Below are 144,179 nucleotides of genomic sequence, written 5' to 3'. Positions count from 1 at the left end.
CTGGAAATTCTTTTACGATCTTGTACGACAATCTGGGCATAAGAAAGATCTTTTCCCAATGGGTGCCGTGTTCGCTCATAATCAACAAAAGTCAACCGCAATAAAATGGAACGCGTTAGTGTTAAACAGTGGACGAAACATGGATCCACTATTTTTATTCGGGACTGGGAAAGCCATCTGAAAACGTAACAGGTAGCTAGAACAATCATGGCATCAGTTTTTAAGATGTTCAAGGTATAATTAACATCAACTATCTTGAACAGGAAAGTACCATCAAAAGTGATTATTACATTGAGTTAGTGATGCGATTGATGAGCGAAGTCGTAAAAAACGGTCTCATAAGAATAACAAAGTCGATGAAAACAATAACGAAATTAAACGAACTGGGCTGCGATCTGTTTCCTTACCCGCGTTGTTCACAATTACCTAGCCCCCAGCGATTGCTTGTCCTTTGCTGATCAGAGAAAGACATGCCGGGGCAAAATATTTGGTTCGAATAAAACAGTCATCGCCGCAACTGAAGCCGATGTTTAGGCCATTGACAAATCATTCCATAAGGATGGTATTGAAAAATTATTAAAGTGCTAGAATGGTTGTATGTCATTTGAAAATGATAATGTTGATGAATAAAAAATACTCCTGCACACGAAATTATGTTTTCCTGGTTAGTTCATGGACTTTTTGAACGATGTGTTAGTAACTTTTTTCTCTTTTTCTGAATCACAAAGTGTACAAGTCTATTCGATACAGAATCTTGGTTTGAATGATTTTCTTAAAAGCGAACTTATGTATACAAAACTGTAGTATTTATTAAAGAAAACCATGACAAAGATTTTCGTTACTAACTGAAGTTTCGATCACCAATTATCTGAAATATGATTTTTTAGATATAGATTCATCTACTTCAACCAAAGTGTAGCAATATTTCTAATGCATTTTATGTAATGATGTGGAAAATCAATTAAAAATGATTGAGATATAGATGTTCAAAACCTGAGCACTGTTTGTACGGTTTTCAGTATTTTGAATTTGCACACCAGTATAAAAAATCAAAATGTAGTCCTACGTCAAAAAATTTCGAGTGATTTTATTTATGTAAAGATATAGAAGGTGAGACGTGACATGGACAATCCTTTTTGCTCGAAATTTCAAGTGGGTAATTACCCAGCTTTGGAATTTTCGGGTGGGTAGTGCTACCCACCGTACCCACCTCTTCCACCGGGCCTGATCGTTATTAACTGTTTTTAAATTATCAGTAATAAGTAAAAATTTTCCGTTTTTTACATCGTCGCTCTAAATGACGGTTTATATTTTATTACACACTTCACCCTGTAGTTCCGTAATCGGATGTCGGATCTGGATAAAATATATTAGTATTATATGGAACCATAAGACCGTTTGAGCCGAAGTTAGTGAAAATCGGTTTTGTCATCTCAAAGAAAATCGAAGTAGTTCCGTTTTAGAGCATTTGACTACTATTCCCGGGAACTAGGAATCGGTAGAGTCAATGACGGTTTGTGTGGCGAGCAAACTACACAACCTACAAATTGAAACAGTTTTGATCCAAATTGAGAAGGATTTTACCATTTTCACAACTTTTAACACACTTCATCCTGTACTTCCGGCACCGGATGTCGGATACAAACGAAAATCTATAGAAATCTATGGCATCATAAGACCTTTCGTTTGAGCCAAACTTTATGAAGATCGGTTCATGAATCTTAGAGAAAATGAATTGTGTTAGTTTTTGAAGTTTTTGGTCCCTATTTCCGGTACGTCCGAAATTGGGAATTGAGATCCGGTATAGCCGAAGTCGGTACGTTTGGTAAGTATATAACAAATTGAAACAGCCCTGAACCAAAATAAAAAGAGTTTTTACCTTTTTTGCATCGTCGCTGGAAAACACGGTTTTCAATTTTAAAAATAGCAAAATGAATGGAAGGTATTTTAAATTTTTTTTGAAATATTTACGTATGTCACGCTTTAATGATATTAGATGTATATGTAGATGTTAAATGTGATACTATTGTTGAGGCCAACTTCTTTTTGAGAAATTTAGTGAACTCCTGGAGCACTCAGCTATGCACTAACTCTTCATAAAAATCCCAGTCTCTCGCTACCTAAAATCACTCAAGAATAGTTCAGTCCCTTATGCGTATTATTTGACCAAAGACATCATATTACCAAAATATCCAGCTCTCACATTTCACGAACAAAATATAATTATAATAAACTTATAAAACCGATACACTGAGGAAGGATGTAAATAACATCCCGAAATACGTATCTGTAATATAACGTTTGTTAAACTTTTGTTAAAATAGTGACTGTGAAAATAGAGACATTGTGAGAGTGTAATGACGCGACATAGTAGAATTAAACGGTACAACAACAAATTTCATTCAATATCTTTATTTGGTAATGAATAGTATGGTTTTGTTGAGAAAGTGACAGAAAATTTCATTTTGCAACAACTTTCAGATTTTTTTTTAAAATTTTCTTTGAGCAGGCCATTTTAATGAATCAACTAACAAGAAAATAAAATATTATAATTTTTTCGTGATGAGTTTAGGAACTCTGACCAATATTTAAGGTCACTGAAACTTTACATTAAACGATGACCTGTATCGAAAGCTTGGAAATTGAAATTAAAACGAGAATATCAGCTTTATAAATATTCATGAAAGCTAAGTTTATTATTACTAAAATTTTATTATCCAAAATTCTTTATTTCGCACAAATCGATATATGTACGGCATCCCGGTATACGGAATACAAATACGTTACTGACTAATGGATGCGAGTTTTCCACATTTCTTGCAAAAATGTAGTTATATAAATCTTAAGTACGAATGGAAACAAATAGTGCTTCACCGAATACAACTTCATGATACATTTTAAACGTGATGGTGCTTCAAACTTTTTAGAAGCAATTTTCATATTTTTTATCGAATAATTGTCAATCAATTCGCGGGTATCAAATTTTGTTTGCCTAAATGAAATTGTCGATACAGATAAACATGTCATTGCGGAGCATTACTCAATTTTTACGAAATTACCAATGATGTTGGTCGGCAGAGGAACAAAAAATATTACAAATTAATTAACCATTTTTGTGGACTAACTGTCGGCAGTTGGTCAGTATATCCGAGTGTGTACAAACACGGCCCGGTACAATCGGGACTACAGAAAAAAAGATTCACAGCTGGGACATGAATGAATGTATGTAGTTTAGTTAGGCTTTGGTTGTTTCGTGTTTGTCATCAACGAAGCAGATTTCATAATGCAGGATCCATGGTCAACAGTGGTCAACGGTCGCTGCTCGTTTTTTCCCCCAACAGGCACCCAGGAGCTGTTTGAGTAAACATGGAACAGAATATTGATTTAATGTAAATAAAGATGTCAAAATGTGGTAATAAGATTGATGTTGAAATAATAACCTTTCAGTTTTTACTGCTCAATTCACTGCACTGGCCAGTTTGAAACTAAACTAAATATAAGAGTCGGGCATAAATGTTCGTATTATGTACATCCGTCTATGTTGAATCGATTCTGCAAGCCGCTGCCGAGTAGTTCAACCCGAACTGTGTAGTTATCGCACTGACTGATTTCGTACATATGACGACTAAATTCATAACCTTTAGTCTCCAAACAAACACCCACCGTACCTCGTCGTGTTGTCACTGCTAGGTATGACATTATTCATTCGACAGTATGTGTGCTTTGGTGAGTGCAGTTTACCGAGAGCCCGTCGACAGACGGTTGATTTTGTATTTACAAATTCTCGCCCAAATGACCCATCTGGTGCGACTAAACTAAAACGACCGCATCGAACTGCTGCTTCAATGAATACGCAGTACGCTGTGGGAGTGAACCATGCAAACAGCGAGCAGTTCGAATGGTCGTCGTGCCGGAAGGGGAAATGCTGCTTGATAGAATTTATCATGTTTAACTATGCATTATGCAGCAGCAAGCTGCACTAGCACTATATTTCCGTATCGATTAGATCAGAATGCTCCGACGTTTGTCCGGATTTGTCACGAAGAGAATCGATATTTTTTTGTTAATTTTCCAAACCATTCCTTTATAATATTTTGATTCTCTGTTGAATGAAAAAAAATATATGCATGGTATTTTTAATGCTAGCTCAATGATTACAGTGGATAGCTTTGAAATGTGATTAAGCAGTTCTCTCGATAGAATTTGTTATTCAGTGTGTATACAAAATAACAATTTTTAAATTATTTTTTTCAAAAGGAAGAGATAGAGGAGAGCTGCCATCACTGGGAGCACGTCTAATTTCAATGTGTATCAACAACTGGGAGTCTAATTTCAATGTGTATCAACAACTTATAGTAAAATAATGGGTCGAAGCAGTTAGTTTGAGTGGTAGTGCAGCAGTGGCAAGTGTGTGTTGATTAGTGAAAAGTGTTAAAAGTGCCACTTATTGAATAATGTTAAAATAAAAAAAATCAAGTAACGAATACTCCGAATTTACCGCCCAAAATTTAACTATGTCAACCGATCGAAGCGCTATCTGCATATCGTTCTCGGTATTATCAGATTTATTTTATCAAATTTAAATGTAATGTGTAAATTTACAAGTCAATCGTGTGATTCAAGCTGAAAAACTTAAATTTGTTTGCAGCAAACCCATCCACGAGTATGTTATTTTTATTTTTTTCAGTAGTGGTGTCATTTCGCGTTTTTTTTACAGCAATGCGAATGTGAGAAGCAGGATACTGGTGAGATAGTTCCTTATAGATATTTCACATTTTTCTTATTTACAATGTTTAATTATATTTCTCCTTACTAAAAATCGGGCCAGACTAAACTTCATCGATTATGCGGGGAACGATTGATCAATGGATCTATTTTTCTAGTGTAAGACGCGCGCATGAAGTTTATAACTTTGCAGATCTTTCTTGCGACCGTGCTTAACTAAAACGTATGTGATTATAGCTTAGATTGCAAGAAAGATCCATTTGGTATTTTATTTTTGGGTTAGGGAGTAGATATTGACCTTACTTCGTTTCGCGTAAGGCGTTGTCGTTCGATTGATGATGGTAGAGTGATATCTTGCCAGTATAACGGCCTTGTATTGAAAAAAAGAACACAATGAATTAAATATACGAATTGATAGCGACCCTCCCGACAGCCAGCTGCCCGGAGTTATTCGAGTTTCGGAAGAAATTTCGTATTTTAGTAGGAAGCACATATTAATACAAAACGTGATGAAATAGCAACGTATTCTCGGTAGCCGGCTACCCAGAGCCATGAACGCATGATCATATTATTCAAATATTTACTAACAAACAACCCTTTCCTGTGATGCATGTGGAAATGCAGAGGATTCTTCGGTTTCTTTTGGCAAAATGCATTAGAAAAATTTCCTCTACAAAAATTTCAAAATATTGTTAGTAATGTGGATTTCATAAGCTAATCACATTGATTGGAGTGATCACTCTTGAAAATGGACCGAGAAAACTTCTTTATTCTTTATTTTCTTCGAATAGATTAACCTATCGCACAGACTATTACTATATAACTGCACACTTATGTTAGGGGGGTCACTCTATGAAAAATCTCTGCGCGGACAACCCTCCGATCATAAAACTACGATATCGCAGTTTTTTATTCAAGTAGTTGAAAAATGTGCAAAACAGCAAAAATGTGCAAAACAGCAAAAATGTGCAAAACAGCAAAACAAAAAATCGTAATGGAAAACCAATCACTTATATTTAGTTGAAATCTATTCGCGTCGGTTCAAAATGTCGATGAAAACAACATCGATGGTTATAGCGTTTGGGAAAATTGTGTTCATTCGATTCGAAGAAATTTATGATTCCATAACTAGTGTTTATCGGCCAGGGGTGTAGTTAATGTAGATTAACCTAGTTTATAATGAGTGAAAATTTAAAAAATGTTTACTGATTTAATGTCACAAAAATCAAACAATTCATACACATTTGTACTCCTGTACGGAGATCCTTCATGATCCTTCATGATTTATAATAAACAGTTACCTTGGCTCAAAAAATGAAAATCAATGCATTCATTCACAAGCTTACCAATGATGGTCTGGAGCGATGATTGAGAAAACTATTGGTATTAGTATTGTTTTGTATTGTTCATTAATTCATTGTTCATTATTTTGTTAGGTCTATTTGAGATTTTGCAATAATTGGATGAATTGTCAGATGTTACAGATTTAGGTTAGGAATTTAAAAATCGTCTACGTAGTTCCTTGAAAAACGTTTCTACAAAGGAACATAATACCCTAACATTTTAGAATATATTTGATACTATTATATGTTTATCGGAGAGATTTCAACATCGGCGAAGAAACATTTGAAAGGTTCTCGTCGTACAAAGATGTTGCATGAGTACGAGACACATGGAAAAACCAACGAAGTTCTTTTGGTGCATTTGCTGACAGACTTGCTTCGCCCAGGTCTTGTAAAACAAAAGTTTAAACCTTCAAAAATTTGGTACAACTAATCGTGAAAATGACACGTTTCAATGATGTGTCTGTTACCTGTATGAATGAATGATATATATATATATATATATATATATATATATATATATATATATATATATATATATATATATATATATATATATATATATATATTTGCGATAACTATCTGAACCGATGTCTTGAAAAACATCGTGAACAATCACTTGAATTTAATATTCCTTTACAACCAAGGGTGGTTGTTGATTTGAATCACGAGATAAAAAGGCGGGTGGGTAATGTCAGAGACATAACTGGATGTCGTGAATACGAAAACGACTGACTTGTTCCTTAACACTTCCGAATATCAATTAGTTGATCAATTGTATGAAATTGTATGTAGAATTTGAAACGATGCACCTAAACTAAAGCACAGAGAACATTTATGAAATAACCAGTATAGTTCTTTATGATAAAATAATGGTGGCTCTGAAAAGAACCTTTTATGAAAGCGTTTGTGATGGGGAGTGATAAGTTGAATTCGAATTCCTATTTATACCGCTGACTTCCGTCATCTAATTCCAGGCTGAGCTGTTGTACGTGGGTGCGATACTGATATGGTTGGTGTAGGTGTAGCGTTTAAAATCGATTATAATCTTCCAATAATGAAAACAATAATTCGCTGGGTTGATCAATGATACAATAGGCCTAATTTATTGAACGAAACTATCAATACGCTCTAGTAATTCGTTTCTAGCATTCAGAAAGGTCAAATTGCGTAATTCTCTACGACATTAAACTCTGGAACATTTTTCGTAAAAACAAAGAAGGCTTCACTTGATCTCGATTACTGTAAATTCCACACAGCGAAAAATGCACAAATCTAACCAAGCTGTTCCAGATTTGCACTAAACTGAGGATATTTAACTTCGATTTACGAACAACTAATCCTAATAGTTCTTTAGAAAACTTTTGAGCCATTAGAACGGCTGATTTTGTGTAATGCTCTCCACCGTTGCTTTTTCACCAATGCAAATGACTGGCAGCTGTGACGTAATCGCTCTTGTCGGAAGCGAAACTAGCTTTGCAAACGACACAAAATACATCTACTCGCAGTGGCGATAGAATCCAAACTGATCCAACTTTTGTTAAGAGCTCTCTTTTTACGTGATTTCGTTTGTAGCCTTTTCACTAATGGGCGGTCCTAACGGCTATAAAAATAACCGCATACACAATTTTAATGTCGATAATTTCATTTTGGATTTGCATTTCATTGAAAGAAGCTATCAGGGTGCTGTACGGGATTCATTCATGCCTTTCAGAAGGACCAAACGATTTGTTGTACAGCACCAGATATTTTGTTCTCTTCCTCAGAACGCGTTCTGATTGACTGGTGTTGACATGGGGCAAATGAGACAGGTTTTTCAATAGTGTACTATTGAAATACTTCAATGCTTTTTCTATACACGCTTAAGTTGAACAATTTCGATTTTATTGGTAGTTAGATTATGTAAATCCTTCTACAGATCACTGAGCTATGAGCTTTCAAAATACGAGAAAGGCAAATGCGCCTTATGAATTATTCACTTTGACACTCGTTCATACCAAACATTTCAGAAAAGTTTAATTTTGAACTATTTGAGATTATGTCACACAACTGAAAATTTTATCATAAAATTGTGATCATATTTCCGATGGCATGTAGCAAACATTATGTTGATTCATTAGATACAACAAGAGATATTCACGATCAAAAACTTATCACTCTCTCAGAGGCTAAATTTTGAAAAGGCACCCCATAGTAAAGTAAGTCGTATTCACGACAAAAGTTATTATGCAAACATAGATGCTGGAATTATGATTAAAATGAGCTCTATGGCTAAAGCAATCGATATCATATTTAAAATGTGTATATTGACTGATGCGTCGTATCCGCCGGAGGCTAGGTCTGTTTGGATGTTTTTTTCAACTGTTTTTTATGGCATCACTTTCGTTCACGATCGACGATTCCAATGCGTAGAAGATCTACGCGCAGAATTAGGCTATAGTTGATAATAGGTAAGAATACATTCATAATTAATCATATTACATGTCAAAAAATACTATTCATATTAAACAAACGATATTAATTTCATATATTTCAACATACCGAACTCATTTGAAAGAAATTATGACGTATATCAATAAGTACATTTTGATTATGTCTAAAACAACTAAAAATTGTTCTGATAAGATGATATATTGTATGAATTGTACAACGGCGCACCTATACTAAAGTACGACACTCTTTTTTAAAACACAGGGCAAAAGAAAGTAAAAAATTGTTAACTTGCAGAAGTACACACACAGAAAGAAATAATGAAATTTACACGAGATGTAAATCTAAGTAACATGGAATAGACATGGGTTGAATCGAAATTTTGATTGAAAACCTTCATCGATGCAAAACTAAATTGAATTGCATAGAATTTTCAATGAATATAACTATATCTTTCAATTAACGCTTATTTTGCGATTAAATTGTATTGAAACGTACAGAATTGTAAAGTAATTTTATGTTTAATTACCTGCTCCAAATATGTGCATGAAAATAGATGTAAATTCACAAAATATTTTTATCTGTGCACGGTACGAATTACAATAATTTCGATGGAAGAAAATATCGAGAAGTTCATTAATAATCAATCTAATGATATTGAAAGTCAACTGCGCAGGCTAGAATGAATGAAACGTGTCAATTTTTGCATTTTAAATCTACTCAGTTGGTAACCCGAAAACGCAATGTCGCTCACTCCATCAAAACCGTCGTCCGAGACGAGAAAGACAAACAAGTGTCATGAGTTTTTCTCTTTAATACTCGTTGAAACCAAACATTTCAGAAACCTATAATTTTTAGTTAGTTTTGGTTATTTCTTACAACTGAAAATTTTATCATAACTTGCTGATTATATTTCCAATAGCATGAAGAAAAAATTATGTTGTTGGGGTAAGTACAACATCAGATATTCACGAATTGGTTCTACCCATTCTTGTACAGGGTAAATTTTCAAATTGCGTCCCATGAAGTGAGTAGTATTCACGAAAAAATACCAATGGAAAACAGTCTTCTTTCATTTTGTTAAGTGTTATACAGAGAACTACGTGAACCTTTAAAATACATCTAATTTTTGTTTAAAATATTTTATTTTATTTTTTTGATAAAAAAACAAAAACGGACAATGTTTTTAAGTTTGTATGTTTATGCGACGCTAAATATTAAACATTCTTATAGTATCTGAGGTTCACGCCCTTGGAACAAATCTTCTGATAAATTTAATATTTTATTTGCATGTATCAGAGTTCAACATTGGACGATATCGTGGGAATGGTATGACGACTTTTTTGTTGTTGTTCGAGCTATCGATGTGGAACAAGCCAACCAAAATTTCTAATGATCGATATTTTCAATCAAACAGTTCAATCAATCATCATACATTTGAATGCACAATTGCATGAGAATCTCCTTAGATTGATCTATACAAGGAACCAACATCGAACATGCGAACCCAGAGCACAGACTCTGTTTGCCTTGATTTGTGTTTGTCTTGTATCCGATGAAATAGCCCAAATATATGCAATTATATTCATGTGCTTACTAGTGTAACGGATATCGATATTTAAGCTTCTCTTCGCTAAGCTTGTGTTCATGTTTTGTATGCATGCAGTTATTTTTGTAGCGTTAAGTTTCTCTTGTGAATGTGTCACATAGCGATTTGTGATCGCTCTATGGTACTATCATTCTGCGATTTCAGTTCAATCGATAAAATTTTTCACATTATTAATTGAGTTAATATTATTTAAATCAGAAATTGATCTTAAGCAATCAAAATTTACCCTGGGGTATTTGCTGATTTCTCTGGCGAAAACGACATAACATACTTCTAGCTGATAAATCGCTTACTCCTTCAAAACCATCGTCTCAATTAGGAAAATCCAGTAAGCCAGCATAGAGTTTTAGATTTTTAGCAGACAAAATAGGACACTGTTTGCTATTAATCAAAATTTCAATCATATATAATTGAAAATACGTGGCTTGATACATTCAAAAAAGCCTAGGTTTGTTGAAATCGGTTCAGCCATTATAGGGAATTGAACGCGAAAAAACAACCCGTTTTTTCGGTTACGTCACTTATACCATTATATCTCCGGAACAAGAAGTTACAGCCATTTGATCTTCGAACTTGATCAATGACTCAATAGTAGTTTTCCAAAGAGCCAAAGTTGATTGAAATCGGTTCAGCCATCTTCGAGAAAATTGATGGCGAAAAACCTCGTTGAAAGGTGCATACACATACATACACACAGACCGAGCTGAGTCGAATGGTATTTAATACTATGGGTCTTCGAGGCTCCGTTCGAAAGTTGGTTTTTCCAGCAATTCTGTTATTTTATTCTACAGATAAAGGTAAAACTAACAATGATATATTGTCTGCTCTGTTCGATCACTTTTGGCGATCTTTAGGGAAGCTGCAGAAACTTCATGCCCAAAAATCTTCTGATCCTCACTAGGAAAAAACTAGTAATTTTTTTATATATTCATAAAAATCAAGTTTTCTGCCGAATATATAGATCGATATAGGTATGTATAAAAAGGGCTAGAGATGCGTTGTCGTGATTGAAAACGACACCTTTCAATTCACCAGTCCTGGGTGATACAACTTGCTATCAGTGCTACAAATGTTATATAATGAAGGTCTAGATATTGGAATTCTTAGTTCTGATAGAGAACTTACGATCATCATCTATCTATAACATAACTTTCTGGATTACCCAATAACCCCGGCGGGCTCGGGTCGAAGTTCCTTTAAAAAAATTGTAAATTAGGCGTATCGTGAAAACAATTCACCTGAATCGAATTTTTTTTAATTTATTAGTGTTAAACTGAATTGAGATAAGTCAATCTAATTATTGAAACGAGAGTAATATGGTAAAATATTTTTTTTTAATTATCTCTTATTTGAATGGGAATTTGAATACTACGGGAATTGAACAACATTAGTCGAACATCTTTTCGCTAGTTTCTAGGCTCTCGTGCCATTTATAGAATTATTCCTCTTTGATGAGCGTAATGTTCGGTGGAAATTCTTTTTTTAGGCCGAAGGCAGAATAGTGAAAAATAAATTCTGTCCATTCAATTTGTATGGCTTTCATCCTTCTTCATTTGATGTGCCAATCATGAATGCAAATATGGAAATTAATAAATCGCCTGTGGTTTCTTCGGCAAAACCAGCGGTATCAGAGCAGGTTTGGTTTTTCAGATCTTTCAGCTCATTGCATAAGCTAGAAGAACGACGAGCTCGTTTTAGCGTTTACGGACAGTCACCCGCACCAAACGAGTGGTTGGGAAATTTTCATTATGCAAAACTCTCGTGTTTGAATAAAATCCTGAAGGGAAAGAATGTTGATTTGATATTGAGAGATTCTACGTGTAATGAAAGGAGAAAACTGAAATGCACCAAGCCGGCAGCACGCGGCATAGCCCCGCCCATTTAAATTTAATATAACTTTTAATGTTTCATATTAAAGTTGATTTTCCAATATGTGGACCCTGCCGAAGCTAGCAGACCACGACTAGATGTTATTCGAGTAAACCCTCTTTTTCTGGTTGTGACGCGTAGTAGATGGAACGATACAATATATTGCAGTGATTGACTTAAAGATAAGAATCTTTGCACATGAATTACCAGCTTCACATGGTGAGAGAATCAAACGAATCGAAAATATGTTTGATGTCATTTGCGTAAGATGCATAGGGATTCGGAAAAATATTTGCTAATGATTGCAAATCCTTCCAAATACTGTTTGATTTTTTTTTGCAGCATATTCAATTACTGAAAATATTGATCACTAATTGTGTTGTAAACTTTTGCAGATGTTTGATTCTGTTAGCTTCCAGTCCTAACGAAAGGTGTTGTTTTATTTCGATTTTGAATTTATGTTCCTTATGAACTTAGTAGGTTTAAATACTATGCTAGATACATCGGGCCCGCCTAACACATAGAGTACTGCAATTTAAAACATTTTCGCAAACCTCAAGCCGTGCAAAACGTTCTACAAATGCTGCTTTATGCAGTGATTCGTTGTAAAATTGTAAACAGATATGCGCTCGTAATTCCGCAGGTATTAAATAACTGGAATTCCTCTGAGAGGGGTGGTTTTCTAGGGTCGTACAGATTGGTAGAACAGTTGATGAAAGGATGATTTTCTACATGGTGTGGTGAAAGTCTAAGTACCCGGAAAACATCTTCGCGAAAAACAGTCGAGCGCTGAGGGAAGATTCCAGTGAAAATACCTGAGTGCAGCTTTAACGTTAATTATCTAATTAGCTAATTCTGAAATACTTGAAAGCCTGCTTGGTAAGACGTAAACAGTAAGAACTTTGTATGACAACTTCAAAGTTTGATCTATCCTTTAATTACATGTACAGTAAATCTGCATCAATGTCTTTATCAAACCATCTATGATTTCTAGTTCGATAAGGGGGAAGCAGAGTGAGAGAAAGAGAGACAGAATGTGTAAAATAAATTGTTATTCTTCATCAATTCACGTGTGTCCTTCGTCGTCGCTTATAGCGTGAATCTTGAAGTACGAATACTGTTTGCACAAGTACTGTCTGATGTAGTTATATATCTGTCGCTATAACTGGAAGTTCATCTGTATGACCATGATTCAACTGGACAGGTAGGTTGGTAAGCAGGTATTTTGTAATTCATATGGCCAACGGCAACTGAAGCTTGTGTAAAAAAAATCGAAGTTTGTACTTGGTTTTGTTTTACAAGGTCCACCTCGCACTCGGAAGTGGTCACGAACTAAGAATCAATCGAAATGGGAGCTGGTTGCCGGCCGGAGCAAACTTCTAGTTACTGAGGCATGGGATCAGTTGGGAAGTATGTTGTTGCCGTGTGAATGTCGCTTAGGTAGCAATAAATCATAAAGCATTGCCCCGTCAACATGTTGTCACAATCCCGCTGGTCGTGTTTTTGCTTTGGAACGACCGTCGCAATATAAATCTGCGACAATGGCAATGACAGATTCTTTTGCACCGGGACAAGATAAATTTTTCACCTTTTCGTCGAGGAGACGGTAGGAAGAGTATATTTCTCGTTTGGTATCGATTTCCAGGATAGGACGTGATCTGAGGTATGCGTTTTGAAATGGTGGAAAGAAACGTTTCCCTTTAGAGGACTGAAATTAAGTTATTGATTTGGTAGAAATCCAGCATATTTTGCGTTCATTTATATATTTTCTAAGGGACATTTCTTCGACGCTGGAACTTGCATCCGAATAAAATGTCATAACCAAATTCTATTTCTAATTTTCTTTTATTTTTTCTTGTGTCTTATAATGCATTTCAATTTTGGTTGTTCTACGTTTCAACTAATTGATATTGAAAATTCATTTCTCTTTTATTTATTCAGTTGGGTTAAGATTAATCTGAGTTAAGCTGAGAAAAATGTTTTTCAATTGTGACAGATAAAGTCTCTACAAAAATTTGTAAAATAATAAAAACCGTGTTTGTGCAATTTTATTTTATGACGTTGATGATCGTATTCTGTTTGATACTACCAAAAAGTTAGAAAGAAACTGGATGATCTTACATACAAGTAAACATTTTTCTCATATGTTTCAAGAACGCATGTTGGACAGAATAGATGTCGTATGAATAATCACTCCATTAAAACCACAATCAATGAACAGTTGTCTAGAAAAAAATCTCCTTGTAATTGGTGTAGAGAGATGAGTCGATAAGTGTGTGTAGTTTTGATGTAAGGTCATAAAATATGAAGGACATAATTCTAACGACCGTATGCAGTGTACATTAGATGCACTGTTTTATCGAATTGAGACATTATTACTGGAAGAATCACTGAACAATGCGCATTGTATTAAATAACGAGTCATTATAATTCAACATGACTATTACAATATATTTTATAAAAGAAGTATTATTTTCAATTCATCGATAAAAGCTATATTATTAGTGCAGTTATTACTTATCTTAATTAGTCGTGTAACTGACACACAAATGACACTATCAGTCAAATACTTATGACGCACAATGGTCCGAAAGAGATAAAAGACGGTCAAAAGTCTGTATTGACTTCCACTGATTTTTTAGAGCTTTAAGGGAAGAAATTTCACAAGATTATAAAACGCTTCTTCTGAAAGTAACATCTTAACCGAGTACCGATTTCGAATTAAAAATAAATTGTTTTCAACGTATTTCATTTTGAAGAAACAAAAGTTTCAAGTATTTTTGTTGATGACATAAATTATGTAAAAAAAATGCATTGGTTGAAATAAATTTAATTTATTTTAGAAACGGTTTTTTGGATTTATCTACGTAGAATCTTTCTTTATTACCTGAGTATCTACTAAAAAAGTTTAGATAACATTTAAATAAATAACTTTTCCGAACACACCAAGTTGATATGACGTCTCTATCAGGACATGAAACAAATTTTAAATAAGTGTTTTTCAAGTTCAATTTTTTCAAAATTGTGAAAGTAAGTACTATTTGAATCACTGTACCCTCTAGATCAAGGGTTCCCAAGCCATTTTGGGTCATGAACCCCTTAACTTAAATTAACTTAGGCCTCAGACCCCCGTCAACAAATTCCTTTGAAAATTCAATTTTTTTTTTCAATATTGATGTAAAATACTTTCCAATCAAACAATAGGGGGTCGATTTCTAGACCTCGTCGACCCCCATAATCAGCTTTCGTGTTACGACGACCCCCGCAAAAAGGATATCGACCCCAAGGGGTCTATATCGACCACTTTGGGAACCCCTGCTCTAGATCGTTACTATAAAAGCTATAGATATATTGTAAAAAGAGGTTAGTATGAAAATATATAAGATATTTCTAATCAATTTCCAGACAAAAATACCCAAAATTTGATAAATATGTACAAGCGTATAAATAAATACGCCCAAACATCCATTTACGTAATGATGTACTCATGTACTCATCAAACCTGTACTCATCAAACCTGTTCCGAAAATACAAATATTGTAAGGGTTTTCAAGAAATTTCAATAAACCGGAAGTCGCCATCTTGAAATTCAGAACCACCTTAAACATCATTTTCTGACATCTACACATCAAACCCGTTCCGAAAATACCCATATTGTAAGGGTTTTCAAGGAATACCAATAAAGCGGAAGTCACCATCTTGGAATTCAGAACCATTTCAAACATCGTTCTCCAACATGTACTCATCAAACCCGTTCCAAAAATACCCATATTGTAAAGGTTTTCAAAGAATACCATTAAACCGAAAGTCGCCATCTAGGAATTCAGAACCCGTTCCGAAAATAGCCGTATTGTAATAATTTCCATGAATTATAAATGAGCCGAAAATGATTTTCCTTGTATGCAAAAACCTCTTTTTACGAAGTAGGTTCGTAATAAAAGTTTACGTTATTTGGGATTTGGTTCGTTACGTGAAAAGAGGTAACGTAAAAAAAGTTAACGTAAATGAAGGTTTGGGTGTACGACAGACCGCGAGGGGGGAGTAAAACTAGCGACTACTATTCGGAACGCGCGACACATGAAAAGTCCATGCTTGAACGCGTAGCTTAAGAAAATTGTTGCGATTCTCTTTATGTTTACTTTTTGACAATGAACAATGCTAGAAAAAAATCTAAGTGGAACTTGATGGAACTCAAATTTCCGGATTTCAAAACTAACTTTGAAAAGGCCTAAAGAAAAGTTCCATCGAGGTTCACATAGCCTTTTGCCTTTTTCTATAGTAATAGAATTTCTGGAAAAAGCGACTTTCGAACGGAGCCTCGGAGACCTACAGTGTTATATACCATCGACTCAGCTCGACGAGATCGGAAAATGTTTGTTTGCACGTTTGTGTATGTATGTGTGTGCACTATTACCGCATCAAAACACATTTTTTGTATATGGATTACCCCTTTTCAATAATCTTCGGCTTGTTCGAGACTAATGTAGGGTAAGTGACAGCAGTTAAGTGAAGCTACTTTTGTCATTTGCCGTTTTGCTGTTGTTGGTGGAAGGTCCTCACCACGACGTCCAGTTCCGTATAGAGAACAAGAAGAAATTATTGATTTTTGACCATGGTCTACCATTTATACTCGTTCAGTTGATCGTCGGGACTGATATGTGGTCGACTACCTCATAACCATCGTCGCGGGTACGAGAAAGGCAACCAAACGTGATGAGCTTTCCTCATTGGTTCCAAAAATTTAGGAAAACTCGATCTTTGAGTTATTTATGGTTATCTCACAATGTTCATAAACTGCTGATCATATTTCTAATAGCATGGAGAAAGAATTCTGTTGTTGCGTTTATTACAACTTGAGATATTCACGACATAGTTCTACTCATTATTCCACGGGGCGAAAAAAAGGCACCTCATAGTAAAGTAAGACGTATTCACGTAAAAAATACTGTACAAGCTCAGCAACGGCGTCAATGTGATTTTCGATCTCTGTTTCATCGAAAAGAAACGTTTGTTATGGTTTTGCGGAATTTAAAAGTGGTCGTACAGACACCAAAGATTTTGAACGTTTCGATCCAATTCAGGTGGTTACTCCAGAAAACAGAGATAGCTGAGGTCGTCAAGATACCTGAAGGCAGTGTGTTCACAATTATGCATGAACATTTGATCGCGGGACAGCTCTTTTCAAAGTGGGTGCCGCGTTCACTCACAGTCGATCAAAAACAACAACGTGTAGTATTTAGACATGTTTACCAGTAATAAATCAGATTTTGTGCCGGTATGTGACAATAGATGAAACATGGATCCTTCATCTCACTCCGGAATCAAAACGATAATCTTCTGGGTGGACTGCAACCGGTAAACCATGTTCGAAGCGTCCAAAGGCACATCAGTCAGCTGGGAAGGTTATGTATTTATGGATGCACAGGTTATAATCTACATAGTATTGTTAGATCGTTTGAATGCAAAAATCAAGGAAAAACGAACTCATATGTCGAAAAAGACACTGTTTCATCAAGACAACACTCCGATTCATAAGTATGGCAGTATGGTAACGATGGCGAAAACGAATTACATATCGTATTGGTTCCTCATACACTATATAGTCCAGATCTGGCCACCAGTGACTACTGACTATTCACTGATCTCAAAACAAATATACTCACCGGTAAGAAAATCAACTTAAATGAAGAAACAATTGTTGAATATGAGGCCTATTTTGAGGCAGAAGATAAAACCTTATTCAAGCACGGCATCGAGGAATTAGAGGAGCGTTGGAATGATTGTGTTGCTCTTGAAGGAGATTACATTGATGAATAAAATCGATTCTTGGCGAAAACATTGTTTTTCTTAGTTAGTTTCACGACTTATTGAGTGATGTGTTGAGAAATTACAAATTATAAAAACTATCCTTAATGCGTCTAGTTGGTGGTATAATAATGCCATTGTCATAAGCGTATAGTGTGGAAACACGTATTCAGCTGGTAATTCTGGAACCTGCAGTCGTATCCTGATGAATTTAAAAAAATGCACCATAATACTGTTTAGTCAACGGGATACATTTGTTTTCTAAGCACGCCCTAATTTGAAAAAAGTTGTACATGTTTCCTAATATTATTCATATTAGTTGAAACAGTGAAACTTTGAAAGCTAACATTTTATTAAAGTATAAATGTACAAAGATATCTTTAGAAAAAATCGTTGCATGTAGATTTCTGATAAAACATTATGCAGGAAAAAATCTGAATTTTACAGGTCACGTAATCCCGCATACTATGCAATTTAAAAAAAAAACCTAACTTACCAATAAACTGTTATGTGCTTCAATGATTCCCGATTCAAGTCGCAGTCGTTAGGTTTTTTTTAGTTTTTTATTTCATTGAATTGAGTCATGTAATTTTCAAATCACACAATTTTACACGTAAATTCGCACGTAACTGCGACGTTCCATTTGTATGCTTCTTATAAGATGTAAATTCACAAGGTATTTTCGAACGGTGTACACACAATTTAAATCTTAATAGATGCACATAAAAGGAGCGTCGTGATTCACTTACATTCACAATTCAAAGCATGTAGCGATAAGTCATATCATTAACTTCACTGTTAATTTAGCTGAAGTTTACATCGATACAGATGCAAAATTTATTTTTACATGTTAGTAGATGTAACAATATAGCATCACCGAAGAAATTACGGTATTCTTGAATTTACATCAAGCATAAATTTCATTTTTTCGAAGAGTGTAGTTAAATAATGCAGGATGTCATGAGTGACCGGATCGAATCGTACCAGATCGATGAGACTTTAGAAGATGACATCATAGCATCCAGAGATGGCAAGTAAAAATTTCAAATATTTTCAGACAGGGTTGGAAAAGTCTATATTTCCGAAAAAAATTCTGCAGTCAGCAAGTATGTCTTGCTGGCAGCCATTTCTCTATATAGTATGGTACGCTAAACTGACAATTTCTAAAGTTTGTAAATTGTGACGAAAGTCTGCGAGAAACTCGATTTTCAAAAGTCTACAAAAGTCTGCATAACAAAAAATGTCTGCAGCACTATGTACGAAATCTGCAAATTTACAGACAAATCTGCAGATCTGGCTTCTCTGATAGCATCACATACCGAAAAGATTATGTATATATGCGTCTTAATAGATGCACGTAAAAGATGCATCGCAATTTAATTAAATTTACATCGAAAATCATGTAAATAATAATCATTTACAGTTTACTTAACTGAATTTGATAACGATAGACACAAAAATTAAATCTACAAGTTGGAAATAATATTCTGTTATAACATAATCCAAGAAAATATGGCATGCTTGAAAAGTAAAAAAAAAGTAACATCTTAACCGAGTACCGATTTCGAATTAAAAATAAATTGTTTTCAACGTATTTCATTTTGAAGAAACAAAAGTTTCAAGTATTTTTGTTGATGACATAAATTATGTAAAAAAAATGCATTGGTTGAAATAAATTTAATTTATTTTAGAAACGGTTTTTTGGATTTATCTACGTAGAATCTTTCTTTATTACCTGAGTATCTACTAAAAAAGTTTAGATAACATTTAAATAAATAACTTTTCCGAACACACCAAGTTGATATGACGTCTCTATCAGGACATGAAACAAATTTTAAATAAGTGTTTTTCAAGTTCAATTTTTTCAAAATTGTGAAAGTAAGTACTATTTGAATCACTGTACCCTCTAGATCAAGGGTTCCCAAGCCATTTTGGGTCATGAACCCCTTAACTTAAATTAACTTAGGCCTCAGACCCCCGTCAACAAATTCCTTTGAAAATTCAATTTTTTTTTTCAATATTGATGTAAAATACTTTCCAATCAAACAATAGGGGGTCGATTTCTAGACCTCGTCGACCCCCATAATCAGCTTTCGTGTTACGACGACCCCCGCAAAAAGGATATCGACCCCAAGGGGTCTATATCGACCACTTTGGGAACCCCTGCTCTAGATCGTTACTATAAAAGCTATAGATATATTGTAAAAAGAGGTTAGTATGAAAATATATAAGATATTTCTAATCAATTTCCAGACAAAAATACCCAAAATTTGATAAATATGTACAAGCGTATAAATAAATACGCCCAAACATCCATTTACGTAATGATGTACTCATGTACTCATCAAACCTGTACTCATCAAACCTGTTCCGAAAATACAAATATTGTAAGGGTTTTCAAGAAATTTCAATAAACCGGAAGTCGCCATCTTGAAATTCAGAACCACCTTAAACATCATTTTCTGACATCTACACATCAAACCCGTTCCGAAAATACCCATATTGTAAGGGTTTTCAAGGAATACCAATAAAGCGGAAGTCACCATCTTGGAATTCAGAACCATTTCAAACATCGTTCTCCAACATGTACTCATCAAACCCGTTCCAAAAATACCCATATTGTAAAGGTTTTCAAAGAATACCATTAAACCGAAAGTCGCCATCTAGGAATTCAGAACCCGTTCCGAAAATAGCCGTATTGTAATAATTTCCATGAATTATAAATGAGCCGAAAATGATTTTCCTTGTATGCAAAAACCTCTTTTTACGAAGTAGGTTCGTAATAAAAGTTTACGTTATTTGGGATTTGGTTCGTTACGTGAAAAGAGGTAACGTAAAAAAAGTTAACGTAAATGAAGGTTTGGGTGTACGACAGACCGCGAGGGGGGAGTAAAACTAGCGACTACTATTCGGAACGCGCGACACATGAAAAGTCCATGCTTGAACGCGTAGCTTAAGAAAATTGTTGCGATTCTCTTTATGTTTACTTTTTGACAATGAACAATGCTAGAAAAAAATCTAAGTGGAACTTGATGGAACTCAAATTTCCGGATTTCAAAACTAACTTTGAAAAGGCCTAAAGAAAAGTTCCATCGAGGTTCACATAGCCTTTTGCCTTTTTCTATAGTAATAGAATTTCTGGAAAAAGCGACTTTCGAACGGAGCCTCGGAGACCTACAGTGTTATATACCATCGACTCAGCTCGACGAGATCGGAAAATGTTTGTTTGCACGTTTGTGTATGTATGTGTGTGCACTATTACCGCATCAAAACACATTTTTTGTATATGGATTACCCCTTTTCAATAATCTTCGGCTTGTTCGAGACTAATGTAGGGTAAGTGACAGCAGTTAAGTGAAGCTACTTTTGTCATTTGCCGTTTTGCTGTTGTTGGTGGAAGGTCCTCACCACGACGTCCAGTTCCGTATAGAGAACAAGAAGAAATTATTGATTTTTGACCATGGTCTACCATTTATACTCGTTCAGTTGATCGTCGGGACTGATATGTGGTCGACTACCTCATAACCATCGTCGCGGGTACGAGAAAGGCAACCAAACGTGATGAGCTTTCCTCATTGGTTCCAAAAATTTAGGAAAACTCGATCTTTGAGTTATTTATGGTTATCTCACAATGTTCATAAACTGCTGATCATATTTCTAATAGCATGGAGAAAGAATTCTGTTGTTGCGTTTATTACAACTTGAGATATTCACGACATAGTTCTACTCATTATTCCACGGGGCGAAAAAAAGGCACCTCATAGTAAAGTAAGACGTATTCACGTAAAAAATACTGTACAAGCTCAGCAACGGCGTCAATGTGATTTTCGATCTCTGTTTCATCGAAAAGAAACGTTTGTTATGGTTTTGCGGAATTTAAAAGTGGTCGTAAAGACACCAAAGATTTTGAACGTTTCGATCCAATTCAGGTGGTTACTCCAGAAAACAGAGATAGCTGAGGTCGTCAAGATACCTGAAGGCAGTGTGTTCACAATTATGCATGAACATTTGATCGCGGGACAGCTCTTTTCAAAGTGGGTGCCGCGTTCACTCACAGTCGATCAAAAACAACAACGTGTAGTATTTAGACATGTTTACCAGTAATAAATCAGATTTTGTGCCGGTATGTGACAATGGATGAAACATGGATCCTTCATCTCACTCCGGAATCAAAACGATAATCTTCTGGGTGGACTGCAACCGGTAAACCATGTTCGAAGCGTCCAAAGGCACATCAGTCAGCTGGGAAGGTTATGTATTTATGGATGCACAGGTTATAATCTACATAGTATTGTTAGATCGTTTGAATGCAAAAATCAAGGAAAAACGAACTCATATGTCGAAAAAGACACTGTTTCATCAAGACAACACTCCGATTCATAAGTATGGCAGTATGGTAACGATGGCGAAAACGAATTACATATCGTATTGGTTCCTCATACACTATATAGTCCAGATCTGGCCACCAGTGACTACTGACTATTCACTGATCTCAAAACAAATATACTCACCGGTAAGAAAATCAACTTAAATGAAGAAACAATTGTTGAATATGAGGCCTATTTTGAGGCAGAAGATAAAACCTTATTCAAGCACGGCATCGAGGAATTAGAGGAGCGTTGGAATGATTGTGTTGCTCTTGAAGGAGATTACATTGATGAATAAAATCGATTCTTGGCGAAAACATTGTTTTTCTTAGTTAGTTTCACGACTTATTGAGTGATGTGTTGAGAAATTACAAATTATAAAAACTATCCTTAATGCGTCTAGTTGGTGGTATAATAATGCCATTGTCATAAGCGTATAGTGTGGAAACACGTATTCAGCTGGTAATTCTGGAACCTGCAGTCGTATCCTGATGAATTTAAAAAAATGCACCATAATACTGTTTAGTCAACGGGATACATTTGTTTTCTAAGCACGCCCTAATTTGAAAAAAGTTGTACATGTTTCCTAATATTATTCATATTAGTTGAAACAGTGAAACTTTGAAAGCTAACATTTTATTAAAGTATAAATGTACAAAGATATCTTTAGAAAAAATCGTTGCATGTAGATTTCTGATAAAACATTATGCAGGAAAAAATCTGAATTTTACAGGTCACGTAATCCCGCATACTATGCAATTTAAAAAAAAACCTAACTTACCAATAAACTGTTATGTGCTTCAATGATTCCCGATTCAAGTCGCAGTCGTTAGGTTTTTTTTAGTTTTTTATTTCATTGAATTGAGTCATGTAATTTTCAAATCACACAATTTTACACGTAAATTCGCACGTAACTGCGACGTTCCATTTGTATGCTTCTTATAAGATGTAAATTCATAAGGTATTTTCGAACGGTGTACACACAATTTAAATCTTAATATATGCACATAAAAGGAGCGTCGTGATTCACTTACATTCACAATTCAAAGCATGTAGCGATAAGTCATATCATTAACTTCACTGTTAATTTAGCTGAAGTTTACATCGATACAGATGCAAAATTTATTTTTACATGTTAGTAGATGTAACAATATAGCATCACCGAAGAAATTACGGTATTCTTGAATTTACATCAAGCGTAAATTTCATTTTTTCGAAGAGTGTAGTTAAATAATGCAGGATGTCATGAGTGACCGAATCGAATCGTACCAGATCGATGAGACTTTAGAAGATGACATCATAGCATCCAGAGATGGCAAGTAAAAATTTCAAATATTTTCAGACAGGGTTGGAAAAGTCTATATATCCGAAAAAAATTCTGCAGTCAGCAAGTATGTCTTGCTGGCAGCCATTTCTCTGTATAGTATGGTACGCTAAACTGACAATTTCTAAAGTTTGTAAATTGTGACGAAAGTCTGCGAGAAACTCGATTTTCAAAAGTCTACAAAAGTCTGCATAACAAAAAATGTCTGCAGCACTATGTACGAAATCTGCAAATTTACAGACAAATCTGCAGATCTGGCTTCTCTGATAGCATCACATAACGAAAAGATTATGTATATATGCGTCTTAATAGATGCACGTAAAAGATGCATCGCAATTCAATTAAATTTACATCGAAAATCATGTAAATAATAATCATTTACAGTTTACTTAACTGAATTTGATAACGATAGACACAAAAATTAAATCTACAAGTTGGAAATAATATTCTGTTATAACATAATCCAAGAAAATATGGCATGCTTGAGTTTGTGGCATACGTTATTTTTTTCTAAGAGTGTTTGTTCAATTATGAGAAAAGAAATCTGATAGAAAAATTGAAAACCAATTTTTGTAGTGCCTCAGTTTGGTTTTCAATCAAATTTTCGATGAAACTGATGTCTGTTCCATATTTACATGTCCTGTAAATTTCATTATTTCTTTCTGGGCATAAGACTGCCACGTCAATGAATACATGATTTGAAGTCTTGGTCCATTGGATATCTAGATTTACAAACTCGTATAAAAATTGTCAAAGTAAAACTGATACCTCAATTTAACTTCAGTACCCGGATACAATACCAGTATTGCTCCCAGTTTAGCCGTAAATTACCGGATCTAAATAGGTTAAAGGGCTTCCAACCCAGTACACGTTTCACACATTCCATGAATTTGCAAACTCATGATGATGACGATTTGTAAATCCCACTTGATTTATATTAGACACTTAATTATCCCGTCAGTCAGTTGGTGTTTTCCGACTACCGTCGTCTCGTAACCTATGCAAACGGCATCCTGAAGCACCGGTTTGCGCGTGGGTGGGGAATGGTGTAAGCAAATTTCTAACTACCGACTGAACCACTAAAATGGTATAGTGATCCAGCCATTTTGTGTCTGTGGTGGGGACCTCACCAGCGAGCATTATTAATTCGACTAATTAATTCAATTTTCTTCTAATTTTACTCTCAGCACCCAGTCAAAGCTTATCCGCAGCGATTTGGGAAGAAACTTTTCGTCTAAATCTTTTGCGACAAAGTGGGAAAGTACGGGTGGAGAAATTTAAATTAGTTTAGTTATCGTTGTTTGAAGAAATTTGAGGAGCGTGCTGACGTTCTAGAACGCTTTTCATGTTTCGTTTATCCGAGAGACAATGTTGTTGTTCTGTTTAACGTTGTTACTGTCTACCGTGCCGGGTATCGTCGTCGTTAGCTTCTGCGATGGAACGGGAGAAAACCCATGTTTGGCAGTTGGTGGAATGTTTATTTTCACAGCGATCATATCAAACAAATCACTTAACTCGTTTGCGTCGTGTGCCATCTTTGCCCCTTTCGAAAGTGGCTCCATATGGTGCATTCAGTCAGCAAGCGAGTGAGGAACAGTAAGAGGTCAGATCACATTTCAGCGATACATGAAACTATTTCAAAGGTCCCTACGTCAGCGGACGACCGAAGCAATCGAGATTTATTTTTCTTTCCAATATCCTCTCGTTTTGCATTTTGTGTCTAGAGATTAAAGATAATAAATACAATAAAAATACTTCCGCAAGTGTTCTCCGGCGAGGGCTTCGCATGTGCCTGATATTGGTTTGTTTGGTCGTGTTTGAACTTTGCGGCTTGTTCAATGGACAATAGAGTGAACCTATTCCTGACTTTCTGAATGAGAGCAATAAATTGGGGAACTACTATCCATTAGCAGGTATTGGTTTTCAGACGGGATCAGTTATCTGGTTTTTCGTTTTGTGAATTGTTTCCGGCTCTAATGTGGAAATATTTGAACCTACATCGGAAGTTGTAATTTCGTTTGATGATGATGCATTTACAGTATCAAAAAATATTATTCAACACCAGCATTGCAATGCGAGTAGTTCTAAACACTTTGGATTGCTATGAGATGGCTTAACCGATTTTCACAAACTTAGATTCAAATGAAACGTCTTAAGGTCCCATACAAAGTTCCTAAGTTTCATTTGGATCCGACTTTTAGGTTCCGGAATTACAAGAAAATATGTGGAAAATTTATTGAAAAATGCGCACTCAATTTTCTCGGAAATTTCCTAACCGATTTCTACAAACTAAGAAGCAAATGAAAGGTCTTAAAATTCTTTAAAAAGTCTCCGAATTTTTTCCGAAGCGATGGCGAAATGAGGTGTACATTTTCACAAAACTTACTGCTGAATTCTTCTAGTTTGCAGATCTTGTTAGTTAGTTAATATATAAAACTACTTTGGGACTACTAGTCTCCGGTTTCCACTTTCGAAAGCACCGATAATAGTAACGAAAATCACCAAAAACGAAACACACTTCGATTTCTCAGCAACGGTTAAGCCGATTTTCACGAATCATGATTCGAATTAAAGCTCTCGTTGTCTTTAAATACACAGTGTAATTTCATCCAGATCCGACTTGCGGTTCCGAAATTATAGGGCGATGAGTGTCAAAACATTCAAATCGTCATTCAAAATGACGATGTAAAACTCTCACGCATCGGTACGTCCAGCTTTGCTCCGTTCGCAGCGTCTTTTGTTCAATTTCGTATAGCGTGCAGGATTGACACATTTAAATCTATATTTTTCAGGTGAAAAAAAAATGTAAATTACTGAATCTTTCATTAAATTTGTACCTACTTGTTAGTGTTATTATATGATCCGGATAACGATGCTTTTCTATAAAAGTACACTTATTGCCTTTTTCATATAGAAAGTTTCTACAATCACTTGAAAAAATTGACTAGTGGAAATTGACCCGGAGGGTTAAGTGGTCCCATAGGTTACTATTGAATTTCATCATGCTTTCATAGGGTAAAGTGTGTTAAAGTTTGCACTCCGTCATGCAGAGCGACGATGCAAAATTAAGAAAAATTCTTATTAACTTGACATAACTGTTTACAAATTGAAAAGGTTATGTTGGTTCATACCCAAAAAAGTTTCTTTTTGCATTCAAGATAGAAAATAAATTTCTTCACAGAATCTTCTAGTGATATTTTTGAAAAAATAAATAATATGAGAAAGGCATCATTACACCACTAGGTGGATTAAAAAAGGTTTATGAACTACTCGAAATATTGTCTGGCTTTGATAGAGCAATCATTATCATTAATAAGAATGTGAATTGAATTAGGCACAGACTTCCGAATGTGTATTCAACTATATATTTTTTAATTTGGTAATGGATTCACAGCTACAGATTGTACTGTTATGAAACTGTTTAGTTAAGTTGCTGAATGTTTTCAAAGGATACTGTCGGACGTTGAAATAAATTAATTAAATTACAAATCTATTTCTTGTGATAACGGGAAGCAGCTCTAGCACTCATTTAAGAATTCTTATATTTTCCAGTTTATTTTTTTGTCTTAGTCGTTATTCTTAATATTTTCTTTTATTTCTCCCACTTAGTAGCTCACTGGGATAGTTTTTGAATAATTGGAATAAGCTCGCAAAGGACTCGTTGTATCAATAATAAATGCTAGCATAAAGCGTCGAATTACAAAAAAAGAGGTAAAAACCTGTTTTAAACCACCTTGTGGTGTAATGATGGCTTTCTCATATCAATCATACTATCATATATAATACTGTGGTATTCTTCAAAATAATTTTCTTCGATTCTTAAAAGAATAACCGAAATCGGTTTGTTTGACCGTCTACTGATAAAAACTATCAATTGGAAAAGATTTGAGGTCGATTCAGAAATTTTTTTAAGGTTTTTCCCCATTTTCAGTGGTGGTATACAATTTTTAACCCACTTTACCCTATATTCCCGGATCCGGAAGTCGGATCCGCATGAAATTCAGGAATTAAGCATGGGACCACAGGACCTTTCATTGAAACCTAAGTTTGTGAAAATCGGTCGCGCCATCTATGAGAAAAGTTAGAACACATATTTTCTTTTTTTGCACATTTTACCCCATAACTCCCGAACCGGAAGTCGGATCCAAATAATAATCAGGAATTTTTTTATGGGACCTTTCATTTGAATCTAAGTTTGTGAAAATCGGTTCAGCCATCTCCGAGAAAAGTTAGTGAAAAAAAAACATTACATACACACATACGCACATACACACACACACACACACAGACATTTTGCGTACTAGACGAACTGAGTCGAATGGTATATGACAAAGTCGGTTTTCACAGTGATTGCATAACCTTTCTATATGAGAAAGGCAAAAAAATTCGTGATTGGAGAAAATCTTCTAATGAAAGGATCCTTTCAATCATCCCGACTAACATATAACATATCGAAGTCAATCAGATGTAGTATCTCGGATGGTTCAGAGGGTATTGAAATCGGGCAACTTTGGTGGACAATCAATCACGCACGTAGGGTTAGAAAGTCTTTCTGGTTCGAGATACGAATGGCCACAAATACTTAAAACCTCTATTGTTGAAATAAAACAAAGGTGTTTTATAATACGAAAATTAAATCTTGACTTTGGATTGAAATAGATGACGGAGCATTTGGAGGCATTCAAATCCAGTCTATTGACGTGACACAAATTTGTTAAATTATTTAATTGATCCTGTTAGATCTACGAGTCAACTAGGGTACTGAAATTATATGAAAATAAATTTGAAATCATCGGCGCATGATATCTTCAAAGACTACTTGTATGTATTACCGAATTTGATTCTGAAGTTGCAGTCTAGTGTGCGTGGCTTACATTGGCAAAAAAATTAAACTGGAACTCATTAATTACTTTTAATAGTCTCAGGACCATTAGAATATTGTCGATCACAGTTATAATCCAAAGCTCAACACTATGAGGATAAAAATTCGAGATCTTCAAAAAAATAGTTTTTGGTATTATCGAACAAATTTAATGCTTAATTAAGGTATCGAAACATTAATTTACATCTTAAGTCGTACATCGAATATGCATAGGAAATAAGATTCTTGTATCAAGCATGCCGGTTTCAAACCCGAAAAGAGGGAGGAGTTGGGTTCTTCAGTGGGCCGTAGAACCATTGTCAATCAACTGAACGAGAATTATTTTGTGCATGTTCTAGTTTACACAAACAAATGTAGCAAATGTAGCAAAGAAGTTAGAAAGCAGAAGATGTCAAAGCTTACCAAAAATAGATGATTTCACAATCAGTTTTCTCACGTGGAAAGCGGAGTACTCCATTTGTGACAATCGGAACGATCAATAGGCATGTGTATATGTAGAAATGCCTCCAAAAGCATCTACATCAACTTCCAAGATGGCATAATGCTTCAACGCTTTTGAGGCCAGATTTACGATCGAAAGAGGTTCTAGAGATCAACTTCGTTCCGAAGGGCTTAAATGCCCCCAATGCACCGGAGCTGCAACCAATTGAAAAGTACTGGGCCATTACGAAGCAGGTGCTTCGGAAACATCCTTAGGAAGAAAATCGGAGGAAAAATTGTTGTCCTCCCGAAAAACATGTCTGGGCGTTGTACAAGACCTTACGAGTAGCGTTAAGTGTTCGTGCATTTGGGTTTGGTATTGAAACTTCATAAAGATAACATGGAACAGCTAATAATATCTTCGATTACCTGAAAGTTTAGAGATGATCGGTTAAATGGGTATGTTTTGCCAATTATTTTCTTGTGATGCCTTATGAGTACGTACACCCCTTATTCTTACGTTTTTGTGCTTTGATGTCTTCATTATTTTGCTTAATTAAGTTATGAACACACTATGCAAATAATTTCCTCATGAAATTCTCCGTATTTTTGCGAAGAACTCATCGGAAAGAGTTTTTTTTCTTTAAAATGCATTGAAGAATGCGCTGTTTCATGCCGAAGCAGAAACGAAAAACTAGTCGTAAGACAACAAAAATACTGCTTCGTTGCGACAAGGAAAAAGTTTCGACGGAATGGCAACACAAAAACAAAAATACCTTTACCATATAAACAGCTATCCTAAAATTTCACTGCATTCGAAGGTCGATTCAAGCACAGCCGAAGTGACGACGAAAGATGATGTGAAAGCTGGAAAAAAATCGCAAATAGGATAGGGGAGGCTTACGGAAGAACGATATGGAAGAGTGGAAGCGTTTTCTATAACAATATAATTTGCATTGAATGGATTCATTCATTTGACAATATATAAATATTACTTCGTTGGATTGATGCGAAGGAACGGAGGGAGCACAGGAGGCTGGGATATTGCTTTCTTGAAACGGGCTGTATTTGCAGTGGTTAAAGTAGAAACATGAAGCGGTGCAAGAGATGTATTGAGGATTATGTTTATTTTTGTCGATGTGCGCTACGTAATTATCTTATTTTTTTTTGCAAATCATTTTCATAATTTTCAGATTGCTCGAAATAGTTTTTATTTTACCTTTTCTCCTTTGTAAATACCAATACAATGTCATTATAGTATTCTTTTAGCATTTAAAACTGCAGATTCATGTTTGAAAATAATCTGGCATTATCTGCTATAATATAAAAAGGACAAGTTACAATGACTAGTATTTAGATAGTTTAAAGTCACTTGTATATTGTGCTTGAGAGAAGCATCCTTAATTATCACGTTTACTTACAAACGGATCCAGATAAATTTTAATAGCAGCCTATGGAATCATAAGACATTTCTTTTTTTTATTCAATAGTAACATATTTAAAGGCACACTCCTTAAGCTCTAAGATGCCAAGGGCATTTCCTAATTTTAATTAACGACTAACCTAAAACTAGGATATTATCATTAGGGTAGTGGCGTATTCCGGTCGCAATGGTCGATTCTGGCAGATTCAGCCTGCAGCTGGCGATCGACAATGGACAGTGGAAAAAATATAACACTAGTGCCTTCCGATTATACGTTTCAATGGGTCCGCGAGAAACACCCCCAAGTCACAGAGACTCGGCGGGTGGCCCGCATGTTGGTCATCGACTGGAGCAGTTTTCCGTGGGCGATGATGGTTATGTTGTTTAAGAGAATGAAAGAAGTATAGAGAAGTAATTTTTTGGAAAAAGGGGGTATGGAAACGAATGACTAAAAACGACAAAAATTAAATTAGTTGACATCGAGATAGTGGAGAAACGGAGGAAGGGGGAACGAAAAAGTTAGTGACATCAAAAAGATCTTGTTATTTTCTACAGAGATGGTGGACAGGCGAGGGATTTGGAGAGATACTCCACGCATGACCATAAGACATGCTCGATGTCCTGATAACCGTCGCCACAGGTGCAGAGACCGCTCTCCGCGAGCCCCATACGCCGGAGATGTGCGTTGAAAGTGTAGTGATTTGACATGGGCCGCGACATAACACGAATGAAATCGCGACTCACGTTCATCCCCCTGAACCAAGGTTTCGTCGATATCTTAGGGATAATGGAATGTAGCCATCGTCCCAGTTCGCCATTGCTCCATGAAGTTTGCCAACTTTCGCGAGAGTTTTCTGACGAGAGATGCTGAAAAATTCATTGAAGCATATTGGTCTTTCATAAATATCACCTTCTAATGCCCCAACTTTAGCCAATAAGTCTGCCTTTTTATTTCCCGGAATGGAACAATGCGAAGGGACCCAAACTAACGATATCGAATAAGAACGCCCAGATAAAGCTCTCCCGTATTTTCCCCAGAAAATAGGGGGGATAATTTTCTGGCTTCATTGCTCGGAGAGCTTCTATTGAACTTAGACTGTCCGTGACAATGAAGTAATGGTCTATAACACCTTTTTTTTAAATCTATGTTGGTGATGATCGGTCCAACCGTTTTAGGGGAAATTGGTGCGAATTCTGTTTTGGAGTATACGTTCACTTTTTCTGGTACTTCCGGAATCAAGAACTGAGATCCAGTATTGTAATTGGTCATAAGCTAACTAGATCTACCCAACTGAAGAATCATAAGGCTAGTTGAAAGTATTGTATAGAAACACGCTTTCGAAATTTAAATTTTTATGCGTATCAAAAAAAATAAATTAGAAATCGGAAGTCGTATACGGATAATATTCGAATGGGTGTTATGGGTTTGTGGGATCTTTCATTTGAACCTAAGCAAGTGGATTGGTTCAAGCAGTCTCTGTGAAAATCGATTTTTTTCATTCATTCGCCCATTTACCTAGTTACTTTGTAACCAAAAGTTTTCTCCGGATATAATTCAATAACAGGTCTCGAGTTTGTGAAACTCGATCCAGTCATCTCCGAAAATATCGAGTGCATATTTTTGTTACATACACGCACATATGAGAAAGGCAAAAATCACTACGTTTCTGTTTTAAGTGCATGCAACAACCTCAAGATAGGATAAAGTTTCGTAATGCCATCACTTTCATAAATATCAAATAAAATTTATCTAAGTTTGAATTTCTTTATTTCGCTCTTAGAGGCTTTAGCCTTGTTGCAATTCACCTTTCGAGTTAGAAATAAACCTTCTGACCCTATCCCTACACATAGGGTCAGAAGGTTTTTTTTTCTCCTAGGAACTGAACAGAGGTTGGTTGCGTAAAAGGTGATGATCTTATCCATGCCCGTTATGCCCGTTCCAATTACGAAATTTCATCACCACTACCAAATCCTACAAGATAGCTCATAGAAAAAAAGTGCTCTCCTACTTGTTGTGATATCTGTATTTTATAAGTAAAATTAGGAAGTATTGCAGTATCTAAGATATAAAAAAGATTACAGTGTGTTTAATTTAATTTAGATTCGTAATTTTTTTTAAAATTTCGCTAGAAATGACAATAATTGAGAAAGAGATGCATTTTACGATTTCAACAAATATTTTCCGACTCAATAGGTTGAATTTTAGCAATTGCAATTTACAATTATTGCATCAACTAGAAAACGGTCTTGTTGCTCAGAGTAATGAACGTTCTGTGCGTTAGGAACCGGAAATTAAGGAGTGTATCGAAAATAAGCTATCCACAAACATTTGTATTGTACGCATGCGTTTGTGATGGTTTTTTATGCTCAGATCACAGCATGCTGTGCGTTTGCCTGTCAGCTCTCGTTTGTTTACTTGTTTGTGCGGTTAAAATTCTGCATTTTCAAAATGTCGCTTATTGAAAAGGAAGTGAAAATTAAGGCTAATGTGAGAAGGGTATTACTATGCGGCTAAATGAGAAGGGTATTACTATGCAAAAATTGGCGAAGCAGTTTGGAATTCAGCATGCCGGTGTTAAAACCTTCATTATTAAGTTTGAGCAACACTATTCTTTAGATGAGCTACCAGGAAGAGACAGAAAACCCGGTTCTTCCAACCCGAAACTGGACCAGAAAGTGGTATCTCTAATCATGAAGAACAAATCAATGTCAATACGTGATTGGGTCAAAAAAGCAGGAACGAGTGTCGGAATGATCCAGCGTATCAAGAGGCGAAATCACCTGAAGACCTACAAGAAGCAGCAAATCTCGAAACAAAGTCTAGAAGAGAAGAAGCGAGCAGCAGCAAGGGTCCGTATTGTATTGTATTCGCGTCTTTTGCAGTGTTCGGATGCATGCGTTTTGATGGACGATGAGACTTATGTAAAGGAGGACTCAAAAACCGCTCCAGTTTCACAATACTTTACTGTCGTCGTTGGGGAGAATGTGAGCGATGCGGACAGGTCGATTCAAGTGGAGAAATTCGGTCGAAAGGTACTGGTATGGCAAGAAATATGTTCCTGTGGTTTGAAGTCAACAATTTTTTACACTACCGGAACTATAAATGCAGAAATCTATCGATCTTAGTGTCTCCTGAAAAGATTCCCGGCCTTATATAAGAAGCATAATACACCTCCACTATTTTGGCTGGATTTAGCGTCGGCTCACTATGCCAAAACCACTCTCAATTGGCTTGCGGAAATGGGTATAAATTTCGTTGAGAAAAATATCAATCCACCAAATTGCCTCAGCTTCGACCCATCGAACGTTACTGAGCAATCGTGAAGAGGGTCTTCAAGAAGACTGGTAAGGCAGCTGGGAACATGCAGGAGTTCAAAAAAATTGGGCTCAAGCGTCCAAAAATGCGATGCAACACTTGTCCGGAACTTGATAAAATCGTGAAGGAATAACTTAAATTTCATCCGGTTTTCATTATACTCATGTTTAACCTCGTACAATAAAGAATCAATTTTCAGTTTGAATAAAATATCGTTTTTAATCTTAATTTGAAAGAAAAGTTTGTGGATAGCTTATTTTCGATGCACTCCTTATACACCAACAACGTTAAGTTACCAAGTGTGAAATCAACTTTGTAAGAATCGGAAACTACTGACGATTCTCTGGATTCCACCCTGAAGATACCATTTACAATGCGATTATGCTACTGTTTGAAACCGGCGCAGTAAAACGTGTTGACAAACATGTGTACCGTTTTGCCAATATATTGATGCTATGTTTTGCGTCTTCGGTCTTGCGGGGAGCTTCCATTGCATTCACTAGCCAGTATCGCTTCCAGAACTTGTAATCTTCCTGATGCACTACCCTCCACAGAAGATGCGACTATACAAGACACGCTTTCCCTCTGTTGGGGTTGGAAAGCGGCTCACAATATAGCCCGAAAGCCGTGCGGCAGCAGAAACAACAGCAAAGCAAACAAGTCCTGAACTCCCGCTATCCGTCCCGCCTTTTAGCAGTGGAATATGCTTCGAAGATTTCGGATTTGCGACCAGTCAGTTTGGAACCACGCTTTGTATGGTGTGAAGAGTATTTGTCTTCTTTAATCTAGACCATATACAAATAATGGCAAGTTGTCAAGTGGAAGGGAAATCCCGTGGCGGTTCCGTTCGGGAGGTGGGACAACGCAAGCATCCGAGAAAAATGCTCTTGGCAGGTAAACGCATTTTGGAGAACGGGATTCGAACTTTCGCAGCGGGAACCCCGATCATGTGCTGGCCTCGCGACGATCCGTAACAACGAGTTCCGTTGCGACAAGACGAGTGCGGCAGCGTGTACAATGAAAGCAATGAATAAATTGAATATTAAAATTTCGCTGGTTTTATTGTTTCTGAATAGCAGCGTGTGGCATTCCGAAGAGTTTCTGAACTTCGGTTGGCAGGCAGCATGCGGTGGTGTGGTCGTGATAAGCAGTTGAGTCTAAGTGTTTCGGATACCTTTGGCAGGCTGGATGTTGCTGTAGACAGTTTCTACCATAAATGGGTGCAGATTCCCGTCATGTTCGGTACAAGCTACGCTGTTTGGCAGTAGGATAGCCGCACGTTTCCGGAATCGTTGGCTTGCATTGGAAAGGTACGGTGGCAATAATATTTAAAAGATAATTTTCCTTATTCGGAGGTTATTGGGTTTTATATTGTCGTGCTTCGGAACAATAGCGGATCTTTGCAACTTATTAAATTTCAAGAGTTATTGAAGAAGTTATTAATGGTGATTAATCGGGCAATTACACTCATGTGGTAAATACCGTGATGAAGGTTATGAAGTAATATATTATCAACGATCCTATCTAATATTCGGTATTGATTTTTAACTTCATGATAGCCTATTTATTAGTAAGTATTTTTTACTTCATGCAAGATAAACAATATGAATTAATTCATGCAGTGTATTGTCCGCTAATCTCTGGTAATAAATCTTTTTTTCCATTATTGGTAGTTTCTAAAGCACATTCTTTCAGGAAATGAACCTGCTCTACCATTCAACTTACAATTTTTTCATCCCACATCTGAGCTCTATCGAAGCCGATAATTGCATGTAATTGAGCAAATAGAGTGATTTATAGAAGCGTTTTTCGCGTCTTCTCTTCACTTTTATTGCGTCAACCTTGGCTCCGCTGTTACATGCTATCTTTTATTTATAATCGAACTACATTTCATTCTCTGTGTCAATCGCTCCTGTGGAATTGCGTGGTTCCTTACTTGGAAGCACCGAACCTGAGGATGAGTGAGACAGTAAATAAATTTCTCAATGTGAACGAATTTCGCACGAGGTGCTGGTAATATGAAAATTAGTACCCCAATACCAGGTAGGGAAAGAAACTTGGTTTTGCAGCTGCAATACTAGGCTGAATAGCAAGTGTCAGCAATAAATAACCTCGTTCGCTAAAATATTCATTGAGTCGAATTTAGGAGTAATTTATTGATTACATAAAATGATTATCCTATTGGAATAACATCGATTGCACCCAGGATATTATTACCGGTAATGGGAGGGTGATCGAAGGGCAGATAATGTTACAGATTATTTGGATACGGTCTGTTCCAACTTAGTTTGTATTCTGGCGTAGAATTGTTCTTTGATTTTGTTTTTGAAATAGAAAGGGGACGCTAACTAAATTATGGAGGACGTCGGCTTCGCCTTTTCCGAATTGTTGCCAGGATGCTCACTCGTCGATTGAGATTTAGTACACAATCTTTGGGTAGATAGTTAGCATCATTTTATTACGTGTAAATGAGGAAGATTTGTTGCTGATATATTACTTGTACATTGTATGTTTCATACTGAGTACAGATCTGATATTAATTTACAAAATTTGGGAACTTCGATTCTCACATGCACTGATGAGACATTGATGATATGGTTATTAGTGATACCTAAGCATTGAATCGATTGTGTACATTCGATTGAACGGTTTCTTGCCAGCATAGATTCCCTTAAGACTAGAAATGCTGTTGGCTCAGTAACTGTGCAGCCGGAACCCATTAACCGGAGCTAAATAATCTGAATAGAATTTATTAAAAAATTAACACCTCAGTTTATGAGCTTTTAGTTCATAGCTCTTGATGGGTTTACATCAAGCTGAGTGCAACTGGTTTTAGTTCTCTTTCGGTTCATTCAATTTCCACTATCCATCCTAATAACAACAATAAATACAAATCTCCAGCCGTCGTCATGTCGGTTTTCTTTACTCCTCCTTGGAAGTTCATCAATGATGACTGGGTGTTTTAGCTAGGTAGGGAGGAAGTGAGGCTATTTCGGTCAACATTCAACACCACTCAGCGCAGCAGGGAATTGATGTCCGACAGACAAGGAGCAAATATTTAAGTTGTGAAATGGATTAAGATGTTAAAAGTGGTGTCATTTGTACGACGGCTGCTTGGTACTATTATGGTAGTAGCATGAGCCACATAGTTATAATATGAACCAAGAGCTTGATACACGCACACTTAGTATTGGACTTGGTAATTGTGAAGCAATTTGTTGATTTTGTAAAAAATATCATCGAAATATCAGCATTTTTTCCAACAGCGATCTAAAATTTGGTCCGAAGTTGGTCGTATTCCAATTGTTAGGTAATAATTTTCAGAGCATTCTTAGTTTTGATTTCATGGGATTTCACAGTTTTAAGTAGTGGTGAACTAAATTTTTTCGCGTCTTCTATCGCCATTTCTTATGTGGCGATTCGTCAACAATACATTTACAAAAGTTTTTCACTAAGTTATTGTTCGAATTAAATTTTATCAGCATTTAAAGAGAAAAACAGATAGGAAACATAGGGTTTACGGATACAACAATGAAATGTAAACTGCGAAGAAAAAAACAAGGAGACGAGCGATTTCCTCAAATGGGAGAAAAATGGACACGAAAAGACCGAAATCAGCATTTTGGCGAAAAAATTAATTGATTTTCTGATTTTAGTTAGTTATTTTTTGAGACAACTAAAAAAATCTTACTTTTGCTAATTCTGATTTTCTAATTCTAGTTCCCTTAATAATAATAAAATAATTGTTGAAATGGCTATTTTTTTAGTTGAATTCACCAATTCAACGTGCTGTCATTTCTTAGCTACGGCACACTTCATATCCATTCAACTAATTTTTTAGTTGAATTAGAGAAATAAAACGTTGTTTTCAACCAACATAAATGGTTGAATTGGTTTCTGCAATTCGCAGCTATATGGCGCTCTGTCACCGAAAAATGTTCACGCCGTAATGACTACTAGCCACTAGATGGCACACTACTACCGAAAAATATTTCAGTCACGGTAGTCTTTTCTATATTGGCAGGTATAAATACGATGTTGTATTGGAGAAAAAGACATAAGCGAAACATAAACTTCTTTTTGAAAATTTTACTTCTAAATCATTGTTTTCTTCATTCGACTTTGCGAAATCGACTCACTCACTTAAAACTTTGAGCACTCGGAAAACAAAAACCGAATACAAGTAGAACACCGGACGGCATAGTCGGAAGATTGAAAGATACAAAATACTTTACACATTCGAAACTCACTTCACTGTTCCGCGTAAAAACATTATTACCTAAAATCGCTTCAAATGCGCACAAATTCTGAATAAATACACTTTCCACTAACAGTTTACGACATTTTTACATATCGGTTTAGAAATTTATATATGGATATATCGTAACACATGCGAAAAACATCTAAACAATTTGCAAGCAGTTTCAACAAGACTGTGCTTTTTAGCTTTTTAATGGATTGTTTTGCTATGACACTTCTCATGAGTTTTTGGCTAATAAACTTGTTAATAAAACCAATTTCATTTTTGCTTTCTTTGTGCTGTCCTTCAGTAATGACGGTGATAGATAAATAGAAACAAATTTTCTGATTTAATTCCATTTATTCCATTTGTTGTTAAAATCAACTAATTCAAAAACAGTAATACGAATTAGGCGCAGAGCTAATTTCGGTCGTTCCGTGGAAGAAAACTACATTTCATATTAGCACATGTCACGGTGAAACTTTAAAGCATTCTCGGCAGCCGGTGTCTAGAGCAACAAACACATGATCATTTATCAGGACATTCATTGACAAACTATCTCTTTCTATGATGCATGTGAGAATGCAAAGGATTCCTGGGCTTTTAGTGGCAACATGTATCGAATTAATAATCCTTTACTTCTCAAGTTGATTTGGACGTGACCGGTGTTGGTATTGATCAGAATGCAAAGATTAATGCAGCTTATACAATGTTGAACAACATGTTCTTGCCAAGGATGTGTTTCAGAAAAAAATAGTGAGATGATACCTTTTTTTAATCAATCCGCATGTTTTTTTTGCATGAATATTCTTCGGTGTTTCTAATTTTCATTGAAATATTTTAATGACCATCGATTTTAATCACAGTTTGAAATTTTAATCGCTCATAACCCTGTAATTTCGGAACTACAAGACGGATTGACAAGAGAATTTGTATCAAAGCTTACAATTACTCCTTTGAATTTAAGCATGTGACAATCGATTAAGCATTCCATGAGATGTCGCAGTAAGTTTTACTTTAGAGATTTTGGTCATTATTTACGGTACTTTCGAAACCGGTATTCACGGACCAGCATAACCCAAAACTTTGAAGATGTTTTGGTATCATCATCTTCTATGATGGTTTGAATTTTAAAAACTCAACGCCCTGTAGTTCCAGAATCGGAAGCTGGAATCGGATGAAATTCACAAATTTTGGATGGGACCAGATGAGAAAACAAATGAGCTCCGATACTTTCGGAACAGGAATTCGGAAATCGGTGTAAATTCACCTGAGGAATTGTAAACCATTTGATTTGATCGGAAATTCATGAAAATCAGTGTAGTCATCTTTGAGAAATCTTAGTGCGTTCCAAATACAATGTTTTGGATCTTCCGGGAGCGAAAGCCGAATACCGGTAAAACTGAAATAAGTTTATTTGGTCATCGACAATTGAAATCTGCAAACCCGATAAATCCGATTAATTTATGTGCAATTATCATTTTTTGCTCTAATCATCATATAGGAGTGACAGGGGTTAGTTGGCCGAAGAGGCAGGTTGGCCGAGTGGCCACCCATGAACCTGCATAATTTCAGGTGTTTTGGTGTTGTCGTATGTACAGTGACCCGTTAATTCTTTTTTCGGCGCTTTTGAGTTTTTGTACATTAATATGCGTAACGCAAACCAATTATCATCCGAATTTCAAAAACATTGTACCGCTAGAAAGGGAATTTAAAACCCCAAGAAATGGTATGATGGTTTCCAGTGTTCTCTTATTTCTGTTAAAATAATTCCATTGGAGCATCCATTGGAGTAGGTTGACCGAGTTTTGTGCTAACTTTTTTGTGAGTAAATTGTTAAAAATAAAGATGTTATTAACTTTTCGTTTGAGTGTTTGAACAGAATGGTTTTACAAGGATAATTTTTTTAAATATTACCATTTAATTCTGTTATAAGTATATCACGTCACTATACAAATTCACTATGTATCTCACGACACTATAAATCTTGTATAATAAACGTCACATCACATATGCACATTTCGAATACAATTTATATTCATCTTCAGTGTGATAGTTTTATTTAGTTATTTAGTTTAGTTATAACTAAACAAAACTATCACACTGAAGATGAATATAAATTGTATTCGAAAAAATAGCAATTTATATTCATCTTCAGTGTGATAGTTTTATTTAGTTATTTAGTTTAGTTATAACTAAACAAAACTATCACACTGAAGATGAATATAAATTGTATTCGAAATGTGCATATGTGATGTGACGTTTATTATACAAGATTTATAGTGTCGTGAGATACATAGTAAATTTGTATAGTGACGTGATATACTTATAACAGAATTAAATGGTAATATTTAAAAAATTTATCCTTGTAAAGATGTTATGCTTATATTGTTGATTATGAGCGTTGTATGCATAGTTAATTATATTATCATATTACTACTCCCTCATACATAAAGACTGTCCCAGAAAGTATAGACGCACTTTGATTTCGCTGTAAATAATTTACAAGTGTTAGATATTCAAATTTTATTCGATATACTGATAATATTAGACTACAACAACGGAATATTATTCTCAACATTTGCTACTTAGCCATTGTAGACTAGCTGGCGCACCTTCTTGCGAACGTTCCTCATTAAATTCCGTACAGACTTCTTAGTGACAAGTTTTGACACTTTTTTCCAATTTTTTTCAAACTGTTGATTGGTTTTGGCTGCCGAGACATGTTTCCTAAGATGTGCCTTCGTTAATGCCCAAAATTCCTCAATTGGTCGAAGTGGTTGGCAATTTGGTAGATTCATGTCTTTTGGGACGAAAGTGTCATTTTTGGTAGTATACCATTCTACCGTTGATTTCGAGTAGTGGCAAGAAGCAAGATCTGGCCAGAAGACAACAGGATCCTTGTAGCTTCGAATCATGGGTAGAAGTCGTTTTTGTAAACATTCCTTGATGTATATTTCGCTGTTCATTGAAGCAGTGGTGATGAAGGGTTTCGAAATCTTACCGCAGCTGCAAATTGCTTGCGAGACCATAGCTTTCTTACCAAATTTTTCGACTTCAATCGATCTCTCGGACTGGTTTAACACTTGCCCTTCTCGCACCGTATAATATTGTGGTCCCGGCAAGGATTTGTAATCGAGCTTCACGTAGGTTTCGTCGTCCATGATTATGTAGTTCAAATTTCCAGCAAGAATCGTATTGTACAGCTTTCGAACCCTCGGTCTGATCGATGCTTCTTGTTTCGGACTACGTTTTGGTTGTTTCTGCTTCTTACATGTTCGAAGATTCAAACGTTCTTCAGCACGAAGAACATTTGACTTCGAAGTGCCCACTTTGTTGACCACATCCCGAACTGAAATCTCCTTCTTTTACTCGAACGCCTTCAGTATACGTTTATCCAACTGAGGGTTAGCAGGACCTTTTTTCGACCCGCTTTCGGTTTATCCTCAAAGGTGTTATCCTCACCTAACATCCTGATTCCTTTTCGCACGGCTTTTTCACTTACTCCTTCCATTGTTGCTATCTTTCTTAGTGACAGTCCGCGTTCTGTGCACAATTTTTCGACGTTGTTCTGTTGAAAGTCCACGCATTTCGAAACAAACTAATGAAAACGAATAAACAACTGCACAAGTGGTTAGAGAAGAGTGTAAATAACAGGACGCAGCCATAAGAATGACAGATTCTGAACCAGTGCGAAATGGCAGCGGTTTTTGGTTGCGTGCATACTTTATGGGACAGTCTTTATTAGTTACTACGAGTCAATACGGTTTTCTTATGAGGATTGATATCTGTTTGTTTCTATGTCGCTTTTTTTCTCTCCTCTAGTAATGCCATTTGGATCTTCTCCGAAGGTCGGTCTGGCTATCGACGATATATACAAAATTTAAAACTTCATTATAAGGATAATACGAGGTCTGTTCAGAAAGTTCCCGGAATTTTTTAATTGCGCGCGTCTGGAGAGTCCGGCGGTCAATTTTTTTTATTGTGTTGGTACATATGTCCCTAATGTATAATGAAATTTTCAGCTGTATTCATTGTTTACATTCTGTCTTGTAGCGGCTGGTGTAGACGTGCTTTTTTGAGCTCGGCGATTTTTATCTTGGTGACGTTGGGTGCTTCCACGTGCACGATTGTGCTTTTGTTTCGACATCATAACCGTACACCCATGTTTCATCACCAGTTATGACCCTTTCAAATAAATTTGGATCGTCGTTGACGTCGTTTAACAGCTCCTGAGCGATGGTAATGCGTTTTTTTTTATCAAAATTCAGCAGTTTTGGAACGAATTTTGCTGCCACTCGTTTCATGTCCAAAACATTTATAAAATATGATGGCATGAGCCAACTGATATGCCAACTTCATCAGCAACTTCTCTAATAGTGATTCGGCGATCATCCATAACTATTTTTTCCACTTTTCCCACATTTTCATCGATTATTGACGTGCTGGGTCGACCGGAGCGTTCGTCGTCTTCAACGTCTTCGCGGCCATCTTGGAAACGCTTATACCACTCGTAAACACTTGTTTTTTTTCATAGCAGACTCACCGTAGGCTCTCTGTAACATTTCGCACACTTGGTTACACTTTATTTCATTTTTCACGCAAAATTTAATACAAATTCTTCAATTCTTCCATTGTTTAAACTAACAAAAATCGCCGAGCTCAAAAAAACACGTCTACACCAGCCGCTACAAGACAGAATGTAAACAATGAATACAGCTGAAAATTTCACCATACATTAGGGACATATGTACCAACACAATAAAAAAAAATTTTGACCACCGGACTCTCCAGACGCGCGCAATTAAAAAATTCCGGGAACTTTTTGAACAGACCTCGTATATCAAAATATCATATAGTGAAAATCATCAAGTTTAGAAAACGTATAATACACCAGCTTTCTTCACGTTTCGCCTTCGGCTCATCAGTGCTTAAAGCAGTTCAAATTGAACTGCCATCTCCGCCTAACAGTTCAATTTGAACCGCTAAGCAGACGCAAAGTTTACACTATTTGTGTAACGACTTTTTGGATTTTGCACCGAGATGCTATATCCTTTCTGATGGCTAGAACGAAAACGAGTGACGACTGACTACTGGTCGCCGCAGAGTGTGAACATTTAGGGGTTTTTTGGTTTGTACAGAAAAGCACATATTTTATTTCAGCTTTCTTCACGTTTCGCCTTCGGCTCATCAGTGCTTAAAGCAGTTCAAATTGAACTGCCATCTCCGCCTAACAGTTCAATTTGAACCGCTAAGCAGACGCAAAGTTTACACTATTTGTGTAACGACTTTTTGGATTTTGCACCGAGATGCTATATCCTTTCTGATGGCTAGAACGAAAACGAGTGACGACTGACTACTGGTCGCCGCAGAGTGTGAACATTTAGGGGTTTTTTGGTTTGTACAGAAAAGCACATATTTTATTTCAGCTTTCTTCACGTTTCGCCTTCGGCTCATCAGTGCTTAAAGCAGTTCAAATTGAACTGCCATCTCCGCCTAACAGTTCAATTTGAACCGCTAAGCAGACGCAAAGTTTACACTATTTGTGTAACGACTTTTTGGATTTTGCACCGAGATGCTATATCCTTTCTGATGGCTAGAACGAAAACGAGTGACGACTGACTACTGGTCGCCGCAGAGTCTCGGTGCAAAATCCAAAAAGTCGTTACACAAATAGTGTAAACTTTGCGTCTGCTTAGCGGTTCAAATTGAACTGTTAGGCGGAGATGGCAGTTCAATTTGAACTGCTTTAAGCACTGATGAGCCGAAGGCGAAACGTGAAGAAAGCTGAAATAAAATATGTGCTTTTCTGTACAAACCAAAAAACCCCTAAATGTTCACACTCTGCGGCGACCAGTAGTCAGTCGTCACTCGTTTTCGTTCTAGCCATCAGAAAGGATATAGCATCTCGGTGCAAAATCCAAAAAGTCGTTACACAAATAGTGTAAACTTTGCGTCTGCTTAGCGGTTCAAATTGAACTGTTAGGCGGAGATGGCAGTTCAATTTGAACTGCTTTAAGCACTGATGAGCCGAAGGCGAAACGTGAAGAAAGCTGAAATAAAATATGTGCTTTTCTGTACAAACCAAAAAACCCCTAAATGTTCACACTCTGCGGCGACCAGTAGTCAGTCGTCACTCGTTTTCGTTCTAGCCATCAGAAAGGATATAGCATCTCGGTGCAAAATCCAAAAAGTCGTTACACAAATAGTGTAAACTTTGCGTCTGCTTAGCGGTTCAAATTGAACTGTTAGGCGGAGATGGCAGTTCAATTTGAACTGCTTTAAGCACTGATGAGCCGAAGGCGAAACGTGAAGAAAGCTGAAATAAAATATGTGCTTTTCTGTACAAACCAAAAAACCCCTAAATGTTCACACTCTGCGGCGACCAGTAGTCAGTCGTCACTCGTTTTCGTTCTAGCCATCAGAAAGGATATAGCATCTCGGTGCAAAATCCAAAAAGTCGTTACACAAATAGTGTAAACTTTGCGTCTGCTTAGCGGTTCAAATTGAACTGTTAGGCGGAGATGGCAGTTCAATTTGAACTGCTTTAAGCACTGATGAGCCGAAGGCGAAACGTGAAGAAAGCTGAAATAAAATATGTGCTTTTCTGTACAAACCAAAAAACCCCTAAATGTTCACACTCTGCGGCGACCAGTAGTCAGTCGTCACTCGTTTTCGTTCTAGCCATCAGAAAGGATATAGCATCTCGGTGCAAAATCCAAAAAGTCGTTACACAAATAGTGTAAACTTTGCGTCTGCTTAGCGGTTCAAATTGAACTGTTAGGCGGAGATGGCAGTTCAATTTGAACTGCTTTAAGCACTGATGAGCCGAAGGCGAAACGTGAAGAAAGCTGAAATAAAATATGTGCTTTTCTGTACAAACCAAAAAACCCCTAAATGTTCGTATAATACACCGTTTTTTTTGCTACACTTTTAAACATATCATTTTCAGATTGATTTGCGCAGAATATAAGGACGTACCAACGATAAACGTTCTCCATTGATGCATTTGATGTGTTTCACATATTTCATCATACTTGGCCAACCTACCCGGCCCTGGGATTAGTTGGCCGATTTATTTCTCCCCATTTGATTGTTAATAACCTTTTCCATGATTTTTCTACAGTAACGAAAAAAATCATGAATGAGCTCAAAATATGTATCTACAAGACAGCGTAAACAGTTTATCAAAAACTCTAACCAGAATGAGTACAGAAATTCCGAAATCAAAACTCCGTCAACTAGCCCCGGTCTCCCCTATCTTCTAAAACGGAAGTTTGATCTGAATAAAAAACAAAACGTTTTTTTTGGGATCCTTAGACCTTTGATTTGAATCTTAGTTGAAGGAAAATAGTTAAGCCATCTACTAGAAAAAAAGAATGACATTTTATTTCATTATACATATCATCCTTTAGTTGCGGAACCTGAAATCGGATTCAAATGATATTCAGTAACCTTGTATGTGAGCATAAGACTTTCCATATGAATCTTAGTTTTTAGAAATCTGCGTGAAAATTGAGTGAAATTATTTGTCACACACATTTGCTGATCTCGACGAAATGGTTCAAATGGTAAATGGGTATCATGGTCTTCCAGCAATTATTACTGTAAGCAGCTTAAATCAGAAATACGAAATTTTTTTGAATTCGAAAATACTACTATCTTTCTTATACGTATGTCATATTCGAACGATTATGTTGCCAAACCGTGCTAAAATCGAAACGAGACAACATGTAATGGAAAATGATAGTCTATTTGGACGTATTTTAACAATCTATGGCTCCCCAGGTGAACGACCGAAAAGGTAAAGGCCAGGGTAAAATAAACGATATAAAAATACAATCTATGGCTTATTGGATAGATATTTACGTGTTAAAATCGGTCAAGCTTACTTTAGGAAAAATGAGTGGTATTGATTTTGGAACTATTTAGGCTATGCGTACACACGTAATAATCCTTTTTGCGTTCTTTTTTGTCTTGTTGCTTTACTTAAACGCTTAATAGTTTTTTCTCTTCAAATTTCTGTGGAAATAATTTTTATTCATTTATCGATTTATGCTGAACCGTCAGGTTGCGTTAGCAGTTCAACCTAAACTGCTACCGCACTGATGAGTCGGAAGCGAAACGTAGAAATAGCAAATAGTGATGTGCACCTAGCACAAGACCGGTAACAATGCGGTACTAAAACTCCTAAATATTAATTAATCGAGATTTTATACTGGTATAAGGATTTTCGGACATATAAATCAATTACATAAGCAGAATTTATTCGATTTTTCATCACATATTTTATTTACCTTTCTTTGAGAAATATTGACATTGCGGCTATGAGAAATTGGCATAAAAACAGATTGAGATTTGTTTTCGTAATATTTTTTTTCATCCACCTTATCCGTATCAAGAGCAGTAGATTCTGTTGAAAGCCTGTCGCTATGTGAAAATAGAGGAAGTGTGAAAAGAGTTTCATTATACTATTCTCAATAATTTATCTTATTCTATAGTCCTGGCTATTTACATAACAGGTTAAATTTAGTTGTTGTATTTCAGCTAGAAGCTTATTTCGATTATTTTCTATTAATGTATATTGATATAACAATTAATCTTTTACATAAGTTATTTGTTCGCTTTCAGAAAGATTGATATTGTTTTCCACCTCATCGCACATTTCAGCTGGTTTCTATCACTGGGGATGATTTTCTTACGTTTAACAATCATGCTGAATATCTTTTAATTTTCAGTGACAAGTTTTCAAAATTGAACAAAAGTTGACATTTATTGCACATTGTTATTGAATTTACTTTGCTTGTTTCAATGCAACTAGCAAATAGTTCAAAGAGTAGCTTTGAAGTTCGAAATCGAAACTTTATTTTTTGAATATCGCATAAAATGCTTACTTACTGACAAGTTTCTACAAATGTTGAAAATAAATAGGTGAATATTGAAATAAATATCTATTTTACGATCCAGATCTACGCGTGAATTTTTCTAAAGTCAGTATTTGCGGTAACGATTCTACAGCGTGGGCAGGACTTGGAGGATTCCTGTTTGAACGAAAAAATAAAAAAAAAATTATGTTAATGTTAATGTCCGTTCTTGACGTTGGAAATGAAAGTGGTGAAAAATGGTTCAGCATTTTTAAATATATAGTCACAATTTGTACTTACCGATTCTGTTATCCAGCACTCCTCGCACAAGTAGTGTCCGCAAATTTTTGATATAATCAACGTCTTACATTTTTCCTGTATGAAGAATTGACGAAACGCAAATGACAAAGGAACGATTACTAAAAGCCCATTTTGTCAAAATCTTCAATAAAATCTAACCTTACATATGAAACATTTGTAGTGCGGTGATCCTTCCAGCTCTCGTATCCGTGCTTTTAGCTCTTCCAATACTTGAGCCTTTGAAGAAGGTTCTGTTGGTTCCGAAGTACTGACGTACGAGTCCGAGTTGGGTGTATTTCCAGCCGTTCGAATGGACATCGAATCCGTCGCGGAATCAATTTCCACTGACGAGGTTGCCTCTTCAGTGCTGTATTGAATCAATGCATAGGTCAATCAGGATTATTTCGAAATACAGAGCTCTCCAACACAATCACTTACCTATTTTTATCGTCTCGAAGCATATTGCTGTTGAGCCCCCCGTTGCCAAGATGTCCTCCTAACGTAGTCAGCGTGGGTCGGTGTCGTTTGAGACAGTCATCGTCGTCCGTGTTATCCACAATTACTTCTTCGTCGTTATCGGTTACCATATCCTGACTGTGGTCGTGATCCTGTTCGTAATCGACATCGATACGCTGATCGCTGCTGGTAGGAGTCACTCGTGTTATGGAGTTATCGGAAGTGGCTGTGCCTATGAAGAATACAGTTGACGAAAGAAAGAAGCTTTATTTCGATGATTATTTTGCAACTAAACTCGGCAAGAATATTTACAGTTTAGCGGCAGGTTGAGTCGTGTAGTTTTTCTGTCCCAGTGCGGGACAATCGAACTAAGCGAAGTGATGGCACTTTCTTCCATAGGTGGAATTTTTGTCATTGGTTCCGGTTTTAGTGGTGTGTTGTTGTTGTTATTGTTATTATGTAGACTACTATTTGTGTGGTGAATCACATTTGACGTCATATTGATTGCGCCATTGGAGGTCTCGTCTCCATAGCTTTCAACATCCACAGTCTCATCTTCATCCTGAGTGGAAGGTTGACTGCTTTGCTGCTGCTGTTGTTGTTGTTGTTGTTGCTGTTGGTGGTGATGCTGCTGCTGTCGGCAAAAATCGATTTCAATCATAAAATTAGGTTTAGACTCGTTTAAAGTTGCATTTTAAACTGGAGGGGTGATACTGACCTTTCTCACGCAGTCCTCGATATGCTGAGCAATTTCCTCCTGGGTTCGTTGTAGCCTTCCATGACACACCGGGCAAGATTGGCAGTTAACATTCGCCAGTTGGATGCCGAATCCATCTTCACCATCGAATTTTCGTTTTCGCAGTTTGCCCCGGAGGCGATCCTGACGCTTGTTGCGTATATTTTTGAACGTCTGTAATGGTGGAATTGGGAAAAACGGGAAAATCAATTTAGAAATTGTCATATCGCTCATTACCACCCTCTGAATGCTAGCTTACCTCCCAGCGACTGGTTCGACCCTGAAGGGTACTTTGCATCGCGTGCATATCAACGCCTAGCGTTCGCCGAAGCTCCAGCCGTTCGGCAGCTGAACTCATCTTACTAAGTCGGGTAAGCTCGGCGGAAAAATGGGTCTCTAGGTCACTTGGTGCAAGCTGGATACCGCAGATCGGACAGGAGTTAGGAGGTGGTGTTCCAACAAAGCTTTTTTTCGGTGGACCGATTCCTGTGGGTTTTTGGAAAAAAGAAATTGGGAAGCTGATTCAGATGTCGGTTTCAGCCACTTTTTATGAAAGCGTATTAACTCAAATGGTATAATTTTTAGTAAAAGGATTTGTTATATATTCAAGCATCAAAGATTCATAATATTTCACCTATTCGAACCGTTTTTGTTGGTAGTTGGGAGCTGAGTAGGAAAATCCGCATAGAAAACCGTCTTATTCAAAAAGCGTTACAGCTTTGCAGATTACTTTTTTACGACTACGTTTAGAAAACGAAAACTTATTTTAGAAAGCAGGATTCGAACCTTCGTTCCCTCAATCGCTAGTTGGGTGTATTATCACTCCACCATAAAGAAAGTGTGACCGTTTTGTAGTTTCCGCCTAAAGTGTGGAATGTCTCCAGACGCCCAATTTCCTCTACAAATCCACACGCTCATTTTTCGCTCCCCGTACAGCCAAACAATGTTGAGCACGAGTTATTACTACCAACGTTATTGTTCATTCATACCATTATAATTTATGTTCTATCGACTTTATAGTATGTCTACATTTTTTTTATTTTTCTCAACAACATTGATGACTAGGTTCGAATCCTGCTATACCAATGTCTTCTATACATTTTCAGAATATTTTACAGTTTTTAGTCATTAATTCTTTCTCCATATCATCAAAAATATAATCAGTTGATTATGATAAAATTTTTAGCAGTATGAGATATCCAAAAGTATCTCAAATTTGAAGTTTTTCAAAATGTTTGGTATGAACGAGCATTGAGGTGGAGTTCAGTGCCAGAATAATGCGCGCAAAATTCTAATCACATGAATTGAACGAATCATAGCACAAAGCGTAGCGTGTAAAATCGACACATAGAAATACAGAATATTTTCAGTGATTGAGTGCTGTGGGCTTACGATACGTTTTGTAAAACAGACACTAGCTATGGATTGTTATTAAATATGAGTATGTTTAACTGACTAATATGATGGAGAGCATGTTGATTAAGACGGCAAATTTTGTCAGTCAGTTTATAATAAAAATGCTCTTATAATTGATTTTCTCGTTTATAGGGAAATTGTTAATTTTGTGATACAGATCAAAATCTTTGGCATGAACTGTGTACTGCTCATTCGGTTCATAAGCGAGAGATGTGAATGCTGAGTGTGGTACTTGTTGTGGTCGACTGATCACCTATACATCTATGTAATTCCTCAAAAACTCTTTAATGCTCAGATATGTGGTAGTTCTGGTAAACTTTTCGATATTTTTCCATCCAATTTGACATAAATGTATTTCTATAATTTTGGCTACCTTTTGTGTAATAACTTGGTATAGAATTCGGTCAAACTAAAGACAAATGTTCAGAAGTGTGGAAAACATGTCAGTTTTATTCGTATTCACGTCATCCAGTTATGTCTATGACATTATCCACCATCCTTTTTTTCAATTTTCTATATATAGCATTTGAAAAAAATAGAAAAAAACAAAATATTTATAGAAATTTCATTAGTTTTTGAAGGTTAATCTATAAAAGTACGTCCACTTGTATTAATGATAAAATTAGTTAAGTAAGAAAAATTATCTGTGTATCTCCCGACGAACGACTAATATAGTTAAAACCAGGGTAAAGGCTCGAAAAAGGAGTCCTTTTTTGACACTATCCATGAAGCAATCCATTTTTCCAACTCTTCGAAGGATTGAAAATGTTGATCTGCCAGGCCGTGTGTCATCGAACGGAATAGGTAGAAGTCAGAAGGGGCGACATCTGGGGAATACGGCGGGTGGGGCAAGACTTCCCATTTCAGCGTTTCCAGGTACTTTTTGACCACTTTTGCGACGTGAGGCCGAACATTGTCGTGTTGGAGGATGACTTTGTCATGGCGCTCTTGTTATTGTGGCCGCTTTTCTTTTAGCGCGCGACTAAGGCGCATCAGTTGCGTTCGGTAGCGATCTACTGTGATGGTTTCACCCGGTTTTAAGAGCTCGTAGTAAATTGTTATTCATCTTTGAAGGTTTTTTCTCTTCCACCATCATGTTTGTCTTCGATATCGAAATCACCATTTTTAAAACGTTGAAACCACTCCCGACACGTTCTTTTACTCAGAGCAGCATCACCGTAAGTTTCTGAAAGCATTCGATGCGCTTCAGTTGCATCTTTTTTTCGAATTGTAACAGAAAAGTGAAACTTCCCGCAAATGGCGAGAATTGGGCACATAAACAGACATTTTCGAGCGTGAATAATACGAAAACAAAAACAACTGTCACTGAAACGGCGATGACAATTCGTTAGGCACTGTACACACTCACTTTAAAGGCATTATCATCTATGCATTTTAACCAGCCTCAGCCGGTACAGCCACCTATCGGAAAACGGCGGAAGCAAAGTTGTACACCTGATATTTGCCCTGAAAATGGTTTAAAATTTGAAACAAACTTCATTCTGTTGATCCGGATCCACTACTCTTTGAGACCGTAAAACATTTCATTTGAGTCTAAGATTGTGAAAATCTACTCAGCGAGTCTTCATGAAAACGAAAAGGGTTCCATCTTGACTACCATTTCCAGTAATTCTGGAACTGGGAACTGGCAGCCGGTTTAACTGAATTCGGTTCGTTTGGACAGCAACTAGCATAACCTACAAATTGAAATAATTTGTAAGCCAACTTCAGAAGATTTTTTTCTCCTTTTTTTGCATTATCGCTCTAAATGGCGGGTTGGATTTCCATACACTCTTTACGCTGTATTTCCGGAACCGGAAGCCCGATCTGGATAAAATTATACATCAACTTATGGGAATATAACGTTTCTGAGAATAGAAATGATTTTTGGTTTGGACAACACGATCACTTTCCCTGGTACATCCGGAACCGTGAACGAAGATCCGGTGGAGTCTGTGTGAATACCGAGTGCACTTTTTGAAATATTTTTAAAATTTTTCCCCATAACTTTGGAAAAGGGAGCCGGATCCGGAAACTATAAGCATTTAAATCTGAGTTGAAGAAAATCGGTTGAGCGGTCTCTAAGAAAATCGAGTGCATTTTGTTTTTGCCTTTATCGTATAGAAAGGTGATGCAATCACTGTGAAAACTGATGATTTTTGAAACGAGAGTCTTATACCATCCGACTCAGTTCATCGTGTACGCAAAATGTCTGCATGGGTGTGTAAGTATGTATGTAACATATTTTTTTTTTCTTCGAAATGGCCGAATCGAATTTATATTCAAATGAAAGTTCTTGTAGTCTTATACAAAGTTTCTGAATTTTATTTGAATCGGACTTCCGGGTCCGGAGTTACAGGGTGATATGTGCAAGAAAGATGAAAACAAGTGCACTAACTTTTCTCAGAGATGGCTGGATCGATTTTCACAAACTTAGATGAAAATGAAAGGTATAATAGTCTCATGCAAAATTTCTGAGTTTTATTAGTTTTATCGTACCTTTGGTTCCGTAATTACAAGGTGATTAGTGTAAAAATTCTAATTTCAAATTACTTCTTCGCTTTTCGCAAATATGGCGTGAACGATTTCAACAAACTTAGGTTCAAATGAAAGATCTCATGGTCGCCTGCAAAACACCTCAAATTTCATTTGGATCCAACTTCCGGTTCCGAAATTACAGAATTTCGAACAGTAGAATTCCGAGGTAGTAAAGACTGTCCCAGAAAGTATGGACGCACTTTGATTTCGCTGTAAATAACTCAAAAGTGTTAGATATTCAAATTTTATTCGATATAGTTATGGGCAATTTGGTGGATTGATGTCTTTTGGGACGAAAGTGTCATTTTTGGTAGTATACCATTCTACCGTTGATTTCGAGTAGTGGCAAGAAGCAAGATCTGGCCAGAAGACAACAGGACCTTGTGGCTTCGAATCATGGGTAGAAGTCGTTGTAAACATTCCTTGATATATATTTCGTAGGCCGAGGGGCCTACGCTAAAATGCAAAAACAGTGTCCCTTTCCAACTCTTCCCTTATATCGAATGGAAGATATTTTATTAAACATTTTAATAAGCCATTATGTTATTCAACACTTTATTGATAGAATTTAGTGACTAGGGAAATATAGAATTTATTTACCTAGGGGTCTTTCAATACTGCGGTAACTGGTAGTGAATCGTTTAAGGACACTTTTGATTGAGATTTTTCTTCGACTCTTTTTATTGATATTTTTCTGGTCGTGTCGTCGGTAATATGCTCATATCTCGATAAAGCGTGCTTTTTTACCGACGTTTGGCATAATATTATGCTGGACTTGTCAGTAAAAAAACCTGTTTTAATCCACCTAGTGGTGTAATGATGCCTTTCTCATGTACATATAATATTGTGGTATTCTATTCAAAAATTTTCTCTTCGATTTTTGAAAGAAACCAAGTGATTGTTTATGCATAACATACAAAATAAAACAGTGCTTGTATTGCGTAAGCCATCCTTAAGAGAACGAAATGGGTTCACTATTATATGCACTTCCGGCACCGCAACCTGAGAACCGGTATAATCGAAGTCGGTTCGTACGGCCACCAAATAACATGACACACAAACTCTTCTAGTACGCACCCTATAACTCCGGATTCGGAAGTCGGATCCGGATGAAATTCAGGAATTCCGTATGGGACCAAAAGACCTTTCATTTGAATCTAAGTTTGTGGAAATCGTTCAAACCATCGCTGAGAAAAGTGAGTGAGATCCATTTTGGTATATATGACCACTATTTCTGGTACTTCCGGAACCGGATACCAGGAACCAGGATAGCCGGAATCGGTTTGTTTAGTTGCCTACTGATAATGACTATCGATTTGTGTAGTTTTGAGACCAGTTTAGAAAAATTTTCACGTTTTTTGTTTCGCCGGTTTAAGTGACAGTGTACAATATTGAACACACTTTACCCTATAATTCGGGAACCGGAAGTCGGATCCGGATGAAATTCAGGAATTCCGTATGGAACCGGAAAACCTTTCATTTGAATCTAAGTTTGTGGAAATCGGTCAAACCATCGTTGAGAAAAGTGAGTGAGATCCATTTTGGTATATATGACCACTATTTCTGGTCCTTCCGGAACCGGATACCGGGAACCAGGATAGCCGAAATCGGTTTGATTAGTTGCCTGCTGATAATGACTATCGATTTGTGTAGTTTTGAGACCAGTTTAGAAAATTTTTTACGTTTTTTGTTTCGCCGATTTAAATGACGGTGTACAATATTGAACACACTTTACCCTATAATTCCGGAACCGGAAGTCGGATTCGGATGAAATTCAGGAATTCCGTATGGGACCACGAGACCTTTCATTTGAATCCTAGTTTGTCAAAATCGGTTCAGCCATCTCCGAGAAAACCTAGTGAGATTATTTGACACATACACACACATACACACATACACACACACACACACACAGACATTGCTCAGCTCGATGAACTGAGTCGAATGATATATGACACTTGGCCCTCCGGGCCAATTTTCACTAGTCGGTTTTTCAAGTGATTGCACGGAACGCCCGAAATTAGCTCTGCGCCTAATTCGTATTACTGTTTTTGAATTAGTTGATTTTAACAACAAAATTTCCAAAATAACTATAAAATTAGTTAAAATTGAGAATTTATTTGCTGAAAAAAACTCTTACTTTTAGAGAATGTGTTTAGTTGGCGAATATTCTGGACACAAACCAGCAATATCTAAATCCAACACGAAATTCTCATTGACAACTAATTTTGTTTTTAAAATCAGAAAATTTGTTTCTATTTATCTATCACCAGTTTATTAGCCACAAAATTCAAGAGAAGTGTCAAAACAAAACAATCCAATGAAAAGCTAAAAGGGACAGTCTTGTTGAAACTGCTTGCAAATTGTTTAGATGTTTTACGCATGTGTTACGATATATCCGTATATAAATTTCTAAACCGATATGTAAAAATGACGTAAACTGTTAGTGGAAAGTGTATTTATTCAGAATTTGTGCGCATTTGAAGCGATTGTGCGTAATAATGTTTTTACGCGGAACAGTGAAATGAGGTTTCGAATGCTGCACTCTAATTGTACATGTCAAATGATGTTTTTTGTATCTTCCAACCTTTCGGGCCACGCTGTTCGATGTACTACTTGTATTCGGTTTTTATTTTCCGAGTGCTCAAAGTTTTCAGTGAGAGAGTCGATTTCGCGAAATCGAATGAAGAAAACAGCGATTTAGAAGAAAAATGTTCAAAAAGAAGTTTATGTTTCGCTTATGTCTTTTTCTCCAATACAACATCGTATTTATACCTGCCAATATAGAAAAGACAACCGCGACTGAAATTTTTTTCGGTAGTAGTGTGCCATCTAGTGGCTAGTAGTCATTACGGTGCGTTATTTCGGCGACAGAGCGCCATATAGCTGCAAATTGCAGAAACCAATTCAACCATTTATGTTGGTTGAAAACAACGTTTTATTTCTTTAATTCAACTAAAAAATTATTTGAATGGATATGAAGCGTGCCTTAGCTAAGAAATGACAATTGGTGAATTCAACTAAAAAAATAGCCATTTCAATAAATATTTTATTATTATCAAGGTAATTAGAATTAAAAAATCTAAATTAGCAAAAGTAAGATTTTTTTAGTTGTCTCAAAAAATAACTAACTAAAATCAGAAAATCAACTAATTTTTTCGCCAAAATGCTGATATCGGTCTTTCCGTGTGCATAACCTTTCTATATCAGAAAGGCAAAAAAAGCAAATATACCGAAATCAGCAAATCCGTTTGCCGAATTTCGAACAGTGAGTTAGCTTTTACTGAAACTCAGTGAGACACTTGTCATCTAATATATCTCCTCATTTTTTCTCGTGGAGTTAGAAAACATGTGATATCTCTTCTCAGTTTAGCAAAGCAATTTATGATTACCGAAATTCTCAGTAATTATACAATTTAAGTGTGCAGATAATGTTTCCAGCCGGTATAATTATAATGATAATAGTAATAATAGCAACTATTTTCAATCCACCTAGTGGCGTAATGATGCCTTTCTTATATTACTTCTATATTCAAAAACATCACTAGAAGATTCTCTTAAAAAAACTTCAAGCTAGAATAAAATCAAAAATTTTTTTTTGGGTATAAACTACCATAACCTTTTCAATTTGTGAACAGTTATGTCAAGTTAATATAGATTTAAATAAGGCAACCCTGCACACTATACGAAATTGTACGCTGTGTGCTAGACGGAGATGTTTTCTTCTTTCTTACCAGCACGTACTGATGCATATCGGTTTTGCATCATTTTGCATGACAGTTTGACAGTTTGAAAAAATATATTATATAAATGCTTTTATAATGATAAAAAGAGATATTACAATTGTGACACTGGTTCCTATGATTTTATTTTCAGTTCAAATTCTTTTCCTAGCGTGTCGAGCTAAGTGACCGTTGTTACATTCACAAGCAATTAACTACCCTTTGTGAACAATACTACAACGATTTGCAACATTCTCATTTTTCAATCAAAAAGCAATCTGTTTTTAATAATCGATTATCGCATTGGCATACAAACACAACCGCACCCGTTTGCGTCGGTTTAATTTCCTCTCAAATAAAAAAAAACAACAAACAAGCAATCATCAAATAAAGTAAAATCAAATGAACCGCCAGGCGTACAGCATGTCCGAGTTAAAAATCATAAACCCGACTGCAAATCACTTTCCGCATTCGAGCATTTTAGCCGAATGACTAAAACACGTCAATTACAATGGAACCGCAAAAACTACTCTTCAACCCCTGTATGTTTTTTTTTCTCTCCACCCGAGAGCGGTGCAAAATGACAGCATTCTGTGGTTGATTTTTCCACTGTAGCCCCAAACAGACTGACATCAGCATCGCTCGGCTACCGGAAGGTGTGAATCCAATTCAATCATGAATGCTGTTCCTGGCACCGAATGTAATGAGAAATCTTTCTCCCTCTTCCGAATACCATCGTATGATAGCATCGGGAATTGTGAAGAGTGCATACCACATGTAGATCCAAATCAGAATTGTAACCAGCAATTATACTAATCGGCTTGCTGATGGGCCTCCCGTTCCTCCCCATGACCGGTAAAAGGCGAATTGAAGAGGAAACACACAACTCTTCCGGATTTGCATTGCTGAAAATAAATCTATCGTGAAAGTGTTTTATGTTCTGACCATACGAATTTCGTTCCAGACGAACGATGGGGTGCTACATGTCCTAAGCAACTCATGAGTGTGGAAAGAGCAGACTAATATGTCGTTTTGGAAAACTACTGTAACCACTATAAATTTTCCAATTTTTCAGTCCACAAATGCTACTTCTAGTTGTTGCAAAGGGTGCACACCCACAACATACGAATCCGGAGCTGTCCGAAGGAAGCAAGCATCAATTGCATGATTTCACTTCCGGGTATTTTTCCCTGGACTATGTTCTGATTTGTCATTCGTTGTGGACTTACCACCAGCTGTTGCAAAGTGATTCGGAAACTAAACAAAACTAAACACGATTTCTTTCGAATACAAATGGTAACAAACACTCTGTTGGAGGCTACGAGAATGGTTTTCCATGTTTCGGAATCGTGTTTCAAGAGTATGGTACAAACTTCTAAATGGTTCACATTTACGAAATTAATCTTCGAATTATGTGTACTTCCCGAACAGATGAACACATAAAGCTATCTTAGAAAGTCTCACGGAATTGCAATTTGCATTTAGAATAAGATCCGACAAATCACGGATCACTCTGACTTTTATCGATTGCTAAACCTTAAGCGATTGAATTCGCCTACCCGACAGACAAAGCCCAAGAAGCGATCATGCTAATGGGCATGCAACGGGCGGGTGTACAAATTTATGTAGAGAATCTCGAAAGAAAGATATACAATAAAATTCCCATTTAACATTGGTGAAAGACATTTGTATGTACATTATATCGCCCCATCCACTCGCTCGACAACTCTACCAGCCTTGGATTTCGGCATTCGTCTTCAAACACCGATTGGGAACAAGTCGGAAAGTAAAATAAACAATTACCCGCGAGTCGGATTAAAGGTTGATGCTGCACGCTAAATCTCGTTTTGCGTTCGCGATTCATTCGATGAATGCCGACGGCATCCTTCTGTACACGGAACGACCGAAATTAGCTCTGCGCCTAATTCGTATTACTGTTTTTGAATTAGTTGATTTTAACAACAAAATTTCCAAAATAACTATAAAATTAGTTAAAATTGAGAATTTACTTTGCTGAAAAAACTCTTAGTTTTAGAGAATGTGTTTAGTTGGTGAATATCCTGGACTCAAACCAGCAATATTTCAATCCAACACGAAATTCTCATTGACAACTAATTTTGTTATTAAAATCAGAAAATTTGTTTCTATTTATCTATCACCATCATTACTGAAGGACAGCACAAAAAACCAAAACTGAAATGGGTATTATTAACAAGTTTATTAGCCAAAAACTCATGAGAAGTGTCAAAGCAAAACAATCCATTAAAAAGCTAAAAAGGACAGTCTTATTGAAACTGCTTGAACATTGTTTTGATGTTTTTCGCATGTGTTCGATATATCTTTATTTAAATTTCTAAACCGATATGTAAAAATGTCGTAAACTGTTAGTGGAAATCGTATTTATTCAGAATTTGTGCGCACTTGAAGCGATTGTGCGTAATAATGTTTTTACGCGGAACAGTGAAGTGAATTTCGAATGTTTCACTCTAATTGTGATGAAGTTTTTTTGTATCTTCAAACCTTCCGAGCTGCGCCGTCCGGTGTACTATTTGTATTCGGTTTTTGTTTTCCGAGTGCTCAAAGTTTTCTGTGCGAATGAAGAAACAGTGATTTAGAAGAAAAAAAATTCAAAAAGATGTTTACGTTTCGTTTATGTCTTTTTCTCCAACACAACATCGTATTTATACCTGCCAATATAGAAAAGACAACCGCGTCTGAATATTTTTCGGCAGTAGTGTGCCATCTAGTGGCTAGTAGTCATTAAGGTGTTACCGTTTCGGTGACAGGGCGCCATATAGCTGCAGATTGCAGAAGCCAATTCAACCATTCATATTGGTTGAAAACAACATTATATTTCTTTAATTCAACTAAAAAATTAGTTGACTGGATATGAAGTGTGCCTTAGCTAAGAAATGACAGTACGTTTATTTTGTGAATTCAACTAAAAAAAATAGTCATTTCAACAAATATTTTATTATTATTAAGGGAATGAGAATAAAAAATCTAAATCAGCAAAAGTAAGATTTTTTTAGTTGTCTCAAAAAATAACTAACTAAAATCAGCAAATCAACTAAATTTTTCGCGAAAATGCTGATTTCGGTCGTTCCGTGTACCTTCGTTTTTTTACTCTTCTGACAATCGCCAGTGATAGATTCTAGCTTAGTTGAAATGTCATTATAACTGACAGTGTTGAAATTGAAATCTATTATTTGCCGAACTTATTCCGCAAACTACTTGAGGAAAAAAACTTTAAGAGAGAGACAATAAAAATCTAGCTCTTTTTTAGTTTTTAATAGCGAAGATGTCTTTCCTACGCTTCAGTTAATAGTAAATCGCCCACGGGACCTCTCATTTGAACCTTAGTTTGTGGAAATCGGTCGAACCATCGCTAAGAAAAGTGAGTGAGATCCATTTTGGAATATATGGTCACTATTTCCGGTGCTTCCGGAACCGGAAACCGGGAACCAGAAACCAACCGGATTTTGGCTGATTACTGATAATAGCTACCGGTTTAAGGCCAGCTTAGAATTTTTTTAATGGTATTTGTTTCGCCGCTTTAAGAGCGGTATAAATTTTTTAACATGCTTTACCCTATAACTCCGGAACCGGATGACGGATCAGGATGAAATTCAGGAATTTCGTATGGGACCACGAGACCACCCATTCAAATCAGAAGTTAGTCAAAATCGATTCAGCCATCTCCGAGAAAACCTAATGAGATTGTTTGACGCATACATTCACCAACATACATTGCTCAGCTCGATGAACTGATTCCAATGTTGTATTAGAAATGATGGAAAAACCGACTATCGAACGGAGCCTCGGAGACACATAGTGTTATATACCAATAGACTCAGCTCTACGAGATCGGAAAATGTCTGTGTGTATGTGCACCTTTTAACGAATTTTTTTAACGCGCAATTGTCTCAGAGGTGACTTAACCGATTCCAACAAGCTTAGGCTCGTTTGAAAGCTAGTATTGGGCCATGGATCAAGTTTGAAGATTAAATGGCTACGACTTCTGGTTTCGGATATATGATGGTATAAGTGACGTAACGGACAAAACGCGTTGCTTTTTTACCGCGCAATTTTCTCGGAGATGGCTGAACCGATTTTAACAAACATAGACCCGTTTGAAATCTATTGTTAGGTCATTGATCAATTTCGATGATCAAATGACTACAACTTCTGGTTCCGGAGATATGATGGTATAAGCGACGCAACCGACAAAACACGTTGTTTTTTACCGCTCTAATATATATAAGGGTGCAAATATTTTGGGATTCCCTCTAATTTCGTAAGGCGGTAGTGCTCAAAAGTTCGAGCATTTCGAAAAAAAAGTCCCCATACAAAATTTGAGCTGAATCGGATTAGGGAAATGGGGTGCTGCCCGACGGTTAAGGTTTGAAAATTTTCGATCTCGACTGAAAAAACCTTCGACTTTCTGGGATTTTTGATGTTTTTAGTCCCAGAAAATCGATTTTTTCAATTTTTTTTTCAGAGATGATACAAAATATCGACGTTTCATGCAATTCTCAGACTTTAGGCATCAATTTTTTTTTCGATTTCGGAAATTTCATGAAAGTTTTGATAAAATTTAAAGTTAAAAGTTTCTTGGAGAAACGTGAATCTCGGAAGATGGTTCAATTATCCTTAAAGTATCACTAAATTCCTGGTTCCTGGGAATGGAAGTGAATCATTGAATTTTATTCTAACATTGTTTCTGACAATTCGTATAATGACACGTTCTATGTGCGTCTTTGTGCTCAATGCGACAATTGTCAGGACATCGAGTCGTGTGATCGTGAGTGGCGTATAATGGCGCCTAGCTTATCTTGTTATGCTTTCAAATAAATATATTTGCAAGTTTTATTTCTTTTCATCAAGGAGTTCATCCCCTTTCCTCATGACTGCTTGAACAGACCTTTTGAATGAGCGAATCTTACTGTTTTGTTCCAAGTCGGAGTTAGATCTTCAATATTGACAATCGTTGTAACCTAATCATAAATTCGTATTTTGCACATGTGCCGGCTGACTTATGTTACACCTGAACTATCTAGCCAAGGTCATAATGAAACCAGACTATCGAAAGTAAGAAGTTTTGATTTGGGCTTGTATAGAAGTAGCTTGATTGTTCTAGAGTTTATCCAGTTTGTTCAGTTTCTCGTAGGCCATAGTAAGTAGCTTTCTGACGAAATTGACATGTGGCCGGCTGATAGCCGTAGATGACCAACGATCTAAATTAACACTTTTCGTAGTGATCGAAGGTCACATGAGAGGGGAATGGTTTCATTAATCGACAACTATTGCGTGCGATGGAATAGAGAGGGAATTGATATATAGAGCATTAAATCATACCTTTTTTAAAAAAATTCTTTCCAGTCTTTGGAGGGATATTATGCTCAAGCTTTTCTGATAGAAAATTCTTCACGAACACCGATATGGTTTACATAACATTTTTTCAGTATGTTGTTGTTAGCTGAAAATTCAAATGCCTCGCTCTCAGAGGCAAACTGGATGTATATTACACTATTCATTTTGCTCAGTTGTATTTAACTTTCTTAAGGTTGATGTGTATATTCTTTTTGACAAAATTTTCTATTATTTATTATTTTGGTTTCTGTTGTCCCGGTTGTAAGCGGTATAAACTCAATTTATTTATACGGGGGATACGTATCGCATAAAAAATCGCATGAAAAGAACCGCATAGCTTCGAAAATTCACACAAAAACGCAAAACTAAGCAACAATTTTTCTAAAGTTTGTTCGAATTCTATACATTTTTCTTATATTTACAAAACAGGTTAAAATCGCATAATTTTGCCAAAAAGAATATACACATCAACCTTAAGAAAGTTAAATACAACTGAGCAAAATGAATAGTGTAATATACATCCAGTTTGCCTCTGAGAGCGAGGCAATTGAATTTTCAACTAAAAAAAAGAAAAGTCGCATCCAAACAGCATAAAAAAGACTTGAGTGTACTGTGTCAAATGCCTTGGGTGAGGTAACCTAGTAACCTAGTATAAGATGCATTCAAAATTGTTGTGTTGTTCTTTCTCATTCTCTCTAGTAACTCATTAACTGCATGCTTCTCTAACTTCTAGTCATCCAAATTTCATTTTATGCAAAGAAAAAAAAAAAGAATTTTACAGGTGACATAATTCTACAATCAATACAATTCATTACTACTTAACTTGTCAAATGATGCAATACTCCATTCGTACAGAATTTTACAGGCTTCGAGTGTAATTTTCACTTGGCTACCAAGTGCCTCTGTGTGGATTTATATGTATCAATTTCTCATTAACAAGATATGTGCTTCTGTGGCTCAGTCGATAAACTGGCGTGCTTTGTGATTTAATGTTTCTCGGTTCAAGTCGCACTGTTGATATCGATCTTTTGTTTCCTGTTTCATTCGATTTCAAGCCATGTAATTTTCAAATCACACTATTTCACATTTTTTTAAATATGAATTTGTGTGAAATACAACGCTCCATTTATTTGCATCTGATAAGATGTAAAATCACAAGATTTTTTTTAGCTGTGTGTATAACAAATTCAGTAAAACTAGTTGGAACAAAAAGCATAGTTACGTTAAAAAGATTGATTAGTTTGAAATAATACCTAATAATTTATTTTCTATGCTATCTAGCTCAAGATTAATTTCTTTTTTTAAATTAAGTATTAGCTGATTTACCCGGCATTGCTCGGAAATATTTCGTGAAGCCAAGGTCGAAAAAATATCTAGAAATTGTCCTCCCCATTGATACTCTGATTGCAATGAAACACAACTTAGACGACAACCCAATTGAACAATACTCCGTTCATGTTCAGATTGCGAATGATCCCATCTCAGATCTTAGACCAATTGGGTCAGTTTTATATTAGAACCCTTTTGTTAGAAACATTTAAGGCATCTTCTCTCAATAAATACCTTCTTAGTAAACTCCGAGTTTCATATTTTATATGCGCTTGTAACGTACTTGAATTATTATGCATACGTGCTTGTAAAGTACTTCCGTATTTCCTCGTCACATTCGATCTACAATTCTTTTGGCTTCCATGGCTATAAACACTTGCTACTCCCTCCTCGTTATAAAAAATTTTATGACATCATTATTTCCACGTTATCGTTCAAAATTTTCCATCTGATAATGATTATTTTATAACGAAAGGCTGTTTATCATCATAACTACATTCGTACTATAGAATAACTGTTTTATATCATTTATTTTTCCCCGGCTTTAACCATTTTGGTCGTCCACCGGGGAGGAAAACCTATAAAATAACGATTCAGTTAATACAAATGTTGTTGTAAACTTTGATCGACAGTTTTCTCAATTTACATAAAAAATGCAAATTGATTTCATGATTTCGTCAATTCAGATCAATGTTGAGAATACTTATTCCCCCTTTCTATTGTGAATATTTTTGTGAATCTGACTTAGTTGCTAGAAATATGCTGTACTCGTAAAGAAGTACAAATTTTTCGTAAAATCTAATCGATTTTCCCTACACTTTACATGTTCGGGGTACTTGCTACACTCCCTCACTCTTAAAATAACCTTATAATCTATTTTGATTTAACTTCTCTTTTGTTAGTGAAATTACTACAGATCTCATCCATGATTACCCTGAGTAGTGTAAAAGCTTTTCAAAAAAATTTGATTCCCACCTTTACAACATGTGCCAAACTTCCCAAGTAGCATGTTAAGTTGCTGTCCTGTATTTTTCTACTGATTGTGCAATTTATGAAGTTAGTTTGTATCACTATTCTAGTAACTGTTGTGTTTTGGAAAAAGCACAATTTTTCTGTGTTGTGCAACATACTTTCAAGTTCATCCGTTATTACGAACATTTATTCACAACGATTGTGCAACTGATACAAAAATTCATACGTCGATCCCATCACAAAGGCAGTAATAAAATCAGCGAAAAAACCATTGTGAAACTCGTGAGAACTACTACGTAATGTAAACAAAAAATGGAATGACAAAAACTTGCAGAAAAGGAATGACAAAAACTTGTAATCTTAATTTCTAATCAATAAGTCTCACATTAGATTTTCAATGCAACTGCTCTTAACACAAAAATAGATCTTGTTAAATAATCTGTTCATTAAAAATTATAATGCAACATATTGTAGAATTGATCTTTTGTGTTTTCGTAAATGAAAAATCAACAACGAACTGAATTTTTATGGTGAAACATGTATTCGTACGCCCGAAATTTTCAAGCGCCTTTGAATTAACGTGATTTGATGATTCTAAACCAATTTCTGTGAGAACAGCCTAATATTTTTAATGAGAATCATCGGAATGGTGTTTAAAATAAGTGTATTCAAACATTATTTGACATTCTCAGACGATTTTGATCAAACTAATGTGTAATTAAACCTGAAAAATCTCGAAATGAATTTTTCTTGAATATTTTCCAATATGGCATCGATGGTAACAGTGAGTTGAATAGAAAATGGTTTACCCAACGTAATGACATATATTATCTAAAAAGCAGGAAACATTAACGTGTTAATATTTCGGAAAGAAATGCTTTACGTTTTGTTTTTTTTTATCAGTTTAAATCTTCTAGTTGAATTAAACAACAATACAGTATAGTCATTCATCCTAGCGGGCCCGACTTTTGTGATACGCACTGTAGGTATTATTTTGGTAAGTCCGTGTGAAGGAGTTGCAAAAACAAGTTCCCCGAGCGGTAATATATAACTATGATCAACTTAACTTTTCGTTTAATATCTTTAAAAAGTGATGTCAGGTCTGCTCATTTTTTTTCGTGAGATGAAAACCGAATACAAATTATCTGATTGATTTTTGTTTTCATTACGTATATAACGCTGTATTCCTCTAACTTTTATTATAATAATCTCATGTCAGCAAGTTTTGTGTTCAATTCAAACAGATAAACCTTGCACAACTTTTTTGCAAGTTTTGAATTTTATATCAATGTTTTTCTAAAACTGAAGAAAACTGCACGCACTGATCTAAAAATTTATGAGGCAGCAAAAGCATTGCGGACTCTGAAGAAATATATTTTTTACAGCAACGTTATCAATTCGAACTAGCCTTTTTTGCCTTGTAGAGAGCATCAATCATTTCACTAATTTTTTTGATAAGTTGCACAATTGTTATAGTTACTCCCGTTTTACATGCCGATGTGAATTTTTTGTAGAGCTTCTAGTGAAACATTGAAAAGTAAGTGATTTACTGCACACTTGTTTTAGATGTACTTAAAGTTGTTCTACAGTGATTTTTTCGGTAGTATTGTGAAACTTAACAGTGATAAATTGCACAACCAATTTTAATATATATTTCTAAACATATCTAACATAAATAACATTTCTAAATCAATTGTAAAACATCTTGAAAGTTCAATAAGTTACATTTGCTACTTGGGTTGGTGGCGATTCGTTTAGTTGTTTCGTAATTATGCTGATACTTGAATACACTCGCGTTCATAGGCAGATAAAGATTATTTTCCCTTCCCAAGTAGCAAATGTAACTTATTGAAATTTCAAGAGGTTCTACACTTGTTTTAGAATTGTTTTTCATGTTAGATATGTTGAAAAAGATTTTTAAATATATTAAAATCGGTTGTGCAACTTATACCTGTCAAGTTTCACGATAATACCGAATCACTATAAAATCACTATAGAACAATTTTAAGTATATCTAAAACAATTGTGCAGCAAATCACCAACTTGCCCACGTTGCACTAGTAGTTTCAGAAGCTCTGCCAAAATTTTCACATCGTCATGTAAAAACGAAATAACTAAAACAATTGTTCAACTTATCAAAAAATTTTCAAATGACTGTCATAATTGTATCGGACTCAATATATGCCGAATTGGCTGTATATCTCTTGTGAAGAAAAAATAGTGAAATTATGCTCTTCGCAAGGCAAAAACTGATAAACCGAATTGAAAACTTCGCAGTAAAAACTATTTTGCTACCGAGTCCGCATTGTCTTGACTGCCGCATGAAATTTTAAGTCTGTGTGTGCAGTTTTCTTCATTTTTAGAAAAAACAATTCGAAACTTGCAAATAAATTGTACCAATTTATCTGCTTGAAATGAACGTAAAACTTACCGACATGAGAATATTATCATAAAAGTTTCAGAAATACAGCATTACATAACAGATCGGCTGAAAAGTTCGTATCGTTTCTATGAGAGGGCGCCACTAGAATTAAATCCATACCATTTTCAATTAGTACCAAACTTCAAAAGATACGTGTATAAATTTGACAGCTGTCTGATTATTAGTTTGTGAGATATTGCATTTTGAGTGAAGCTACTTTTGTTATTGCGAAAAAAATGGAAAAAAAGGAATTTCGTGTCTTGATGAAACACTACTTTTTGATGAAAAAAAGTGCCGCCGATACCAAAAAATGGCTTGATGAGTGTTATCCAGACTCTGCACCGGGCGAAGCAACAATTCGTAAGTGGTTTGCAAAATTTCGTACTGGTCATATGAGCACCGAAGACGATGAACGCAGTGGACGTCCAAAAGAGGCTGTTACCGATGAAAACGTGAAAAAATCCACAAAATGATTTTCAATGACCGTAAAGTGAAGTTGATCGAGATAGCTGACACCCTAAAGATATCAAAGGAACGTGTTGGACATATTATTCACGAATATTTGGATATGAGAAAGCTTTGTGCAAAATGGGTGCCGCGTGAGCTCACAATCGATCAAAAACAACAACGAATTGATGATTCTGAGCAGTGTTTGGAGCTGTTATATCGAAATAAAACCGATTTTTTCGTCGATGTATAGCAATGGACGAAACATGGCTCCATCACTTCGCTCCGGAGTCCAATCGAGAGTCCGCTGAGTGGACTGCACGCGATGAACCGAACCCAAAGCGTGGAAAGGCTCAACAATCGGCCGGTAAGGTTATGGCGTCTGTATTTTGGGATTTGCATGGTATAATTTTCATCGACTACCTTGAAAAGGGAAAAACCATCAACAGTGACTATTATATAGCGTTATTAGAGCGTTTGAAGGACGAAATCTCAAAAAAACGGCCTCATTTGAAGAAGAAAAAAGTTTTGTTTCATCAAGACAAAGCACCGTGTCACAAGTCGATGAAAACCATGCTGAAATTGAACGAATTGGGCTTCGAATTGCTCCCTCATCCACCGTATTCTCCAGATTTGGCCCCCAGAGACTTTTTCCTGTTCTCAGACCTCAAGAGAATGCTCGCTGGTAAAAAATTTAGAAGCAATGAAGAGGTAATCGCTGAAACTGAGGCCTATTTTGAGGCAAAGGACAAATCTATTAAACTATACGAACTTTTCAGCCGAACTGTTACGCATTGAAAACAAAAATCAATTCAGATAATTTGTATTCGGTTTTCATCTCGCGAAAAAATGAACAGACCTGACATCACTTTTCAAAGATATTGAACGAAAAGTTGAGTTCACCTAGAGTGCCTATAACCAGAGTGACGACTTCTCATCCGTAAATTTGGCAACAATTCAAAACATTCCATTAGCCTTACATTGAATTGACAGGTCGTTTGCTCGTTTGGAACTGGGAGCTGTCATTCCAAACGAACAGCTGTCGCCACTCTGATTATAGTCACTCTAAGTTCACCATAGTTACTCTCATAGTTACATATTACCGCTTGAGCAACTTGTTTTTGAAACTAAAGCATATGGGCTCACTAAAATAATACTTACAGTGCGTATCACAAATGCGGGTTCACTAAGATGAATGACTAAACTGTATTTTTGTTTAAGTCAACTAGTTTGATAAAAATAAAAACAAAATTGTCTCTTTTCAATATTTACATTTTTATATTTTCTCTTATTTAGGTAATATAAATCATTACATTAGGTGAACCATTTTCTTTTCAACACACTGTTACCCTCGATATCATATTGGAAAATATTGAAGAAAAATTCATTTCAAGATTTTTCAGATTAATTGAAACATCAATATGATTAAAATTTTCTAAAAAAGGTGTATGCATGTTTGATAACTTTTTTATACATAATTTAAACACTCTCCCGATCATATTCATTGCAAAGAATCGATTGTAATTTTCATAAAAATTGATGTTCAATCTTCAAAACACGTACATTCAAAGGCGCTTGAAAATTTCAGGCGTACGAAGACATGTTTCACCATAAAAAAGCAGTTCGTTGTCGATTTTCTATTTACTAAAACATAAAAGATCAGTTCTACAATATGTAGTATTACCATTTATTTATGTGCAGAATATTTTTAAACTTCCATGTTTGTGTTACGGGCAGTTGTATTGAAAATCAAATGTGAAACATCAATTCAATTCTTGTTTACATAACGTAGTAGTTTCCTTGGGTTTCACAATTGTTTTTTCACTGATTTCATTGCTGCATTTGTTATGGGAGTTTTTGTATTCGTTGCACAATAAATGTGAATAAATGTTCGTGACAACGGAAGAACTTAAAGATATGTTGCACAACACAGAAAAATTGCGCTTTTTCCATAACACAACAGTTACTACAATAGTAATATAAACTAATTTGATAAATTGCACAATCTGTAGAAAAATACAGGACAGCAACTTAACGTGCTACTTGGGTTAGTTCTGTGAATTCCTCGGCAAAAAGGAACCAGATCTTTTGAAATTATTTTAAGAAAATTGTGTTGCAATCAAATTAACAACAGCTATCTACTACGACCTTGAAATTCTTGCCACTCTCTTGTTTCACACAAAATGGGAGATGAAAATTTATTTTCCAAAACCTTCTAGTCTAAATGTTGATTTTCTTCAAATTATATGAATTTCGACATTGTCCCCCTCCCCCCATGTTAGGGACACTTGCTACACACTCTCTCCCTGAAAATGTCCTAATGATCATCTCTGAAGAGCAAAAAGTATCTGTGTCAAATTTGATAGCAATCCGTTTAGTAGTTCCGGAGTTATGTCGTTACAAACATTACCTCCCCACTTTTAGATGCGCATACTACATCCACCCCACACGAATACATATACCCCCCATATAATCATATCTAATATATGCAAAATGTTTCTATGGTCTTAAAAAAGTATCGATTCTCGTCAAATGAGATAAATTTTTTCAGGACTCCCTCTGGTAAGGACACTTACTACGCTCCCTCCCCTATTAAAATACTTTTATAATCATCTCAGAAGAGCAAGAAGTATCTTTTCCAAGTTTGGTTGCAATCCGTTCAGTAGTTTCGGGGCTATGCCGTTTTAAACATTACACCCCCTTTTAAAAGGCACTTGCTACATGCACCCCCATATAGTCATATCTAAGGTATGCAAAATGCTTTTATGGTCTCTTAAACGTGTCGATTCTCGTCAAGTTTCATGAATTTGTTCTTAACTTCCCCTGTTAATGACACTTGCTATGCTATAGAAATATTGCTATGATCATCTCTGAAACGCAAGAAGTACCTCTCCCAAGTTTGGTGCAATCCGTTCAGTAGTTCCGTATATAAAGCATTGATCTTAACAGTTAATATACTTCCTTAATATACTTGTAAGTCTTTGCATGCTCAATCGTATGATACATGTAGATTTTTTAGTGCGACACAAATTTTTCTAACACTGACTCGAGTTGTTCTAACATTTAAGAGATGCTCAATTTCTATCTATTTGCAGTATCCCATTATTATTCAATTAATTCAACTCGAAGACACTTGGTTCGAGTGAACGATTTTCATGATATGAAAAAACTAAAAAATAAACATTGACTTGAGGAAATATTGCTTGCAAGTTGTATTAATTCAACTTTCCGCAGTGAAAACCAATTATACCAAATATGTTCATTTAATCAGAACAGACTAGAAAGAATACTTCACAATTTTGCGGCAAGCCGAGATGCAGAAATCGAAAAAAGTTGTACGTTTCGTTGTATGGCTCTGCATCTCAATCGCCGGTACCGACAAAGTAAAAGTCTGTAGTATCCAATCCGAAAAAGGAAAATGTGTAATTCAATAATAAAGAAATCACATTTAACAAGTTATGAAAGTTTATTGGATGTGGTTCTCATTTTACGCCTCGCTGACTGACGGACTTGACCGAACCGATGATAATGCAGCCCTAACCCGCCGCCGAAAGGGACTTTTTCGAGTCGAAGTGCGACATGGAATTATTTGCCATACCGGCAGTTGTCGGACGATCCGTCCAAAGTGGCAGTAAGCTTTTCATAACACCACACCAAAGTGCAGACAGTTTCATTACACAAACGGTATGAGCATTTCTAGAGGGAGAGCTCTGAGGTTTGGAGGGTTGATTTGTGATACAGTCTCGCACTATCAGTCCACTTGCTGGACAACGTCGTTCGGCTCATTCCTTAAGTTGATTTATCTGTTACTGTCCTGCTTAATTGGATCATTGCAGCAAGTGGAGCGATTTTTCCTTTCGACCGTCCGCGAACAACCATGTGTAGATTAAATGGCAATTAGTACCAGTTCGATTTGGAGACTGAAACCCAACCAAGCGATAGGATTTTAATTGTACCCTGATAACCTTTTAATTTCAGAAAAGAACTATGAATTCTCCGTAAATGTGAATATAAAGTCCTTGCATCCAAATTGAGTCATTGAAGGATGTCTAGTAGAGCAGTGACGAAAGATCTACGTTTTTAACCCCAGTTGGTCGCACCACACTATCGTAATACGATAAATACAAAAAGTAAATAAATAAATTACTACGAATAATAATCTGCTCTAATTTATTGCCGACAATTATTCTCTCGGAGCGCTTGGCGTCCCTTGTCCATGTTTCGAGCCGACAACTGTTACCGGATGATGATTGAGAGCGGTAATGCCTTTATAAACTTTATACTGCGCTGTTCTACAATGCAGCAGCGCAGTAGACTAAACTGGAACTCTAACAAATGCCACATCCGTCGTATTCCGGTTGGCTTGTTCAGTGCTAAATCTGTTGGGCAAACAGAAAAAACGCTCGATTTATTAACATAAAAATATGTTCTAATTACCGGCAGCCGGGTAGCCAATGCGGTAATAAGCTACATGTTACATGGCATCCAGTTGTAAAAGCGGATTATTACAAACTAGCGACTAGACTAGTGCAATATAATGCCGATGAAGTTATTATTGAACGATTTTGCCAATGATTAGACGAGGTAGGATGTGCGCCAGCTGCGATAAGCGTTGGAATTGCTGATGCATCACTGTTGCCGATTAAAGGTGACAGGTAATGTCAAGCTGTAACGAGTTTTGTTTGTGAACGGTGTTGGAAGGAATGTTTCCATGACAGAAAGGAATGTGGAACGTTGGACTGTGGGAATGTATCGTTCTTAAAGATGGGCTAAGTAAAGTAAGACACAATTCGAAATGATACACATTTGACAAAACCGTTTAGGAATATTCTATGGTAGATCACGGTAACATAAAGCAAGATTTGATGTGATCGAAAATATCGAAATAAAATTTTTAATAAGAGTAGAGTTGCCATGTTATGTCATGGATTACTCGATTTTCAATCAACGAATTGTGATCAAATCGAATACAATTAGTATCTTCTATTCAGTTCTAAGAAGAAACACTGTATTTTCTAGTTTGACAATAATACAATACTGCTGTTAAAGTCAACGGTTTTGCATACGAGATGAATAGTGGAGCTAAGACGAATGTGGCTTTCGTTACCTTATTTCTAAGCTAAGCTACCAACTGTTCGTGAGAGTACCTTCCTTGTAACCGCTGCTCATGAACCGAACATTTCATCCAGTCCTACGAAGCGAAACGGCTTAAAATGCCGCAAAAGTGTGAACCGGCATAGTGACCAGTATATCAAATGTTCTACCAGATCATGTAGTAATAAAAAAAAACTTCGGAATCAACGTTCCGTAGTCGTTTGGCGTTTCCGAAGTCAGTTCTCATCAGACACACCTTGACAGCGTTCATCGTTATGACAAGGCATAACGAATTTAATTCGGGCCCGGCGGAATCAAAACCAGTAGTTAATCTTCTAATGACAGCATAAGAGGATCCGGCATTGGTTCCTCAATTGCGCCAGATGCGTAGCAGCAGTCACTGCTGTAACCTGACGATTGGCCGAAAGATTCCGCGCAAGCTGAACTTGATTTCGATGTGAATTGGTTGCCTGGAACCCGATTAAAATCTTCAAATTTAATCAACTACCAGCCATAGCCGTCGGAACCGCTTTTCAACGCCATCAACCGAGTGTGAAGAAGCTCATCGAATGCGGTCTCAGAGGAGTTAACACTTTGCCACGATTTAGCGCTATTGCTGGGACGATATATTAAATTAAGTTTATGCTTTGATGGAAATGAAATAAAAATTCAATCTCGGCCAAGTTTCCCCTTTTGGTTCTTTTCCAAAACCCGAAACATTTTCAATTCCTTTATTTTTATTTTTGCTGACAAATTTTATAATCTCTTCCATTGGAAATTCATTTCAATTGATCGAATTCACGGAGCCTGACCGAACCGGGAAGAGGCTCTAAGCAGAGTGTGAATGACTTCCAGGGATTAAACGCTCAATTCGGTCCCTTTTTACGCGCTGATTTTATTTGCCTCTCCTCCCAGTTTCAGCAGAAGGCTAATCCTCAAAACCAACATCGGCACCTAGCGCAAGTGAGCTTTAGATGGATGGAGGGAGAACAGACAAGATACAAGACGAGGCAATAAAAAAAGTCAACAACATTTTATTAAATAGATACACAAAAACTCACATCCCTGCTGCCGGTTTTTTCTAGTTCCGTCGAACAAAATCGCAGCGGCGCGCTGGTTTTGGACGGAAAACTCTACGGTAGCAAAATAAAAAAAGTCATTCATCCCTTTTCAACTGCCCGTCATTTGTTGTGAAGCTGACAAAGATTGCGAAAAGAGAGCGTTTTATGCGAGGCTGGATAACTTTACCGTTGTGACTGTCATGGGGAGGTGAAAGAAAAGAAGCATAAAGAAGAACTGAGATGTTCAATGAGATCATTGTATAACATCTGGGTCGCAAGCAATTTGTAATATTTTAGAAAAATAATATAATCTGATAGGTATTTATCATGTTATAAGCCACAGGATGATGATAGGGAAGGAACTAACACAGGCCTGTAACAAATATGGTGGAAGTGAAGTGGTTGGAAGAGGATTAACCGGTTTTGCTGTATCCGCCTTACGGTATGTTGGTGTATGTTGAAGATGTGTCAACTAATTTTGTACATTTAGTTAGTTTTTGAAAAGCTATGTATGTATTGGTGTATGCTAAAACTCGAAAGCACAGTGATCCACAGTGCTATGCAGAAAGCTCAGTTCCAGTTCCAATCTTGATCAAAAACTGACAAGAAAACCTTCTGCACATTGATATACTTTTGGATAAAAATATTGTAACCCTCAACCGGAATAACCGGAAAAGGTACTAGCTTATTTCATCCGGTTTTCGTAGGAAATAGTACACTGGAGGTATTCCAACTCAATTTTTGACAACATGAGAGTAGAATCGCAGCAGGCGTGCACGTTGGGAGTGAAAATGAAAGATAATTTCCGTCGGTTATTGAAATCTCGAAGTGAAAATCAAAGTGTTGAATTTCCACGTCCTTCGTTTTTAGTTGTGTTAGAATTAAGTACGGGCGGCTTACAGAATGTCGTTTTGCATGTTTACATCGGTTGAACGGGTCGAAAAACGAAACAGACATTCAGCAAATACACAATTCCGGGAACTGGTATCCGAGGACAGAGTTGGAAGAGAATGAAAGAGAATGATGAGTCGTCGTCCTTCCGGAAAGTAGGTGAAGTATCAACATTTCCTCTCTCCGATGGGGATGGGGGCGCTGGGCAATGGTGGTTATCATGCTACTGAAATGATAAATTTGAATTGGAATTCATTGATTCAATCAGCAGAAAATATGATGATATCAGTGAGCAATCCACCAACACCATCGTCACATGGCAACGCTACTCAAATTTTAACAGCTCGAATTGCTAATTGGATAGAGCATAAGGTCTAGGATGCTAGGATAAAGCAAACAAACTAAAAGAACACTTCCCGCTGTAAATATCACTTAATTTTCAAGTTAATAAATAATATGAAATGAAAGAAAATGAACAAAACCCTTTAAAAGTGTGTGTCGTTTTTATGAGCAGCTAATCAAAAACAACTCACATTAAGATGGCTAAATTCCATGCATTGGAATTCGAATTTCTACTAGCATTTCCAATATTCACCAGCCCATGCAAATTTTTTGTTCTTTGATCCAAAGATTTACACAGGTGCCCTAGAGCGGACGTGAAAAGTTCTCGCGTGTCATTTTCCGTAGAATAAACAGAACAGTGAAAATTTCGTTCTATCTTGTATTCAATTGATTTGCCGTATTTAGTGCATGAAGCTAATGCTAATGAATCAAGACGCGCGTGAAATCTGTTGACCTTAATTTGGTGATTTAAAATAATTTTATAAAAACTGTTCAGAACATGTCAATGCAATGAATCAACTATTTTGTCTAAATCCTATTCACTCGTTTATTTTGTATCACCTAATTCCATTTAGGAAAAAGAGGGAAGTTTTCATTCGTTACGCGATACTATTTCAAATTTTCCTTCAATTTCCACGAATAAGAACTGTGAATCAAGACTCCTCGGGACTTCAATATAGGATATTGTTGAAACGTTCACTCGGGAAGTCAGTAAGCTTAGTGGTGCATCCGAGCATCTTGGAACCGGAACATACTGAGTCTCGCGCGAATAATACCAATACTGAAATTTTTACTAACAAATATCCTTCTCCCGTGACACTTGTGGAGTGCGCAGTACTATATACCTTCTAGTAACAACAAGTGTTGGACTAATATCCCTTCCCATTCCTTAGACGATCTACGTTCGAGCCTGGCCGGCGCAGATACTGAATTCTGGGATTACCAGAAGATGTACATTGAAGGATGATTTACCAATCTCAGGTCGGATCATCTAGAAACTCCCTGTACAATTTCAGCTAATCCCGATCAGTAACGGAGTAGCAACCAGGGGAGGTCGCTCAAGCTCAAGCTCAAGCTCTGATCCAAAGATTTACACATGTCTGATTTAGTTCAAAATTTTCATAGGGACTTTTTTGAGGTGCTAAACCGTTTGTGCACTTTGGAGATGAATATATTTAGCACCCCACTATGCGCTCAATTTTATTGAACATGACCGAACCCAGTTTATGAAAAATTCGATTCAAATGATGAGTCGGTCGTCAAATGGTGAGATAACTAAGTCCTCACAAGTCCCTATCTCATGCCTCCCCGAGCGTCTATGATGACATTTGGTCAATAGAACGGCGTCGACTGGGTGCTATCGCCTTCTGCGTTAGTAGCAGAATGAGAGGGTGCGAAATGGCTTGTAGGTTGAAGCCCATCCTAAAGTGCAGTGTTTATCATAGTATATTACAACATATAATTGTGTTGTTTATTACATCATGTATTATTATTATTTTTATTATTATTATTATTATTATTATTATTATTATTATTATTATTATTATTATTATTATTATTATTATTATTATTATTATTAGAAGAGCGTAACTTACACTGCGACATTACCTGTTATATTGTATCATAGCATATTATTTCATATATTATCGTCTTACACTATTTTATGTTATTAAATACTATGTTGTATGGTATTATACTGCATTGCATTATATCATATTATATTGTATTATATTATATTATATTTTATTATATTATGTTATATTATATTTCTATTATGTTATGTTATATTGTATCGCATTATGTTGTATTATATTATATTATATTGTAGGGTTTATTATGAGTAGTACTACGTACCTCTGCGCAAAATATAAATTTGTTTTCCTTATAAGTTATCATTTTTAAAGTAACTTTCAACTAAATATCAAGGTCGTCACAAGGTGAGCTTGGTCCTCACTGGTTCCTGTTTCATGCCTACCCGTGTGTCTGTGGTGACAAAAGGTCGATGGAATGCGTTGATGGCAGAATGAGTAATATAATATCATAGCATATCGCAACATATCATTTTATTTATTCTATTATTTATTATATAATTCATTGTACTATGATATATTGTTTTTTGTTGTTATTTTCATTATTATATTGATTGTTATTATTATTAATTTGTCATCAATAACAAAAACATATATTATTTTTATAGATGTGGATATTATTATTGTTATTAGAAGAGAAATATTCTACTTCCTGCAGTATTGCGAAGATAGAAGAGCATAACTGACTCTCTACATTGACTGTTATTTTATATCATGTTTTATAATATATTATATTATATTGTATGACATTGTATTATATTATTTTGTAATCTATTATATCATTTTATGTTATATTAATTTCATTACACTATGTTTCATTGTATTTATCAATATAAAACATTTTGCACGGTGGCGTAAAGGGGAGGGAGCATCAGGGCATCGGACGAATTGATGACTGGACGAGGGATTGTGGATAGCCAGCCCAAGTCACTTGAAGGAAACTTGTTTTCTTCTGAAGGTTTGAAATGAGTCTGACGCGCCCTTCTCAAACAAACCATCAGGCGGGTTCAAGCATGTATAGCGATATGCTTCATCCATGCACTGGATATTATGGTTGGAAGAGCATCTTTTATTCCCGCGGAATACGAGTAAGTGACTCTACTTACATATCCGCCCAACCCTTTTTGTTCGCTTTTCGGTAACAGCTATAGTAAGAAGGTGAATGGATGAGTCATATCGGGGCTAGTGTAAGTCTACCCGCATCCACTGGCAAGTCCTTGAACTGATGGTGGCTTCACTTCACATCACATCACATCACATTCGATTCAAATGATGAGTCTTATCATCCCATAGTCTGCTCTGGAATTTTGTTCCGATAAGATTTTGCTTTCGGAATTACAAACTGATCGAATGTTAAAAATATCAATTTCAAGAGTAGTGTTCAATATGTGACAATATATATAAAATCGAATTTCTGAAGTGAATTCCTAGTTTGCAGAACTTGTTAATTGATGGTCGAACAATTCAACTTCGGCTGTACCAGTACCGGCTTCGGAAACACCAGAGATAATTTTCAAAAGACACCGGAATGGAAATCACATCGATTTTTTAGTAATTTTTGAACCGGTTTCTAGTGAATTCAACTCTAGATGATGTACATTATGGCTCCATCCGGAAATATAATGGTATAAGTGACATAACCGACGAAACTCGTTGGTTTTTAAAAGCTCTATGTTCTTAGAGATAGTGTGTGTGACAAGCCTAGACTCGTTTGAAAGCTACTATTGAATTTCGGATTAAGTTCGAAAATCAAATGGTTGTCACTTCCAGTTCCGAATATATAATAGTATAAGTGACATCACATTTTTCATCGGCTGGATTTTCTCGAAGATGACACAATGAATTACGATAAACTTAGGCATATTTGAATGCTAACAATGCCAATCAAATTTGAAAGGGTTATGGCAAATATTTCCGGTTCGAGAGATATAATGTTATATGTGACATACCCGACAAATCCCAATGTTTTTCAATGCAACAAAACTCGGAGATGAGAGAATCGACTTCGAAAGACTTAAACTCATTTGAAAGCTTGAGTTATTTGATAAGCTACTAATGGGTTATTTGATAAGCTACTAATGGCTGAGGACAGAATCCTACTAATGTTTTGATGAGACTAGTTAAATGGCAAGAGTGAGTCATTATCACACCACTGGGTGGATTAAGGAGGGTTTTTATTAATTGGAAGCGTATTTGTATGTAACAAGGATCCGTTTTAGTAGCATAAATAATTTTAAAAAAATCCGCGATTTTCTTTACTAAACGTGTTTAATCTACCTGGCAGTGAGATGGTATCTTAGTTTTATCATTCCGCAAATGTTTTCTGCATCAATATAAATATTCGGTTTTGATCGTTTTCTAATACATCTCGAATATTTTTAGAAACTTTTGGTTGTTTAATTTGTAGTGAAGTTATTTTTTGTGTGACCATGAAATGGTTTCAAAAATTGTTATTTTAATAATTATTTAATTGATTTTTTTAGAACAAATTCAGCAACTGCAAGATTCATATGGGTGGACTATAATATAACTGAATCTGAACAAACGTATCCCCAGCAAGCTGTTTTAGTTTTATTTATTCGAACAGTTCTACTGTCAAATTTAAAACTTGTATACGCTGCCGTTCTATTTTTTCTATATTTGAAACATAGATAAAACGCTGCTAGGGCTGTTATTTTTTTTTGTTATAATTTCTAGATTGAAATTTATAAACTGACATAAATTATGCATCTAAACGTATACAGCACAGATAATATCTTGATAACACAGTTAAATTGGATTTGCTTACAAAATGTATATGCTCTTTAAATATTGAATACGTCTGATATATCCTAAATTAATAATAATTTGTCTTGTTAGAGTCCCTGGCCATAGTTTTAGATCCATCTTTGAAATATTGTTGTTCTTTCCATCGATTAGAAAATGGTTTAAAATCGAGGTGCGTCATGCCACCGTTTTAAAGGTTTATCAGCGTAATTAGAAAAGAAAAAGGTCACCGTTCTTGGCTCAACAATTTTCCTTATCTCTTCGCTATTTTCCAAGTTTCATTGTGTACACGAAGCTGTCCTGCTTGGTTGTAGGAGCTTAGAAACTTCAAATTTCATAAAGTCCCAAATATTCGCTATAGTATTAATGTTTCAAGAATTTCCCGACCAATCAAAAACGGTGACTTTTTGCCTTTTTCATATAGCCGACTTTTGAATCGAGGCCCGGAGGGTCGAAGGCAATATACTATTCGACTCAGCTCGACGAGCTGAGCAAATGTCTGTGTGTGCATGTATGTATGTATGTGTGTATGTGACAAATCACTCGATTTTCTTAAAGATGACTGAACCGATTTCCACAAACTCAGATTCAAATGAAAGGTCTTATGGTCCCATCGCTATTGAATTTTATCCTGATCCGAATTCCGGTTTCTGAATTACTGGGTGATATGTACCCAAAAAATGAAAAGAAATGTCACTCACTTTTCTCAGAGATGGTGTGACCGATTTTCACAAACTTAGATTCGAACGAAAGGTCTTATAGTCGTATAGATCACTATTGAATTTTATCCTTATCCGACTTCCGGCTCTGGAGTTACAAGGCAATATGTGCAAATCTGTGAGAAAATGGGCATTCAATTTTCTCGGAAATTTCCCAACAGATTTTCACAAACTAAGATGAAAATGAAGGTTTTAAGATTCTTCAAAAAGTACTTGAAAAGTTGATTCAAATCCGACTTCCGGTTCCGATATTACAGTGAGATTAGTGAAAAATTTCAATTTCACGAGGATTTTTTCACGAGCGTTGGCGAAACGATGGGTAAATTTTTATGAAATTTACTGAAAAATTCATCTAGTTGACAGACCTTGTTATTTAGTGGATTTATAAATCTACTTTGGGACTACTAGTGCCGGTTTCCGCATCCAAACGCTCCGGTAATAGAGAAACAATTCTTCAAAAAAGGAACTGACTTCGATTTTTCAGCAACGGCTAAACAGGTTTTCACAAATCATGTTTCATATTAAAGCTCTCGTTGTCTTTAAAGATACTGTGCAATTTCATCCAGATCCGACTTCCGGTTCCGAAATTATAGGACAATGAGCATCAAAACTTTCAAACTGTCATACAAAATGATGCAACTTCGGTACGCATCGGTATGTGCTGGTACGTAAGAAGAAGAAAACGCACCCACCTAGCACACAGCGTGCTTTGTTCAATTTTATATAGCGTACAGGGTTGCCACATTTAAATCTTTATTAACTTGACATAACAGTTTTTAAATTGAAAAGGTGATGATGATTTATACCGAAGAAAAGTTTTGATTTTATTCTAGTTTCAAAACCTTGACCTTGATGTTTTTGAAAAAATAAGTAATATGAGAAAGGCATCATTACACCACTAGGTGAATTAAAAAGGTTTTTCTTCGCATTTTTGCAGTATAACAAATGAAATGGATTGTTTTTCTTCTTGAAATGGTAGTTGAAGACAATTGACGATAATGCCATATTTCCAATTTATCTTGTGATTATGTCAAAATCGAACAATTATGTTGCTAAAAATGAACCGTGCCATACTAGAAGGCCATTTGAGTAACCATTTTGGTTATTCTTGTAATCGAGGAGCTTTCCTTTTTTCATTTATTGGGTGAGGAGAACAGTAGTGTGAGCACATTTTCGAGTTGCCCTGGGTGGTTTGTGCTTTTACAATCTATGTTTGAAGTTAGATATTTTTTCAAGTAATGTTAGATGGAAAAAATCTAACGATTTCAATGAAGGTTTTCAGAATTTCTCGGAAGACATTGATGGAAGGATAACTAAGAAATTTCGTCCGGACAGCTGTCGAGTACCAGCCGCGAACGAAAAGTATTAAAAAAAAGAAATGTTTTTCTAGTGCGATACACGAATGAAATTAAAACCTCTATAATCGCAACAAACTGATAAACCACTAGAAAAAGTAAAGTCTTGAATATCACATTCCTGTAGCGGAACTTGACCTTCTGTATCAACAGACTTCGCAGCCCACAGAACCATTGCATGGCTGGTGCTACGATTCCATTGACACTACGAATCCTTCCAGATAGGGGCTCGAACATAAAACAACTGGTTTGTAAGACCGGTTCCCTATGCATTGAACCGCCAACCCGGGTCAACCCAAGAAGCAGCACGCTAATTATTTGTTATAAACAATCAAACAAAGAGTTCTCTAACAGTTGCAGAATGTTGTGATCCTCAGTAGCAAAATTCGCAAAGTATTGTAAATTGTATTCAATATTTAAGTGTTTTCATGATATTCTACAAGTTGTATATTGATGGATGATATATCAAACTCAAGGCCAATCATCTGGCGTTAATTCATGCATAATAATCCGATGAAATCATGTCTTCGTCCCAATCGCGTTCTTCTGACTTGAGGAGATTTCTAACAAGCTCACAGCCGTGAACTTCATCCTGCTACTAAAAATGTAAAAAACAAAACCCGACAGATGACACCAAACACGCACAAACGGAATCTAATTTAATTCTGATTTTAATCTTTTTTTTTCGCCAGCGCTTCTTCACTTAATTAAATTCTTTTTTATTTTCCCGCCAAACGGCTATATATTTCTCCATCCGGCGGAAAATCGCCTTCACCTTTCGGATCAACAGTGCGACAAAATAACAATTTTCACCCACGATTGCATTGCCCGCTCAGTCGGTGACGCCAGAAGGATCGACGGCAGTGAAAGGATATTACAACTTAAGTCAAGCATCAACTTTCCTGTGATCTTTTAAGTCCCTCTTGAAAATCTTCGTTTTTTTTCTTCCGCTGAACATAATCCCCATAAGAAGCAAGTAAGAAAAAGGCACCCTCGGTCTTATTGTAGCAATTTTTTTGTATCGAAATGGAATAGCCAAATGTGTCCTTCCAGTTGTCACCCTTCTACGTTGGCCTGGGGTAGCAGAGGGGGCCTGGTAGGTTGAATCCCACACAATTCGGAAGTTTGAAATTGAATAAAAAGTGATGCGTTAAGCGTTAAATGGGATTTTTTCGTTGGAACACGGTACTTGCAGGCGCGTTCGAGCACAAAGTGGCCACGGCCAGTGCATTGGTCTTCCGGTTCAAGTGAGCGGCAATTGTGCGTACCGGATTATGGCAACCCACTAGGCCGAAAGTAATAAACTTTTTTTTTCTCAATTTAACTGGCCACATGGCTTAATCTCTTGCTTCGACCAGAGGTTCGGTCGCCTGTGGCTGAGTAGAACGAAAGGGTTCCTGTTACGAATGAGTTGAAATTCGTTGAGTAGTAGGGGTAAGGATGGGTGAAGTAAAAGTTTTATTCATCGTGGTTAGCAAGTGAGAGATTTTCGCAATAAATGTGATTTATGAGGTGAAAAGTTTGAATAAAAGTTTTTGGGTTACATCGGAATTTATTCGGCGAGTACAGTTTTTTCAGTGAGTACTGTTCTCAGAGTGATACAATTCATTTATGCAACTCATTCATTGATTACAATACTCTTATTTCTTGCATCGTCTGCCGGAATTGCTTTGCAGTGGTTGAGCTGGTGCCGTTTCACCATTCAATGTAAATTATAACATTTTCCATTCAGATGCTCCCAGTTTGTTTTTCACGTGACTGCTACTCTACATATCATGGCTCGGAGTGTGTTGCATGAATGGTACAATGTTACATCTGATAGCCTTCGATGGGAAGAATGTTTTGCAGCAAACTTCCTGCGGTGTTGACAGGCTCAGTTAGGTACTGAAACTGATCCGGTCAGAAGTGCTGCTGATTTCAGTTGGTGATATGAAGGTTTGGAGTAATTGTCATGGCGTGTATAACTTATAGAAAATTAGAATAAAATGCATATTTATTTGAGCACTGTGTTTGGGCATTGAATGCAAAACATTTGAATCTTGTGAAAACGAGTGACTTCCTTTAGGTTCCTAGTAATTTGTGAGTGTCCGAGGAATTGTTTTTGTCCTAAAAATTGCTGTTCATCGATACAAGCGTCAAGAGTCAGTTACTTGCTGTTTTCTAGTCACTAACAGAAGGTCCAATTCGTAAACAAATTAAATTTCGTAGTTGAAAGTGGAAATTTATCCTCTTTTGCGGTGGATGGTCACCAGTAACGCAATGCAATTGTATTTATTACTTCCATAATCGTGTCATAATCACCATCGAACGAGTTGAGTCTGCTGGATTGCCCCATCAGGCGATCGGTAATCGACGCTGTATGATTGAAGATTTAAACCACTGGACCGGACTGATGCGGATTCCGGTTTTCAACGACCCGTCCAGTCCAAGTGAGTTCGTCTGGCTCGGTTCAGGATACGTGCTTCCAACCATTGGAGTATGGCTTGTGAACTTGTTAACTGGAAGAGGAAATTTACTCCAATTCCCGGCCACCACAGTGAACATCGAAATGACCGAAAGGGATCAGACTGTCGTATACTCACTGTTGATAATCACGAAGGATGACGATGATAACTAGCTCAACTTGGGATTGCCCGTGCGTTGGGATAATTTGTGCGTCGACTCTGTCCCCTACGCCGTACGACAAACGAATTTGTAATTTGTTCATCTCATTTCCCGGCTAGGTGAGGACGAACAACAATTTCGCAGTACTGATTTTCACACTCTCGACACGATGCGGCATCATTGATTTATGCGTAGTGAAGAGGGGTGTGCGGTGTGTTTTCTACTTTGTACGTTGCAGAACCACTGTCAGACGGTTCTAGTATCCAGTACCAATAAGTGACGGTTGCATTCCCTTCCCGTGATTTTGTTTGATGTGGTTGTTGCGGATAAGGCAGAGAGGTGATGGAAGTGATATGAGGTACGACTGGGAGACATCATATGTGACAGCTTGACTTCGTGGAGAAGTGAGTTGGGAATGTAACGATGAATTGATTTTTTTCAACGTACGTTACTTTGCTACTGGTTAGATTGGAATATTTTCACCCTCACTTTAAACAGTACCTTCAAATTTGGGAAGGTAATTGATTTAGTTACATTAAGGAATTTACGAAGGGTGCACATATTGTTAGAATGCTGGAATGGAAATCCTTGTCTAATAAACAGTTATGGGATCAATGTGTCAACACATCATTTATTAAATCTGGCAACTACGATAAACATGTTTTAAAAATTTTGGTTGTAACTATTGAAATACTTTATTCTCATAAAATTCTCACGAAGGTGTTTCGCTGTTTGGGTGTATGCGAGAAAATGTGCACATTAGGGGACCGATTGTTGTTGTTACAATTCTAAGAAGGTTTTTTTTTTCATAAGTGTAGATTTAAAAAAGAATGGATTCTTTTAAACTAATCTATAAATTCTATTAGTTCGTAGAACGTGTTAGTTTTAGATTCAACTTCCGGTTCTGGAATTATAACGCGTTGAGTTTTGAAATGCATCCCATGTCACTATTCCGAATATCGCGATTCGTCAGCAATAAAATTATTCCACTAGAATAAAGTGCGTAATTTTTTTATTGATCTCACATTCAATTGCAAATTTGAACGAACTGCTTATCCAGTTGACTTCGAATGCATTGTTCGTAGGAATCGGTTCATTTGAAAATAAATAGTCAATTAATAAATTGCCAAAAGCTGAAAACTATCGTCTTTTTTTCTTATCGTTAGAGCACCTCAGTTTAAAATTAAATGGAAATCTGGTGAAATAACTCTTTGTATCTCCCTTACAAACTGCTGATGAGCGATTCAAATCACACTATCATATATAATACTGTGGAATTCTTTAAAATAATTTCTTCGATTCTTGAAAGAATAACTGAAATCGGTTTGTTTGACCGTCTACTGATAAGAAGATTTGAGGTCAATTTAAAAAACTTTTTACGGTTTTTCGCCCTTTTCAGTGATGGTATAAAATTTTTAACACACTTTACCCTATATTTCCGGATCCGGAAGTCGGATCCGGATGAAATTCAGGAATTACGTATGGGACCACAGGAACTTTCATTTGAATCTAATGGCGTTTTCGTTTTTAATTTGCACTACACCGGTGCAGTGCTACACTGAGGCATGAATAAACGAACAAAAATGACGAAAACATAAACAGTAACCATTGACTACAATAAACGATTCCATTGCACAGAGCTACACCAAACTTTTGATGAGTGCTACACCAGTGGTATCGGTGCAGAAAAAGTGTAGCACTGGTGTAGTGCAATTGGTAAAAACGAACGGTTTCAGTGCAGCTTTCGCTACACCAGTGTAGTGCAATTTAAAAACGAAAACGACATAAGTTTGTCAAAATCGGTCCAGCCGCCTCCACAAAAATAGTGAGATTATTTGGCACATACACTGGTGGCGTGGATTGCTCTGGTTTTGCACTTTCGAGCAGAAATCGCAATGAAACACCGTTGTGTCGTTTTTCATTGATTCCACTCGCTCGGTGCCAGTGTTTTGCCCTGACAAACCGATCAATGAAACAGTTTTGTAAAGATTGGCTTGCACGCTTGCTGCTCGGAAAAGAAAACGGATGCAAAATAGTTGCCCGCGAATTGCCCCGAAAGTGCATTTCTTTCGTGCGGTGCAAATCAATGAAACACAGTGCACCTGTTTTGATTGCCCGACTGCACGAAAAGTGCACGAATCGAGCAAAACACTCCACGAGTGTTCTCAATGAAAAACGACATTAGAATGTTGCATTTCTGCTCGAAAGTGCAAAACCAGAGCAATTCACGCCACCGGTTTTTTTCAATGGAAAACGACATTAGATTCAAATGAAAGGTATCGTGGTCCCATACGGAATTGCTGAATTTCATCATATGTGACCGTTTTCGACTTCTGGTTCCGGAGTTAGAGTGTAAAGTGTATTGAATATTGTACACCGTCACTTTTATCGGTGAAACAAAAATCGTAAAAAATCTCCTAAACTGTTCTCAAAACTAAGCCAATCGGTAGCTATTATCAGTAAGCTGTCGAACAAACCGACTTCGGCTATCCTAATTCCCCGTTTCGGTTCCGGAAGCACAGTGGTAATATATTCCAAAATGGATCTCATTCACTTTGCTCAGTGATGGTTTTGCTGGTCCCATACGGAATTCCTGAGTTTTATCCGGATCCGACCTTCGGCTCCGGAATCATATGGTAATGTGTGTTAAGGATTTTGTACCCTCACTTAAGGCGGCGAAACAAATAACGTAATCGAGAATCGAAATTTGCCTAAGAACTACTCAAATCGGTTGCTATTATCAATGGGCAGCCAAACAAATCTATTCCGTGTGACGCCAGGTCTTTATTAAAGGACTCCCTAAGGGCCCGAGGTAGACCACCTGAAGTTCCGGTCCGAGATGTGTTGGCTAGTCGGGATATCTCTTATATGCTTCTTATATACCAGTACCTCAAACACATTAATATCCAAGTGTAATCTGTTATACCTCGCTCAGAAAGTATAATCTCCACCTACAGGTTCGACACTAACATCCGCTCGATTCTCTCGATCACCGTCCCTGTCCACCATCTTCATTGGAACTAACAAGATCTTTTTTTGTCACTAACTTTTCGTTCCCCCCTTCCATGTCTCTTCACCATCTCGATGGCAACTAATTAGATCTCTGTAGTTTTCAGACATTTTGTTTCCATACCCCCTATTTACCTCGGTTTTCACAATATTTACTTTTTTTATTTTCTCATCTCTTCGTAACATCACCATCACCGCCTACGGTCCTACGCTCCAGACGATGACCAGCATGCGGGCCACCCGCCGGGCCTTCGTAGCCTGGGGGTGTTTCCCGCGGACCCACACGAACCGAAAGGAAGCGGCCATATATAGCACCATTTGGAATTCATGCAATATTCAATTCACCGACACCTGCCGAATACCAGCTAAAAGCTTTTTTCAAAAATTCTAGACGACATAATCTAATGATACTATTCTAGTTTTAAGTTAGTCGTTAATTAAGATTAGGAAATACCCTTGGCATCTTAGAGCTTAAGCAGTGTGCCTGAAAATATATATTATACTATTGAAAAAAAAAAAAAAATCTATTCCGACCTTCCAGGTGTCCGTTATTAGATTAATGACGCGAGATAATAGCCATATGCTTAAAAATGGATCTTACCAATATTCCCAATCTTAGGGTCAAATGAAAGGTCTTATGGTCCTATAAAAAGTACGGGTGGATGTCGTGAATACGAATAAAACTGACACGATTTCTTTATACTTTCGAATTCGAATTGATAGCTGATCGATTGTGTGAATTGTGAAACTTTTGACGTCGATTATTTCATTTCGGATTTGCATATTTCATTGAAAGAATCTATCAAGATGCTGTACAGGATTCATTTCTACCTTTTAGAAGGACCAAATTGTGGAATTCTCTACGATGTTTAGCACAGTTCGGAACATTTTTCTCGAACGATCTTCGCACAGCGAAAAGTGCACGAAGCAAATCAAAATATTTTGGATTTTCACTAAACTAATGATTTTTACCTTCGATTTACAAAGAAGTAATCTAAATAGTTCTTTAGATAACATTTAGAGCCATTAGAACGGCTGATTTTATATAATAATGTTGCTCACTTTTCGTTTTCTTTCTCTCCAATGCAAATGACCTGAAGCTCTGTTGCATGATGCAATCGCTCTTGTTTGAGTTGAAACTAGCTTTGCGTACAAACCGCAACACATCCGCTCGCAGTGCCAAATGATGCGAAACTGGTTTAATGCATCTTCTCGCCCCGACGTCTGCTTCCATCCAACGCACAAGAAGAAATGATCGATTTTCGACCACGGTGTCCCTTTTATAACGTTCAGTTGAAGATATGTGCCTGACTACCTCCTTGCGCGAAAAACCCAAGCGAAAGCAAAGCGTTTTCCACGTTGTTTTCAAATTTTGAGAAAACTTAATTTTTGAGTTTTTTGTGGTCATCTCATACTGTTCAAAATATTATCCTAAATTCTTGATCATATTTTTGATGAAATAGTGAAAGAATTATGTTGCTGCCATTAATACAAGTCGAGATATTCACGATTAAGTTCTGCCCATTCCTCTATAATTTTGAATATTTTGCCCATATTAAAGTAAATCGTATTCACGACAAAAATTACTGCATATTTCAGGATTCAACAAAAATTTACACCGTCGTTTAGAGTATGATGTCAAAATCATATAAAATCTTCGAAATTCGAATAAAAACTAGTAGAGATTGTCCGTCATGTTATTTGATGGCCATACGAACCGACATCGATTATAGAAATTTTTGGAACTCATTTTGCTTTCTCGTGAATGGCTAAATCGATCAGAGAACTGTTTCATTCTGTAGGTTAGACTAGTTAATACACAAACAATCTCCTTTGCTTCTTTCAAGAATCGAAGAGAAACATTTTAAATATGAGAAAGGCATCATTTCACCATTAGGTGGATTAAAACTGGCTGGTAATTATTTTGATGCACTGTATTATTCCAATGATTTGATTTGATTTCTTCTGGAATTTAAAGTTACATGATTTATAACGAAGTCAGTTTACCAGTTGGAAACTATTTCTCCAACTTCGAATAGCAATTGTTTCCCCGTCGAATCAGAGTTTCACTCAATACTGTTACTGAATTATTGTAACCGTAGAGCAACCATAATCATATTTGATTATATGAATCGTCTATAATGTGAACTTGTTATCGATGGATTGTCACATTGAGATACGGTCCCCTAATGATTATCATGTCATTTCGTCGCCGCTTCGGAATTAATTCACAACAAAAATGTTTTCGCCTGTAGCATCCCGTCAAAAGGTCATTAGCCGGTGGGTGGGAGTACGAAACCGTTCACTATATGCTTTGGTACTAGGAACGGAATGAGGCGAAGTCTGTTTGCATGTTTGGAAGATTTCCAATTTTGGTTTTCAATCAGTGGCAAAATGAATCTAATTTTTCCGTGATGCAAATGCGACTAGCTTCGCCACGCGACGAATAAACGTTGATCGATGACAGTACGTGTTAGCGGATGCCAAAGCTGTCGTCATGACGATTGACGATGTGAACCCGGTGCACTATTGGACTGACTGTTCACATACATGCAGACTGGTGCCTGGTCTAACCGAGTCCTTTTTGCTTGCGGAGCAGAAGGGAGTAGTGAACTCGCCGAGTTTGAATATCAATAACTCAAACCCTCCTGGGAATTTTTGCCACTTCTATGCTCCGTTTGGTGGTGAATATTGCAAACAGTGGCTGTATATGTGCTCTGCATGGAACAAATAGCGACAGTTTTGAAATCACGTTCGCGAAATTTTGTCACAAGTTAAAATTCAGTTGTACGTGCCACAAATATCTTAACGATTTAATGGTGGTCAGAGCTCGGACTTCAGGGGTTAGCTCAAATGGGATATACACGAGCACTGATTTTTATCATAATGGGTTAGAAACAATTTTTAGGATATGCACTATTGGGTCTTTTGACTAAAAGTTCTAAAAGCTTTTAACATTCTTAAGATACTCTTCGCTTATCCGTCGGGCCAATAGAACGAAACTGCATACACATTCTCTTTTTATATGGTTTAAAACACGCCGCCTAGCGCTCGAAACCTTTTCCAAAAGGACTGTAAAAATAAACTTTTACAATGTACTAAACGACCATAAAAGCATATACTGTTTTCTCCCATGAATGCCATATTCACTGCTCAATGGAAGTGTCTCTCGCAAAGCCGGACGTATTCCATCAGTTATGACCATCAAACATGAACTGATTGACCGTGGCAACCAAGACGGGGTCGGTAAGTAGCCCTGGTCGAAAGCAGTAATGAAGACGATGATCGGTCGAAGATTCAGTGGCGATTGTCTTCGGGCTGCGAATGCGGGATTCCACCGATAGCCGAAGGAATTTATTGAGAGAAAGGAAGTGCATTCAATGAGCTGCGCGATGAGGTATCGTAAAGGGACCGCTTACAGAACTTCGCATGTTTGCCATCAGGGTGGTTCGACATTTTAAATCACTTTAAATGCATACTGGATTAAAGAAGTTTAATAATGTTTTCACGTGAAAATTGAGCTTGGGGCTTGTTATTCCAAACATCATTTGTTGATTTCGACCTGTTTGTCTCTATCTGAATAGTTTGTTTAATTTTTTTTTAAATGAAAATGACGCATAGTGGACCCTAGTGAAGATCGTTTCGGTCGCTTGTTGAGAAGGTTAATAAAATCGCACCGTAAAATGCATCTATAAACGAAAGAGACACTGACGACAGTAAAGTTAAAATTCATTGAACATGCAATCTATAATACATAAATAAATAAAATGAATTATGCTACTATTGATTCCTGTTCGATCTGTTTCGTACTTTCTGTAGAATTTTAATGCGAAATTTTCGAATCACATCTGTTTATCTTTTATCGATGCAAATTAAAAGTTGTAAAACTAGTATTTAATGCATGTTCATTTCTGCTATGATCGCAGATAAAGAGGTTATGAAAGTAATTTCCTTTAATCGTCGTAATCATGTTTTGCCTTTCTCTACAGAAAGGTGATAGAATTGATGGAGAAATCGGCTTTTGGTTGGGTTTTAGTGCTATATACTACTCAACTAAAATGTATTTGAATAATTCTGCGCCGCCTGCTTTTTTCGGAGATGGTTGAACTAATTTCTACAAGCTTAGGCTTATTTGAAAGCTATTTTGGTTTGTGGATCAAGTTCGAAGATCGAATGACTGTCACTTTCGGTTCAGAGGATGTAATATAAGTGACGCAAGCGATTAAACGGATGTTTTTTTTCTTCTGCTCATTTGGCTAAACCAATTTCAACAAGTCGTTCGAGACTTATTTTGGGTCAATCTGAATGAATTTTTCATCAAAAATCTATCAAAATTCGTGCAAGGAATTAGAAAAAAAATGTTACGATTAGATTGTTTGAGTGACAAGAGAAAGACACCATCACAATATTAGGTAAATTAAAAAGAGTTTTTGCCTTTCTCATATAGTAAGGTTATGCAATCACTGTGAAAACCGACTTTTGAACCGAGGACCAAGTGTCATATACTTATATATCCATTCGACTCAGTTCGTCGAGTACACAAAATGTTTTCGGAGATGGCTGAACCGATTTTTACATAGATTTGATAGTTTTTATCAGTAGACGGTCAAACAAACCGATTTCAGTTATTCTTTCAAAAATCGAAGAAAATTATTTTAAAGGATTCCACAGTATTATATATGATAGTATAATTGATATGAGAAAGGCATCATTACACCACTAGGTGGATTAAAACAGGTTTTTTTTATTGATATTTTATTATAGTACTTTGTTAACGTTAAAGTTAAGCCAATAAGTGTCAAAATGTTCCTGTAAGTACAAAATTGTCAGAACAGATTTTAAAACTATTTGAAGTTGTAGGCCTGGTTACGACTACGACTACGACGGTCTCCAGAATCCGGGTTCCAAGTCTAGAAACAGATTTTCAAAAACTCCAACATGAGACTTGTATCGATTTCTTATGAAATGTTAGTGAGAAAGGCATCATCACACCACTAGGTGGTTCAGAACGTTGTTGCTTTTTGCGGCTCCCGCACTTGAGACAAGCTTGCTTGATAAATCATTTGTAGGTTTCAGAATTCAACTTTGGACGACGTCTTGTGAGCGCGAAGACGACTTCTTTAAACATTTTTTTCTTATCCTCAAATACACATAAAAAAGAGTTTTCATATCTTGTTTTGTTTCTGTGCAATAAAAAAACAGCGTTTCGTAGAGGTACAAATTTTCATAACCATAGTTAAATAGCGAACATGCCTTGTAGATAAAACTTAAGTGTCAAAGTCAGGATAGGAAGAACCGTAGAGCCATTCTCACTGAACTAGACGAGAATTATTGAGTGACATTCATAATGCAAAAGGAAAATCGGTTTATGAATATGAGCTGATATCTTCAGCTCAGCTGGTATAGTACTGAGTGAAATACTGATTCAGTGATCTGATCAGAAATGTTTAGAATATTCAGTATAAGTGTATAGTAAATGCAAGAAAACTCATATATAAAGAAAACAACCTAGCACACAATTTTGCTGGTTCCTCAGTAATCAATATTATGTTTTCCGAGATTCGTATAGTAGATTTACTGATTTTTCGGCTAAGTGCATCTTAATGCCGAGATTTGGCAAAAATTTGTGCTGAGCTCATCGGTGATTGACCATTTTCCCGAAACCAGCAAATGCGTTTGCCGAAATTCGGCTAGATAACTGTCGTTTACGTTTTACATTTACGCAGTTATTTTCTAACGAAATTTTTTGAAGGCATGTCATTTGCAGCCTGACTGTGATGCAGGAAGTCTAACTCAAAGCAAAGCCTTGGTATTACATTCCTGTTGTGGAATTTGACCTTCTGTTTCAACAGCCTTCGCAGCCGATTCAGAGTGTACAGAACCAGTGCATGGCTGGTTCTACGATTCTACTGACACTACGAATCCTTCCATCATTACGATTTTTTCATATTTCTGCTTAATTCGCCTTGCTCCACATTGGGAATTGATTCACATTCCTTGAAAATTAAAATAATAATTAAAAATCAGCTAAAAACACTTCCGATATGTTCACTACTGTGCTCCTAATTTCATCTCAAAGGTTTTGTATTCATCCTATCGTTGGTCCTTCATTCATCCCATAAATTAGCAATGGCGACAGCAATCAAAACCAAAATATTGCATTATTACACTCTCAGGTTCAAAATGTCAGAAATTTCCTTAAAAATGTTCCTAATGCCAACTATGACACAACACCCGATATTAAAAAAACAGTTTGGAATCATTTCGACGTTTAAAATTTTTTGGATCGTTTTTATTACCTTTCGTTTCAAATTTAAAATTTTACTCTGCAGTTAATTTGGAGAATTTAGAAAAATAAGGATTGTTACTATTTAGGCATTAGCCCTTCTGAAAACAAAATGTAGAACCAGAGATGCCATTCATACAGATTTATCTGTATTGCATAGATTTTTGCGTTCGCATTCGTTAAATCAGATTACAGATTTTCTTAATTTAATACAGATTTGTAAAGATTTATAAAAAGTAAGAAGTAAAACGTTAGACTTTTCTCTCTGAGTATCTATTAGTATTTGATTACAGTACTTCTTTAAAATTATATTAATCAACGGACAAATCACATGTTGAAATGGAAATCGTTTGTGTAAATGTTTGATGATGAACACTGATAAACATTTATATTAAAATTTAAAACCAATTTGAATTTGATTTGAATTTAAATTTGATTCATTTTTTTAGTGAAAACAGATAGAGCAGATACATATTGTCTATGAAAATATCTGGCATCTCTGTGCACAGCCGATGAAACACATACATTTAACAGTGTTATGGTGACATATAGCGGAAAGAAACCAGTGCTACTAGATTTGCCACAATGGTTATTTGATCAGTATTTAACACGCTCTATTTGGTAATATTAGAATTCGAAACAGTTTTATTTATATATAAATATCAATGACATAATTAAAATAATGTCACGGATACCAAAAAATACTTGTTGATGATAATTTAAAGAAGAAAAAATATTTTTTTTTATTTATCATTATGAGAAAACTTGGCAACCTTGCGATACGAAATGAGATGAAAACAAAGCGCAATCAAGTGAATTAAGTGCAATATTTCATCTCATATTTTTCATTGCTTTTATTACTTATCAGGTGATTTCAGAAGTCTTTAATTGTTGAATAAACTAGTGGAAAGTGATCATTACTAACTATAAAGTTATCCAACATTGAATAGTGGTGTAATTATGTGAAATAGTGATCATGTTTTGAGACGAATCGATTAGTAAATATTCAGAAACATGATGAATTGTAAAACTTCAGACGAAAGTGATTCCTAAATCAAAAAGTGAGTTTATTTTAAATGAAAAAAGCGATCCTTTAAGGTTTTTTAACTATTTTTTTTCAATTGGAAAGTGTGGCAAAATCTAGAATAAATACGTACGTTTAAAGATATGATTAATGTTCAAAGTTATGAGGTGAAGGAATGAGATGGAAATTGGAGCTGTGATGAAATAGGGAGCCCTTACCCTACAATAAGGAAGATTGCTGAAGAACGCTGTTTATGACAAATAATTTGAGACCGAGGATCTGTATTCAATACAGATGTTAAGTATCCGTAATGCTGAAACCCTCATTCCAAATGTATCGTTATTGAAATTTTTCGATTTATTGAACGTAAAACATTTGGATTATATTTTCCATTGTAAAAATTAGAATGAAACACAGACCGTTAGTTTAGCTGGATTATACAGGGTTGCGCAAAGGAACCGGACACATTTTGTTCTCCGGTTACACTGGAACCAAACAAGGGAGTTGAAAACCGAACACGGCATCGGGTAGTAGAAGAATGAAGGTTTGTTTTCGTCTAGTAGTTTTCCGTTATGGACAATAACAACTATTTGTGAGTTTAAAAAACATTTAATCGTATATTTTATACCGGCATTTTCGGCTTTAATTTAAGGTGTTTTTTAAACTCACGAATAGTTGTAACGTACGAATGATTCTTCAAAAACGAGTTATAAATAATAAGTGCGGTGAACGACACTTCAATGCTCCATGACGGAAAACTACGAGATGAAAACAAAACCTTAATTTTTCTACTTTCCGATGCCGTGTTCGGCTTCTCCCTGTTTGGAAAACGTCTAATCGGAGAATGGAATGTATCAGGTTCCTTTGGGCAACCCTGTATTCAAATAATAATTCAAATATTCTGAATTACTATTTTTCTGAATCGAAGCTCCAGTTCTAATTGTGGAATGTTTTCAGTTGTAAAGATGAACACCATATTCAAGTCCCTTTCTGAACAAGCACCCAATGCCATAAATCAACCAATTCAGCACTCATAAAATAATCGATGTCATCTTGTAACCCCTATGGTTATTACATTTTTACACATCTCATCACCTCACACCAGCTGACAGTTGACAATCGGCAGTGGCACTCGCCTGTCACCACTGTCCCGTATGATCCTAGAAACCCCCGAGGGAAAAATCAAAGAGACACTGTGGCCTTCCGAAATTTTGCTACCGCTTCGCTGCTCGTTCAATGGTACTACTGTACCGTGACGAGCCGTTTGATGGCATCCAGTCTACCATCCTCTCGGTCGAATGATTCGCCAAACGCGAGGAAATTATTTATGAATTTGTTTTGTGCTAATTGAAATTGGAAAACCGCAGTCGACGCTCGTTCATTTGATTAATGCAAGCAAAGGAACCGTGGTTCTAGCAGGACATGGGAAAACCTTCGGCGACTATGGACTGACTCTCGATTGCATCGAAACAGTTTCCGACCCCTAGTAATTTGTCAATTAGACCATTGTTAAGAATCACTCCAAAATCATTGCACACCGGTCGGTAGGAAAAAAGGACAAGGGGACAATCGACTTTTCAATAGCTGCTGACTTCAGAAGCAAAAGCGCAATGGCAAGATCATAAAAACGGAAAATTGTCCTTTCATCTTCAACTCTCCCTCTTGTAGTCGTGCGCGGGAATCGAATAATGAATGACTTTTATTTTATTATATTTTTGTTGTTGATCAATTCATTCCGGTGAGCTCTGGTTTTTATTGCACTTATTATGTCGCTCGGGGACAGAAGTATCTCTACATTATTGTGCCTGCTGCCGGTACCATCTATTGCTACTGTAGGTTATACGTACTATAAAAACGTGCAGAATACATTGCAGATCCTTTGAAAGTGAGAGTTACCACGCGTGTTACCTTCAATAGGACGGACTCGAAGTGTCTCTTTGAGATTTTACAAAAAGCTTGCGGTGGCTGCCTGACATTCAACTGAAGAATTGGAAGGGTAAGTTCAAAGAAGGACCTCCATTTTAGCAGTGAACTCTCTTCAACTGACTTTTCTTAATTGGTATAAAAAGTCCTTTGATTATTAGGTGGAACTTTGTTTACTGGTCGTGTCGAGTATCGTATTGTGGTTTTTGCTGAAAGCGCGGGAGTAATGTAATAATGGAGTACATTCAGTGGCTTGTGATTCGCATACGTTTTACTGTTTACTTTTGACGTGAATAAGTTTTACTTTACTATGGGGGAACTATTTCAACACTTACCATGTGGTAGAGTGACAATTTTATGATCGCGAAAGCTTAAGTTGTACCTAAGATAAAAATACTATTCTTCCTTCAAGTCATCGAAAATATGATCAGCAATTTTTGATTAAATTTTCATCATTGTGAGATAGAAATATATAATTATGAAATGTTTGGTATCAACGAGTATCGAAGAGGAAAACACATGACGCTTGTTTGCCTTTCTCGTATTTTGAAAGCTCATAGCTCAGTGATCTATGGAAGGATTTATATAATCTAAGCACCAATAGATTCGAAATTTTTCAACTTGAACGTATATTGCAGCAACATTGAAGATTTTCAATAGTACACTATTGAAAAACCTGTCTGATTTGATCCATTTCAGAACCAGCCAATCAGAACGCGTTCTTAGGAAGGGAACAAAATATGTGCTTCTCCAGCGATATAAAAGGTGTTTTGCCAGTTATTCTATCGTTTTGTGAGCGGTTACAGAAGAAAGACACACACGAGAGTAACATCGGGTCGGCCACACCGTGAAACCACACCAAAAGCCTGCCAGCTGAAGTCATCAGTGTAAGGAGTGTATCGAAAATAAGCTATCCACAAATTTTTCTTTCAAATTATGATAAAAAACTATATTTTATTCAAAGTAAAAATTGATCCGTTATTGTACGAGGTTAAACTTGAGTATAATGAAAACCAAATGAAATTTAAGTTATTCCTTCAATTTTCGAACTTTTGATCGAACGCTCTTCATCAAGTTCCGGACAAGTGTTGCATCGCATTTTTTGGAAGCTTGAGACCAAATTTTTTTGAACTCCTGCATGTTCCCAGCTGCCTTACCAGTCTTCTTGAAGACCCTCTTCACGATTGCCCAGTAACGTTCGATGGGTCGAAGCTGAGGGCAATTTGGTGGATTGATATTTTTTTCAACGAAATTTATACCCTTTTCCGCAAGCCAATTGACAGTGGTTTTGGCATAGTGAGCCGACGCTAAATCCTGCCAAAACAGTGGAGGTGTACTATGCTTCTTATATAAAGGCAGCAATCTCTCCTAGAGACACTCAGATCGATAGATTTCTGCATGTATAGCTCCGGTAGTGTAAAAAATGGTTGACTTCAAACCACAGGAACATATTGCTTGCCATACCAGTATCTTTCGACCGAGTTTCTCTACTTGAATCGACCTGTCCGAATCGCTCACATCCTCCCCAACGACGACAGTTAAGTATTGTGGACCTGGGAGGGTTTTTCAGTCCTCCTTTACATAAGTTCCATCGTCCATCAAAACGCATGCATCCGGACACTGCAAAAGACGCGAATACAATTTCCGGGCCCTTGTTGCTGCTCGCTTCTTCTGTTCTACACTTTGTTTCGAGATTTTCTGCTTCTTGTAGGTCTTCAGGTGATTTCGCCTCTTGATATGCTGGATCATTCCGACACTCGTTCCTGCTTTTTTGGCCAAATCACGTATTGACATTGATTTTTTCTTCAAGACTAGAGATACCACTTTCTGGACTAGTTTCGGGTTGGAAAACCGGGTTTTCTGCCTCTTCCTGGTAGCTCATCCAACGAATAGTGTTCTCCAAACTTATTAAAATGGTTTTACAACTGGCATGATGAATTCCAAACCGCTTTGCCAATTTTCGAATAGCAATACCCTTCTCACTTAGCCATGTGCCCAGAACCTTAATTTTTACTTCCTTTTCAATACGCGACATTTCGAAAACGCGGAATTTCAACCGCACAAACAAGTAAACATACGAAAGCTAACAGCCAAACACACAGCATGCTGAACCATCTTGGATCTGAATGCAGATAATGTTGGACGTGACAATTCAAAGCACTTTTGAGTGCTACAGATCATCATAAAGAATTTATTGAATTTCACTTTCGTACCAAAGGCATCAGATTTATCAAAATGGAAGTAGACAAAGCTTGCACCGTCACTAACACATTCAATTACGACTCACGCAATGCGAAAATGAAAGTAATGATGCAGAACTCATCTTTATACTAGTATGGGTGTCGTTTGGAAATATGCCGTGCGAAACTGGGTTGCCACGTATACAGATCAATCTGTATTTTCATTATAAAGAACTATACTGGTTATTTCTTAATATTTAATTGTGTTTCAAAATGTTTACTGTTACTAATCTGAGCTTTAGTTTAGGTGCATCGGTTCAAATTCTAGTAGTGAAAAAGGGGTATGTTTGAACAATTTATACAATTGATCAACTAATTGATATTCAGAAGTGTTAAGGAACATACCAGTTCTTTTCGTATTGACGACATTCAGTTAAGCAGGAATTATTTTTTTTATGTATTGAATATAGGTACACGTTCAGTCTAGTCCCAAAAACATGTTAACAACTAAACTCGTTAAGGAGTAGATCACATGAGTAAACATGTCTTCTCCCCTTAAATTGTTTTGTGTGGTGATATTGTGTTATTGTTATTTAATATTTATTATAGGTTCACGATATCATTCAATATCTAATTTAATCTTGAATCCTACAAGAGACGGAGATGATTCTGTAATATTTAAATCCATCTGATGTACGCATTGTGTTGAAACGGGGAAGAGTAACGAACATGAATTGTTTCGAACACATATAATCGGAAATGAAAACGAACAAAACGTTTACAAAGGTGTCCTCAGTCTTTATCATAGAACACAAATTCAGCGACTCAGTTATTTCATTGAGACAAGGGAGTAGAATAATTACTGATATATCTTTGAAACATCTATATTGTCAATGAATGGCAATTTTAGTTGCAATGTTGAACGTTGAAATTCCACCGGCAAGCTATGAAATCACTTAGTTTAAGCTGGGGAATTCAATTTTACTAGGGAATTCAAACTTGATACAGAATTGTTATCACGAAAGACATATATTTTTCTATCATAAAATTTTTTGTACCTATACTTCAGTTACAATTGAGAACTTAAGTTTCGTAGAAAGATCAAGTTTCTCTTTGCTTGGCTTATACTATTCAGTTATGATCTCCATAGAACAGGAGATAGAGGCACTTAATTTCTTCCTCATATTAGGGCAGGGAATTAAAATCGGCTTTTACCATGCATCCATGTTGGTATATAAAACTTATCAAGTAAAACTGATGCGTTGGGTTTCAAAACGCCATCCACTTTAAATCAGTTCGCCTACTGTGTTAGAAGAAGCAGTTTTTGACATTGAACATGGGCCCATTTGTGAAAATTTCTCCTTGATGTGTACATACCACAAACATTAAACTAATAAAACGGCAATCGTCTGCAAACAGAACGGCGTATACTCTGGGCACTGGTATAACCCTTTAACCGAACTGCAGAGGGCATCATTGGTGATAGTTTCCATTATTGCACCTCAATTAATCCTAATTAATTGCTTATTAAATTAGAAATTGCTCTGATGTTTTGGTGCTGACGTTGAGGTTTGAATATTAGCATTGCATCTAGTTGACTACTGACATAAAATGGGGAATTGCACTGCTCTTTTGCAAACCTATTCGAGAGATATGCGGTGCTTTGAATTAGTCATCTCACTTACGATGGGGCTCATTAGTGCTTCACGGTTGTAAAGTTTTATTAGTTGATTTGCGAACCGTTCGGTCGGCTTTGCAGCGTTCAACGAGCGACCATTTTTTACCGGAAGGAACAGGCTGAAATCTCTTTCTCTTTGTTTCGAAAAAATATGAACCTTCGCTTCGGATATAGAGTCTGAAAATAGAACGTTTGTGAGCCGAAAATAAAAATTATGAATTACTCTGTCCGTAGATAACATCGTTTAAAACATCCGAATTGTAAACACTTAGCAAAGAAGTGTGTATTGCATTGGATTTAACTGCATGTCCCGTTCCATCGAAGAGTGTAAACAATACATGTATCTAAACAAATCTCAGCCTGAATTCACAGCTGCAACCATACGGTGACTAGGGCTTTAATCGTTTTGTCTTATTTACACATCGCAAGTAGCGGTTAAAAGAGCGCTCTAATTTACGGAGTATTGTTCTTTTGAATCCGATCTTTTGAAAGCGGTTTATATTTGAGACGAAGCAATGAAGTAAGCACAAATAGTGTTCTTGAAACAACAAACACTATGCAGCCAGTTCAATAAACCTAGTATATTGATGGTTGCATATTATTTATACCAATTAGCAAGTGGAGGTATGTCATTCTTGAATTCTATTATCATTTTACTAGTATTTTTCGGATCATTTTTTTTATAAAAATGTTAAAATATCTCAGAGCTTGGTTCATAAAGGGAAGAAATTTTATTTGAACTAATAAATAAATTCCTGTAACTTTCTTCTTTGAACATGCCACAGTATCTGTAGAAAAATGAGGCTCGACTTAAAATGTTTTTTTAGGTATACTAAATAAGTTAAAACGTTTTGGGTTTAATTTTCTCGTTTATCTGTTAATAACTTTTCAACAAGTGATTTGAATAGAACCAATTTTTCAAAAATGATAATGCAGCAGCTCGAGATAACACCCTAGGATGAATGCTGGTTTCTATAGCCAACGCTTTTTGTTGTGGCGTTGCTGTACACAATATGTTAAGCTACGTCCATAGCATCATGATGCGCACAGTACACGTTTATGGAAATGAATTTCTATCTGATACTGAAACCATGAATTTTTCAATCCGGAACAGAGGACTTAAAAATTGAAGAATTTTTATAAATTTTAAAATGTGAAAACGATCGTAGCCCGGTGAAATTTCATTGTATTCAATATAAATATAATTCTAATGTTTAATATTTTAGTTTGAATAGATTCTTACGAAACAGTTAACTTATGTTGCTAACGCATGAACAAGGTTATGAACACAGCATCTGACAGCGAATTTGAACCAAAGAACCCAAAACCTCGGTTTCAAGTAGATGCAATCATGTCACCGGGGTGGATATCACAATATTTATTGAAATAATGCATCTTTCATGAGTTCATTTCCTTAAACATAGGAAATCGGTCTTGTAATTCTTTCAATAAGGTAGTAGAAAAATGTTTTGAATAAAACGATTCCGCAATGACAAGCTGTTATAAATTATTATAAAATAATGTTAAAAGAAATCAAAATAAACATTCTTCTGTTGCAATTCGTATTCCAATGGAAAACGTAAAGTAATTTTTTTTCCTCTGTAGTCGCAAGATAAGGATTGCGAAACACTTTTCACTTGGCGCGAATATTCATTAAAAAGTCATCATGTTGGACTGTAACAATAACAGTTTAAAACTAAACAGCAACAAAAAATTAACAACTTATTGTAGAGCAATTTTTGAAATTATATTTATAAAAATGAAATGATCGCTCCGTTCTCGAACTAAAAAAAAACAAATCGTACCCAAGTGGGCCACGAGAAGAATGACCGAACTGTGCCAGTTCTGCACACACTTAAAAATTTTTACATCTTATTAGATGCACATAAATGAAGCGTCGCAGTTCACGCAAATTTACGTGGAAGAACATTTAATATTGTGTCTAAAACTCCATAACATGAAATTCATTGAAATAAAAAATAATAATTCTGTAGGCAACCCACTGCGACTTGAACCAAGAATCATTGGATCGCAAGTTCGTCTGATAATCGACTGAGCCACAGAAGTATGCATCTGCTTGGCCGGTAAAAGGTGCATTTAAATTCATACAGTCGCACCTGCTAGTAGAACGCAAGTTACAGTCGAAATCAGTAAAATTCAAGCTCATTTAACATTAAGTCATTACAAATAAAATTTTCCGTCATTTGACAAATTAGGTCTTTATGAATTATATCGTATGAGGGATTAAGTCACCTGTGAAATTCAAATTTTTTTTGGAGTGTACTTACAATCTGAGTACGCACGTACTTTTTTGTCTTTGAATACATGTATGTAGTACTGTGGGAAAAAATAGTAAGACTTTGTTCATAATTTCAAAATTCTTTATTTATTCTTCTAAATCTATTTCTTCCTCCTCAAAGTAATCTCCCCCGGCACCAATACACTTGTGCCAACATTTTTTCAAATCCTCGAAACAGTCAATTTTCGGAATAGCGATTCTCATTTGATGTCTTCAATTGACTCAAAACGGTTTCCCCAGAGCGGTCGTTTGAGTTTGTTGAATAGCCAGAAGTCATACGGAGCTAAATCAGGCGAATACGGTGGTTGCGAAACAATATTGATTGAATTTTTGTCGAAAAAATCACGAAGAATCTATGCAATATGCGCCGGGGCATTATTGTGGTGCAAAAACCAAGAGTGGTCGGCTCATAATTCCGGCCTCTTTTTACGAATAGCTTCGCGCAAATTACGCATAGCACCTCATATAGTTTACTTGTTGACAGTTTGGCCGGTCGGAAGGAACTCGGAGTGCACCATACCTCGATAATCGAAGAAAACTGTCGAAACTGCCGTCCTGGATGTGTCCTTTTTGAACATTTTGTACCCATCAAAAACACTCGCTCGCGACATACAATTATCACCGAAGGCCTTTTGTAACATTCCGAACTCATTGTAAAAATCAACGATTGCACTTTGAATACTTCAGAAAGACAGTACTAAACACTAATGAATATTTTGACGTGACACTTGGCACAGATGTCACTGACAGTCATACCAACCTAGCAAGAAAATTTCGACGAATAAGATTTCCGCGCGAAACATAATTTAAAAGTCTTACTACTTTTTGCGCACAGCAGTAGTATGGAAATCGATAAAATGTGATCTGATCAGTTGGTTTTTCATCATTTATATAAACCCCGAAAAAGAAGGAAAATGATTTCTTTCTGAATCTTACCACAAAGCTTGTTTTAGATTTTTTTCCCTCAATTTATTCTGTTACTGAGTCTATAGTCTCGCGAATAAAATGACGTATGGTTTTCTTGATTTCAGGTGATCAACACGGCAAAAAATAAATAAATAAATAGCTGTTTCTGTTTGTGTACCTTTGAAAATATTCTATTTTTTGACTTCAAAAAAATTACAAACTTTGTTTCAATGTATTCAAAATAGATATGATATATGATAACTATATTGTTTCAACAGGTTTAAAAGAAAAAATTCCAAATTACCATTAAAACGGCCGTCTCACTGAGCGACCCTTTAAATTGAAATTTTGCACTTTATGGCCTTGCGGGACTCGAACTCGCACATTTTCCCAATAATGGAAATTCGCCAAATTAATGAGAAACATAAATATTGTACATATGTGGAACTGAATTATCTGTTATATTAGTTCTTAGAACCGTAGTGAAGATATTGTATTCGATTCTATCACAAATCGTTGATTGGAATTTGACTAATTCACAAAATAGATGACTATTGTTAGAACAACCATATTCTTAAAAAAAGTATTAAAGTTACGTTTACAAACGTAGTTTTCATGACATTATTTATCAACGGTGAACTCAACGCTCACTTCGTTTGTTTATTCGCGCCTTCCCAATTGTAACAACCGTCCTTATTCAGCATATGTTCAACCGCCAACAATCACACACTAGATCAATAAACATTTTCCTAGCATTACCGGTCGTGTTTCAAGTAGCTATGCTGTTAGAATTTTCGAATCTCAATGAGTTGAGTATCATCATCATCATCATCGTCATTATCATCATCATACCGGCGTGTTAAACACGATGAAAAGCGATACCACTTTACCATACATATGTCAGGGACCGTCGGAAAAGAGGTATGCAACCATTTGTCTAACAACATTATTTAAATAATCGTCCAGCCTTGTTGGGGCTTCCGACGAGGTGATCTATTTGAGTGATTTTTATAGCCTTTGCGCGCTCGCTGGCCGCGAGATCACGTTGATCCGGCGATGATAGATCTCTTGCTTGAGTTTCTTGGTTTTTCTTTTCCTCTTTGACAGCATTGTACATATGCTGTTCACGCACAACTTAGATATATGGCATTTTGTAAGTGTTGTAAATTTTTCCCTCGAAGATTTCCAAAATACCCTGAAGTGGTGCGAAGCGTTTAAGGTGTCAGACGGGAATTGTTTTGAAATGTGCGGTGGAAAATCTTAAGAATCCATTAGGTCGAGAATGTTAATTTAAACAATGCCGTTCGTCGGGACCCCTTTTTGTTAGGGATAGTCGCGAATGGGCAACGGTGTCTACAATAGTGGTTGTATATTGAATCGATGTTTACACATAATAGAACAAACATTTTTTTCTGTATTATAGCTGGAGCAAATGAAGTCGATCTAAATTTTTAATTATTCAACTCCTTTATAGAAAGCAAGGAGAAAATATAATGTTCGTTTATGAAAGTTTATTTGAAATAATTGAAAGTGGTTTACCTTGTTTAGTGAAGCTTTCATAGAAACGGTATGCCGCCACTAGAAAGATAGAAAAATTCAAAATTATGATTCGATTCAGCTTTTTGGGTTCTAATATCCAAGGTTTTCAGTCTAACTAGCTTGTGTATTATTTTTACTAGCCTAGAAATTTTTGATGATAACGCGAAAAGAACACAATAATAAATTGAGTAAAAGTGTACTTCATAGCACAGTTAAGTTTTCGTCGGTTTTGTTGTTCTCGTAGCTTGAATTGGTATCCGAAAGGGATTTATTGTATTGGTTACAGCTTCACACATTTGAACATATAACACGAATGCATTTGAAGCTTGCATTATTTGCAAAAGATATTTTCTGATTTAAGTCTTCATTTGTCTTCTACATTTGTTGTGTAAGCTAAGCACATTGATTGTTCTGATGTAACTGCACACCATTGGTATATTAGTTCTATCGAAAATGTATCTAGCCTGAACATTCAATTGTTTATCTCCTTAATTACAAGTGGTGACATGAACCAACCGTCAACAATCTGCATTTATTGAGCTATAGATAATTGTTTATCCTAACCAGGCCCAATTCGAATTCAATTCTAAAAGTATCACTAAGTCATAACACTCAAACAAAATTATCGTATATTTTAAAACTGAATGTAACTAAACAGATGTTTGGAATCGATGTAATCAAATGCATTTTAAAACCACTCAAAGACATAAAACCACTCCAAATATAATAGCAATAACATAAACAAAAAGAGTATTTACTGAGTAATGGACTAAGCAGTAATTAACGAGCCTACTGCCCTTCAACCAGAGCTGAGCGGTAGTGACTATTACCAAAACCCGTAATGTAGTATTGCTGTGTGATGGATAACGAAATATGCTTCAAAACTGACATCCGGTTTTTCACTCGGAAAGAGATAAATTTTAAGTGGATGACTGTTTAAAATAGTCCTGTTTTAATCCAACTAGAGGTGCAATGATGCCTTTCTCATATTACTCATATTCTCATATATAACAATGTGGAATTATTCAAACATACACTCACAGACATTTTGCATATTCCATCAACTGATTCGAATGGTATATGACACTCGGCTCTCCGGGCATTATAAGGAAGGCAAAAGATTTAAAAGGTAAAATGAGAGACAGGTACGAAACACGACAATACGAGTTCCTATGGATGACATAGAGTGAGTGTCAATGCTTTTCCCAAACAACTTGTATACGAAAACCATTATTTGGTGCAATGCTCATTAAGGAGGGATAGGGTCTGAAATAACACCATTTTTGCGAATTGTTTTAGAGCTATCGAAAAAACACAAAGCATCATTCGAACATCATTTCGTAATTTTTTCTTGGGAAAATATTCACCGACTTGGTGATGAAGTATGGAAGTTGTAGTAGATGTCTTTCTAGACCCTTACGTTTTTATTTGATTTTTTTCAATTTTTTGAATCTTTGGTGGTTGTTTATAAGTCGAAACTGCAATTTTTCACAAAAAAAACCGCCATTTTGTAGCTGTAAAACCATCCGAAAGTTACAAAAAGCGAAATGGAAAAAGTTGGGATTGGGTATTTTATATGTCGAAAGTGTGTGCTAAATTGGTGAAGTAGATTTTAAATGAAGATGGAAACGCGTCTAAAGTATATTGTCTATACAATCGAGGACTTAACACTTTCTAAACATCATATCTTTCCTTTGTATTTTGTTGTAATAAAACATTTCTAGAATGTTTTTACAAGTCAATCGAAGTAAAATTCTTGGTCCTGTGCACCGCATTCTTGCCTCATTCTTGCACTGTGAGATAAGAAAAAATAAAGACCCATAACTTCCGAAGTGTTGTTCCGATAGACTTGAAAATTTGACAAAACATTCTTGAAGTGTGTGTTTTACTATAAGAAAGTTCAAAGAAAAAATAAGTGAGATCTCAAAAGTGTTAGACCCTACCCGCTTCATAACTGAGATTCAAACACTGATATAAATGCTCTGCAAATTTGAAGTAAAACAATTACGTGTCAAGAGCAGAGCTGCAAATTGTCAGTCATGTCAAATGACCTTGACAGACTGACTAAAATCATCGTCAACTGTAAACGGTACGGTCAAAGTGTCTGTCAAATGAGATACTCGATAGTTCAATGACCAAGTAGAAGTATACTCAGTCAAAGACAGGTGACGCATTTTGTTCTCTCTCTCATTCTCCTATTCCCTGTTGAAGTAAAAAAATTCCATGAGAGTACTAACATAAACATAAATTGATAAAGTTAATTGTTCTTTGTAAAAAGTCATCGGATTTCGGAGTTTATTGGTGTACATGAATTTAATTCAATATTTATGCTGCTTGATTAATATTTAGTCAAGCAGTGAAATGAAGATAATATCAATCGGCAATCAATGAGCGTCTTGGTGAGTATAATATCAAGAGAATTTAAGTTATGACAGATCGGCTCTCAGACACTCAATATATGATGATTGGTAGAGCCTGGTTGGCAGCAGTCCAGTGACATAAACTTTCCAATCTTCGTCGTGCAAAGTTGCTCGTTGATAGTGACATTTAGCAGCTCTGGTCAAGAGATTCATGTTCGTCGGTGACCAATGATTTTGTATATAAATTGATAATATGTATATAAAAATGTAAAATAATCCCGCCGTTTAACTTGCATTCAAAGTTGTGATAAGTAAATGAATAAAAAAAAACACCAAACTGTCTTCTCTGGGCCAACGACAACAATAAGGTTAAAGCCGGGGTTAAACAAATTGTGGCTCAGTGCTCACAAGTCTCATGCCTTCCCGTGTGTCTATGATGACATTAGGACTATATAACGACGTAAACTGGGTTCTAGCGATTTCTGTGTTAGTTGCCGAATGAGAGGATGCGAATAGGTTTGCCAGTTATATCCCCTCTAATATTGCGAAATTGATTGAATTTCTTTCAAGGTCATCAAGGTTTCCTGGTCGACATATTGCTGAAGTGTATTTATACCGTTCTTAACAATTAATGGGTTTTGTTGTTGTTTTTCTTTGAAATTGGTTTATATCTACCCACACTCTTCGCGTTCGATTTAAGATTTGTCATAAAAACTAAGAAAAACATTTCATGAATTATTAATAGAAGGCTTTTATCGTATCAAAACACGCTCTCTGGTTAGTCTTCACACGATTCAATCAGTGCTATCAAAGAGAGACAGGCATCATCTCACCAACAAACAACAGGCATGGTTAGACGAACATAGAATGAACACCAGTGCAAGAGCAAATATCTCTCGGTATGTGCATCAGGGGTTAGCACGCTGCTGTTTGTTCTAGTATAACTTAACACATTTCTATCAAACTTGGTACAGATACTTCTTATTCTTCAAAGGCTGTTATAAGAATATTTCTTTCGAGGGAAAAGAATGTATCAAGTGTCTCTTTCAACATAGAAATGATTTAATAATAAGGTGACGAAAACTCGGTTGAAAAGATTTTTTCTGTCTTTGATAGTAATTCTTTTTAAAAATATAGCTTACCGTTTATTCTAACTTACTGTATAAAGGGGACCGTTGATAAAGTTGTGTCTATGAATATGTTTGTGCATGTTCCACATTCGAGTTTCGAAATGTTTATACTCAGAGTATAAAGTGAAGTGACGAAATGCAGCCAAATTCTCTTACGATTTACGAATTGAGAGGTGGTGAGTTTTTTTAGCACCGTATGTCAGATTGTCGACGTTGTATACAATGTAGAGAAATATCGAACCGCTCTCGGTGAAATCACCAACATTGCAAACAAGTTTTTTTTATCTCATTGCTATGAACTCATTATGAATATTTTAAAATACTTGTATGATCGAAAACATGTCATTTCAAGTTTTTTGACAGCTGTGTAAAAGGTACGCAGTAATCTGATAAGGCTCAGTAATCTGATAAGGTACAGTAATTTGATAAGGCCTTTTTTAATATGTATGTTTTTAAAGTCGAATACAAAGGTGAGAAAAGGAAAGCATATATAAATAGCGGCCCGTCAGCGACGTCTGATCTTTCTGGTAGAAGTTCTGCAAAGCACAATAATTAAGCAATAACCATGAAAATTTTGAAATATATGGGCGTGAAAGCAGTAATCGCATCAAACGTAATCGTAACAATTAAAAGAAATGCGGACGAAACTTGATAATCATAAGTTTTATCACTATCGCAATTCTATTGTTATCCATTTTTTCTTGAATGCCTGAAAAACTTGCATTTCTATACAGAATTTTTAAACTTCAACCCACGGCAATCACATAGTATTTGTAAATTCTTATTCTATCCAACCATTTAAGTACCGCAGGTTTTTCGTTGTTCTCTGCGATAATAGATTCATCTTCGGTCAAAATTTACGACTTTTCCAGCCGTTTGCCACTCAACTGCTCACCCGTAGCGGAGAACCCTTTTCGGAAATAGTTCCTATCGCATTCTTCTTTCCATCCCTGGAGGTCGAAATTCGAGCTGAAAATCGTAACTTATCCCGAGATTGCTTCTGTCGCACCGGACGGGAATTATGAGACGACGCCAACATCGTTAGCGTGGAAGGTCAGAGAGCATGAGAATTTTCCCAGTAAGTGCCGAAGTGTGTCCCATCCCGAAGTACGCAGACGAGATTGTTACATATGATGGAGTTGCGGTGACCTTTTTCGGAAACCATTGAATGAATGAATGGTGCTAACAGATTTCCAGTGAAATGTGGCACGCTTCAGCAATAGCAATAAAAATTAATTATCACTTTCTTTTCTCACTACGGAGCACAAAGTTGCTGCTCGCTAAAATCATGAACATTAAAGCGATTTATGCCGACTCATTAGAACCCAGTGCCACACACCATTTGTGGCCTAATCGATTGGGAAATGTATTCAACTAATTGATGGATGCAATGTGGTACTCACGTCTGAAGCCAGGTGTCTCCGGACTTCGTTCCGGGCTGCATATTCGATCCCGATCTCCTTCTTCGCTGGTGTGTCCCTCCATCGATTCGTCTTTCGCTGGTGGCGATAGGGAAGTACACGCTGGACTCGATGAATCGGACGTCCGGAAGGACTCCGAACCACTGCTACCGCCGAACAGGAGTCCCTTCGAAAAGATATTCTAACATCATTTATAACAATCTGCAGCGTGGTCGGTTCATTTATTTGTTTTCTTACTTGGTCGATTCCGAATCCGAGACATTTCGGTGGCGTGAAGGCAGACGGGAGTGGCAGGTTCGAAGGAAACGGCTTCACGAAGGCTCCTCCACCGCCGAACGGACTGGTCCCACTGGCCGTTGATACAGCCGGATTCAGCGGGTGGAGGAAGTGGGGCTGGAAACCATGCAGCAGATGGGCTCCGTAGCCACTCATTAGTGAAAGGTGGTGCAGATCTTTGGCGTCCGGAAGCTTGAAGGAAGGGTTTTATGATGGATTCGTTAATTCTACGGTAGTAGGTGAGTAACTTTCAGTTTGCAACGTTGTGGCGTGAAGTGGAGTGATGTAGTTAAAATGTTCAATGTTTTCTTAGGTCACACACCCAGTAAGTATACGATCGTTCAATTTAAACTTGTTGCTCAACGCTTAGATTTGAAGCTTCAGGCAAATGGACATGGACAAGGATTATAGATAACTTTTCTCAGAAATGGAACCATTTTCAATTTGAAAAATTTCTTTCAATCAATCCTGTATCAACTTATCAGTCTTTGAAATATGTTATTTGTCGATAGAAAATATTTTGTTTAATCAATATCAGGAAATAAAACGTGATTAATCCACCTAGCAGTGAGATGATACCTTTTTTTATCAATCCGCATGTGTTTTTTGTATGGATATTCTTAGGTGTTTCAGTTTTCTTGACATTATTTTAATTATCGTCGTTTTAAACGGCAAATTGAGATTTTAATCACTCATTACCCTGTAATGTCAAAGCTGCAAATCGTATCGAATTTCAATCTTAACGTGTGACAATCGATTAAACATTCCATGAGATGTCGAAGTAAGTTCCACTTTAGAGTTTTTCGTCATTATTTATGGTACTTCCAGAGCCGGTATTTTGGAACTAGCATAACCCAAAATGATTCGAATGGCCATAAATTAATACGCCAAATAATTTACATCTTCTATATCGGTATGAATTTCTAAAGCTCATCATCTGTAATTCCAGAATCGGATAAAATTCACCAATTTTGTATGAGACCTTAAGTCTTTTAATTTGAATTTTTGGTTTTGAAGTTCGATTTGGCCTTTTTGAAAAAATGATTAAGCTTTGAGAAACGATTCGATACTGGAACCGAACTTCTAAAATCGGTAGCCGAAATCAGTTAAATTCCCCTGAGGAGTGTGTAGACATCATTAAGAAATTGTAGTGCGAATTAAAATTTGGGGGTATATTCCGAATCGAAAACTGAATACCGCTTAAATTTATTTCGTAATCGACTATCCAAATCAGCAAACCCGATCAACCAGATTAATTTATGTGAAATGGACTTTTTTATACTAATCATCCTGTATCTCCTAAACCAGAAATCGGATCTGACTAAATTTTATAGGATTTTAAGACCTCTCATTTGAATCATAGATGATTCTTAGATTTCATTTGAATCTTAGATCCGTTCAGCCATCTACGAGAAAAATGAATTGCATTATTTAAATTTCTTTTCATATATCATCCTGTGGTTCCGCAATCAGAAGTCGGATCCAAACGTAATTCAGGAACCTTGTTTGGGAGTATACTACTTTTCATATGAATCTGAGTTTGTAGAAAACGGTTTAGCCATCTCCGAGAAAATTGAGTGAAATTATTTGTTGCACATGCATTTGCTGATCTCGATGAACTGAGTCGTATGGTATATGGAAGTTATGTTCTTCCAGCTTTTATTGCTGTAAGTAGTTTAAATGAATACAATTATGGAATTGCTTTCAACTTGAAAATGCTGATATTATCTGGTTTACATATGCCATATTCGAACGATTATGTTGCCAAAAACGAACCGTGCTAAAATCGGTCCAAGGCAAATTGTCATGAAAAAGGATGCTGTACACAGTCTTTTAGGACCTTAGAAACAATTGTATGTCACAGTATAAAAAATCGTGTTTTCCGTTCCTCCCAAGCATTTCTTTGCCAGACAGCGTTCAAAACTTCTACCTGCTGGAATAGGGGGAAAAGTCGCTTACACAAAAAAATCGATATCTCCGTTAAAAATGGACGGATTTTAACAATCTATGGCTTGTTGGATAGGTATCTAAGTCTGAATATATATTCTGTTTTCATGGTCAATTGTGACAGATACTGTCAAAAAACTTTTTTGACATAAAACTTCGTATAACTCAAAAAAGTAAACATTCGATCTCAAAACCATTCAATAGCGTTCTGGGTGACAGGGAGACCTCTCATTTGCGACTAGTTTGATCAAAATCGGTCCTGCCATCTCTGAGATCTCAACCTCTTAGTTGACAACACACATACAGACACACACACATACACACACACACACACACACACACACACACGGACATTTGCTCAGTTCGTTGAGCTGAATCGATTGGTATATGTCATTCGGCCCTCCGGGCATCGGAAAAATTTTCTAAAGTTTGAGCGAATTCTATACCTATTTTTTATATATATAAAAAAAGGTAAAAAAAGGATTGAAATATGAGCAACACAAATTGAAGATTCAATCATTGTTTTGTATAAGATGCATTATGGTTAGCTGTAGTAGTTTCTTGTTTATTTTGTGTTTAGAAATAGTGGTCCCTTTGAATTTCTTGTTATTAAATTTTAGATCGAGTGCACATTTTATTAATGATAATTAATTCAGTACAAGGATGCACTGAAAAAATCGTAATTGGAAGACCAGATACCCGGGCAAGGGCAAGTGTTAAACCAGTACGAGACATCGATTGAAGTCGAAAAATTTGGTAAGAAAGCTATGGTCTGGCAAGCAATTTGTAGCTGCGGTAAGATTTCGAAACCCTTCATCACCACTGCTTCAATGAACAGCGAAATATACATCAAGGAATGTTTACAAAAACGACTTCTACCCATGATTCGAAGCAGTATGTACGGAATTTAATGAGGAACGTTCGTAAGAAGGTGCGCCAGCTAGTCTACAATGGCTAAGTAGCAAATGTTGAGAATAATATTCTGTTGTTGTTGTTGTCTAATATTATCAGTATATCGAATAAAATTTGGATATCTAACACTTGTGAAATATTTACAGCGAATTCAAAGTACGTCCATACTTTCTGGGACAGTCTTTATCAATCATTCTGCTCATGAAATTACATGAAAAGGCATGTATCATGATTTTTAGTTAAGGTACCGGCAATGGATTTTTATTCGTGCACTTCTAGAACAAATTACACATGACGTAAATCTAAGCATGTCGTATTTGCTAGGGTGATTACAGAGTAAAACATCCATTAAACATTTGAATTCAAACCACAATGTCTGTTTAGAGCTCGAATACAAAGTTTTAGTTTTGCATGCTTTTGATTGTTATTTGAAGTGAATTGTGACGCTCCTTTATGTGCATCAATCGAGTCGCAAGCTTGCATATTTTTTTCGTAGTATGAGTGTATATTCAAATAATTGCATTTACTGTGAAACTCCATTACTCCAAACAATATGCTGATAGAAAATTTGCACGTTGACATCATGTGTAATGTATATCAACTATCACAACATGCTAAACTCACGGTATTTATGAATGTTTCACTTCGTTCAATGTGTAAAATGGATGCTACATTCATCAAGACGATAACGTATTCCTGTGATGAAACATTCTGTATGAATTTCAAATGAATGTTGCTTTGTTTTACATAAAGATTTGAATTAAATCACGATAAATAAAGTGTTTTTATACAGACTCGTGCTATACTAATTTTCACTTGAATTGGTGTGTTTAACACATGTATATATACATATTCAATAGCAAACATATTATATGAAGTTGAAAAACCTGTTTTAATTCACCTAGTGGTTTAATGATGGCTTTTTCATACTACTTATATTTTCATTAATATCACTAGTCGATTTTAATACAAATTTTTATTGCAAAATAGAATAAAAATAGGAGAGTTTCTTTGGGTATAAACAAACACAATCCTTCCAATTTGCAAACAATAATTTCAAATTAAGAAGAATTTTTCCTTTTCTTTATCGCCGCTTCAAATGACGGTTTGTAATATTAAACTATAGTTTCGGAACAGGAAGCCAGATCCGAAGCAAATTTAATTACAATACATAGGACTACAAATTATTTTATTTGAGTCCAATTTTTTTTTCAATACAGTCATGCCATCTCTGAAAAGAATAAGTAAATTTTTTAACACATACACAATTTACAAACATACATACGTGAATACAAACACACACATACAGAAATTGCTCAGCTTGAAGACTGAACCTAATGATATATGAAACTTGTCGAACTAGTAAATACTAATCGATTTTTCAAGAATAATCTATCTATATGAAAAAAGGCAAAAAAGGGGCGTTTTGTTGGACACGCCACTTATACCATTATATCTTCGAAATTAGCAGTGGCATCTTCGAACTTGATCAATGTCCCAATAGCATTCAAATGAGTTTGAGCTTGTTGGAACCGGATCAGGCATCTTCGAGAATATTGAATGGTTGAAAAAACGAGCGTACTGTCGTTTACTTCACTTATACCATTATATCTTCAGAACCACAAGAGATAGCCTTTTGATATTTGAACTTGAAATGACTTAATAGCAGCTTTCAAATGAGCCTTAGCTTGTTGAAATTGGTTAAGCCATACTTGAGATTTTGGCGAGAATTGGTCAAAGATACTCTGAATGCAAAAAGCTTTGCCGGTTCTTTGAAAAAATGTTTTTATCTGTTTCTTGTTTTCAAAGTTTTTCACCGACTGCCACTTCAGACGAAGCATGGTTTGCTTCTTGGTCAGGCCGATGATTCCTTAGTAAGACTACTTATATATTTACCATTTTGAGGCTTTCACTGAATGTGAACATATTTTTTCTGTTAGTATTGTCGTGAATAAGAACTATAACTAATCGTCTAGAAATAAAGGCGTTTTTCGCAAATTTTTTGCATGATTTACATAAATTAACTTTCATCGTAATTTTCGTAGAAATCAGTTTCGTCGCGTCAAAAATTGTGCAGGAGTTTTGAAAGTGAAACATCAAAATCATTCATATTTTCTACTTTTTGTATTTTGAAATTAATTTGATGCCTATAAATGCTACGGTAGAACATCGAAATGGCGACCAGGAAACATTCCTTAATGCAATTTACACTTATCTTAAAAATAAATAAATTCTATAGCCCACAACAAATGTGCCATAAATGTACTTTGAAACTATACAAATTATTACGAGTCTGTCATCCAAGGAACACACACAAAACTAGTTTTGTGAAACTGAATCTATAATAATGTTTTAAAGAGGATGTTTGAAACCAATATTGAGAGTTAAGGAGTCTTATTTTAGTACTTGTTATTTTATTTTTGGTGACTTGATATGCAATTAAAAATTCAATGAAAAGTCCAAAAGTCCAAAGCTAAATTGTTAATCTGTGTAAACGGTTTCATAAAAGATTTATAAACAATTATAAAACTATTGTTTTACTTGTCAAAAGAGTTATTGTTTGGGATATATTTTATTTATGCTCGGCTTTAACCTTACAATGGGAGAAGGAAGTGGTTATAGCTGTTATAAAACTAGTAGTCATTACTGAATCAGCAACAAAATCTTTATAAATTATAATTAAAAAACCTAAAGGTATTAGAACTGTTGCTTCAGATTACAAATTGATCAGAGAATATACGATAATTCCTAGAAAGGAACTGAAACCAAACTCAAATCTCTCATCGACTCACCTTTTAGGGTGATACAATGTTTCCAACGTTTTTCCAATTTTTCAATACCATGTTTATAAAAAAAATTATCTTTCGCTTCAAAATAAGCTTCAGTTTCAGCGATGGCCTCCTCATTTGAGCCAAATCTTTTTCCCTGGAGCATTTTTTTAAGATCAGTAAAGAGCCAGTAGTCACTGGGGGCTAAATCTGGCGAGTATGGGGGGTGGGGAAGCAGATCAAAGCCCAATTCGTTCAATTTCGCCATTGTTTTCATCGACTAGTGGCAAGGTGCATTTTGTTCCATCGCGGCACCCACTTGGAAAAAACCTTTTTTATGCTCAAGTTTTCATGAAGGATAGTAAATACACTTCCATATGATATCTGTGTCATCTCAGCAATCTCACGAAGCTTCACTTTACGATCTTTCATTATAATTTTTGTCACTACACTCACATTTTCCGGTGAAACGGATTCCACAGGTCTACCCGAGCGTTCCGCGTCATTTGTGTCGGTACGACCACGTTTAAACTCGGTGAGCCACCGACAAATCGTTGCTTTTGATGGACAAGAGTCCGGATAACATTTTTCTATCTATTGTTTCGCTTGCACGGTGTTTTTACCCATTAAAAAAACAATGTTTTATCAAAACACGAAACTCGGTTTTTTCCATTTTTTAAACAAACTACAAAACGACTTTACTCCAACCTCGATAACTCAGCTGTTTCTGGTCGGATCGACTTAAAATTTTGACCCGTTTCAAGCAAAAGTTAGTACTCTAGAAAGACGTGGTTACTGGTTTACTACGAGCGCCATCTCTGCTTTAGTCTCGGGACTTATTGATCCATGTGTTACGCCTGACTGAAATATGTCAAATAAGAACAAAGTACATCGTAGACAGCATCGTTTGAAGAGGTGCAAAAACAGTGACAGTGTTTCGAAGTTTTCAAATATATCTCAAATTATGTTAACTCAACAAATTCATGCTGGAAATAATTTATTCTGAATCGATCTATGGCATAAAGGTGCAATACCTGCTCCGGTATATATGGAAACTATGGTGTAGCCAAAGTCAATTCGTTTGGACATCAGATAATACGATCAACCAATTGGAACAGTTTTGAGCCCAATTTAGAAGATTTCTTACGGTTTTACATCTTCCCCTTAAACGACGGTTGGAAATTTTAAATAGTCCTTACCCGGAAAATTCGAAATCGGAGATAGGATATGGAACAAAATTCGGATCGCTTTGAGAATACGAAGTCAATTGCATTGTGTACTGGAGGGATTTAATTAATATTAAATATTAGAAAAAAGCTCAGAAAGCTTTGTTGTTTTTTTTACTTTTCATCGTGTTATTTTGGAACCAGAATCCACGTGAAATTGTAAAGAAAACCTATGGGACAACAGTGTCTTCATTTCAGGTTTGTGAAAATATCTTTAGCCTTCTCGGAGAAAAGAAAATGCATTTTTTGTCACATACTCACACAAATATTTTGCGAACTCAACGAACGGTATATGAAAATCGGTCCCTCCGGGCTTCAGTTCAAAAGCTGGTTTTCACTGAGATTGTATAACCTTTCTTTAGTGAAAACTGCCATAAATTTTACATTTATGTTCTCAGAGATGCTTACACATTGTCCAACCGACAAACTTCAACTGCATTATTTTTTTGACATGTATAGCTAGTACCATCGAGGTGTGTTTCCAACGAGGAAGCATCAAATCTTTAAAGTTTGTCGAGATAACAGCATCAAGTTCTACATGAACACTTGAACATTTTACATAGGGGTTGCTTCGATAGATGAATATTTACCATTCTAATACATCGATGATATTTTCCATATAGGCTACGCTAATCAAAAGTTTCAAACTCATAGAACGGTATTAAAAATTGGCTTCTTGAAAACGTTCCCTGATTTAGATGGGGCTAATATGAATTCTGACTAGGCTACATACAAAGTTAAAAATAAAAAAATCGAAATATTTTCGCATATTTAAAAGTAAATACTTTCGAAAGTAGCAGTGAGAAATTTCATCCAGATCAGGAGCGCTGGATTTCAAATGGCAGCAGTTTGTAGCGCACTGGTTCCACAATGGTATTAGAATTGCTGGGAAAAACGACATTCGAACGGAGCCTAGAAGACCCTTAATGTTTTATACCGATCGAATCAGCTCGACGAGATCGGAGAATGGCTGTGCGTATGAATGAGTAGGTATGTGTGCGTGTGTGCATTTTTCAAAGATTTATTACTGCTCATTTTTCTCGGAGATGGCTGAACCGATTTCAACAAACCTAGGCTTGTTTGAAAGACACTGTTGGACCATTGATCAAGTTCGAAGATCAAATAGCTGTCACTTTTAGTTCTGGAAATATAATGGTATAAGTGACGTAAGCGGCAACACGCATTGTTTAGTTACTGTTTCATTTTCTCAGTGATGATTAAGCAGATTTTAATTATTGAAAGCGACTATTGAATTGTAGATTAAGTTCAAAGAGCTAACGGATGGCATTCCCGGTTCCAGAGATATGATAAGGTAAGTGACAAAGCGTCTTGTTCTCTTACCGCACAATGATCTCGAAGATTGCTGAAGCGATTACAACAAGCTTAGGCACATTTGAAAGTTACTATTGTACCATTGATCAAGTTTGAAGCTTAAATGGATGCCACCTCTGGTTCAGGAGATATAATGTTATAAGTGACGTAACCGACAAAACACGTAGTTTTCTACCACTAAGATCGAAGATCAATTGGCTGTAACTTCTGGTTTCGAACGTATAATGGTATAAGTGACGTAAACAACTAACCGCACATTTTTCAACGGCTGAGTTTTCTCAAAAATGATTCCACAAATTTCGATAAATTTAGGCTTATTTGAGAGCTATCAATGTCAATCAAATTTGGAACGGTTATGGCGAACATTTCTGTTTCGTGAATGTAATGTAATGTTATATGTGACGTAACCGACAAATCCAAGTGTTTTTCAATGCTTGTTGCATTGTTTCTCTGAGATTAAAGAATCGATTTCGAATAACTGAAAGTCCTTTGAAGACTTCTATTAGATTATTTGAGAAGCTCGCAATACTAATGGCCGAGGAAAAAATCTAAAATCTAAAAATGTTGTATTGTATTGAATGCCATGGGAAAGGCAATATTACAACACTAGGAGGGTTAAGAAGGGTTTATTTTCTTATTTCTGTTCAGCGGCTTATACTCGAGAGTATAAGCAAGTCTCTACAGGAGGTTACTTTTGGGTTGTAGCCATAACCGAACTTTTATAAATCTACTTGCTTTTTTTCTTCGATTGTCTTACAAATCGGCTATGGCTTGTTTAAACAAAATTTGCATAAAACTCTTAGAAATCGTAAAAAAAACCTTGAAGATCAGCAGCGGAATTGAATTGTGATTGTTTGATGGGAATAATGAAAATCGCTTTCATAGTTGCTGTTGAACTTCCTCTAGTTGGTTATGGATCGAATAATATAAGTCATATCGCTTTAGTTTGAGTGACTAAATTTAAGTGTAGTTAAGGATAAGTCACATGTTCCCATTCTCTTGATGAATCAAAATATGTTCCATAATGTTCGGATTTTCTTTGGCAGAAAAATGAAAATCAATGGTGATGATTCCATTGATACAGTAGATAGGACGCCTAATAATGAAAACGAAAAAGTTGCTCTTTGGATAGGATTGAAAGTTGCTCTTTTGATTTGGTTAAATTAGGAAAACAAAAATTCTGACATAGTTGAATCTAAAGTTCAAATCATTTTAATAGAGTATTAAAACAGTTAGTACCACAATGAATGGAAAATTTAAAAAATACATGAAAAGTAGATGCAGAATTGTAGAAGTAGGAAATGGAGAAAAGAAAGAAGAATAATAAGAATATGGGAGAGCTGAACAGAACGAGAAATAGAGACATTTAAGAACGAGAGATTTGCGATTTATTTTGAACAACAATGTAGTGTTCACTAAGTGACAGTGCCGAAAAGGATATTGTATCCGGTTTGATCACAGTTCGTTGATTGAAAGTCGAGTAATTGGCAACATAGCATGACGACTCTAATAATAAGATTCCTATAGGAACAATAGCCCTAGTAAGTCAAGCAAGAATTTCAACAAAGTATATAATTTCACGAAAAAACGTAGGTGACAATGCACAGTGGTCCAAAACGGGAAATTAGCGAACGAGAACGGATATAGTGTGATTAAGTCGATGCCTTTCACGCAGCCCAACTCCAACTGGTTTTGATTCCCAACTCCCGCACATAGTGTCAGAAAGTTTTTCTGGTCCGAAGAGGCAAATGACCTTAAGATTAAAACCTCTGTAATCGAAAAAAAATTAGAGAGACAAAAATATTTTCGCTGTTAAATATTATTATTTTTGTAGTTGGTGTCTCCACAAAAGTTGTTTGTAATCAACTGGTGCATCTTTTGATCATTTGAGTCATTAGGGTGGTCCATGTTTCAATTGAACTCTAAATTTTTCGGAGTAGAAGTAGGGTAGCTCTTAAAAAATCACTGTTTTTTTTAAATTTATTTATTATCGAAAAGTCTGATTCGATTGATTTGGAACCCATTATTAAAAATTCCTCATCGTTAATACTTAAAATGAAACTTGAGACATAAATGGATGGCAGCTCTGAATATATTATGTTTGATTTTTTTTAATTTCATTCGCTTCATTCGCCTCTCGAGCCTAAAAATTATTTCCTGCATATTTGTGCTGGGTTGGGGTTCGAAACCAGGTAGGCATCGGGAAAGGCGATTGTCTTACCCATCATGCTATGCCCGTCCTCAGATGCAAAGTTCTACTCAAGTAGAGTAAATGTTGTGTCTATATAGCGCAACTTGAACGAGCTAATCAGAGGCCATAGCAGTTAATTTTGAACTGCTAGGCACTAATGAGTTGAAAGCGGAGCCTATGGAAGAAACAAAATGTGTACACAAACTCGCCAAAACACCCCGGAATACGACGATGTTGGTCTAATTGGGGCTACATGTTTGAGGGATATGTAGTAACAAATTCGAAGAGGCTGGATAAAGGTATCGAAAATCATCATAATGAAGTCGGTTCAAAGCATGATGCAGCTTGACTGGGGAGGTCTATGATTTGATGTAGAACTGAACAGAACATTTATTTATGAAGTTTCTTTAGCTAATGTCAAACAATTTTACTAATATATATACCTAAGTTATATTGGCTCCCTTTATATTACAAGCACTCTAAACTTGAACTCAGCTAAACAGTGAGGGTTGTATATGTTTATTTTTTCTGTTTCGATTGTAGAGGTTTTAACCTTGAGGCTATTCGCCACGTCGGAATAGAACAACTTTTTGACCCTATGTACGGGAAATCGCAACCAGGTGGACTGCCATGAAAGGCATCGACTTACCCTTCACGCTATATCCATCCCCGAATGTAATTTTCTTATCCATCACGATAAGCGTTCTATTATTCAGCTATTGGAATCAGAAGAAAAAGATGTTTCAGATTAACCTTTTTTTCTGATTAAATTTAGTTACATTTAAATTTTTCTAAAAAAAAAATATTACAATTTTAGTGCGTGACAATAGACTAAAACTAAATTTCTAGAGTATTTATTCTATTTCTGAAAATAGTAGTTTAAACATTTGGTTTAAACCATTTCGATACGTTTACTATTGCGCTTTTAGAGGTTTTCACCTTGGTGGTGGTTATTGTGGTATCCGAATCCAAGTTAGCTGCGTGAAAGGCGATGGCGTTTCCCATCATGCTATGTTCTTCTCTATTTCCTAATTAAATTTTGTGCTAAAAAAATGCAACACTTTCTATTACATAGGTGAACATTAATGACATTTTGGGTAATACTATTTTAGAATGTACATAAAGTATTCGTGCCTTGAGCGGCAGCCAACGACAGCAGAGGACACCCAAGGACTACACTCTTAGAAAAAATGAAATTTACGCTGGACGTAAATTCAAGCATGTAAAGATAATTCAACTAAATTTTAGTGAATTGCGACTTTCATGTGCTTCTATGAAGACGTAAATTCACACGGTTTTTTCAAAGTGTGTATGGTGTCAGGTCGACCGTGTCCGTGTGGTAAAATCGTTCAATGATATACAGCCGAACTAGCGGCGAGCTGGAAGCGGAAGAAAAGTGAAAAAAATCAACCCTGTGGCCTCATGACGGATGAAGAATGACTTCAAGCGCAATTCGAACCTTACGATTCGGGGCGTAGCTAAAAAGGTGAATTCTTACATTTGGTTCGTCTAGCAGACAGTGAAGCGGGCCGAACTTTATGTTTTCAAGGTAAGGATGGCAAATAACTGAACCGATAATTAGAGTACGACGGCCGAGCTCCGCTTTCGGAAGATTAAGCGGACGCAAAGCAAAACCCCGATCTGAAACGTTTTGTCGTCAAGTCTGGTCGGAATATTCCGTAGAAGTTTCCGGAGAAGAAGGTCGCAAATTTGAGAAAAAGTACTTAGTGTTGCAGACGATCTGTGGTTGCGGCGAATTAAGCAAACCGTATATAAAAAGCAAAACCATCAACGGTTACATATAAAAAAAAGAATCAATTCAGAAGCGCTTGCAGAGCACTCCGGTGTTACGATTTTGCCGGATTGGCATCGTGTCATTATACGTCATTGAGATTTTGAAAAATATCCAACTTAAAGCAATTTTTTGGTCTTGAGTTTGGACTATAATTTATTTTACAAATGGAATTTGTATTGAAATGTGTTCTTGAATTACTAAATTAAAAACAGCACTTCGGGAGATTTTTTACGTTTCAACGATTCAAGATTACTATTTTGCAATAAAATTGATCTACATAGTTGAGAAACTTCAATCCAGATTCGTTGAATTCATAGCTGGACACGCCCAGTTTTGTTCAAACGGTTGAAAAGAACGCGCCTTGCGAAAAAACATTTTTTCTATTAATGCGTAAATAGGCTTCTGACCCTTCAAAACTAAAAAGGTATTAGGTTTAGGTATTGATTATTGTAAATCCGGACCTGATAATATAATATATATACTGAAAAGTTTTACTTTTTTTTTTTCAAAACTTCAAATGGAAAATTATGAAATTCGTCATCTTTAGAAAATATATAGTCACTCCACTTACATCACACCATTCAACGAATTACTCTGATAGTTTTATGGTCTTGCTGCTATGCAACATACTTGTGTTTGGAATGGCCGCTGTATTCGCAGTGCGTCACTTAATCCGTTTGCGGCCTGGGAAAATACTACTAGTGCGGGCGACGACATATGAGATGTTCCATAGCTGGGATTATCCATGGCACAAATCAGCAAAATACGCCCCCACTTCTGCTAACAATAGAATTGAACAATCTTACACAGTGTCATCAACATTGGTTAACAATTAGTAAAACGTCACTATTATTTGCAACTATACTATCGGTTATGAAAATCTCGCGGCTATTTTAGAACTTATTTTAAGTTTGAAAAAAGACGGAAAAATGTAAGAATTTTCTTAAAAACTGTAGCACTAATAAGCTCGACTAATTCTGTACCACAATCACTTAGTCAAAGATCACACTCTCATTCGCTAAACTGGTCTCACACTTTCCACTGGACTCGGGGGTATATCACTAGCTCGCGTGTGTACTGCAACTAAATCTAATGCTAGTCACTACTCGGCAGTCCACTGGACCTTTTCCGAAGGTAGTCATTTAAAATGTTCACTAAACTCACTCACACCCCCGAACTGGTCAACTGATGGGAGTTACTATATTGGTAGGGTTGCGGAGTATGATGAGGGTGCGGGGTAGTGTCGAAGCGAAACTCGCGGTAAAAAAGCACTACGAACCGATATCGTTGTCGTGTTGTCACAATTAACTAACTCGCGACGACGGGCGGTTGCGGCGACGAATGCAAAAACGACAATCACGTCCTTCCGCTACTGACACCTGAGATGTACTGAGGCTGTAACGCAGATGCAAGCTATCAATCCTCGAAAGGTGATACCAAATCGACCAGAGCGCAGGTTAGTGCGAGCGAGAGGCCAACAGCGTAGATACACAGCAATGGCAAATAAGGGCTGGGCCTGGTGTCAGTGGGCAACGAGAACAAGTAGATAGAAACCAGTTCGGTGGAGTTCATATTTGAACTGTACTCTCTTACATTATGCCGTTTGTTTGCTGCTGCATGCTGGTTGGTGACTTCTCGGAGAGAGAGCGCAATGCTCTTTTAGTGTTCTCTTATTTACTCATACCATTGAGTACCACTGCTGTTATGTATCGGTATATAGACGGAAACCGATAGCCTGTCCCACCGCAGAAGAACAAGCGCAAGCGTATTAGGGGCGTGGTTTCATAGCAGAGTACTGTTGATACTGCCACTACCGATATTATGAACTAGGTCGCATGCAATATGAACTCAGCCCCGTCAAAGCGAGCGATTTTCCGGTGAATAGGAAATAAGAGACAAAAAGTAGGTGAGTAAGATCTCCTAACAGTGGCATTGTGCGTTGAATTCGTAGCCGTTACCGATTAACTGGACTGTTTCGGATAGTAAAACAATGTGCTACTTTAATTTTAAGGATGATTTGCGTTGATGATTGATACAAGACGTGATGCTTTCTGCCTTTTCTTTATAGCGAAAATGATTCTACTATAATACTGAGAGAACTAATCAGAATTGGAATGTTATCTACTGTGCGAAGAGCTCTTGACTCATACAGATCAGTATACAATTTGCAATCGAAATGTTTAAAACAAATGATATTTCGTCCGCAGTGGTTTTCGACAAAGAAAAAATTGAAATCTCTTTTACTCGTTAATTTTTTTTATTTCTCTGCATTTACTCTTCAATTTTAATCTTGAATTTGCACTTTTCTTAGCACTTCCGAAATAACACTTTTGTTTTTACTTCTATCCTCCGGTTTCTCTTGAAAAACCGTTCATTTCTTCACCCTTCACTTCTCATTCTTCAGAATTCAATCATCACTTTCCACTCTTCACTATTCTTTCTTCACTCTTCACTTTTCTTTTTTCACTCTTCACTCTTCACTCTTTTTTTCACTCTTCTATCTTCACTCTTATTTTTTCACTCTTAACTTTTCACTTTAGATTTTTTACTCTACACTCTTCGCTCTTTACTCTTTACTCTTTACTCTTTACTCTTTACTCTTTACTCTTTACTCTTTACTCTTTACTCTTTACTCTTTACTCTTTACTCTTTACTCTTTACTCTTTACTCTTTACTCTTTACTCTTTACTCTTTACTCTTTACTCTTTACTCTTTACTCTTTACTCTTTACTCTTTACTCTTTACTCTTTACTCTTTACTCTTTACTCTTTACTCTTTACTCTTTACTCTTTACTCTTTACTCTTTACTCTTTACTCTTTACTCTTTACTCTTTACTCTTTACTCTTTACTCTTTACTCTTTACTCTTTACTCTTTACTCTTTACTCTTTACTCTTTACTCTTTACTCTTTACTCTTTACTCTTTACTCTTTACTCTTTACTCTTTACTCTTTACTCTTTACTCTTTACTCTTTACTCTTTACTCTTTACTCTTTACTCTTTACTCTTTACTCTTTACTCTTTACTCTTTACTCTTTACTCTTTACTCTTTACTCTTTACTCTTTACTCTTTACTCTTTACTCTATACTCTTCACTCTTTAGAAGTGCGTGTACATGACATCCCCCCACACGTCAGCGAGAATATTCGAGAAAATATTCGAGAAAATATGTCGCGGTACGGAGAAATTCTGTCCAACAAAAAGGAAGTTTGGCGGAATTTCTTTTCCGGTATCCGGAATGGCGTGCGAGAGATACGTATGCGACTACATAAGGTAATTCAATCTTACATCATTTGTGGTCAAGGCGGGAGTTATCCTTGTAAAACGCTTGTTACCTATGAGAATCAGCTGATTGATAAAAAAGTCTCCTGTATGGAAGGTCACGACAAGCAAGAATGTCTCGAACTGGGACATTGGATAGTCTACCTTGGGTACGCAAAGAGTTTATTAGTTGAGATCTGACATTACAATACTCCAAGCATGTCCAAACGACATGATCAATATCCCGATAACCTCCGCCACAAGCATAATGATTAGTCTCGGAGAGTCCAATTCGAAGGAGATGTGCATCTAACGTGTAGTGATTGGACATGAGTTTGGACATCACACGAATGAAATCCCTACTCACATCCAGTCCTCTGACCCATGCCTTTGTCGATATTTTAGGAATAATTGAGTGCATCTACCGAATTAGATCATCTCTATACCAAGAAGCTGGAATTGCCTGGAATGGAGCACTGAGCCGGGATCCAGACTATAGTGATTTGATAACTATTATTCAATTTGTTTTACTTTGCCCAAGAAAAACGGTTTATTCTTGCCTGTCAAGTTTTGAGCGAATATCTTCAATTGCACTCAGACTATCTGTGAAAAGAAAAAAAATGGTTTGCGGTGAACGACCCAAACGTGGTTAAAGCCGCTAATAAACGACAACAACAACAACAAAATGTTTTGGAAATAATGTGACGATTACACTCAAGCTATAATGAACTGCTGTTAACTCTGGTATATAAACAGTTGAAAAATTATTGTTGAACATACCAAACATTTTTCATGTACGAAGTAGTTGTAAGATATCAATAAGATCATTTACACACAATATTTATCATTTACACACAATATTTAATCATGTCTGATTGTTTCTTGCTTCAAAATGTGATTGGCCATTTTCGCCCATTTTGAGATTTTCGATTTCGAGGTTAGTGCACTCCGAGCCAGATTGCGCCCATATATGAGGGGATGTGTACTTGAAACCAAACCAGCAATTGTTTCGTTCCATGGATTGTCTTTGTAAACGCGCTTTCATGTGACATCTAGGCGTCAGGCTGAACGTTGAGATCTCAATTTCACTAAAGGTTGAAACCAGCAGAGCATCCATTCTTACATGGCTTCATTTTCATCGCACTTATTAAGGTTTCTCGAGACTTGGTATCCCATTGTATTCGTTTTGTATTTTTGTGTGAAGTTTTATTTTCCGTTTTTGCCCCATAACTAGTCCAGTTTAGCCCCGCGGCTCCAGGAATATTGGATTTTTGGTAGGTGTCACTTCTACGGGACTTGTTATGCAAGTGAAAACGAAAATGTGCATTATTTTTCAAATCACAAAAAACTTGGGTTAAAACAAAGATGTTTTTTGCAGCTTTTACAAAGTGTCAAGTTTAACTCCGGTCTTCTCATCTACAGCTCTATGATCCACGCCAATAATATCAATGTCGTCCGAAAATCCAAGGAGCATGTGAGACTTATTGATGATGGTTTCGTTTTACTGCACGCTGGATCTTTGTATCGCACGTACGAGCGCTAAATTAAACAACAAATTTGAGAGCGTGTCACCCTGCTTCAATCCATCCAACGTCCACGAAAGTATCGGATGTCGTACCAGCTATCTTGACGCTGGATCATACGCTGCTTTGTAATCTATAAACAGGTGATGAGTCCAAAAGTTGCATTGTCGAAACTCAAAAATTGTCACAAGGTGAACATTTGATCCATTGTTGAACGTCCTTCTCGAAAACCGCATTGGCAGTCGCCGACAAAGGATTCTGCCAATGGACCAGCAGTCTGCTGAACAGAACTCTAGAATGTAGCTTGTAGGCGGTATTGAGGAGTGTTATGCCTCGATAGTTATTACAATCAAGTCGGTGACACTTTGTGTAGATAAGGCATATGAGACTATTCAACCAGTCCGAAAGGATTTCCTCTGCTACCCAGATCATTCCGATCACTTGGTAGAGTGCGTAGTACAGCCGCTCGCTTTCAACTTTGAAAAGTTCATTCGTCCTTCCCAGCGGTCATTTCATTTTAAGCTGTTTAACCGCTTCCCGTATTTCGTCTAGCGTTGGTGAGTCCACAGCTTGTCCATCATCCTCGATCGTTATTTTGTACGTGCTCTCTGCAATCGATTGTTCATTTAATAGTCGAAGTGCTTCTACCACCTGGCATCCACTGATGCGTGATCGGTTAACAGATTTCCGTCTCGGTCGTTGATCATAACTGGTACGGGTGTACCTATTCTCTTCATGCTGTTGACCGTTTTATAGAACCTCCGAGCGTCGTTCCTAGCAGAGAAGCTCTCTGCATCTGCAAGCATTTTCTCATTGTACTCACGTTGTGCTTTGGGTCTCCAGATGTGTTTACGAATATCTCTATGCACCAAATAGGTGCTACAGCTCTCGATTCCTCTGGCTGGGCGAAGTTAATGAACCTACGGTCGTTGTCGTTGGTAAGAATTCGTCTTTTCCGAACTGGCCTTGGTCTAGGTCTTGTCTAGACGCTCATAGAATTCGTCTGTCACATTATATGGGTTTGTCGTTGATTGGTGCATATGCGTTGAAACTGTAGTTGAGAAACTTGCTCTTCATCCTCAACATAGTTACAGATACGTTCGTTCACCGGCCTGGCACCGGCATACAATTATTGCTCCCACCGGAGTTGGTTATCCGATCTTCAATAAGGTCGCTCGAACCCCAACCGGCGCCGTGGGGAGGAAGGGATAGGAGTTCTGTATAAGAGGTGAATGATCGCATAGTGGGGTCTCAAGTTGCACATTATACAGCTTTGCCGACCTCGGTCTCTCCTACCTGATATAATTATTATCAGCAAAAAATTCAATTTTTATTGAATTTCTATACTAGTTTTTCGTTATTATTTCATTTAACTTTTAAATTTTCTATTTTTCACATATCTTCAGCCTAATTGTTGTATAACTCATTTTCTTGTTTTTGAACTCACTTGTATGTTATTGATTTGGAAGTTTCATCTATCAATGCAGAAGAAGTAATGTAATGTTTTGCATTAATTTATATTTGATTAACAAAGTTTGATATTGATTTGTAATCTCATTCTTTTCAGGCAATATTTAGAACGTTTGGAGATTAAAAAAAATTCTTGAAATGCCCCCAAAATCATCACATCGGTTTGTTATGCGAAAACTTTTCGAAACATTACTAGAAAAATTTAACCTCATTCTTATTTTCGCATTACCAACAGTTATCCTTTTATATACATCAGAGCAAGGACAAACAGCTCCGTGTCAGCGAGGAAGATAGAAGAATTCTTACCAACCGTCGACTCATACAAAGGGTAAGTCCATCCTTAAATGGGTGTTTTTCCGTCACCCCAGTCACGAACAGGTATTACCAATTTAGCTTGCAGTACATGTGAACTATTTTCTTTTTTAGTAGTAGTTAGCTCACATTGTTGCAGTGGAACTCCCGAAAACATCACCGCCACTGGTACCACTACCGACTGAACCAAATCTTTGGGAGTACGGTGACGGTTATATACACTTTCAGACTAAGCAGAATGCATGTTTTCCGTGCTTCCGCTTCACAACTGGATATTTATTGCATATCGAACAAAAAAATGGTACGCGTATGTATGAAAAGTGCTGAAATCGTTCTGAGAGGATGGTTCATTTTAGATCAGTCCTTTTATCTTGCATGCTTTGTGTTAGATAACGGTCTTTGAACGATGGCGACGGCATACGATACTTTTAAATGAAGATACTTTATTTAGGTTATGATGCCATGGAAAGATAGAATAATCTGAATAATTCGTTGATTCCGGTACATGTTAAAAGAGATATATGATTATTACACAATATGAGATCGTAATTCTGATGATTTTTGAATATCTATGTTGTGTTACGAATTTTCAACCTTATTTTCAAAAGCAAAGCTCGAATATTCGTAGAATAATTTTTCACAGTAATACACAATCAAACACATTTTTATTGTGTCTGTTAGTATTGTATCATACAATTTTAGGGTTCTTCAATTCAACAAATTTTTTTCCTCAATCAGAACTGATTGCTTGGCAGGCAAAATAAAAGGAATCTTCGGTATATATCTAATCCCATAATATTGAGATCGAAACTAGACTTGTAAATCAAATAGTTCTATACCACAACTAGGTTCGTAAATTATTTAGAAAGGAACATCTGCTAACACATATCTATAGATTCTACAGTCTGTATGACAAACTTCCGTTGGCTGCTATCCAGAGAGGTACCTTAGTAAATTCGCAGTACCACAGAAAAGTTGTAACCCACAACAATAACATCGAAAATGGCAAGAGTTCTGACCAGTGCCATAAACTAAATAGGATAAACGTGAAAGTGATTTATGGTGCACACATGTGTTTACTCCACTAACTGACATTATCTCTCTCACTATGTACCGTTGATTCGTGTAGGCTGGTCTAACTACTTCCAATTTTCCCGCTGCTCGCCGGCTAGGAACTCGAAGGTGTTGATGGAGGGTGTTGCCGCTGAAGACGGGTGCAATTCATATGGCAAGGCTAGGCACTGAACACTCGTCTCGTCCTAATGGACCCAACCCAGGAGTATGTATTTCTACATGGAAAGATTGACACTTATCCGATAGGCTACGATAAGATATTGCCTATGTCTATGCTGACTTTGGTATAGAAGTTGTTAATTGCTGGAAATTATTAGTTTTTCAAGGATAAGAAAGTTGGCTTGAGAAAAGTACTGTGGCTACGATACGATTCCCTTTGAAAGAGTGACCGACGTGAGTAGAATGTATCTAGATCAGCTTTGCACAATGTCAGATGTTGATTGGGATATCGGTGTTTTATTATGTGTGCAACGTAAGGAGATTAGTTTGATTAATTCTCTTCTTATCCTGTAAGTCAATGCTCTCAACTTCATTGGGATGAATAAAATATTATTCTGTATCCATCGGTTCCTGGTTTTGGATAGTTGGTAATATCTTATATATATATGAAATAATAAAAATTATATAGTTTTATAAAGGCAAGTGTTTGAAATTATACCGCAGAATGGAAACCATGTGTTTGGTATATATTGGAGCAGTATGAGTAATCTGAAGTTTTATTTTGAATTATGTTTTCTAAATAATCTAAATGATAATAACAGATCGGCTGAAAAGTTCGTATCGTTTCTATGAGAGGGCGCCACTAGAATTAAGTCCATACCATTTTCAGTTAGTACCAACCTTCAAAAGATACGTGTATAAATTTGACAGCTGTCTGATTATTAGTTTGTGAGATATTGCATTTTGAGTGAAGCTACTTTTGTTATTGTGAAACAAATGGAAAAAAGGAATTTCGTGTGTTGATGAAACACTGCTTTTTTAAGAAAAAAAGTGCCGCCGATACCAAAAAATGGCTTGATGAGTATTGTCCAGACTCTGCACCGGGCGAAGCAACAATTCGTAAGTGGTTTGCAAAATTTCGTACTAGTCATATGAGCACCGAAGACGATGAACGCAGTGGACGTCCAAAAGAGGCTGTTACCGATGAAAACGTGAAAAAAATCCACAAAATGATTTTCAATGACCGTAAAGTGAAGTTGATCGAGATAGCTGACACCCTAAAGATATCAAAGGAACGTGTTGGACATATTATTCACGAATATTTGGATATGAGAAAGCTTTGTGCAAAATGGGTGCCGCGTGAGCTCACAATCGATCAAAAACAACAACGAAAAACCATGCTGAAATTGAACGAATTGGGCTTCGAATTGCTCCCTCATCCACCGTATTCTCCAGATTTGGCCCCCAGTGACTTTTTCCAGTTCTCAGACCTCAAGAGAATGCTCGCTGGTAAATAATTTAGAAGCAATGAAGAGGTAATCGCTGAAACTGAGGCCTATTTTGAGGCAAAGGACAAATCGTACTACAAAAATGGTATCGAAAAGTTGGAAGATCGCTATAATCGCTGTATCGCCTCTGATGGCAATTATGTTGAATAATAACAACGAATTTTGGCAAAAAAATGTGTGTTTCTATTAAACGATACGAACTTTTCAGCCGAACGTTAGTTTGCTTTCATTTTGTAAGACATTGATTGTCTTTTTTAAATGTACATTACTGCATGGTCAATATATATCATCGCTACTCTTAAATAAGTGTGTGTGTATGTTTTAGTGTGTAAGAGTTATTAGTTTTCTTTACATGTCAAACATGATTCTTCGGTTAATTCATTTCCGGTATGTACAATGTAATTGGGTTTTAGAAGATGACATCACAAATCTACTCACGAGGCATAAAGTTCATGTTTGACATTTACCGGCGGTTAGTTTTCATTACTATTAACAAGTATTGAAATTAGAATGAACACGTAAACAAACCTCCGTTAGCTGTGAAATGATTTTTTTTAATTTAACAATATATTTAATAATGGACACTACTTTAGCTATAAGATGCCGAAAGCATAGCTGAGCAATTCCATAAATGCTTAGCAGATCATCAGACTCGACCTTCTCCGATTTGGATGAAACTTTGCACATGGCTTGAGTATGGCAAACCATAAGTTTTGAATCGATGGAGAGGTTAATCTGACTCACGACAGATTTTTAAAAAGGGCGTATGTATTTTTGCATTTCACAAAAATTGTTTTTTTCAAATCGTTGTAACTCGGAAACCGTTAATTGTACAAAAATGGCGTTCAGGAATAAGTTGTAGGGAATCGATGGGGCACTCTAAAAAAATATACACTGAAAAAAAATTTTGATTTTTTTCTCAATAATTACAAATCAATCTGAAAAAGTTAAATAAAAAAATATCAGCGTTTTATTTTTTTAAAAAAATTTTTATTTTAAAGCTGTTATTAAAACTTACAGATTGATGGCTATCCCATCCGTGCCTTTTGAAAAATGAAGAAGTTACAGCTAAAACAGTTTACGGGTGCATGCAAATGATCAAGTTCTTCTCGTTGTAATTCGGAAACCGTTATTATAGATAATCAGAAGAGCTTTGGCAATTCTCTGTAAATTTAAATCAATGTATAGCATTGATGCTGAGTGGCATTTTTTTGCAACTTCTCATGGTAAAGGACCATGTGATGCACTCGGGGCTAATTTAAAGCGAATGGCACGACATGAAAGCTTGGCTAAACTACATGAACACCCAATCACAACTGCAAAACAATTATATGAATGGGCAGAGACGTCGAGATGCATTCACGACCATGTCTTTTTGTTACGTGTCACAAGAAGAATATGAACGGGATATGACCGAGTGGAGTAGTGTTTATGAGGATACCAAAATGATTCCAGGCACACAGAAATACCATTATTTCGTTGCGATTTCAGAAACCACAATCGTCACAAGACTGTATCCGAATGACGATGCACGTAGTACTCATACAATTATCAAAAACTTAAAACCTTAAATATAATTAAAAATTATTCATGTATATGTAATAATTGTAGATATAGCAAGCAAATAAACAATTCATGGAAATATAAAAAATGGTGTTATAATTAAATATCCAAGTATCTCAAGAACAGCTACTTTTAGAAGATCGTCTTTTTTGGTTCATTTTGAAATTATTGAGAAAAAAATCAAATTCTTTTTTTCAGTGTATTTTTTTTTAGAGTGACCTATTGATTCCCTACAACTTTTTCCTGGACGTCATTTTTGTACGATTAACGGTCTCCGAATTACAAGGAGAAGAACATGATCATTTGTAAACTGTTCTAGCTGTAAATTCTTCATTTTACAAAAGACACGGATGGGATAGCCATCAATCTGTAGGTTTTAATAACAGCTTAAAAAAATTATCAAAAAAATTTAAACCCTGATTTTTTTTATTTAACTTTTTCGGATTATTTTGTAATTATTGAGAAAAAAATCAAAAATTTTTTTCTGTGTATAATTTTTTAAGAGTGCCCAACCGATTCCCTACAACTTCTGCCTGAAAGCAATTTTTGTACAATTAACGGGTTCCGAGTTACAACGATTTGAAAAAGGCAATTTTTGTGAAAAGCGAAAATACATACGCCCTTTTTTAAAAATCTGTCGTGAGTCGGATTGACCTCCATCGGTTCAAAACTTATGGTTTGCCATAGTGAAGCCATGTGCAAAGTTTCATCCAAATCGGAGAAGGTCGATTCTGATTATGTCACTTTTTCGTCTACTCATTCCAGGAATTGCTCAGCTGTCAAATTATGTTAATTCAGTGAATTTTGTAAGGTTAGGACATGCTCGTGTCAAACCTAAGTAATTCAAATTGTCGCGAATTGAACTTGAAATTAAGTTGCACGGGTGGCCTTCGTTCTTCAAAACTATACAAAAGAAGCAATAAATTCTGAAATTTATCAGATGGAATGTTTAAAGAATAGTTTTGAAAAGAACGCGAAGTGATCGAATGATAAAAATCAGATTAGTACAGGAGATTGCGACATCTAAACAAGTTTGTTAAGATCTTCAAGACTTTCGGATTATAAATATATTAGTTCGCATCAGAGCTTAAAATTGTCACGCATTCTCAATGAAAGAATCCAATCCAACAGCCTCATTTTCATAAATGACCTGATATTTTCATATTTTTAACCCCTTAACGCTCAAGTGAAATATGTTTTCCTTCTATAAAAATCGTTATAGATTCTTCAATTACTATTAAATCGATGTTTTTAAAGAATGTTAAAGAAGACTTATTTTCAAGGCGCACTTATTTTTATTGCACTAAAAGAGTTTGTGCAAAATGGCGTATAGAAAATAGAACACATAATAAATGTGTTATGTGCAACGTCCACAAGTACATGAAATCGTTTCGTAGAATGCCATAACTAACTCTTTATTTTACTATTCTGATTAAAGCAATAAATTAATTTACGATATAATAAACCCAACTCGTCTTTTATTTATTTCTAAGAATCATAGGGAAAAATATTTCCCATGAACTTATAGGAAACTTATGCACCCTGCTATGTTTTTTTCTGGTGACATTCTCTTAATTTACACCCCAATAGCTAAAATATTGTCTTGTACCGACATATTTCGTCCTGCACATCTTATGGCCGTGAAAGGGTTAAAAGGACCATTCTAGATTAATTTCACAGTAAAATTTCAAACGTAAAACGAAAGCAAACGAAAACGAAAACCCAAAAAAATCGAAATGATTCCAAACTGGTTTTAAAAATATTGTGTGTTATCTCACAGTTGGCATTATGCCATTTTAAGAAGAATATTCACATTTTGAACCTGAGAGTGGAATAGTGCAGTATTTTATTTTGATTGCTATCGCCATTGCTAATTAATAGGGTGAATATAGAACCAACGATAGAAGGAATAAAAATCCATTGAGATGAAATTAGGAGCAAAATAGTAAACACATCATAAGTGTTTTTTTTAGCTGTTTTATGAATATTAGTTCAATTTTCAAGAAATGTGAATCAGTACAAATCCAAAATAGGATAAAAACATATTTGGTTTTTTATTGAAATGTTTCTATTCGGCATGATAGCATAACGTTTCTAAGGGCTGCATGGATTTAAAATTTGGTAAATAAATTTTAGTTTTTAGTATATAAAAATCGGTGAAGGTTAACGGTATCCTCATTAATCTCAGCTCCAACACTCATGTTGCATACTAGAACCATTAGAGTGAAATCTTCTGTCTCTGTATGTTGCATTAACTCATTAACTAATTTTTTCTGTGAGATTGCTTCGAAGCAAAGATATTGTAACCGATTCTATCGCAATTCGATGTCGAGCATTCCACAAAACAACACGGAGACTCTACCAATGAGTAGCGGCACAAGAACAGACAAGACTTCAAATGATATATTTAGAATCAACGAAATAAAACCCGTGTCCTTCTAGTGACTTACGCAAGTAACTGAGATCACCCATAGGAATGTTGGAGTTTATATTCATTATATGATACTACAGTAAAATTTGCTGATAGTGTAAAATAAAAACAGCTCACTGCTTTCGCTTTATTTTGTGTAGGCGCAGTCGAGCAGTATTTTTTGTAATGTGACAACTAATTAACTCGGAAGAGTTACTGTCTTTGAGTTGGATGAAAGAAAATTTGTTATTTTCGCTTTGACAGATTTAGTCGGTTAAATGTTGAAATTCTCTTTACAAGAATTTCATCATTTCATTGTAACTATATTACAAAACGCTACCGATTTAGCATGGTTTGCTTGTTTGCTACAGACGGCTTTCCTCAGTTGGTTAAAAAAAATATTTGTGAATGAAAACATTGGTTCCGGAAGAACCGAGATAGTTTTGATTCGGAATTTGTATTCTAAGTTTTTTATTCGACTCAAGGGGCTGGTGTCCAATAGGAGATTGGTAGTACCTATTATCTCTGTCCGGATAGGACCAGACTAGAGGCCGTGTGGAATCTGGTGGCAAAAAATGTAGCCAAGAGTAGATCAACTAGGTTCCTGATTCCATGTTGTAAAAGGCCATAATTGCAGGAGTTTCTCTTTATCTTTTTTCAGTTATCGGAACTATTTTGTACTACACTATCACTTGGTTCAACAGTGTTTTTATTATTATTATTATATTTTTCTCTAGTTTTTAGAGAGAATATTTTCTTATCTATTCTTTCAAGCTTTTAAGAATAGTCTAATCTAGTTTTTTTCTTTTTTCGTGTTATTTAACGTTTTTCAATACTATATGTTATGGTGAGGTCAATTCATACGCGTTTCTCATGGCTTATTCTCATGTGAGGTTTCGTTAGCGGAGCTTTCATTGGAAGTGTTCCGCTAACTTGTTTGTAGTTTCCTTTATTCACACAATTTTTAACTAACTAAAATCAGGCATTTAGTTTTCTATAGCGCATTCTAATCCGTCTGGGTGGTGGGGAGCTCAATTTGACCGTGTTATTTGTCTTTTTTCCGAATATGGCGATTCAGCAATAGGATTGTTCCACTAGAATAATATGCGAAATTTGATTGCTTATACACACATGTCTTCTTACTAAATAATCTGTTTTAATGTTTTTTAGCATTTGAATGATCAACTAATCTGTCCGGAAGGAAAAAGAATAGTATAGTATGAGTAGATTTCGGTTCCTTCGAATTACCAAGACTGAATTCTTCTTCGTTGTCTTAACATAGATTTTTTGTAGTTGAAATAGTTGAACTGTCTGGACATACCCAAATATGAGATCAGGACAACACATGTTCAAAATTTGTCTTGAAACTGTTAAGATTAAAGTAGAAACAGAGCATCAAGTTTGATTGTAAGACAAACCTAGAATCACTAAACCAGAGCTAGTTATTCGTAAGAATCGATTTATTCGAAAATAATCAAATTTAAATTCAAATGAGCTGAATAGAGGAAAGTTCCGCCCAACTTTTCTTCCACGCACGCGAACTTTTCCCGCATGGGAGCCGAGAGACGGGTAAAATTCGCGTACTTTCGAATCGCACAATGTATTAGTATGAATGAGAGAAGATCTGGAATGTGTCTGGGTAATCAAGGCGATCTCAAAAGACAGTACGGGGCACGAAATAAACATCCGAAATTCGGAAAACTCCAAACAGCCGGATGTCAAGAGATCCGTTATTCATTCGTTAGTTAATTTTTACATTTTTGTATTTTATTCGGCTTGTTTTTTTTTAAAATTTTTTTTCCTATGATAACTAAACTTAACTAAAGATCTAATGTAGGTTATCAGGAGTGGATAACCGGAGGATTATCATCTACACTAAGAATATATTCATTTTAATGAATTTCATAGTCCTGAAAGACGAGAGATAAAACGAAAAAAGAAAACAGATTTTTTTCAGATAGAACTATTTTTCGAAGGCTGGATAAATAGAAATTAAGAAAGAATATTTTTTTAAAATTTGTAATTTGTAAGTTTAAGGAAAAGATGGTTTAGTTAAATAGAACAACCAAGTTTGAAACAATCTGATAACTTAAATTAGCGAAAGAGAAACTTTTGCAGTTGAGGCCTTTTAAGAGAGGGAGACAGGAACCCAGTGGATCTATTCTTGGCTGAAATTTTGTCGCTTCCACACGGCCTCTACGGCGGTTCTATCCGAAGCAGTCATAATAAGGATCAATCTCCTCAGCCCATACTTAAACTCATCCTCTGGGTTTTATAAATCCATTTTTTTCTCGGTCTGATTTCCGTTGGAGGCAATAGAACGTAGAAAACTGAGTTCAAGGCAGCTTAACACAAGTTCAAAATAAATTGTACATAAACTAATTTATCAAACTAAGTTGCATTTATTCGATTTCTAGATTTAGTAACTCATATAAAAAACGTCGCAATTCCCTCAGATTTACAAGCACGAGAGTGATAAAGTATTTATTGTCATCAATTTCACACCATATTTAGCTTAACTCGACTTTAAGAAAGACACAAAATTTAGTTTTATTTTCTAGTTCATGTATTTTTTCTATGTGAGTACTTCAAAGTTAACAGAAATATTTCATTTGATATAAATCATTTTGTTCATGTTTTCTAATATTGAAAAATATGCATATCAAAATGAGAAAAGGCTATGTTTTATTATACCGTTAAAAATATTTCTCTAGTCATACATAAGAATTATAAATGTGCTTTTAATAATACTTATTTTGGTGTGTATGGATCATGTAAACATGTGCCGTTGTTAATGAACCTGATATATAGAATTCAGTTCAATGCAAAAGAACATACAATCGAATACGTAGTAAAGAGTTCAGCAGTAATAAGAACTTCAGAAGGCGAGCAGAGATATTCAACTAACCGGCAAACCAGTCCGATTACGACTAAACGTGCATAGCTATTCTGGAAATGTGTCGCAACACTGACATTTTTGCTATCCCGAACCAATGACTTTCAGAGTCGTTTTCCCGGTGGCTGTGCTTTTTATGGTCGATTTGGATGTTACTTCGTGCCATATATACAAGAACCAAGAAAATAAACGACATGAAAGGAAACATGAAACCACTCCTTTTGTTTTTCAGAATGCGACGGCATTCGAAAAGGGAAGACATGTTTCGTGTTGGATTGGTACAAGAAGATGAGAAGCGGGTGCCATACCGGGATCCGAGAGTTTGATTTCCAGCGTTAATTTTGAATGTAATATTGCCGTGAGATTGAGCTTGTTAGGGTTGTGCTCGTATTAAGGAGGGCTGAAAACAATTTTTCTGTATCGTGATGCAGTACGTCATTGTTTCCCTTTTTCACCGACAACTTAAACTACCAAGGAGTCACAATAGCCGATTCGATTGCCAACAATGTCCTATTTTGGAACCAACCAATTGTAACATGTTTTTGCCACTTTTCCCTCGTGCAGTATCAAAGTGAGAAATGTGTGTATAAACATTTATAGCCTATCTCGATTCGGTACATAAAGGCGTTTTATTTCTATTTTCCGCAGCCCAGCTTGTGTTTCCTCCTTTCGCGCTGTGATATTGCTTTTTTGGTATACAAATAAGCAAGAAAATTCCGACTGTAGCTGGCGAGACCCGCACTTCGACGCTGGTATATACAGTAGCTTTTCCAACGATTTCTGAATTCACTTCACTGCCGTTCGTACTAATCCGGGTAACTAGCTAGCTTTGTCGGTTGGTATATTGATTTGAAGTTCAGTTCTTCGGTGCTCTCGGCAAACCGTAGTGGAACGACTGCCAGAACGACGGTGACGACGACGACCAGTTTGTTTGCTATGTATAGATCCATGTTCACCGGGCTTCTATGTACTCCCGGAAAACGGGTAGTATCGTTGTTCTATTGCTGGATATATATATGAAAAATTTATCATTCCTCACACTGTTGGCAACCATACTTTCCGGCAACTACGAAGTTCAGTCACTTGGCAACTGGATGGAAAACAAGCAAATAATTTAGTATTTGCTTTTGTTAGCCGCGCAAGCTTTTTGCTCAATCTTAACTAGATATATTTGTAAATGATTAGACATTAAAACGTGATAACCAATATGGCAACGGGATATGGATGCTGTGATCTATTCAACTTTAGTATAGTTTTATTTATTCGAACATAACAGTAACATTTGACTTGTAAATTTTTTTTCTATATTTAAAACTCTAGTAAAGCGAAGCTGAGGTTGGCATTTTTATTTTATAATTTTTAGATTCGAATTTTGAAGCTGTTTAAACTATGCATCCAGATCTAGAACATATCTAAACGTGCACTGCATTCCTCGTTATGAACATATGTTCGTGTCATTTTTGTATCATGACACCATTGTCTAATCTTTTCTTACTATAGGTTCATGAAATGGACGTGATTGTCGATGAATTTCAGTAGTTGAAGGCATGCACGTTCCCTGAAAGGGGGGTGGGAGGTTTGTGTGCTCAGGTGTATGGGATCATAAATCCTTTGGTTTTGAATTTCGATGAAAACGATTGAACTGTGAGAAACGATTCAATATTGGAACCGCAATTCGAAAATCGATGTAGCAGAAGTCAGTTAAATTCACCTGACGAGCTGTATTGTTTAATGTTTGAAAAAATTTTTGGATGCCTTCCGAATCGAAAACTGAATACCGTTAAAACTGAAATAAGTATGTTTGGTTATCGATTATCCAAATCTGCAAACCCGATAAACCCGATAAACCCGACTAATTTATGTGGAATGGAAATTTTCAAACTAATCACAATGTATCCCTCTAAACCGGAAGTTTGATCTCACTAAAAAGCAAGATGTTTTATAGGATCCTAAGACCTTCCATTTGAATCTTAGATGGTTACATATGAATCTTAGAATGAGTTACATTATTTGAATTTTGTTTCACATATCATCCTTTAGTTCTGGTGTCAGAAGTCGGATCCAAATGTAATTCAGAAACCTGAGTTTGTAGAAAACGGCGAATCTGAGTTTGTAGAAAACGGTTGAGTCATCTCCGAAAAAATGGGGGAAAATTATTTGTCACACACGCATTTGCTGATCTCGACGAACTGATTCGAATGGTATATGGGTGTTATGTTCTTCCATCCAAGAACATAACACCCATATACCATTCGAATCAGTTCGTCGAGATCAGCAAATGCGTGTGTGACAAATAATTTTCCCCCATTTTTTCGGAGATGACTCAACCGTTTTCTACAAACTCAGATTCGCCGTTTTCTACAAACTCAGGTTTCTGAATTACATTTGGATCCGACTTCTGACACCAGAACTAAAGGATGATTCTTATGATGCATTTGTTGCTGTAAGTAGCTTAAATCAATATAATTATGGAATTGCTTGCAACTCGAAAATTCTGCCATCATCTGGTTTACATAAGTCATATTCAAACGATTATGTTCCCAAAAATGTTATGAAAAAGGATGCTGTACACAGCCCTTTTGGTATTTAGAAACAATTATACGCAACCATATAAATAATCGAGGTTCACGTAGCTCCCAAGGATTGCTTTTTCGTACAGTGTTCAAAATTCCTAATACTGGAGTAAGGCTTACGCAAAAATACAGATATCTCCTTTGACAATGGACGGATTTTAACAATTCATTTGCGACTAGTTTGATCAAAATCGGTCCAGCCATCTCTCAGATCTCGACCTCTTTGTTGACAACACATATACACACACACACACACACACACACACACACGCGGACATTTGCTCAATTCGTCGAGCTGAATCGATTGGTATATGAAACTCGGCCCTCTGGGTCTCGGAAATTTTTTGTAAAGTTTGAGAGAATTCTATACCTATTTTTTATATATATAAAAAAAGGTAAGAAAGGTAAAAATCAAGGAGAGAGTCGCTTAACACAAACTATATTGTGCCTCTTAAAAAACACGTGATATACTGTGAGTCTAAGTGTGCTCAGCCCTTTGTGTGCCGCAACTGTGCAACTGTATGATAACGAAAGTGCCGATATTGATAAATGCACCAACGCATTGTGTAAATGTGTGATTGACACATTGTTCTAAGCGTCCTCTCCTTGGTAAAACCTGTTTTAATCCACTTAGTGGTGTAATGATGCCTCTCTCATATCAATCATACCATCATATATAATACTGTGGTATTCTTCAAAATAATTTTCTTCGATTCCTAAAAAGAATAACCGAAATCGGTTTGTTTGACCGTCTACTGATAAAAACTATTAATTGGAGAAGATTTGAGGTCGATTTAGAAAACTTTTTACGGTTTTTCGCATTTTCAGTGATGGTATACAATTTTTAACACACTTTACCTTATATTTCCGGATCCGGAAGTCGAATCCAGATGAAATTCAGGAATTACGTATGGGACCACAGGACCTTTCATTTCAATCTAAGTTTATGAAAATCGGTCGCGCATCTTTGAGAAAAGCTAGAAAACATATTTTCATTTTTTTGCACATGTTACCCCATAACTCCGGAACCGGAATTCGGATCCAAATAATATTCAGGAAGTCAGATTCAAATGAAAGGTCTTGTGGTCCCATACAAAATTCCTGAATATCATTTGGATCCGACTTCCGGTTCCGGAATTATGGGATAAAATGTGCAAAAAATTGTGAAAATAAGTGCACTAACTTTTCTCAGAGATGGCTAAACCAATGGTTCAAATGAAAGGTCCTGTGGTCCCATACGTAATTCCTGAATTTCATGCGGATCCGACTTCCGGATCCGGAAATATAGGGTAAAGTGGGTTAAAAATTGTATACCATCACTGAAAATGGGAAAAAACCTTAAAAAATTTTCTAAATCGACCTCAAATGTTTTTCAATTGATAGTTTTTATCAGTAGACGGTTATTATTTTAAGAATCGAAGAAAATGATTTTGAAGAATACCACAGTATTATATATGATAATATGATTGATATGAGAAAGGCATCATTACACCACTAGGTGGATTAAAACAGGTTTTATCGTAAAATTGTGTTCAGCGACGAAACTCATTTCTGGTTGAATGGATTCGTCAACAAGCAAAATCACCGTATCTGGAGTGAAGACTAGCAAGAGCTATCAATGTATCTCAAAATATTCACTGTTTAGTGTGGGTTATGAACCCGGTGGCATAATTCGTGAAATACCGATATGTTGTAGAGAGTGTGCCAAAACTGGACCTTGCACATGGGCCATCTCAAGCGGAGCCGCGGCTAACATTTGCATGAATCATATTAAAACAATCAATTATATTCATCGTTCTATCGATTCCAATAAAGATTTCACCAGTTTGCTCATTTTTTTGTTTTTTTTAATATCAAATTCTATATCTCTTTAAAAAAATCACCTTTTGTTACTATTCCGGTAACTGTTGCGTTATTGAAAAAGCGCTCTTTGAATTCTTTCGTTGTTATAAATCACAATTGTGCAGCTCGTATTATATTATGACTAATCTATGTTCGATATTCGTGATATTTGCTAGATAGAAATTGAATATTACAGGGTCCGGCGCTCGAAGTGTAACCAATTAAAAAGGCCATAAATTCAGTTTGGAAAATTACTTTTACTTAATTCAAAGTACAAAATGTGTAAAAATAATACAAAATTCAGAATCAATTCACTTTTGCTCGATATGACTACCTTTTGCCTTGAATATGGCCTTGAGACGGTCAAAAAACGAATCGCAAGTTGCCGAATGTGACTTGCAGGTATTTAGGCCCACTCGCGGACAATAACTTTTTTCAGCGCCTCGAGACTGGTGTATCTTTTAGTTCGGACTTTGCTCTCCAAAATGGCCCAAAGAGAATAATCCATTGGATTCGCATCTGGTGAATTAGAGAGCCATTGTGTGGACGTGATGAAGTTCGGAACGTTGTTTTTCAGCCATTCTTGGTTCACTCGAGCTTTGTGAGACGGTGCCGAGTCCTGCTGAAACGTCCATGGTCTGCCACCGAAATGTTTGTCTGTCCACGGCTTCAAAGCAACCTCCAGAATACTTTCCCGATAATATGTCGCATTTACCTTGACGCCAGGCTCGATGAAAACGATTGGAGAGCGCCCATCTGCGGTTACAGCGGCCCAAACCATTATCTGTTGCGGGTGCTGCCTCCTGGTGGCCAATCGATGACTCAAATTCTCGTATGAACGGTCGGTCAAGTAAACCCTATCGTTTTGAGAGTTTACGAATTGCTCAATTGGAAAAATTTTCTCGTCAGAAAATTCAATGTTCGGAAATTGACCGCTTTCGGCCAAACGAAGCAACTCCTTCGCTCTCTCAAGTCTAACTTGTTGCTGCTTCGGTGTGAGATCATGCGCCTTTTGGATCTTGTAAGGCTTGACCTTCAGATCATTTTTAGTATGCGGCGGATGCTACGGTCGGATATTTTCAGTTCTTTTGCCATTTAATTGGCACTTCGTCGAGGATTTCGTTCAAGTCGCTTCTTCACTTTTTGAACCATCTCACGTGACGTTGCAGTCTTTTGATGACCACCTCCATGACGTTTTGCGATGCTACCAGTATTATTGTAACGAGTTATGGTGCGATAAACAAAAATTTTATTCACTTTAAGGTGTTTGAGCTCACGAACAATCGCTGGTTGTGATTGTCCATCTAAATATAAAGCAATCACACTATTACGTTTTAAATCCATCACTGATTTTTTTTTCGCGTTCACTTTTGCAAAATGCTTTCTTGCGCTTGTAAACAATACAACTCCGAACTGTCATTTAGCAAATTTCTAGAGAGCTGATGCTCGTGCGTCAGCTGCGCGAGCGGTCTGAAGTTGGTTACACTTCGAGTGCCGGACCCTGTAAACTGTATGAGTTACATTTAAATGTATATGTTTTACGATCATTCGTATGAACTTGGAAAATCAGTTGAAGCTATATGGCCGTATAAAGAATAGATTGTGAAGCTTATTAAAAAAAATCTTATGTAGTTGCATCTGCTTTATTTAGAACAATGCATCGATCTTATCACAAAAAGCAATAATGAAACTCAAGGAAACCACTACGTAATGTGAACAAGAATTGAACTGAAAAATACATAACAAATATAATTTCTAATGAATGAGTTTCACATTTGATTTTCAAAACAACTGCTCATTTCACGAACATGAATGATGAAAAACATTATATGTATGAATGAATGATAAATCTAAATACTGTATTGATCGTTCGTCTATCTGTGAATAGAAAATCGACAACGAAATGCATTTATGGTAAAATATGTATTTGTACGCCTGAATGAACTGGAAATCTATGCAAAGGATTTTTTTTATATTTTTTAATAAGGCATTGATGTGTAACAGTGTTGTGATAGAAAAAGGGTTCAAACAACGTTATGATTTATATTATCTTAATAACAATTATTTCCGCAAGATGCAAACCATGTACAAGTTTTCAGATTGAGACTTATTTTCATTGCGTATGTAATATACAATATTTTCTGCAACTTTTATGATAATGTTTCCATGTCTGCACAACTTTATTTTAATTACAGATTTTGAATTTTATGTCATTTTTCTAAATATAAAGAATACCATGTTGCGTTTTAGTATTGATAATACCACCTCAGGTTTTTCGACAGTGTGTCCAATGATGTTTTGAAAAAAAAAATTGTTTTATAATACTTCGATATTACCAAAACTAATCAATGTAAATACCTTTCATTCCCCGTTATTGTAAAGTTAATTTGTTCGAATGAATTCAAAACGACATTTTTATAATTTTTATCTCTAACAAAGTTTCAACTCTAAGATTTCCGGAACTCTGTTTCATTTCGTATCGTATTCAAATATTGAAATCTGTTCAAAAATGCCATGTCCGTCTTAGAAAAGAAATGCAGCGCTAAAAACAAATCGGTTCGGTAAGTTCAGTATGTTCCCTTAGTTGAAGTATTTGGTATGTTAACAGAAATGCCCACTCAAAAAAAATTTTTTCATTGGATTTCTGATAATATGGCGATTAACCTTATTCTTATTATGAAATATCTATAGGTAAAGTTTAAGTCTATTATAATCTGGAATCGATCGATGAGTGAGACAAATTTCTTTCAGGGTAAATTTTTAGCTTATCTTGGATCCCGGAAGTACCATTTGATTATTTTCTGGTTGAGGTCATCTTTTTTCGGGAGTTTACTGTTTTATTACTTATTTTTGGTCG

General features: G+C 36.2%; 1 protein-coding gene across 5 annotated transcripts; it reads right to left on the bottom strand.

Moving 5' to 3' along the window:
* Positions 1-46,030: 46,030 nt before the first annotated feature.
* Positions 46,031-122,327, bottom strand: LOC131436399 (protein Teyrha-meyrha). 5 transcript variants are annotated; one of them, XM_058605106.1, is made up of 11 exons: positions 121,582-122,327; positions 108,742-108,972; positions 108,487-108,685; positions 103,594-103,632; positions 48,369-48,595; positions 48,092-48,283; positions 47,686-48,007; positions 47,356-47,605; positions 47,077-47,284; positions 46,918-46,992; positions 46,031-46,794 (listed from the first exon to the last, which is right to left on the bottom strand). In XM_058605106.1, exons 1-11 carry the CDS (start codon positions 121,696-121,698, stop codon positions 46,723-46,725), a joined length of 1,932 nt encoding a protein of 643 aa, XP_058461089.1. In that variant the 5' UTR covers positions 121,699-122,327; the 3' UTR covers positions 46,031-46,722. The 5 variants fall into 5 exon arrangements, 4 of the variants coding, with proteins under 4 accessions (XP_058461089.1, XP_058461090.1, XP_058461091.1 ...); XM_058605107.1 differs by having other exon boundaries at positions 47,686-48,004; XM_058605108.1 differs by having other exon boundaries at positions 108,487-108,670.
* Between the last annotated feature and the right edge of the window lie 21,852 nt (positions 122,328-144,179).

Source organism: Malaya genurostris, chromosome 3, assembly GCF_030247185.1.
Source record: "Malaya genurostris strain Urasoe2022 chromosome 3, Malgen_1.1, whole genome shotgun sequence".
In the NCBI taxonomy this organism is placed as follows: domain Eukaryota; kingdom Metazoa; phylum Arthropoda; class Insecta; order Diptera; family Culicidae; genus Malaya; species Malaya genurostris.
This window is presented reverse-complemented; position numbering and strand designations above follow the sequence as displayed.

Coding starts and splice junctions, on each gene's coding strand:
- LOC131436399 (XM_058605106.1), bottom strand. CDS start 121,698: ATGGATAATCCCAGCTATGGAACATCTCATATGTCGTCGCCCGCACTA. Junction 108,973..121,581: donor AGCGGCCATTCCAAACACAA/GTATGTTGCATA, acceptor CCTTCCTTCAAG/CTTCCGGACGCCAAAGATCT. Junction 103,633..108,486: donor GGAGACACCTGGCTTCAGAC/GTGAGTACCACA, acceptor CTATCTTTCTAG/TGGCGGCATACCGTTTCTAT.